The sequence below is a fragment of the Alosa sapidissima genome, chromosome 17 (assembly GCF_018492685.1).
Source record: "Alosa sapidissima isolate fAloSap1 chromosome 17, fAloSap1.pri, whole genome shotgun sequence".
NCBI lineage: Eukaryota > Metazoa > Chordata > Actinopteri > Clupeiformes > Clupeidae > Alosa > Alosa sapidissima.
The window spans coordinates 3,815,786-3,947,544 of NC_055973.1; the positions used below are offsets into that span (position 1 = coordinate 3,815,786).

Below are 131,759 nucleotides of genomic sequence, written 5' to 3' on the forward strand. Positions count from 1 at the left end.
GCACTTACTCACACAGCACACTGAGGATGCTGTATGCAAAACACATGCTGGGATTAACCAAAGACAATAATCTGCTTCTGCAGATGTACACAATTAAAATGAACTGAAATTGAACAACTAAGACAAAGATTCTTTGTTGCATGTTAAATAAAAAAAAAACACATTATACATTTGGTATTGGTTATAATAACATAGAATCACCATAACAATTATATTTGGCAAATTTAACCCTTTAACTGCCTGCTCAACCGTTTGGTAGAGCACACTTTAAGACACCATATCTAACCAAAAAATCCAACTGTTTTGAGTTTAAACATATGGAGCCATATCTACCACTTGAGTACTACATGTTAAGCACAAAATATTTGCTCAGTACCTCTGTAATGTCAAAGGCCACACCTTCTCATCATACGCGATTTAATACATTAAAGGTGCCATGTGTAATATCCGCCAAAAATCAATTCATACTCCACATTCCATAAAAGATGGAGGCAGTATACCTCCAGAAAGTGAGTTGGTCTACCCTAGAGTAACAACCGAGAAACGTGTATTGCAGTTTGGCTGGCCCGCATACCGCCTCCCATGGCCGAAGCTGGTATTATGACACCTGTCGGGCTGTGGCTAGTAATTTAGCATGCTAATTCTGGTTGATATCTCTGCAGCACTATACCTTGCCATTTTTTTAATGACATCACCCTTATTTCTTCTCATTCTTTTGATGCGTGTAGCTCATTTTTTGGATATTTTTACCTCAATTCTTACACATGGCACCTTTAATTTACACGATTTCGGCCATATTTTTATATCGGTCATATTTCGGCCATATTACACGATTTCGGAGTCACATCTACCAAGTTTTCAAAAGTAAGACTTTTTTTCTTCATTATTATGTTAACATGAAGTGGAATAACACATGTATTAACTTACATTAAAAATATATACATATTTTCATGGTCAAATATTTTTTTGAAAACATGCTAAGCTTTCAGAAAATATATGGTTTATATAGTTGAATCACAAAAATGAACTATACTTATGGATGCTGAATAGTCGTTCCCAATAAAACTTCATTTCATTGCTTGAGTCATTACATACAAAATTGGTGAACTAGTTATCAAATTCAGTCACAATGCTGTAGAATTACAAAGAGCATATACAGTAAAACTGTGAAACGTACATATTCAGTGTCTTGTACTCACTTACTCCCCTAACTACAGCAATTTGTAACGTTACTGTAGTTTTCAAATGGCTCAAATGCTGTCTTGAGCATTTTCAGGTAGTGTCGGTGTTCTGACCTTTTTTTGCATGGGAAAACACTGAGAGCATAAACTGTTTTTGCCATTTGACTTTCTTGTTCATAAACGATGGTGTCAAGACTTCTCATTTTGATGACACTGGCAGTTTCGTGGACATAAATACTAGCTTTTGAGGAATGGACTATCCATTTTGAGCAAGTGACGGGCTTTTGCAGGTTATCCACTAGGTTTTGCAGTTTGCACTAATTGTTTTGAGAAATGCACTAACTGCTTTGCAAATGTTAATAGTCATGTGAGAAAAGCACCAAAGCGACTGAGAAAAACTGTAACATTACTTGTCCACATTTCCAATACGCTCCTTTATAGAGTCGTTTGGCTGTCATGGAGATCTAACCTCTCTAGCGATGCATACCTTATTGAGGAACAGTCCAGCCTTCAGCAATGAACCTTTGTGTAACTTTGTGATGTTTTGTCTTGCCATTGGGTACAAATAAAAGACCACAATGATGCAGCATTAAAATAAAGATGTCTGCACTGACAGTGTTATGACATATGACATTATATGATTGGCTCACTCTGGAAGATGACAAAGTGCAGAATGATATGGCCTATACATCTCCAGCAGATGCATCTATCCAAAGCTGTTGTATGGTATTTTCATCAATATTTGAGCTCTTAAAGTAAAACTGATGACCTTGTTGCCATCAGAGATTTGTTTTGCCAATTTGCACTAGTTTTTGTGAGGCACCCTCTTCAAGAAAAGTGGATCTTTATCCTTCCCTTGGAGTTGGCGATGCAACCAGAACCTCTGTTTAAATCTGTGCAGTTGTGGAGCACTTCATTGGCTTCATCAGACATGTTTATTCTGCACATGAGGTCAGTCAGTTATCCAACAAAGTCCAGGAAATGAGAAGACTGAGAACCCTTAAAATGTTATAAGGTATGTTTTTGAAGGTAAATAGCTTCTAAAACACCCTCAATTTGATTTTGACGATGCAGTCATGTCAATGAGTGATAAACACAACTCACAATGTTGTAAATAACTGTCCTGTCATGTAGTTGGAAAGCCTGGAGCACGATGCCAAGACAAATCAATTAGCAACCCAAAGGAACATTTCTTGCCATGAAAATGTTTTTATTTGTCTCATAAGAAACAAATCAGATCTTATTGAGATGTCATCAGTTTATCCTAAGGAACCCTTTGGAAAAATAAAGTGAGATAAGAATAGATTGAGAAGGAAAAATAGAACAAAATATTTTGAGATTTTAATTTGAATTTAGGTTAAGATTTAGATTAGGGCCAGGAAAGGGCCTCCCTCTTGTCTCAGCACATGTCAACTTTTTTTTTCTCACTCTATGTTGATGGGAAGCTAGCTTGCCTTTATCAATGCCAACTGTGCTGCTGTTGGTCTTCACAAGGCTAGTTGGTTCAGTCATTATTTTAAACAATAAAACAAGGAATCTATGTATGTGAGAGTGTGTGTTCTTTGTATATTTCTAAAACCATTCATCTAACCACCTTCACACGACGTCTAACGACCCAAACGAGCAGTGTTATGGCCTATGCAGATTACATTCTTCCAAGATAGTCTTTTACGATTGACCATGTCAGACATCACATGTCGTCAGTGTCAGTGTCAACCATAAACTGTATAAAATAGGTGTCAACACGGGAGTTTTAGGAGATTCCCCAAAAATTCTAACATGCTAGACTATTGGTCATGGAGTCTAAAACGTCACAGACAATAAATCGGGGGTCGTTGAATAGGCTATGTCACAATACAAGACGGTTCCTCCCTTGGCATCCTTCCCCACTTTTTGGCCATTGTCCCCAGAGCAACTTGGGGTTAAGTGCCTTGCTCAAGGACACAATGGTGGAAGACGGGAATTGAACACACACCTTTTCAGGCTCGCCCTGCCCCTTTGCCACTACACAACCACCGCATTTTGGTACTATGGCGACGGCCAATGGATGCAGTGTTTGCATGTTTTTAATGGTAGATGTTTTGGAGGATTAAGAATATATAGTATGTCATACCTGACTTCTCACTACACCTAAATCACAGTCCACAGATTAAAAATGTACATTTAAAAAAAACTTATACGGAGATCATTCTTTAAATGACACATTTAACTTGAAGTGCTTAAGGGCTCTAGATTTTCTCCACTCTTAAGTCTAAATGTCTAAGAAATACAATATGCTTTTTAAATATCCGTAAGAAACACATTTACTGCAGAAATCACTATAATACAGTATCTGTTCAGGAAATGTTTATTTTCAAAAACATTGTACATTATCACAATATTATACCTCAATGATGATCTAACATGGACTGTTAACACCCAGCACACACTGAGGAAATCTAGGCAAAGACTGTACTTCCTACGTCAGCTGAGGAAGTTCAAAGTATCAGCACCCATCTTGAAGGCCTTTTGCTCCTCAGCTGTGGAGAGTGTCCTGACAAATAGCATCATCACTTGGTATGGGAACTGTACAGCCCGTGACTGCAGTGCCCTACAGAGAGTGGTGCAATCTGCCGAACGTACCATCAGAGCACCTCTCCCTACCCTGCAGGAGACCTACAAGAAAAGACTATGTACCAGGGCCCAAAGTATTGTAAAGGACTCGTCACATCCTGACTTTTTCAAATAACTGAGGTCAGGCAAACATCTCTGCTGCTACAAGACCAGAACAGAGAGACTGAGGTGGAGTTTTTTTCCTCAAGCAATTCGTATCTTTAACACACACAAGACTATATAAACTTTTTTTTATTTATTTTTTTTATTACACACTTGCACGTGGACTGTACACACACTGCACTTTTTATTCTCTCTTGCTATTTATTCAAATATTTCTTGATCTTTCTTTCTTCACACTTGCACAGAAAAAGTTGAACACCAAATGAAATTTCACTACATGCTTTACGTTAGTATTGCTATGTATGTGACAAATAAACCTCCTTGTATCCTTGTATTAATTACTGTCGCATTTAACAATGAGATTGTTGCATTTTACACTGAGATTTCACAACTCTCAAGGTCACTTTAATTCTCAATTATATATTGAAATTAGCAGGGAGAAGTCATCACAATTAATTTTCTCTCATTTGGAGTTTCACATACTGTAGCATTTAATTTTTGATCACTGATTTCATTGTGTGGCAGCTGTTGTTTTATCAAATTATATATATCACACAACTTCTTTACTATTTAAAAAAAGAATGGCTTCATTTTGATGATATGCACGCAGATAGGCATTATGTCTGCCCATAATGATGTACACTCCCTCAGAGCGTCTGGCATTGCACAATCTAGCTTGGTTGTTCTGACCAAGGTGGCAGTTCTTTGTGAATTGAGTGCTCCCTTGGCACTAAACAGGTACCCATTACGTTAAAAAAAATGTATAAAAATGTGAATTCCTCCATTGTGTTATTTTATAGAAACAATCTTTTTCCTGGTGTAAGTTTGTATGTGTTTATAATATAGAAAGTAGTTTGGTCTACATAATTCCTATAGTTTCCAAAATTTAATTCACTCTGGCCTTTAGGACACTTCCTGGATCTACTGCTGGCCCCTCTTGCCCACTGTCCTCTGACGAGCGTCTGCTGTGTCGGCCTTCCATCAACACTAAGAGGTCACAGTCAAGACTCTTTTCTTCTGTGATTCCTCGTTGGTGGAATGATTCATGTACGTAATGCTTTCCTTTCTAGTGATAGTTTTGGCATTTTCATCTGTTTACCTTGTATCTAATGAATTCTCCTTACAGAGTCATGAGGTGGGATGCGGGAAATGACCCAATGGGAGAGAGAGATGGGATGGGATGCAGGAAATGACCCAATGGGAGAGAGAGATGGGGTGGGATGCGGGAAATTACCCAATGGGAGAGAGAGATGGGGTGGGATTGGAAATGCCACAGCGCCCCCTACTATCTGACTACTTTAAACTGTAAATTATTATTGATAATGTTTATTGTTATTATTTTATGTCCCTTTGGACAAAAAGGGGACAGAGGGTATCACCATCTGGAATTGCAATTTGGTGCACCTGCTTTCGTTGGAATTATGTGTGTCAATATGAATTGCAATTACAGTTACAGTTATACAGTACAGATGTAATCATATGTAATAAAGGAAACATGTTTTATATACACGTTTTGTGTCCCTGCCCACCCACTCAATGTTACAGTACATTCAATGTATAAACATATCATATATAAAAAGGAAAATATGAAACATTCATCAAACTGTATATAAGAAATAGCACTCCAGCACATACTGCTTCTGAGGACTACTTGTCGGAAATATGGTATTGGACTGTTGCCAAATCTGCTACAAACAATGCTTACTTTCCTTATAAAATTAGTCCGCATTTTGTTGAAAATGTGCTACCGGTATTAGCATATGTGTTCATATCTCATATCTTTGTTGCTAATTACTCACAGATTTAAGACCATGACTCGTACTCTAAGGACGAGAGGGATCATAAGGTATTATGTTACAGAAAACACAACCAGCCTCCTGAAAGGCCTTCTTCATCTCCACCTGAAACAGAAACACACTGGGTTAAGCACCCGAGAGCCTAATAAAGGCAAATGAATTAGGGGTCTTTTAAAACGAGCACGTTAATACCATCTGATCTGGATCCAAACACAGACCGATCACAGCCCCTCCACTGCCAGGAAACTTCACAGACGAACCAAACTGCAGAGCAGACCAGTATGAAGAATGACACATGCTCATGAATAAGGGAAGGCCATTGAAGAAAGCAGGCCATTTTTGGTAAAAGCTCCAAAGACAAGTTCTTCAGTGGCACTATGTTACACTATGCTTTTCATGAATATTAGGACATCTTGTCATATGTTGATAACTCTATTTCATATTCGTATATATGAATATAAAGAAAAAGAACCACATTCACAGTTCCTTTAAAAAAGAAAAACTTTGAATCGCCCCATGGACGTTTCAAGCAGAAAGCTCTTTTTCAGCGTATCAATGGTGTAATCGCCATTGACACGCTGAGGAAGAGTTTTTTGCTTGAAATGTCCGTGGGGCAATTAGTTTTTTTTTTTTTAAAGGAACTGTGAATGCATTTCTTTCTCTTTATATTCAGTTATTTACATGTAACATGTAAGGATCCGACACCCAGTGTATAATTCTCAGGTGTTGAGCGCGTTTTTTCATTGTTTTACGATATTCGTATCACACATTCACACATGTTAATTGATCTAGGAAATTTCCATCGGAGGTCCTGTAGTCCACTATTTACATTTATCACCCGTTCCATTTAAAAAGAAGCCCACTAGTTCAGCTTGTTGTACAACTTTCGTTGGCCCTACAGACCCTTTCAACAATAAAAACAAAAACAATGCCTGAACATTCTATTTGGGCCCCAATCTACTTCCTCTGCATTAAGATAACATATGGAATGTTAAAAAGGAAGTCTTGTGGGGCCAACTATGATGCTGATAATGGAACTCTCTTGAAAGGGTCCATAACAGCGATAGCGTGGACAGTCAACTTGTTCACAGTTGATTCCATTGTTACGAAGCCTTTAGGCTCAACCGTCGTCCTACTATGGTTGTTATAGTTACCATTCATAAGCATTGATATGGAACGGCGATCAAAGTTTTTTTACCAGATCTACTTCATAGGTGTCCCGTTATTCACCTCGGCGGCCGTTATCCCTTAATTACAGTATAGTATGTATGTTATATGGGTAAGGCTATTTGCACCCCTGGAACAATTAGCAGTGTATGCTATTCGTACCCTGGTGCAATTAGAAGTGAATTCTATTCGTACCCCCATCTGGTACAAATATCAATGTATGCTATTCGTACCCCGGTGCACACAGCAATGTGTTCTATTAATACCCCGTCTGGTACAAATATCAGTGTATGCTATTTGCACCCCTGTGCATTTACTCTGGTATATTGATCACACAATGTAATTAAAAAATAAAAAAAACGAGCAACATGTTTTTGTTGTTACGTCACAGGGTGTGAACAGCTCAGCTGTGTAATAGACACTCTGAATAAGGTATGCTGTTTGCATCAATGTATAGTTAGAAGTGGATGCTATTTGTACCCTGGTGTATATAGCAATGTGAAATCGGTTTGAGCACCGATTTCTTGTTCAAATTGCGCACCTTCTCTCCAGAGACGTTGGTGCACATGCACACTCACTCTGCCAAAACGCATCATGCGGGATACAAACCCCGGTCTCCCACGTACTAAGCCGTGTCTGTGACCACTGCACTATCTGCTTCTACAACTAGATAGATAGATAGATAGATACAGTAGATACTTTATTGATCCCCAGGGGAAATTCAAGAACTAGATGGGTGTTTGAAGGTAAATCTATAGATAATAGGCCTGATCGTCATACTCAAGAAATTTCTGTTAACTAACAAACTGACGGTTGTATGTGTTCACTGAACGAAGATTATGAAAATAAAACACATATTTTCAATCTAAAACTTAATTTGAACATATATTAGTGCCGAAACCTTTCAGAATTCTTCACTTCTGTAAATAGACACTCTGATGTTATATACAGTTGACGATGATCATATAAGAGTTGTCAGAGGATTAATAAAAAAAGGCAACAATAAATGTAGTTCACATACCTGTCTTGCTATCTGAATCATCTTCAGATTCCCAGGTCCCAAACAGTCATCTGTGTATATGGACCTGTTGAAAAATATACAGGATTTATGAACTCAATCAGACCCAATTATATGTAAAGTAAAGATGAACGCATTAATTACGCTGTAATATCGGTTTCTGATTGTGTTTTTTTTTTACAGTATACAGTAAAAATGGGTAATTTGTCACACATGTCTGACACATAATTGCACATGGGTAATTTGTGTATGATGTGCCACCATGTGATAAAAATAATGAGCCTGAGGGAACTACATTTGATACACAGAAAACTATAGCACCATTAAATCCTATGGCATGGGAAGCACAGTTGTGGGCAAATTTGTGGCTCCCGTTACAGTTCATTGAAAGAATGCTTAATTTCTTCAGGAAAGATTATGAAATTAAAAGCAAACCTTCTTGGCTCCATGTCTTTTATATGTATATCCTAAAATGGCGATGATGAAAATATGATGATTTATTGGATTACAGCAGTATTTCAAACTAACCGTTTCACCTTAATCAGTAACACAGAGACATATTCTATCTTGTATTTCAGCCTGTTTGAATGGAGTTTAAAGAGGCCATTCTGTAGTTAGGCAACATTGTGTACATCATGTACAATATTCTGTTGAATGAAACATCAGAGGCAAAGTCTGATTTGCATTAAACATGCCATAAAGAATGATGACTGCCATTTACTTATGTCTGTTTCAAATTATTTCAGAGAAAAATTGAGCATTGCTCTTTTTTATTGAAAGGGTTGCAACAAATGTGGCCATGGTTGTGGCTTCTGCTTCGAGGCCACCTTGTGTAGGCCGGCTGACACCCGATCAATTCTCATCTCGACTGAAATTGAGAATGGTCTGGCTTTGATCACTTTCGATTTACAAGTGGTGTAACCAAAAGTGAAATTAAACTTAATTAAACTCTCATGAGCACAAAAATATTTACTAACGGAAGGTTTTAAATGCAGATATTTACTCAATTCAAAAGAAAATATGTGTTTATGTTGTTTAACATTGATTATATCAGTGCAGTGTTAGGATAGGTTAGGGTCACATGGTAGGGATAGCACTGACTTACAGACAGGGATCCAGTGATGCCCCTACCTGTGGCTAATTGGTTAAATAGGACCTGTCCTCACCTTCGTGGGGGGCAATTAGTTTTGGAAGGTTTAGTGGTAGCTGAGGCCTGTTGTCTCCCCATGCTGCTGCCATTTGGATTCATTCTTTGTTTTGGAATGACCACCATTAAACTAAAATTTTAACTATATGAACATCAACGCTTGGGCTGGCCAGATAGAATTATAGACGGAGCACAGGGCAAGCAGTCACGCCGCAGGTATGTTGACCGCTATCGGTCTAGGTTTTTAGCAATCAGTTGAACAAAGTCTCAGCCAGTCAGTAGTCAAGTCAGAAATCTCAGAGAGTTTTTCACGGCACCAGAGACCCATGTCGTGTTGCTAACAGACGCAGTCTGAGGTTACAAAGAAAAGGCACACTTCTTATAGGACTTTGGCAAATCTTTAGCAATATCCAAGTATGGTATGTCAGGAATCAAGATGAGCACATCACCCGTTTTTGCCCAACATTGTATACAAGGATGTAACCCCTAACAACTGACATCCGTGATATTAACCCAAAGGCTGACCTAACATACATGAAGGCACCAACCTCCCTAGTAGGAGATGGCCGCTCCAACTCAGGGCCCCTTCTATCTTAACAAACATGCACTCTTAGGCCCAATCACCTTGAGGAAGAATGCCACTGATGCTAAACATCTCTCATCAACCCGATTTCTGTTTACTCATACACTTCTGTCTTTAAGGCTAGAAATGTCTTACTACACCGCTCCTTGAAGCTCCTGCCAAACTGACATGCAGACAAGCACACATCAGTTAGGAGGACCTACTTCCAAGTTTGTGCACTTCACGTAGGGCTATCGTGTTGGGCTAGCATGTAGGGTTAGCGTGTAAAGTTATCAAATAGGGGACTTCCATGCTTTCTGTTGTGGTGCAAGTTGCAGGAGGCTTTTAGTTAAGTAACAATACTCTAGACAACAAAGAGCTTGGGCCTGCACCCCCCGCTAACAGCAGTCATAGTGTTCAACGCACTACTAACATACTCCTGTCCGTCATCATAGAAAAGCCCAGCCCATGCCAGATAAGCAGTTGTGATTGGTTCCTGGATTTTTGGTGATCGGGGAATGGTCTTGAATGGGGGCGTTGCCAGACACTGCTAACCAAATTAAAATGTGCTCACAGATTCATCTGGGTTCATCCAGGCTTTACCATGTGTGCAAACAAATGCAGAGGTCCTACCTTCGTAGCTCCAGGTTCTTGTCCATTAACTGAGCAAGCATTGCCCAGTCCTTACTTTGTATGGCCAACCTGAATGAGCAATCGATAAATGATAGAATGTCTTATCATCTAGAGAAATGTAGATACAAATAGAGAAATAGAATAGAAATAGAGAAATACAAATAGAATTGAGAATAACAAAGTATGTAGTATGTGGCTTTTCCATCTAAAACAAGTGCACTAGCTGCTAACAGACATGCCTTTCATAAACGCCTGCTAGAAGCCTGCTATCTGACTGACATTGAAGAATGATATGATGACGTTAGGGACAACACAGAAATGCACAGTGTACAGCCAGGGTAGTCAGCACAAACCTTGCTTGGTCAGTTAGCTCAGCAAAAGACTTCATGGCTTTAATAACTTCAGTCTCTCCTATCGGAAAAAAATATCAGTAACACAGGTGTGGGTTAAAGAAACCTCTGATTTGAAGTATTTAACTCTGCCTGAAATGTACCATTAAGCCATCGCTGTCTAACATTGCTGTGTATTCGGCCTGAATCACTGGGATCCCCCAAATAGGCCAACCAGAAAGGTGGAAGACTGTCCATGTTCATGCCAATGTACTCTCCTATGCATCAGAAACACACAGTGAGACTCACACCATAAAGGACCATTCCACCATTTAGATGTAGTTTACAGCTAGTAGAATGTGTACAGTGCAGACATGCTAGAGTTAAACAGCATTCATAAAATCGTACCATGTCCCTTTGCATCCATCAGCTGCTTACTGAAATCCATGTATACCAGTCCTTCATAGACCTGTGACCAAACACATTTACATCAATTTCATTTATCCAAAGTGACTTACATATGTCAATTACATAAGGCGATGATAGTACACAGGGAAACATTTAGAGCAGAACTTTTAGACTTTTTGGATCCATGTAATAATTGAACGGTCATGACAGTTTCCCAACTGATCATCACATTTCTCCAGATAAGAGTATGTTGTCCAATACCAATGGGAACGGGCCAACATAACACTGCTCAAGCATCATTGCTAAAAATGTTGCCCTGAGTATAATCACCTTTTAGAGTGAACTGACACAATTAAAAGTAAATACTTACTATATTCTCTCTCAAACTGGCACAATTCTTTACTTTGACCTGTTATTTTACATAAAATATAAACTCCATAGGTCACCTGAACCACCCTGTCCTGGAGCCCAGCGGTGATGAAGAGTTCATCGGTCTCAACATTTAAGATGAAGTTGGCCCTCACTGGTTTGGGGAGGTCCTGACAAGAGAAGAAGAAAACAAGATGATGTATTCAATAGTTATGTGATTAATTAATGCCTAATTTGTGATTAATTAATGCATAATTGCTATGTGCATTAATTTAATATAGATATTATTATTATCAAAAGGCCTTATAGCATGGTCTTCACAGTTAATAATATGAATATTAGAACGCAGTCGCTCAGTTAAGACAACAAAATGTTTTGACAAAGAAAACTTCTAGTCTAAAGTGCCACCCAGTGGCTGTAAATATAATGCAACAGCAGCAGACTAAATTGCCCAACATCATTTCCAAGACTGGACACTTACATTATCTGTAATGTTGTAGAATTTCATCAGGCATTTCAGGGTTGCAGACACAATAGCACTTTCAATGTGAAGATGAAAATATGATTGTCACACACAAGGAAAGAGGAAGTAAACAACATGATCTTACACTTGCATTTCTTACTTCAAACACAGCAGTCATCCCCTGCTATTGCCAATGCCATGAGCAGGTATGCTTGTCAAAGTTATAATTGTACATACATGTATGTTTACATGTATGCCAAACCTGCTGGTAACTCTTACACATATCTCTATATGAAGCTGCCATGTTAATACCTAGACACTAGAACAGTTTTAGTACCGAAGGGATAATTACCCAAAAGGACAGTGACTGATGTTGTTACAGCAAAGACAACTTAAAAGCAAAGCATTAAAAACCTTGATGGGGTGATGATGGCCAAAGCCTTAAGGTGACCTTAGCAACAATAATCCTGGTCTGTCTCAATCAGTCATCCTCCTCCATGTAACTGTCTTAGCCATCACTGATGAGCATCCCCAATTAGAATAGCTGGTAACCATAGTAACCACGCCATAGTAAGTACGTAAGTAAGCAACAGGGAGGCTACACTGGGCAGATAACTGAAGCTTTATGTTCGCGGAGCATCTGCAGCAACATTTAGCCTCCACTGTAATCAATGGAAGCGGTTACACCATAGACGATAATGTTACATTTGAAAAAGTTAGGCCAGTCTTCTAAAACCATTTCTACGCTCTGCAAACAGAGTGCTTCACTAGCGGGCCCAGTGTAGCCCAGGCCTAAGTCAGTAAGTGGCCTCCTTGACAAAATGAGAAATGACAGTTCAGAGCACTTACCTGCTTCCAGCCAGTCCCTACATAAGAGAACAGAAACCAGATGACAAGGGTCAAAAAGGGACACAATACTCCTGAATATTCATCAAGGACAAGCAGCCTTTTCATAACGCATCTACAGCATAAACAGTGTCCAATCATAACACATCTGCAGCATAAACAGTGTCCAAGCATAACGCATCTGCAGCATAAAGAGTGTCCAACCATAACGCATCTGAAGCATAAAGAATGTCCAAGCATAACGCATCTGCAGCATAAACAGTGTCCAACCATAACGCATCTGCAGCATGAAGAGTGTCCAAGCATAACGCATCTGCAGCATAAACAGTGTCCAACCATCTGAAAAAAACACAGTACTCACCACCTGCCGTGGGATGTTGGTGTCATACTTGAGAGTAAAATTCTGCTTTCGCAAAGCAATTCTGAAAAAGAATGGTGCATGTCAAGGCATACCCTTTACTGACAAGAATGTTGAATGACCTACAACTTTATTTGATTTAATTAATGTCAAAAAGCAGGGACTTCTACTGTACAGCACCATAGACTTTGTCTTTAAGTGCTTTGTAGAGCCCATGGCTGAAACCAGGACGGAGTCTCTCTGATAGACCAAGGAGTTGTGTCAGTAATTTATTCCTGAGAATAAATAATAAAAGTCATAACATTTCTTACCCTTGTTTGGAGCAGAATTGATAGAATTTCTTGCAGGTAGCCTGTAGTAGGCGTAGACCCCCCAGGTACCTAGAGAGCAGCAGGGAAACCCGTTAGGCACTGTCCAGAGCTTGATGCAAACCACTGCACTGTCCTGCATGCAACCAGGGACATTCTGCACCAGCATCAGTGCAGTAGTTCACTGTCTTATTGCAGTTAAGAAAGCATGCCATTTACTCTTGACAATTCAGCAGAAAAATCATTAAAGAATGAAAAGAGGTGAAGTTATTTATGTGGTAACTAAAGACAGATGTACCAGCATTTATCCATTGAAAGAAAAAAAACACACACATAGTAATAATTAGTAATAAGTGGTTAGTGTGCTAACCCTTCTTTTCTGCTGATGTGGTAGAGGTCCTGCAGACTGCCAAATTCTGTGGGGTCATTGAGTGGATGAGGAAGAAGGACCTACGGTTCATACAGAAAACAACAGTATATACTGTAGCAGATACTGCAGTGCAGTAAGGGAAATCTGTCATGAGTATTAACAAGACAAGTAGAAGACTGGATGTTCACATTACCAGAGTCTGGTTTTCCAGAAGTGTGACCTCGGCCCAGAAGTTAGAGATGGACATAGCAATTGTTTTGCCGTGAAAGCCATCTGAAGGGTTCCCCATAAGTCCAACTCTGTGATTGGGCAACACACTCCATCAGTATGGTCATAGAGTGAATCATTTGGCTTGTAAATGTGCTATCATTTTGGTATGTAAATGTGCTATAATCTTCTCTTCATGTTGATGTAAATGTACAGCTACTGTATCTTCTGCTACTGTCTTATCACAAAAGCTTTGGAAAATTACAAAATATTGACTAAGATTACAGCACTTTGACATTCCACCATTTTCCATTTCAAGAGGAAATTGAGAGTAGCACTAGTTACCTGGCAAATGAACGGCATGTAATGGGCTTGACAGGAGGCTCTCGTTGCTTGGCAGAATAGTGGGCCAACCATTTGGCATATTCTGACAGCCCCTGTAACGTGTTGAAATATAAGCATTGTGTTTTGACAATGCTATGTGTACATGTGATTAATGATGTGATTGGTGACCCTAATGAGTGATCAATGATGTGATTGGTGACCCTAATCAGCTACACACCACTTGGCCAATAAGCTGAAACCCGGTGGGAAGCTTCATGCCGAACACAGGCATCTCCTGGATGTTGATGAACCACTCCTGTAGTGAAAGCACATCAGATGCAGTATTGGATCAGTGCAGTGGTTTAGGCTAAGCATACATAGGAGATGGCAATCAAACCACAACTGGTATCAAAAGTGTTGGAGTGCCATAGGATAAAGAGTGAATCTGTTCTAATTTGCCACTATTTACCCAACTGTGAGCAATATGTGTTGACTTTTATAGGTTTTTACATATGTTTACCTAGAGATTGGCAGGGTTTTATTTCAGTTAGCCTAATAGCTGGTTTGATTTGCATTGAGAGATGATCTTATGGAAAGTACCCCATGCCAATCTCTAGGTATGGTGAAGGGTATGTGATGATGTGGGGCTATTTTAATTCCAAAGGCTAAGGGAACTTTATCAGAATGCATAGTATCCTGGATCCATGAAATACTGTAACTGGCCTTTAAAAATAAAAATCTGCCTGCCTCAATGGGAATTTAACATTGGGGTATGTATTTTATTTTGTTTTAAGGAAGAACATTTCCTGTATTTTAAGAAAGAACATGTATTTATCTATGATTCATTATTCATTCACAAAGAAAATTGGTGTCCTTAAAGGTTGGATTTTTCCTCATTTTTTAATTAAGGCATTAAGATCAATTTCCAAAAGAAGATTTTTTTTATTTCTCTTTTTAGTCAACTTTAGCATGTGTATGTACAGGGTATGTAAACTTATGAGCACAACTGTAGATATATGTATGCATATTTAGACTCACCCAAAACTTCCCCATGGTGCGGGCACTGATCTCCTGGGTTTTGGAGAGGAACTCTGACAGGTAGGGGAGCGTCTCCTTCTGTAGGCAGTAGAATACTACGCTGGCCAACCGAGACGATGTCTGGCCCTCAGGTGGCTTCTCCAGGAAGCAAGTGATCCTGGCAGATACAGAGAGAGCGACATGCTTTCAAGTCAAGTCAAGTTAAGTTTATTTATATAGCTCATTTCATACACAGAGGTCATTCAATGTGCTTTACATAAACAAAAGCAAACAGCAATAACAAATACAAGCATAAAAGGGCAATAGTGAAAGAATAGTTTAAAAGGTAAAGATAATAGTAATAGTAATTTTTTAAAAATCATAAAACGCACAAGGTAAAATCATTTAAAAATAGAGAATGATTAAAAAGACAAAATAAAAGACACAAGACACAAAAAAGATTCAGAATTTATAACTCAGTGCAGTTAGCAGAAAGCATATGAGAACAGTTTGGTCTTAAGTCTACATTTAAAACTGGCTACAGTTGGGGCCTTTTTAATGTCATCCGAAAGTTGGTTCCAGAGCTGAGCCGCATAGCAGCTAAAAGCTGCTTCACCATGTTTAGTTCTAACAGCAGGTTTAACTAACAGGTTTTTCTCCTGAGACCTGAGAGGTCTGGAGGGTGTGTACTGCTGAAGCATGTCTGAGAGGTATTTAGGTCCTGCTCCATTTAGTGATTTATAAACAAGCAGTAGTGCTTTAAAGTCAATTCTGTGACTTACTGGAAGCCAGTGCAGGGACTTAAGAATTGGAGTAATGTGGTCAGTTCTTTTAGTTTTTGTGAGAACCCTAGCTGCTGCATTTTGTATCACCTGAAGCCGTTTGATAGTCTTTTTAGGAAGGCCTGTGAAAAGTCTATTGCATTAATCAACCCTGCTGGAGATAAATGTATGAATGATTTTTCTAATCATCTTTTGACATCAGCCCTCTAAGTTCGGCAATCTTTTTGAGATGGTAAAAAGCTGATTTCATGTGGCTGTTGAAATGTAGATCACTGTCAATTAATACACCAAGATTTGCTTTCACCCACAACTAAACTGGAAATAGTGATCATTGTTTGCAACGTAATTTGTCCCTTCTCACCTGTGCGTGTCTGGGCACACCTGCACGATGCCACGGGAGTCGCTCTTCTCGCTCTCTTCCAGCTCATAGTATATTACCAGGTCTCCTGGCTACCAAGAAGAGAGACAACTATGTTGTAAAGCCCACTTCAATGTTTCATGTTTCAGTAGAAAAGGAATCCCCCCCTACCTTTGATCTATAGAACCGGACCACTTGTGCTATATCAAAGTTCTGGTCAGCACAGAGCATGTCTCCAGCAATCTTAAAAAAAAAAAAAAAAAAAACCACACATACTTAATATGCATTTACATCATTCGTTAAAAACTTGTATAAATAAAAAAACAACTTAAAATGGATTGGAATGGATAGGGGGTCTTTTATAACTGTTTGAAGCACTATGTTTAGCAAGCTATTCTAAAGGAGTATCTCAGCATAATTTCAGTCTTTCAACTGCAACTGACCACCATTATGTCATCTTTAAGTCCACGGCTTCGAATGGCTAACTCAAGGTCAGCCACGGCACCAAGACGATCTTCTAACGTGGTGCTCCCGTCATTTACCAAGTTCTCCACTGGAAAATCATTAGCGGTCGCCCAGCGCTCATAATGTTTATACCTAAATAAAGAAAGCCCTTTTTGTTTCAAATTGCAATTCTAACTTCCAAAACATTAATGAATTTAAATAGATAATTGAAATAGATTATTGTCAATTCTCACTTGTCCGCATTTGTGACCAGATACACTTCAGTGAACAACTGTCTCCTGTAAAGAAACAATAATATTTAAAACAGAAGCTTATTCAAATAGCAATACATTATTGTAATAATATAATAAAAGAACAAGACAAAAGACCCATAAACTACATTAAATATCACAACGGTCCTCCTCCTGCAGCTTTTGGTCATATTCTGTGCACATTCACATGTGTCCAAAATTCCCTTTAAAATAAACTTCTCACATACTGGGCCTTTGAGAACAGTATTTCTGTCACTTCACAGAGGTCATATTAAAGCGTTTGTGTCTTATCTCTCAAGTAACACAAATTTGCACAGTCATGAACACAGGCCATGCCATGAGGTTATGAGCATCAGGCTTCCACAAAGGTGTGTATGTATTAGGTTTATTATCAAAGGGGTCATTCAACATGCTGTGTGCTTGTATTCGTATACTGTGTCCGTATTTTGGAAGACTCTCTCTCTCATTGGGGGAACCCAGATATTTAGCTTGCAACATACTCATCCCACCGGCGTGCGTGTGTGTGTCAGGGTAAGTCCGGTATGCTTTCATGACCTCACTACATCTCCAGCACCTTGTTCCCCCATGTTCCTTCCAACATTTCCACCTGGAAACTTCACCACACTCGTACCAGTTGTACATAAATGTGCTCAGAATTAGTATCTCTATGTGTAGCCAATACCTTTCTGCACTCTGTCAACTATCTATCAGCTTAAATCTGGGTAAAGGGTGACGTAGGTTGGCGTAGAGCAGCGCATACAGGGCAAAGTCTGACTCAGAGGCACTATAGTGGAAAAAATGTTGCAAAACATTCACAAGATTATAACCAGGGGCCTTATGTCTTTGCATGACACAAATACAGGGTGATCATTGTAAGACCTTGTGTACCATGCTGTTTCTGCTCTCAGTGCTCCACTGAGACACTTAGCTCTTGCTCTGAATGACTTTTGAATCACTTCTCACACTGTAGCACAGTGTGACACGTGACCTATGACCAGTAGGCTACTCCAAAACAAGAATGACAACTCTATTTATTTGCTGAAGATGTAGAAAATTCCAACTCACGTGTTTACGGTTTCCCACCAAAAGTCCAGGATCTTCTTTCCTCCCACCCCAGGGAGCAGGGCCTTGGGAACTCCGGTCAGGTGACCATACAAACCTGTGTCATCATTCTGTCAAAACAGTGACACTTTATGATTATAACATAGGCCTATTCAAAACTATTATGCGTCAGTGTTTTAAATCAGTGGGCTATTTTATTTAGTTAAAAGGGTTGGTGGTGGTCGAGAGTAATTAATCACTGATTGTCAAGCTTGAAGCTGGCAAGCACTGCTTCTGTAGTGTGGGTACCACTATGAAGTCCAGCATTGCCTTAGCTAATTTCTCAGAACCTCAGCTACATCATAGAGGATTAAACGACCGTAATCCCACTTCAACAACTATTGCAGTTTCCCCTCGTGACTGACTGAGCTCTGGAATTAATTCGAAACTTCCTGGATCTGGTCAATTGTAAATGTAATTCGCAGTCTTTCACACAGACTTGATGAAGTGAATTGTGATCTCGTGTCAGTCAGACTGACATCTCGGTGCATGTGCACAATCACAGGACGCAACTCACTTTATTTCCTTACGCAACAGTTACGGATTTTAAACAACTCTACAGTTGATTTAAGGAGACATGAAAGCATGTTGCAAATAGTGTGTGCACAAGTGCTGTGCAGATGGTTTATGTTGTTAACCACAGCATTGGCTTATAGCTACATACCTTCAACTGTGCCTGTAAAACCGTGTCATGCCCAGCAACTAGTAAAATGCAGATCATCGTTGCGTTTCAGTAAGCTCTCAATCAATGAACGCTTGTTAACGTTACATTGTAGCAGCATCTGACACAAACTCGAACTCTAACCACGTCACCAAGTATGTTCACATTCAAATGTGCCATAATAAAAGTCTTTCCGCTTTGTTATCAAAGTAAAAGCACATCTTTCCTGTAGGCTGTAGACTATAATCGACAGTGTAGAGGTGTGTGGAGAAGACAACAAAATACAAGACTTGAGTCCCATATAGTAAATCTTGAATGGTGAATTTAGGAACTGGTCTGGTTTCAATCATGTAATAATGCATCACTTACATTACTGAATAGCCTACTAATGAAGCCAGGTCTGGGCCTACTCCATCAGCAACACTTATCGAGCAACACAGTTCTGTTCCACAGGGCATTCTTAGAATAACTTGGTGCAACTATATGGGAGCTTGCCCAGTGATACTGACCTCCATCATCATACGGTTAACTGTGTTTGGTGTCCCCAATGTTCCAAGAGCTCAAAATAATGGTATTGGTCAGTGTAAAAAGATAAGTGAAAAGGTTAATGGCACCCACATTAAGCTATGTTCCACAAGTCAGATGTATGATTTATGAATTCCTGCTCATGCATACAGTTACAAAATGCAGTAAGGGCCTTATTTACAAGGCAGGGGTTGCAAGACAGATTAAACCTGAAACCAAAGCTGCTACGAGTAAGAAAGTCTCACTGGACGGACGCTGGGCAAGAGCCAGACTACAGTCAATGGCCATCCTGACCTGGTAACTATGTTGGGTTGTTAAAGTAGTGCGGTAAAAATCTGACTAACATTTGTGATTGAGTGAGCATAAAAATATATCACATGGGGGACTTGACATGGAAGCAAAAATAATTTCTACATGGACATGTAGGTCCACTAGGCCTTTGGGGGTTAAAAAGCTTTTCAAGGGTCACAAACAGGCAAGGAAACACTAGGGCAAGATCAAGTCCGGGCAAGTCCCTCCACTTGGCAGCCATATTACAACGCTTTTTGGGCTTATCGGGCATCTATTTCGGCAGAAATGCGCGTGCACAAGGCTTCACAACACCAACCTTGCTCCAGCTGCGAGATCACAACACATAATTGGCACAATGTCTTCACAACACACCACATGATTGGCTCAATGTACTCACATGTCGACATTTTGCCGCAGTAGGGGTGGGATATGTGTAGACAACTGTCATATTGATATAGATAGATAGATACTTTATTGATCCCCAAGGGGAAATTCTATTGGCGTTACAATCTAACCCCATGCATTTCTATAGAGGATTTTTTGAGTGCTCTCTTCGTTAGAAAGTCTCTAGCAAGATACTGGAACGGCTGAGGAGCTGGGATTGCGTGCATTAGCCTGAAAAGTCCTGAGTTTAGTTTAAAAACATGTATAGCCTTGATTTAAGGACTTCCCCAGAATAAGTGATGACAGTTTATGTGAGGTCTTTGTGGAAACCACATCTAAAACAACACCAAAAACTCCTGGCTGTAGATGCACAATAAGTCTGTGTCCACTAGAAGATCAGCCCCGGGTGACCATTTTGGTGAAGTGCTTTTTATTGTCATGAAAATCGGTGCACAGATATCATATTAGAGTACTTAAACTACATACAGTTTTGCTTGAAAGGTTTGTGCAATGATGCTGTAATTCAGCAAGAAAGAACTACAGCCCATCCAAGAATTTGGCATGAAAGACATGGCTATTTATTGAGGAAAGCAAAAAATACGTAAGACCAACACAATTTTTAAGCTGCACGGTGTGTCTTACTATTAGCCAAAGCTAGTTTGTGCGTAGATACAATTGATTTGATTAATGGCACTGCTGAATTCAACTGCTTCCATACAAGAAACACAGCTGGACTCAATTATCCTGGAGTTTAACAGTTGCTCATGGGTAAGCTGTATGAAGACCTAGTATCAATCAGAAATATTACAACATATTTTGAACTGATTTCTGCCAGCACAACAATGACATGGGCCTGAGTTGAAGATTTAGGGGGTGAGACGCTTCCTCTTATGACATCCTATACAAACAGTTGTTCTATCCAGAGACAAGGAAACTAACAAAAAGACATTTGTTAGAACGGACCTCTGATGCATACAGGCAGGCCAACTTCAGTAGAATATTCCCTTATTAACAAAAAAAACAGGACTTGCAGTGACAATATTGCTGTATCTGCCAACCAAGTGCTGACACTAGCATCCGTCTTGTTTGGAGACTAGAGAAGAACATCGATACTCTTCACGATAATAAATAAGTCAAACATTCAAGACGTAGACTGACTTGACAAACTGTAAAGATATCAATAAGTAATCATAGACCACTGTTGCTGAAGTTACCATTAGGTATACATGCCGTTTCCATGGTAAACACGTGTGAAACAAAGACATACTAGTGGGAAAAATATGGGGTTTCAATTCTTGTGGACACCAAGCTGAATTAAACGTCTTCCTTTAAATTGAAAGGATTAATAGGATTCCTCCCTTGGCAGACAAAGCAATAAAAGGAAGATTCATCTTGCCTTCATAGTAATAGAGTGTGGACTAGATTTTCACTGAACTTGTGTGAGCAGAAATACTCACCATGACGTACAATTAAAAATACTTATGAATAATCATTAATCACTTTGTGAGAAATTATATATTTATATAATTTACATATCCCATAAAGCACACATTCAGCTGGAACAAGATCACAAAAGTCCACGTGCCCAAATGTTCCTCAAATATATACAGTCTCAAGTCCATTTATTTACTCCACAGGAGGGCGATTGCTTTGCAGATGCCCACATCGTTGTAGTTGAAGTAGCAGAGACCAGCAAATGTAATCGAGGACACCATGAATAAAGTTGCATTTGCCATCTTGATCTTAGCGTCTCCGTGAACGTAGTCTGTTAATACTTGGCCCAGTCCCCTAGGAAGAAAAAAGAAAATACATTTTGATTAAACTACCAATACAAGCCCTGTTTTTCATGATTTGCCAAGTAGGCTACGTATATTCACTGCAGGTTATTCACAATCCCAACTTTATCAAACTCTTTAATTGGAGAACCTAGGAGTTAGCAAACATTAAACAGCATATGGATTAGATGGGTCTGTCCCTTCAGAGCAGGCTGATTGTCCAGAGAAGCTTTGATGAGTATTTAATAATGCAGGCTCTGCTAAGAGCGAATTAGCTGGCCCCATGACAGGGATTTGGGGACTAGAACAGTCACTTCTGCTTAGGGTTGACATTTCAATTAAGCAGGTTCCTGTGGGTTTGATGACAGACTATATAGAGCTTGGAGAACTGTTAATGTAACAAGACATAATGGGAATTCCATTTAAAGGGAGATAAAAGAAAAAGACATTCTAACTAAGCTGCACTATCTACAAGTTCAGTAAGTGACTAGTTATATGGCAGGCTTTTTTTCATCAAATTACTTTAAGCACAAATGGGCCTTTGGAGCAACTCAATGGGCTGTGCATAAATATAAACAGGTGCTTGCCATTTATCCACATATTTTCTTTGTATAGACCCTTTCAATCTGTTCCTAGAGGGTCTCCGGTTGAAACCCTCAAAACCAACACAGATCAAATTAAAATGAATCAGACAGCGTAATGCTCTACAAAATGTTGACTTTAAAATATTTTTTTGTTTGTTTGTTTATTTATTTAAATATTTATTTCCCCAAGTTATGCTCAACATTGTTTTCTGTGCCACCAGAGATGACTTGCACATGTTTGTTTATGCAGTTGAAAGGTTTTATGGAAAAATAATTCAGTCATGTCACTTATGGTCATACCAGTGTCCATGAAGGGCTAGTGCTGCAGCCAGAGGGTAGTCGACGATGGGACCGGGGTAGAAGTAAGCCAGGGGGCCCATGCCCAGCAGCGCCACACTCAGAATCCGCTCTGCTGTCCAGTGCAGAGACGCAGCTTTCGAAGCAGACCCAGCTGTATTAGCAAAAATGCAAAAAGTCATTAAAAGTAGACCAAGCTGTATTGGTTAGCAAAAACGCAAAAAAGGTCATTAAACCTAGACCCGGTTGTATTGGTTAGCAAAAACATTTACATTTTTTTTTTAAAAACATGTTATTGGTTAGCAGCATTAACGCAAACAAACAAAGTGCTATTACTAAGAGCAATCTGATCATCTAGGACAGTGGTTTTCACAGCTTTGGGGGTGTATGTCAACTCAACGTATGTACTCCCAATCATCCGTAAATCGATCTAAAGTGCATTTTACTCCGGATAATTCCTTTAAGTATTTGTACTTTGTTACTTCCCATCTCTGCAAGTAGTACTTGCTTTATACCAGAGACTTCTACTAACCATAACTTGGAGTTGATGTATGTATCAGTGCCGTCAAAAGATGAGGTGGCTCTGCATCCTTCTGTTGTCCGGCCAGTGGTCGTGCGCCGAGAACACTACGAAGGAGGAGAGCTGCAAGCAAAAACATGAAAATGGTGATCTACAATGGGGGGGGGGGGGGGTTCGGGGGTTCCATTTTCCGTGTTGTGCATGCATTACTTGAAAAGAACTAGCTCCAGTTATGTATGAACAGTGAAGGTAACGAACTCTTAAAAAATGTGAAAAACGTGAACTTGAAGAAGTGAAAATTGAACAATATGAACTATGAAAATTGAACAACTTGAAGCTACATTTATCATGTGAGCACATGCTTAACAAAATATGGGAACTAAACGTGCATTATGAATATAATCAGTGGGAGCCCTGTGCTTGTTTCCCTGCAACAAGAAGGTTCCATCTGGGGGTGATGGAAGACAGTGACACCCTCAGTGTGTTTGAAATGTCCAGTCGATTGCGCAATTTGGCCTTAGGGCTAGTCCACACATACGAAACCGATCTTTTTTTCCTCCGTCTTCCCTGAAACCGCATCAAGAATATTTGCGTCCAAACGGATCCATATCAACACGACTCAACACGTTACTTCATACCCCAAGCCTATAGGTGGCACTGTTTCTTTACAGAAATTGACCAAAGTTTGTGCTTTACAAACAGACAGAATAGGCTATGACGAAATGGCTAGTGTAAGGAAACCAGAATTGTTTGTGTGGACTGATGGTGAACTGTCAACTGTAGTCAACTGTAAAACTAATAAACTTTATTTTACGGTTTGTGAAGGGTGCAGTCCCGTCCTTTATTTGGCTAACGCAGGTAGGCCTACTAATCACCTTTACTTTCTTTGGTTGTAGGATAGTCCGTGATTCACATTAGTTTTGGCTATCACCGCAATTAGGCTACTAAACGCAAGGCTTACCCAAGTTCTAGGCTATTCTGTCGCCACATTTATAATATTGCTATAAAACCGTCGTTAGTAACAGTCAATACGTTTGCCTGCATCAAATCGCGCATTTGCATTCAGTGTGCTACCATCGGCTTAACGTGAGTTCTAAGCGTCTTTGTATGCTTATATCTGATTTCACTCGACTGAATGCATGTATATATGTTGTAAGACATGTAAAATAAATGAATGACACTGGCACTACGCACAAATTAATGTAGCCTAAACTTACACCGCACTTTCCTAATAACTTAGGATAACAATAATAACAGTAGCTAGAATGCATTAAAAAACACCGGGAAAAAACAGTGTTCAGTCCTAAGCTATCGGCGATGCGCAGCACCAGTTGTGATATTTATCTTACGGAGTGTAATCGTAGGTAATGTCATGTATGAAAACTAGTATTGTTAGGCAATACTGTAAGTGCAAGTCCAGGGCAGCTGAGATGTGGCGATGACATCATCGATACGCAAGCAGGATGTGCGGTTTCGCTGTCTAAACGAATTCAAACGGGCTACGGTTTCAGATTTCTCCACTCTGGGACCAGGTTTCAGAAAAGTGCGGTTTCGGGCAGTGCGTTTACAGGATTTGTTTGGACGCTTGGCCAAGACGAAGCAAAACCTCTGCGTTTAACCTAAAAAGCATCTCCGTGTGGACGGGCCCTTAGTTGCAGTCATTGCCGAAAACCCGGCCTCGCATAGATACGTGGTGGGAAATGGTAGCAACGTTTTCAGCGCCTTTACGGCTATCTCGGGATATTCTGCTTTGGTTTTCATCCAAAAACCCGCCAGAGAGGTTCCCTCATAGCCTACACACTCTACAAAGACCACCGTCATTTGCAATTTCGATCAACTACTCTTCCTCCTGCGCTGACAAGTTAGGACTATTCGGGATATTGACAAATGGGTTGCGGACCCACTCGTTGGTTTGCCGTGGATCTTTGGAGGATGGGAAGTAACGCTCAAACTCATTTGAAAGCGCAACAAGGTGATCGCGCACCAGCTGCGAGAGAAAGGGTCCTGCCTCAGTCTCTCCCAAAACCCCCACTACTGTTTGGAACATATCAAATACACCCCGATCCACTCGTCGTACCCACAAATCAAGCTTGGCTTTAAATGCAGCGACTTTATCTGCCAGTTTAAAGGAGAATTCCGGTGTGATATTGACCTAAAGTGTATTGAAACATGATACCGAGTGTGAACGTATGTCTCATAGCCCATCTCGGCTTGCCAAAAATAATTCAGTGGAAATGCATGGATTCCAGTTTCTTCCAGTAGCAGCAACTGGAATCCATGCATTTCCACTGAATTATTTTTGGAATCTGATCCCTTATCATACCTGTTCATTCTTACTCGTTGCTCGACTTATCGTGACTAAATTCAAGATGGCTGCAAACGCTAAACTTTGTGAAGATACTGTCTGTATAAATCGTCTTGTAAGTAAACTACCAGTGCTTTTTCAAAGTTCTCAATGTCTCGTTTTAAATGTCAGGGCCCTCGGAAGTCTACCAATGAAGTGTGGAGATACATTGAGCCTCGTAAATGGGTGTAAAACAGTGATTTATTTGCATGGCTAGCCCGATGCCGAAGCACCACTATTGAAAAAGCTGTTGGTAGCATCGGCTAACTAGCGCCAGATTTTGGAGTGCAGGGGACAAGCCGAGATGGGCTATGAGACATACGTTCACACTCGGTATCATGTTTCAATACACTTTAGGTCAATATCACACCGGAATTCTCCAGTCGTCATTCTCCCCTGCAGTGACAGGTTGAGGTCATTAAGCAACCCGAATATGTCACACAGGTAAGCGAGTTTTGACACCCAGCCCTCATCACTAAAATATGCAGCTAACGGTGACTTTTTTTCTGTAAGAAATCTCTGCAGCGGCTCTCGCAACTCAAACACTCTGGCCAGTGACCTGCAACCAACCAACTTGGATAGCGTACCACGGTGACCCATTCAGCTGTATTTCGAACCTGTTCACCTAAATAAAAAAAAAAGGTTGATGTTTGGCAAAATCAGAGAATTGCATGGAAGTGCTGTGGTCAGTAACGTTAATAGACTATTAATGTTAATGTCAACGTTAGCTCAACTTAATACACTAACGTTACACAGCTCAGACTAGGGTTGCCACCTGTGTCTGACAAAAATCCTGGACATTTTGACCATCCAATCGACCTTTTTGTTTGTAAGCAACGGCGCCTTTCGCACATCTAACCCAAGATAAAAACCGTCATTCTAAGCGACAATTGTATAGCTAAAATTAGTAAGAATGACAATTTCTAGTTATTTGTTTAGTTAATTTCTTTATTTAATAGCAGACCTTTATTATTTTGTTATATTTTCAACAGTTTTTAGTTGTGGACACCTGGGGGCAGTATTGAGAAAAAAGGGGGAATACATAATTAGGTTCTGCTTTTTTGCTTATGTGGAATAAACTTTCCTTTCTCTGTCTCTCCTTGTCCCACACACTCTCCGTCTCCACCTTTCCATTTCTAATGAACCTCCACGGTGCGTGCCCCCACCACCACCACCACCACCCATGTTATGCTACGTCATTTTTGTAGAGCCAATAAGGCTGTGCATACGTTTATGGACGTAGGCACGCTTCAATTAAACTGAAATACACATTTTGCGCATCATGTACAAAAATCCGGGACATTCAGTGTCCAGGATTTTTATTTTTATTTTCCTGGACAGACCATGAAAATCCTGGACAACCATGAAAATCCTGGACAATCAGGAAAATCCTGGACAGGTGGCAACCCTAGCTCAGACGATGGCTATATCACAAGACTTCTTGCGGGCTACGTTAACGTTAAATGCAGAGAGTGAATGCGGGCTGACTGGTCACTACAAACCAGGTTAGGTAGGATCTTGTTTCTGACACAAAAATAACTACAGAAATAGTTTTCAGGTTGTAGGTCAGTTGACATCGCACGGATGTATACCAAGCTAACCCTAGTCGGTCACTTCAGAGGAACTTTCAAGGGATCTGGGTACACTACGCTAAGACAAGCTAACCTTACCTCAAGGTTAATGTTAACGTTAGCTATCGATACCACGGATAACATTCGTTTTTCGTCAGCTAACGTTGCCTTAACAAATAACTTTACACACTTTGGAATTCACGTTAGCGTAGCCAGTCCAATAAACAGACCCGTATTAAAACTTGCCTAATCCAGCTCACTAGCCGACGTTAGCTAGCACAACAACTTCCCAAGCACATGCACAAGTGATGTCACTGTGGCTACAGACAAACATGATGGGTAGCAGCTAACGTTGACTAAGGTTCATAGGCAGCAAGCTAGCGTAAGATAGACGACGTTCAAGTCTATCCTACATATTATTTCGCCTGTTCATGGTTGGGGACAAACTAACCTAATAGAAATACCACACCACCATCAATGTAGCTTTCCGCTAACTGATGCAATTGGAAAACCGGTATCCTACAAACATCTTCGGTAACGTTATGAACTTGACTTCAGACACAAGCTAACGTTAGACCAGTTATGTGCCGCATACGAATAATCTTTTGTGTAGCAGTTTCAGTAATATGATTACTAACCATTTTCATCCGATAGACAGAACTGATGTTAAACATAAGCAATACTTACGATTTACTCCTCTATGACAGATAGAACCAAGTCTGACTAGGGCCGCCATGACGATCCCACTAACCAAGGTCAACTGGCTCACCCGGAACTGCTATTTCGCTATTTCCACATCCACCACAAAGAAAGAAGAATTGGTAAGAGATAGGCTACAGCCAGAGCCCGTCTACTACAGCCTTTACTGTCTATGACTACAGCCCTTCAGATCTTTGTAGTATTATGACTACTGGGAAGGTGTAGATATGCACACACATTTTAACTGTAAAATTAGCATATAGCCCTAATGTATTTGTCACATTCTGCCAAAGTAAACTGAAATATCAAAAATCCTTAAAAATATTAAATATTACTGAAAACATATTCACCATAATGTGATTATTATTACTGTTGATTCAGAAAGCCAAAGGGAGAGGAGCCACGAACACTTTTAGTAAATGGCTTAAGACATACAAAGAACTGTGTAAAGTTGCTCTGCACTGTTTTAAGATCTCTGAAATGAAAGGGCATTTGAGGAGAGCCTTAACAATCTTTGAGGAGACTGCTTGAAACCTTCAAGACACAAGGCCTATCCGGCCTATCTGTATCAAAGATTGTTAAGACTCCGTATGACCTACTGTATAAATAAGGAAGTAGCCTACAAGGTGGGGCTACTTTGCATTAAGAGCCCTTAGTCATAGGCAACTTGGTAGCCAGAGCAGCCTTTTTAATAATAGTATATAGTTTTTTAGTATTTTAGAATATTTGTTTTACAATAGGGTGTGTAGGATATGGCCAATATTGTAACATTATGCTTCGATTCTATGTTTTCTATTCTCATAATGGTATATACCAGGTTATTTTCCAGTGTTTAACAGTAGGAATAGGATATTTTAATAAGCATTTCATTTCATCTGGGTTTTTGTTTGATTCTGTTGCCCCTACAGTGTTGGAGCCTGTAAATAATAGGCCTACCTTTACTACTGCCAGCAACACTTTCAGTGTTAGCTCCTTCTCTGTTGCTGATGTTCATAAAGACCTAAAACAATTAAATCCTCAAATACCTGCAGGCCCTGACCACTTAGAACCTTTCTTCTTGAAATTAGCTGCAGATATCCTAGCTGAACCTCTGACACATCTTTTTAATCTTTCACTGGTCACAAACAAAATCCCCAAGGTATGGAAGTTTGCTTATGTTTTACCACTTTTAAAAGGAGGTGACCCATCCTTGCCTAATAATTACAGGCCCATTTCAAAACTTTCAGCATTGGCCAAAGTGTTGGAATCCTTGGTTAGTGAACAAGTGAAAGTGTACTTAAACGCTCAGTCAATTTTATCTAAGCATCAATCTGGTTTCAGGACTAAACACAGCACTATCACTGCTGCTACAAAAGTAATTAATGACATAGTCAAAGCGCTTGATGATAAGAAACACTGTGTGTCTCTATTCATTGATCTGTCCAAAGCGTTTGACACTGTTGACCATAACATACTAGTTAATAGACTGATCATTATAGGTATGTCTCAGCACTCTGTGGGCTGGTTTGTCAACTACCTCACTGATAGGACTCAAGCTACGCAAGTTGCAGGCCTGACGTCAAAATATGCATCAATCTGTAAAGGGGTCCCACAGGGCTCCGTTCTGGGCCCACTTTTATTCACTATTTATATAAACTGTCTGGGGGAGAATGTACAACATGCATTTTTCCATTTTTATGCAGACGACACTGTTATTTATTGTTGTGCTGCTACCATAAGGAAGGCATTTGAGCATTTGCAAACTGCTTTTCACAGAGTGCAAGCACAGCTTTATCAATTAAAGCTTAATGCTGAGAAGACCAAAGTAATGGTCTTTTCAAACTCAAGGAAAAATAAGTTAGACCTGAATATTGTTACCAATCAGGGTAAAACAATTGAGATAGTTTCATCTTATAAATACTTAGGTTTTTTAATTGATGACCACCTTTCTTTTAAGCTTCATATACAGAACTTAGTGAACAAGTTGAAATTGAAGCTAGGTTTTTTCTTTAGGAACAAATCTTGTTTTACTTTTTCTGCCAGAAAAAGGCTAGTCAATGCCACATTTCTTCCTATTATTGATTATGGTGATCTGTTGTACATGAATGCCCCATCAAAGTGTCTTCAGATGTTGGATGCTGTGTATCATGGAGCTTTAAGGTTCATTTCAAATTGCAGACCCCTCACTCATCACTGCACACTTTACTCCACAGTGAATTTGCCCTCTCTGTCAAATCGCCGACTTACTCACCTCTATATCGTCATATATAAGGGCATTATAGGTAGGCTTCCATGTTACATATCTGAATTTCTTTCTTTTACATATAGTACTTATGCCTTAAGGTCTCAGAACACTATTTTATTGAATGTACCTCAAGCCCGGACAGAGTTGTTCAAGAAGGCTTTCATGTTTGCTGCACCTTCTGCTTGGAATGAACTACAGAAAACACTCAAACTACAGTGTCTAATTTCCTTAAATGATTTTAAAGGTGTTTATAAAGCCATAGAACATGAGTCCATCCAGTGCAAATGTTTTAATTAATGGTACTTTTATTTAATCTGGAATGCACTTGAGTTGTCTTGCCTCTTTTGTGTTTGTTTTGTGATTGTGATGTGTAACTATTTGTTCTGCTATCTTGGCCAGGTCTCTCTTGAAAAAGAGTTTTTATATCTCAATGAGACTAACCTGGTTAAATAAAGGTTATAATAATAATAATAATAATAATAATATAGCTATAATGTAGCTTCAACTACGTTTTTACTTTGCAGTTTGAGACATAAACGTTGACAGACTTGAGCATTTTATTTGAGGTCCTTGTTTGATATTCAGTTTCACACATTAGATTCAACTTTATTCCTTATAATTACCTACAGTATCACATATTACTCATTAATTGAATTATAGCAATATGGACCTACAGCATCAGACATATTGTCCCAATTTCAAACAAACCATAGTTGCCCAGTTATACAGACATTTTCCATGCAGTTTATGGCCGGAGGTGAGACTTTCACAAAAACACCTGAGTTGGTCAGATACAGTCTAAGCACTGTTTTTCATGGTCTTAGACTGTCAATTTGTTAATGTTTCTGGCAGCTCTGATGGCAGATTTCATTGCAGTTTCAATCCAAGCGTGCGGTGTGGCTGTATGCTCCCCTGCAAAATGAACCCTATTCTCGCTGTTGAACAAAACAGAGGCGTAGTCCGTCTGCTGGTAAGGGGTGTAAATTACAAAAGCTCCCAGGCTGAAGGGATCCAAACCCCACTTTTTCACCACGCCGCCCGTGCAGAGACCACGTATACCCTCTCCGTGGATCTTCACCAAGTCGTTTAGCACTGCTTCCATCAGCTCTTCATCCCTCAGTCCCTGGAACAGGGCAGAGTCATCGGAACACGTGTAGGATGCCAAGAGGGCCCCTCCTTTCCCAGAAAACCCATGGCTAGGGTAGTATATGAAACGAGAGGGCAGGTCAGTGATGGATTTGCCACCTTTAATGCCAGCCTGTTCCCAGAACCGCTCGCTGAAACTGAGCACCACCTTTGTGGAGGTGGTGTAGTGGACCGAGCGTAGCGCTTCCAACTTGAGCTCTGACAGGGCAGGTTGAAATTCAACAAACAACGTGGCCTTTGCCGAAGCAGTCAGTAAGACATAGTCAGCGGTTATGTTAGACAGAGTGGAGGAGCTGCGCCAGTCCTGGTATGTAACGGTTACACTGTTGTCAGACTGGGTTATGCGTTTGACCTTTGAATTAAAAATGATGGTGCTGTTGAGCATATCAGTCATTGCTCTTGTCAGGAGATCAAAGCCACCGGTGATTTCATAGTACCTGAAAACAGAGACATAATTTAGAGCAGTGCTACCAGTCATGTTATTCACACAACAGTTATTCATTCTCCATGTCAATCAATCGTGAAATGAAACATGGTCTTACTCAATGTTGTCATTTATATCCGACTGAATGTACAGCATCTCTGTTAGAGCCGTGTAAAAAATGCTGTTCTCATTCAGGAGGTCTCCTATCATCCTGAGGGCTCCTCGGCTCAGGTTAGCCTCTTTTACCAAATATTCCTGAAATGGACATGGACCAGCATCAACTACATTCTGTTATCGTAACATTTGTTATATTGTTATATTATTACAGCATTTCATAAGCCACAATTATCACATATCAGTAGCAGAAGTCCTAGATTACAAAGACAGAAGCCTGACTTACTTTTACATTTACAACATTTAACCTAAGCATGCAGAATATATGTGGAATGCGATAAAATGCATTGCTGCAAATAATGATGACCCCAGCTCATCATAAAATTAACATTCTGTAGTCGTAGACTAATGAATTATAACCTGTACGTAAAACGTTGTTTACCTTTACTGAGTATGAATCATATTTTTCCAAAACAGAATTGCAGCCAATGGTGTTCAAGTCATCTCTCATCTGTGAAGATAACATTCATTAACATGTATTTGTTTAAAGAACTACATCCTCAAGAGGTTGTTTTTCAACACAGCATTGTTTACATAGGTGTGGTCAGTACCTTCCATAGCGCCATATCAAAAAGTTGACTTGCTGACTTCCCTTTTTCGGCTTCATTGAGAGGGTATCTTAATACATCTGGGTTGTCCTTAACAATGGACGTTCTTTGCAGTAACCCATTTACATAGTAAAATGTGTTGTCGTCATCCTGAATGAAAGTATTTAGCCGCAGTCCCAACTTGGCCATGAAAGTGAACAGAATCCTGAAATAAAGCAAGTATGCATTCAGTGGATTAATTGCTTTGTTTTTAATGCAACTATAAATAAATTAAGAAAAATATTTTATAAATACATATTGGTAATAAATAAGAGGTATAACATTATTACGCTTTTTTATTATTATATAAAACTCATTTATCCTATTTGTCTTCTGGATGAAAGGCACCCACACCTGCTTGTCAATGTTTTGTGGAATGTTTAGTGGAATGCCAGTCTGTGTGCTCACTTGTGAAAACTGGGAATCCTCATGGCTCCTAACTCGGCGTACCAGCCCTCCCTTTCATTCCTATAGGTCTCCACACGGCCGCCCAAGTGATGGTTTGCCTCAATGATAGTCACCTGATTACACATACAAGACAAGGCCAAGGGCATCTACACAGGAGCAAACTATTTGAACAACATATATATCTGGGTAAGTTAACTCAGAGGAACTGGTAAACCTGTCTTACAACAAGAGCCCTATGTTTTGTTATATCACACAGCTCTTCTATTAGTACAGTAAGTAGTAAACCTCCTATGAGTTAAATTACCCAGGTTTGTCACTAAACCACATACTTGAAATACCCCCCTGTACATGCATTGTGATAAACAAACCTTGTGTCCAGCTTTTTCTAAGAGTTGGGCTGCAGTCAGTCCAGCTATTCCCCCACCAACGATAACTACATGCTGTGGAGTTTTGGTTAAGGGGAGACCCTGATTCATGATGTCAAGAAGCTCATTGTAGTCAGCATCCTGCAGGCAAGCCAGAAGAGGGTCTTCAATGTAACCTTTAACGCTGAAGATGATGATGAGTACCACTGCAACTGGCGCTAGAAAAGGATAAAACGCTTAGTTAGATTAAAATCACATGGTTCTGTTTCACGTATGAAACTGGGTGGTGTCAAGCAGGGAGCTGCTGGGCAACATGAGAAACTCTTTTGGCCTGATCAAGATGGCTGACATCAGATAACACGCTGCACTTCTCACCATCCCAGGAATGTTACGAATACCCAGATTTACCCATACCCAGTTTTGGCTGAGTTTGAGCTTTTATTGCTGAGCTTGATTACTTCTTCATTCATCCTAATATTCATCGTGACCTATCACAATAATCATTCATCATAATGATTGATCCTTAGATTATCTTTTCATGCTAAAAGCCCTCTGGCATAGTTACTTTTTATACTATTTTTGTTTATTAGTGCCTAATTACAAACATCTTACAAACATAGCCGCTCATTCAGAAATGTAAATCTTTAAAGTTTTTAGCTATACTTCAAGGACTAAAAAATAGTGAAAGTTTTACTTTATCACAATTATTAGTGTAATTACGCATCAACTAACAGATTTTCATATACGTTCTTGTAAGAACACAAGTCTTCAGTGTCTTACTTACCATAGCGACAAAGCATCCAGCTCTTAGACATCTTTCCCCTAAACCGTGTTCTCTTTGGTGTGACTCTCCGAGGGTATGTAAAAGTCTGTAGCATACGCGAAGAGAAAAGAGCTGCCTGAAATTAAAATTTACCATCAAAAATGACATTTTGTACATTTCATTACAGCATTGTCCTATTAATCTTTAAGTCGCCTACTTTTCTTTCTTTCCCACAAATGTACATGATTCTGAGAGATGAAAGAGGGGGCAACTCACCTTCATCAAAGGCAACTCAGCCAGACTCTTTTGTCAACCATGTAAAAAAAAAAAAACTCTGACATAACTGAGAGGGGTGAGTAGCTTTATATACGGAGCACAAGTCGAAAAGGACCTGAAGGGAGGAAGCAGGACCTGTGAAACTGCCCACAGAGTAATGACACGGCCATGGGTGTGTGGGGGGCTCTTCTGTCCAGTGATAAATCTGTTCCCACGCCAGCTCCAGGTTCATCCACTCTGAACAAATTAGATTAGAGCATTTCCCTCTGTTCATTAACATACCTAATTTTCTTATCAATCAATCATCAGGAACACTTTGTTAATGAAATTATCATTTCAGGGTTCACAACACAAATATCCTTGGAATTAGGCCTATCAAATTATATTAAAAAAATTGCCTATCAAAAGCTCACAAATTGTAGCCTATAAAATATTTGGGGGGGGGGGGGGGATCCTGTTGAACAGGTTAAATTCATCAAGATGGTTGACAAGATCTTAAGGTAATGCAGCAAATCACAAAAAACACCAATAACAGCTTAATACTTGAAACTGGACTCCTCTTTGGACTGGTTTCTTAGCCTATTGCCCCATTCTTGTCCTCATTCAAGTATTGCTAGTGATGGTAGTGATGATGTCTGCTCAGAACTCATTTTGGACATATTGTGGTTAGTTGTATGTTCCCACGGGTCATGGAATTTCTGGAATATCACGGATTTTTGGAAAGTCTATTCCAGACATGGAAAGTCATGGAATTTTATCATTTTTGGGGCAAAGTCATGGAATATCAGATAATTTTGTTGAAGCAGCAATGTACTTGTCAAAATACATTAATAAAAATATATTTTTGTGTATATCTGCTTATAGCTTTACTGCTTGCTTGAGTAGCCCATCTGTGTTTATTCAATGCCCATTTATTCATCTCCCGCTCTTAGAAAGATTCTTGACCGCTACACAGGCGCTCTGAAATCATTGGTCAGTATATTATACTATTCATTATAAGTCATGGAAATTCAGGGTTCATGTCTGGGAAAAGTCATGGAATTTTACATTTGAAAGTGGGAACCCTGTTGTAATCTCTCACACTGTAACGTTGGTCTAATAGGGGCCCCATATAGAAATCACTACAACCTGAACCTGAAACATGCAATTTCCATGTTGTTCCAGTTGACACGGGATATAGGAAAAAACATTTCATTTCAGGCAATTAGATATTTGATTTAGTTTATATAGTAGCCTATATTTAGTATTTAGTATCTTAGTATCATGTTTATCTTCTACTGTCTCTATTGTACAGTGGATTTTTTTTTTTTTTAAGTATTACTTTTTCTGCTGTAAGTGCATGTTGTGTGTGATGTCTGTATGCTACTGAGACCTTGAATTTCCCCTTGGGGATCAATAAAGTATCTTTCTTTTTTTTTAAGTAATACTTTTTCTGCTGTAAGTGCATGTTGTGTGTGATGTCTGTATGTTACTGAGACCTTGAATTTCCCCTTGGGGATCAATAAAGTATCTATCTATCTATCTATCTATCTATCTATCTATATATATATATATATATATATATATATATATATATATCATAAACACAGAGTATTTCTTATAGAAATGTCACTTTTAATCACGTTTCTCAGTAGTCCAGCGGGTGGCAGTGAAGAGTTGTTACCAATCTATGTCATACCATAGAAGAAGACAACCTGTTGGGGTAAAAAATTGTAAACAGAAAAGACTCTTAATGATGGTGCTCAGAATGATGTTACATATTAAATATTTAGGCTCGGCATTTTTCACGACAAGTCATTGAATAAGGTAGGTACGTTTTGGTGACTTGGCGTCTTCACATACAGTCTTAGCAGCTAAATTGGAAGTGGTGCATTTCGCTTGCTAAGTTATGCATCAGATAGAGATATAGATAGCAGGAGGTAACTAGCCGTAGATACCAGTACGATGTATCGCTGGCTAAAAACGGTAGCTTGTTATCAAGCGCACTATAGTGTGATATGATTCATTGTAGTTGGAAACTGCTAAACCATGGGGAATAGGCTACATTTATCAGAATCATGATTGTAACGTTTCGGAAAATGTCTGGCCAGCTAGCTTGTGGGTTGCTAACCATGCACTTGGTTTGACAAGTGGTTTTTCCATTAACGTTATGATGGTTTGCCATTTTGTGCATTCTTCACTTGTCAACCATCTCCAAGACCTGAGTCCAAATTAACTAACTAACTAACGCACACACGTCAATTGTGCTCAAGACAATCTCAAGACAACTAAACAGATTGTGCACGGGCTTGTTCCCAGTTTTGAGCTGACCAGCGTGCCCTTTTCCTTACTCTCCTCGAGCTGTATGCCAAATGAGGTGCTTAAGACTAGTCCCCCAGAACTGTCCATTAGGGATCGACCGATATGGTTTTTTCAGGGCCGATACCGATATCAATTATTACCAAAACAGGAGGCCGATAACCGATATGTAAAACCGATATTTCAGTTGTCAAAAAGGGGGGTAGATAGTAGCCTAGGCTATGGCAATATGCTGAAAATTTTCATTCAAAAGCATTTAATTATGCTAACTTTTCTTTCTTCTTTTGATACACAATTGTCTATCAACTTGCATCTCAAGTGTAAATCCTGTGTATCATGTTAATCCAAGAGCTGACTGATAGCAATTATTTCCATAGGCATACACAATGGGCTATGTGCTTGTAAGAGACCTGTCACAAAGAGGATGCTTTGCCATCGTGTGTGTGAGTACACGAGAGAGGGATAGGGAGAGGAAGAGGTGCATGCGTGATGGCAAGTGTTATGGTTTAATAGTTTAACAAAACAGTTTTAAAATAGTTCTTAGGCTATTTAAGCATGCAATTTGTGTCCATATGTAGGCTATAAGCTACACTTCTGTGAGCCTAAAAGGCTATGGAAGAATATTAGACTCAAAAGTTTTGTACGTGTGTATCACGTTTTGAAACTGTAGAAATTATTTGTAACTGTAAAAATGATCTGTACAAGTAATTGTCAATATCACATATATGCCCTACAGTTACAAATATATTCTACGGGTACGGATCGGTTTTACAGCTACAAATCATCCTACAGTTAAAAATATTTTACAATTACAAATATATTCTACAATTACACATCAATATTCTACGCACAAAAAGCTGCTCTACAGTTACAAATCTTTTCTACAGGTGTACAGACTTTTGCACCAGCTTTGGGATGAGAAGTGTCTCATATGTATTGTGTGTGTGTGTAACAGGATTTGTAACTGTAAAAATTATTTGTGATTTAACAAAAAAATAACACGAACAATTTTAAGTATTACTCATATGTCGTTCACTTACAAATATATTCCACAGGTATGAAATATTCCACAGTGCTGTCTTTCAATTACAAAACTATTCTGCCATTACAAATCTCTGCTGCTCGCACAAGTATTTTCTACAAGTATACAAATCATTTTGAGACTGTTCTGGCGCTTCCTGTTGAATAGCCAATGGCGATCCTCAGGTTTGGCTAGCCAACCATGAATCTCAGTTCACTAACCAATCACAGAGCAGGAGCAGCGCCGTCGTCGTTGCTAGTTGTGTGGGTGCAACTAAACTTGGAGTCTACGCTTGGAGCACGCTAGCAGAGAATGTCTAATTACGGAACGGGCTCCGATGCTAGTTTCCTATATTCCTTGAGGTACATTGATAGTTAATACAGCCAGTGTACCTGATACACGGGGCAAGTCGTTAACAAAATGTTTCCCCTCTCTATCGGCAGTTATCTTTCGGCTGTTCCTAGGTAGTTAAGTTATCAATTTATTTACATTTCAAATGGGCGACTTCAGCTACAGTCATCGTTTTACATTTCTGATGGTTTGTTAACTTTGATAATTTGCCAACTGTACCTGTGCAGATAAGCTACTACAAATACAATCATGCTTTTCCAGAATGCTCTCTTTCTACATAGTGTTTGTGTGCATGTAAATATGCATCGTTGTTTTTGTCTTCATGTAAGCCAATGTTTCTCAAAGTGTGGTTCGCGAGCTGGCATGCTAAACTATATAGATGATTTGTTTGCGATGTTGAACAACTTTTATGTAAATCCAAACAGTTCTGTAACACTGCCTATGTAAGCTACGCCAGTTTAAATCATGAATCCTCTGACAATAAGCAAGGTAATAAGCAATGAGTAGGCCTACTATTTATTTTGTTTAGCTAGGTGGTCTGTGAGTTTTTTTTTTATTTATTTGTCTTCCTTTCAAGTCAAGTCGGCTTTTATTGTCAATTTCTTTACATGCACTGGTCATACAAAGAATTGAAATTTCGTTTCTTACTTTCCCATGCAGACATGGACATACTTTAAATACAGACATAGACATACTATAGACATAGCTATAGACAATAAACATTAAATTAAAGTGCAAGACTGAAATATAGAACATGGATGTATCAAAATAGAAATATAGGACATATATATAAAATATAGGTAGTTGTGTTGTATATTTATATAGTCTTAACAGTTACATGAAATTTAAACTTGTGCTTGTGTGACCTGTATATTTACATTGATATGCAGTATGCAGTTAAGTGGTCCTTGTTCTGAAACACTGATGTAATATCTCTTATCAAGGGCCTTCAAGATCACTCCACTGGATCACTGGACCATTATTTACATCAGCATGGAGAACATGTAGCCTACCACTGAATAGAAAATACATCTCCTTCCCTCCTATATTTGTTCTTTAAAATGTGTTTCTTAGGTCTATTGTATTCTAGTCTTTGAACACCATTATTGTAGACTTCTCCCCTGTCCTGTCTGATAAATTTAAAATTGCATTTTTAAATATTATTCCCTAATGCTGGGATATGTGAACTTTAATAAATAATTTTATTCATTAGGCTTACGTTTTTATCCAAAGCAACTTAGACATCAATTCTTACCAGAGCCAGTTTCTCAGAACAAGTTGGGGATAGGTGCCTTGTGGCAGCTGAGAAACAAAATCACAACTTTTCTGGCTACTGCATATGGTGCACACATTGTAGTTAAATATACAACTAGGAAAAATAGCAATCGTCATACAGTTTCTCATTGCATAGTTTATTCATTGAACAACTGGAACTCTGGTCACCGTCTGAAACACTGAAATTGTTGACTATACTGCATTGAACTTGCAGAAAACAACACTAGATCAAGCCAAAACCATAATTGCTTTATTTCAGCGCTGCATTCATAGCTTCTTTGAAGGTGTCATACATTCTTGTCCCTAGGGGGAGTTTCAATGTACAGTCGGCATTGCCCCTGCCAACAGACCATCCCGTCCAGAAGACCACCAGGTCTTTCAATGTCTCTAAAGAAACTGTAAGAATTAAAAGACAATATCAGAAAATACTTTTAGTGTATATTGTTTGTTATACAATGCTAGCCTGGTTAGCGCTTCGGACTTGTAACCGGAGGGTTGCCGGTTTGAGTCCCGACCAGTAGGCATGGCTGAAGTGCCCTTGACCAGGCACCTAACCCCTCACTGTTCCCCGAGCGCCGCTGTTGTTGCAGGCAGCTCACTGTGCCTGGATTAGTGTGTGCTTCACCTCACCTGTGTGCTGAGTGTGTTTCACTAATTCACGGATTGGGATACATGCATAGACCAAATTTCCCTCAAGGGATCAAAAGAGTATATATACTTATACTATATACTTATAATACCACAAGAAAATAATATTTGTGATTTACTGAACAGTTATAACATTTCACACGTGTGATTCCTGGGAGCTAACAAATGTGGAGGGCACTGTAAGCTATATTACTGAAAATGTAAATGTAATGTAATGTGGTAAATGTAGTCATCACAATCACAAAAGATACTTTTGAAAAAATACTTTCACATATTTTTCAGTCCACGATTGGTTCAAGTACAGATCTCTCATCAAATCCAAATCACTCTGATCAGCCAGGTTTCAAAATCTGTGGGGGGGGGGGGGGGGGGATCTTAGGAAATATTTGTCATACCACTTACAACGTATTGTCTGAGGTAGGCTGTGACACGGCAGTCTTCCATTTCATCTTCGTCAACCTCCGCCTCATCTGGTCAAACCACTCTTTTCAAAATCATCTGCAACAAAAACAGTGTGCCCTGTTTGGAATACTATTGTGCACTGTACCATAGTCATGATGTACTTTATTCTGTCAGTTGTTTTCCTCCATTTACAAATTTACCTTTGCAAAAAGAATGTGAGAGGATGTGTCATGCTTGCCATGTTTAAATTACCATGCTTGAACATTAATACCTTAGGATCCATCAGAGATGAGACACCTTTTGGGAACAGAACTCTAGCCAGTTCTGGCCGTTCTATTATCATTGGGAGCACCCCAGTATCCTGTAGCCCTCTTAAGGCCTGCTTTTCCCGTCTGCCTATGACCTGTTAAACGCATCATAACAACAATATTTTAACCTTATGAAGAACACCTACCCTCCTTCCCCCAACATTCTAAATCCCATATTGCTATGAAGCATAGTTATGTTATACACCATTTGGAAGCTTGGACACTTGGGAATCCATACATCATAACCTTTTTCATGTCATCTGTATAGTGCTTTTGATTTTACTCATTTTGAGTAGGCCTAAACTGTTCGCCAAAGGCCATCATCTCTGGCCCCAGGTTGATCAAAACAAAAGCAAGCTCTGATTTAGCCTAGTCTACTGTATGACTTCAACGAGGTGATCTTCAGTTTCGTTCTGCTTACAGTATCTCACTGCCACGCCTTTGAATGCACTCCGCTGCCCTGTTTACAAATGCTACAGTGGACTTAAACTGCCACCTTGTGGCGATAAGTTGTAATACATTTCACACAGCTGCATGAATCACAGAAAACGCGAAAGAAGTGGCCACTTCTGAATGGGACCCACTGTATGTGGTTAAGTCAATATTTTTTTTCAAATGTGCTTCATAAACATACAATCCTGCACTGTGAAAACAAAAAACATCTTAATTATACATCTCCCTTCACCCAAATACAATAATGAAGGTGAAAGGAAGTTATTAAGCCTTAATGGTGCTTCCTAAAGGGGGTATTGTCAAACCTGCTACTAAAATTACAGCATGAAGAAAGTCAAGGACACGCATGCCAGCTTCCACTCATCCCAATATTAGATGACTGGTCTTAAATGAAAATGTATTGGCTGTGTTATTTCTTTTTTGTGGGATGTCGAATTTATATGTAGAAATGCACATTTGCAAAGGTGACTTAGTACGTTGTCGTAAAAGAGGCTCTCCTTTTGATTTTGCACTGCCAATGTGTCAATCTTGTGAGAAAAATAGTGAGGATTACTGGTGTAGGTCCATGATTTATTTTATAATTAATTAATGATTATAAGCATGAGGCTCTGCCGTCTCCTCTTTTGTTTTAAATATATATAAATCAACACTTAATACTATTTTTACAGTACAAAACAACTGTATTCTGGTATCTAATAGTTTGTGAGGGGAAAAATATGTAAAAACTGTCAGTGAAGTTTATTTTAGCAGGACAGCAGGACTCAATGGCACCTTCTGAAAGTATTCTGAAAACAGGGGTAATGTTTGTACTTATTTTGCACAAAAAACAAACAGACTTTGCTTACCTCTTCTGGAAATGGCATGTGAGTACTCAGTGAACTAGGCTCAACTCACTGGTACAGAGGAACTCTAAATAGTCCAGGTCCAGAGGCTGCCTTTGAAGAGCCTGTTCCAGTCTGGTTTTCAGCCTCTCTAATAACCTGCCAGTGTAGAGAGTAACTATAAATGTATCATAGATAATGATCTATCACTGACAGGAACCAACAAAAACGTTTGAAAATAAACTGACTTTTTAAGATAGAATAGTAGTGATTTCTCTTTAACTTTTACAAAATATAAAACATACACATCCGAGGATGTTGTTTTAAGTAGGAATACTGCCGTCAACAAGTTCAAAATGTATGCTTTTTGAAACTCACATCGGGCGGCGACCTATTTTCAGACAGTAAAATATATTTGATGACCCACCTGTGCTTCAGAAGGAGGCAGCAACTGGGGATCCATAAGAAACTGCTTACACAGAAGAATTAGATACATAGACAGATTAATATGATTGTCTACCAATGCCCAGCACTGTATTTCTGTATTATTTATTTTGTACCTTATGATCAGTCATGAAGAACCATCAGAAAATGCCAACATAGCCTAGCTGATGTTGACACCAGTTGGTATGTTTTGTCACACATATCAATGGATACTTATTATTAACTTATAACTAACTCCAGAGCAATCTGTTGAGCATCAAACCTACTACGGTTTTTCTGCAGTAAAGAGTTTCTGTTGCCTACTATAAGAGTTTGTCAAGTCCAAAGTAGCACCTCACAATCTGGAGGTAGACCTGGCATACAAGGCCTAATGGTTAGCACACCTCTTGATAATAATGCTAGCCGCCTGCCTCGTTTTGCTGAGCCTACCTTATGACCGACTGACAAACTCCCTTAAAACTTTGACCGCATTTGTTACAAACTTGAAACAAAATGTCTTCAAAAGTATGTTGAGTGTTGTTATTTATTTCCATCCACACACTACATTTCCGTTAGCACTTGTATGCTGCTTAAACTGACAGACTGATTGAGTGGGATTTGGCTAACTAGCGGTAGCTTGCTATATATAATAGTTATTTGTCTGTTGCCCACATTAGTTGCCATTGATTGATCTCACCTCGTTGCCCCGTATATCAGGTACTCTGGCTGTATTAACAAGGAATAGTGGACATAGAACATGTCTGTGTGGTGTAGGCTACCAACATACCTCAAGGAATACAGGAAACTAGCGTGCTCCAAACGTAGACTCCAGGTTTGGTTGCACCCACAGACAACGACGGCGCTGCTCCTGCTCTGTGATTGGTTAGTGAACTGAGATTCATGGTTGGCTAGCCAAACCTGAGGATCGCCATTGGCTATTCAACAGGAAGCGCCAGAACAGTCTCAAAATGATTTGTATACTTGTAGAAAATACTTGTGCGAGCAGCAGAAATTTGTAATGGCAGAATAGTCTCGTAATTGAAAGACAGCAATTGTGGAATATTTCATACCTGTGGAATATATTTGTAAGTGAACGACATATGAGTAATACTTAAAATTGTTCGTGTTATTTTTTTGTTAAATCACAAATCATTTTTACAGTTACAAATCCTGCTACACACACACACAATACATATGAGACACTTTTCATCCCAAAGGTGTTGCAAAAGTCTGTACACCTGTAGAAAAGATTTGTAACTGTAGAGCAGCTTTTTGTGCGTAGAATATTGATGTGTAATTGTAGAATATATTTGTAATTGTAAAATATTTTTAACTGTAGGATGATTTGTAGCTGTAAAACCGATCCGTACCCCTAGAATAGATTTGTAAGTGTAGCGCATATTTGTGATATTGACAATTACTTGTACAGATCATTTTTACAGTTACAAATAATTTCTACAGTTTCAAAACGTGATACACACGTACAAAACTTTTGAGTCTAATATTCTTCCATAAAAGGCACGTAATTGTAAGCTCAGGACACGATTTAGTTCAGGTCTGATTAAATTACGGCTGACCCTGGGTGCTTGTAGTCTTTTCTGACAGTCCGTCAAAAAGCAGCAACTAGACTTTTTGACGTTCGCTATCGCATAATTTAGGACTACTATGTAGGCCTAAGGGATAACATCCGCCGACGTGTACCGTTATTCACAATTAATGGACGAGGCGGATGCAAAGAACTCCCGACGCGCAGCACACGAGTTTGTAGGCTAACTAGTAAACGGTAGGCTATGACTAACGTGCATCAATCGGGAATTCGCTAAATGAAGGAGGTGGGTGCTTTAGGCTACTTATTGATCCGGATCAAAGAGACAATAGCTTACAAAGTGGTGTTTTTGTAACTTCAGTGTAGTAGATGATTGTGATTCATTGCAACTTCAGCAATGTAAGGTAGGCCTACCTTCCTTACCTTCGAAAAATAGCTGAAGCCCAGTCTACAGTAAGCCTCAGTGAAAATTCTAAACTTTCTCCGTGTTCAGTCTTCGATCCTGATTGGCTGCAATCGTGCTAACCAATCAGACGGTGTAGTGGGCGGGACAGTGCTCTCGACCACAGAGTAGCAAATGCAGGGAGTGAGAGACGCTTTACAGACAAAGTAGCGCGTTTCATTCTTTATCCATTTCAGTATCGGCTTATCGGTGGAAAAAATGACCGATGCCAATTATTATAAAAATGCTAAATATCGGCCCGGCCGATAATTGGTCGATCCCTACTGTCCATCAAAACCATGCCGTCAACCAGCTATCATTCCCAACACTGACTGTAATTTGTGAATCTAAACTTAACTTTTTCTTTAATCAGGGGCTCCATCATGTCCTCTCCAGCCGGCCTTGCTTCCCAATCATGGGGCTTGGTCGACATGCTGGGCCAGAGAAGACTGCTGGGAGTTGGTGCTTTCTTGGCCTGGATGATCTTGTTCCACTTGCTGGTGAACGTGTGGCTGCTGTGCATCTTCACAAGTTTCCTTGTTGTGCTGGGTGCCTGGCTCGGATCTCAGGTGATCCTTGAGTCAAACAGGGTCGTTCACCTAGAGCGGTTTGTCACCATGGAGAGGATTTCCTCCTCCGTAGAGAGTGAGCAGCTGCTTGACCGCGAGATCGAAAACACCGTCACCAAGATCATCCGAGACTTTGTGTCATCGTGGTACAGCACTGTGTCCCCAGAGCATGAGTTCGAGAACGAGGTCGAGAGAGCAATGATCTCCATGGCGATGGAGCTGAAGCTACGCAGCAAGAGGGTGGACACAAAAGCTTTAACACAGAGGACCTTGGATCTGTTTGGATGTCACCTTCAGAGCTACATGAGGGCTAAGGAAAACCTGGTGGATGCACAAAATCAGCAAGATGACAACTCCCGAGACATTATGTGGAAGCTCTATTCTAAAGAGAGCACTCCTCATCCGGCCCTTAAGAGCTCTGCCGTCGAGGTGAATTACGCCAGGGCGATTGTGGACTTGCTTTTGCACGTGCTCGTTCCTGCACCCCACCTGGAAACCCGAACGGGACGATTTGTGGTGGGCGAGCTCATCACCTGTAACGTCCTCTTGCCCCTCATCACGAAGCTCTCGGACCCCGACTGGCTCAACATGATGATCGTGGAGATCTTCGCGAAGGCCGTTGATCCTGTCCCAAAGCCGACCGGCACCGAGGAAATTCTGCACCTTGAAACTCCCCCAGAACCAACGCCTGCTCAGGAGACGGAGGCGCATCCTGTTCCCAAAGTACCAGAGAAGTCGAACGGGCCCAGTAAAGCAGACGTCCCCGCGGCTGAGACACCCACTGCAGATGTCGTAGACTCTGCCGAGAACTGCTCTCACCAGAACGCTGACGAGGACTCATCCAGGCCTGTGACTGATCTTACAGCAGCAGGTCTTGCTCCCATTCTTGTGCGGAGGCCAATGGATTTCCTGAGGCCCGGCAAGTCCAACCCTTTCTATCACGAGAACGATTCTGACCAGGACTCCCCTCTCTCCGAGCTCAAGAAAAACTCCACGGAGTCCCTCGTCCTCATCAGTCCCATCTTCGAGCTTGCGGACAAGCCAAAGGAGGATGTCGCCGAGGCGGCGCTGGAGGGCATCGTGGACCTCGAGGACGAGTTGTCCGAGTTCTCGGGGATGTCGGAGCTGTCCTGCCCCAAGGTTCTGGTCTCTGACGATCCCAGAGCCTCCGTGGCAGATGTGGGGAAGATCGAAGAAGCGTCCAGCTTCTGCACCCTCCACGAGCTGGAGGAAGAAGGCCCCGTTGGGTCTAAGGCCGCGCTGGGTGTGGATCAGCAGCAGGTAGCCGGGATGGCGGTGAGTCCGAACGAGCTCGCTGTGATGGCACCGCTACTGGCTTCCTCACCAACTGGGGGCTCTTTCACCTTTGACCCTCTCAGCAGCCCTGAAGGCCCCGTTATTATCCAAAACCTCCGCATCACTGGGACCATCATAGCTAAGGAGCACAGGGGTACCGGCTCCCATCCGTACACTCTGTACACGGTGAAAGTGAGTACCCCTCCTCAAAATACATCTTACTGTGATTGTGTGCTTTAACAAAGACACTGACCGGATAGTGATTCACTGGACCAGTGTGTAGTGAGTTATCTGAAGAATGAAAGAAAAGCAATATATTTAAGTGACTAATTTGTATATTTAAAATGTAGACTGTGTTTGCATGTTGTTTCAGTATGAAACGGCGCTGGACTCGGATAACCCCTGCGCTGTGCAACCTGTGGCTTATCACATGGTGAATCGCAGATACAGTGAATTTCTCAACCTGCAAACCCGCTTGGAGGAAAAACCGGAACTACGCAAGATCATTAAAAGTGCGGCCACCATAAAGCACACAGTTCATTAAATGCATGTAGGCCTATGCTGCCCCCCTCCATGTACTAACAGTCTCATGTTGTTTTTTGGGGCGGGTTTTGAAGATGTTAAAGGTCCAAAGAAGATCTTTCCAGATTTACCATTTGGAAACATGGACACAGATAAAATTGAAGCCAGGAAAAGTTTACTGGAAAATTTTCTCAAGGTTTGGTACTCTCATTTTCTAAACCATTGTTATAATTGCATTGTTCATACTTTGGGAATAACAAAGATTTGTTACTGATGGTGAGGGAAATGCACATATACTGTAGTTCTGGAATACAGTTCTGTACATAATGTGTAACTGTACTGGAATGTGTAATTGTACTGGAAAATTCTTTTGTTCTAGAAAATGCCTTTTGACCCTGTGTTGTTAAAACTGTCAATTGAGTCCTTCCCAGTTAGATGGACTATGTGGCTGAAATGAACTGAGATGATTAAACCATTAGATTTGTTTTTTTGCAGCAACTCTGTGCCATCCCAGAAACTGCCAACAGTGATGAAATGCAAGAGTTTCTCGCTCTCAATACAGATGCAAGAATTGCCTTTGTGAAGAAGCCGTTCATTGTGTCACGGATAGACAAGGTACGTGTCTGTCCCAAGTACACTGGGCAACACTGGGTTTTATGTTGGAAAAGCGGGTGAACAGGGCCCCACACACACAAACACACGTTTTTTTTTAGTTTTTTTTTACTTTATTGTAGTACTTTTCTTAGTGTCAAGTTCAGTAAACATTACCTTCTTTACCATACTACATTTTTTTTTTCATTAACATTTAAGAGACACCAGTGGGAACACATTACATGACAGGAACAAACAAATGAGGTACATACATATACAGTACATACTCAGTTACATATACAAACATACACACACACACATATACATATATACCCATACATATATACATACACATACATACATACATGCATGTATAAGAGACACAGAAAACGACAAGTAAGACAGCAACATAACAAAAAAAAACCTTTCCTGAGCAACCCCCGAATTGATCGAGGGGGACTTTCCCTGTAGTTAGCTCACTGTAAGTCGCCCTGGATAAGTTAGCTCAATGTATTGTGATTGATTCTTTGTTGAGGCAGATAGTGATGAATGCTATAGTGGACACGCTGAAGACGGCCTTCCCTCGCTCAGAGCTGCAGAGTCCCACGGATGATGTGGAGGTAGAGACGGACGGCAAACTGACCTCTGACAAAAAATCCAAGTACGTCACCTCAGAGGCTCTTAGCACTGGTGTTTCTCTGTGTATCTGTCAAGATGTGTGCATGTCAAAGTGATCTTAAGTCAGACTTCCAATGAATGAATGATTTGATTGATTGAATGAATGAATGAAACACTGAAAAGCTGTACACTACTTTGTCTTCATGTTTAGGTCGCGACTGAGGTTCTCCAGTAAAACTGCTCCTGCTCTGATTGTAACAGATATCATGCCCAAAGTGTTGTACTGCTTTGATGAGGCAAGCACGGTATGTAGATCTCAGCATAGTTATTAGACTATTCTGAATATTTTAACTGAATTGTGTTAAATATTTTTTTCTCTCAAACTATGATCTGAAAAGGGTAGCAGAAGGTGTGTGTGTGTGTCTTTCTCTCTCTCTCTTTCTGTGTGTGTGTGTGTTAGAGAGAGAGAGAGAGCTATTGCATAATTGTGTTGAATGAAGTTCTTTATTATTGTGGATCTGAGGTTAAGTTGTTAAATTGTTCCCTTAAAATCTCCACACCTGTGACAGGTGTTCAATGGTCTCTCTGTGGCTGGACTCGAGACCTTCATTCAGGAGCAGGAGATTCTTGTGGTCAAGACTAGTTTACAGGAGACTGGCTCTAAAGGAGAGGGAGGTCTCAAACTGAATATGGAGGGACAGGACTGTGGACGATCTAGGACTCTAAGTTCAGGTTTGAAGGCATTTATTTAACTAGCTAGCTTTTATCTAGCTGGCCTAGACCTTGTACTGCTTCCCCTGCTTTGTCCATTCCCATTTGGTTAGTTCACTGCATTGTGACCATGTTTTAAGAAATGTTATTGAACACTTTGTGCTGTGTCATGCCCCACCTTGGCTTTTTATGTAGTTAATTAGTTATTCCATTTACAGCAATTACTAATAATATTTTTCTTTATTAACTATTATGTTTTCTCAGAATAAATGTGCTTCCCTTCAAGGTATTCCCCTCGCTGTTTTCCTTCTTCGTTTCAGGAAACAAAGCTCAAAGGTCTTCCTGAGAGGCCCTCATGAGTTAGAGCGGTAGACTGAGCATGCAGTTTCTTTGTAAGCACACCAGAGGGCGGTGTAATCCAACACTCATTATTGCTTGCTGAGTGGTAGACAGTCGCACCCTCAAAAGCTGAATGTCAATGTCGACACTCACAGACTCAAAGACTTTAAAGTATGATCATGCTAAATGCATGAGGGTTAAGGGCTTACCCTCTGTGAGATTAGGAAGTGCATGAGGGGTCGCCTGCACCCTTTCTGTGCCATTTATGTAGACTTTACTCAAGGGAATTACCAACAATTCCTAGTGTTGTGACGTGAAACACAGGGTTACCCAAAGGGAGGCTGGAAGCTTAAAAACACATCAGTAAACAGCTGCCATAAAATGGACATTACAAAGATGGCATCCCATTTCTGTTATTAGCATTTTCCTGTTATTAGCATTTTCAACCGTTACAGCCTCTTGTGTTTATGTGTTTGCTTTTGTGTGTGTGTCTTCAACAGTGCTGGAGACTGCAGTGGGTGATGTGGCCCTGGATGTCTTGTGTATGTTGATGAAGGACCAGTGGAGCTGGCTGTGCACCGAGAACATCCAGAGAACTCTGCACCTTCTCTTTGGCACCTTCATCGACAGGTAAGGACACACCTGTACACATCTAATATGAAGCTAAACAGCAGCATTCAGTTACAGACATTTGAATCCATCCAGCAAAGCAGGGGCCTCATGCATCTGAAAGGGTTTCTTTGGAAACTGTGTAGGGACATGTCAATGTTAAAAAATATATAGTGTAAAGGCTAAATGGATAGCATAGCAAATCACAAAGCAAAGTTGTTTAATTTTTTCAATTTCTGTCAGTTTCAATTGATGTTCTGTCAACATCATAGACTGTTATATAGATCTATAGTTCTATATATACAGTCTATGATCAACATCAGCATTTTCATATGTCACATATAGTTACACGTGCAAATTCTGGTTGTTATGTAAATATAAAAAGAATTCCTGGAACACAAAACAAGGGTCGTGTGTAAAAGCTACACTGAGGAGGGGGGGCTCAAGTGTGTTTGCCAAACATTTCAGATAGCATGACACATTATTTTTATGTTTATAGTTTTTAGCACTTTCGTCCAAACCATGGTCTGTATAAGACGTTGTGTGGCATATTAGATAAGGTCTGATCGTCCTAATATTATGTAGGATAATAATCATACTCAGAGAAATTTAGTGGAGAATGAACCAAGGTGGCAGATTGGTTGCTCAAGAGGCTTCTGAGATTATGGCAGATTGAAACTGTAGGAGTAGCAGCTGGACTTCCCAGGAGATGCACAGAGAATCTAATGAAGTAATGGATTAACCATATGATTTCCTGTTAGTACTTTATACCTCCTGCAGGGGTCAGAGTTCACACTTTGTGTATACTCTGTCATCTTCTGTTTTTCTTGGCTTGTTAAATCATTCTTAATCATTAAGTTGCACTGTCTGAATATGGCGTATTCATGATGAATATAGACATGAGCTGTTAACCACTAACCATAATTTGTGCAACGTTTCTCAATGAGCAAAGTATCTGGTGCATGAGCTAAAGCTATCTCATGGCCTGTGGAAGCATCAAGCTGGCCGACTGACATTTATGCTTAGGATCTTGGTATTGAACTAGCAAATAGATTTTGCAGCATTATGAAATTAGCTTTTGTCTCCATTTTAATTAGAGCCCAATAGAATGTATAGATGCAGTTAGCCTCTGGCTACATGCACCAGGCAGAGACGGGGACTTTTTTTTTATCTGGACAGGGAAGGGTGACCGCAGACGCATCCCAGACCAAAGAAAAGCCCCTGTGTTGGGGTGGGGTGAGGGTGTGGGGAGAGAGGTTAGTGCTGTGGGGGGGGTAAGAGGGAGAGGGGTCAGTGCTGTGTGCGGGAGAGGGATTAGTGCTGTGTGGGGGGTAAGAGGGAGAGGGGTCAGTGCTGTGTGGGGGGGAGGTTAGTGTGTTTGCCCCCTGACAGTGAAGAGGAGGAAGTGGCACAGTGTCTTAGTTTTATGGCGGGGGGTTTCCTTTCCCTCCAGCACACAGAGCCAGTCTGTGTGTGATCAGTGTGTGACCGCACCTTCCTTACGGCCTTCTGAGGAAGGTTATCTGACACCTGGCTTGTCACTGAATCCCTGGTCAGAGGGCAGAAGTAACAAAGTCCAAATACTTTGTAAAAGCAACGTTTAAGTCCAGATGGCACCAGTGAAGATTGAAATAAATCTGTCAAGAATAGAGACAAGGAGAATGCAGGTGACATGAAAGAAAAGTGTCTGGAAGAATTATTACAGATAGGCTTCAGGTGAAAATCCCATAGCAAGGTCATCCTCAAACAAACTCATTCAGGAGTTTGTGTGTGCGCGTTGCGTTGCACATGTCAAATTTGTGTCCATCTGTATATTTATTCTGAAGTAAACTGTGTGTGTATGTCTGTGCGTGTGTGTGTGTATGCGTGTGTGTGTATGTATGCGTGCGTCTGTGTGCTTGCGTGCGTGCGTGTGTGCAGGTGGCTGGAGGTAAAGGTGTGTAATCTGACCTGCACTCAGTACTGGGTAACGTACCTGCGCGTGCTGCAGGAGGCGGTTTGGCCCGGAGGGCGTCTCCCAGTCCTGCCCCGCCCCCAACGCAGCCTCCAGGAGAGGGAGGAGACTCGCAGGCAATCCCTGCACTGCCTCATGAAGCTGCTCCCAGGTACCAACACACACACAGTCCCTACACTGCCTCATGAAGCTGCTCCCAGGTACCAACACACACACAGTCCCTACACTGCCTCATGAAGCTGCTCCCAGGTACCAACACACACACAGTCCCTACACTGCCTCATGAAGCTGCTCCCAGGTATCATCACACACACACACACACACAGTCCCTACACTGCCTCATGAAGCTGCTCCCAGGTACCAACACACACACAGTCCCTACACTGCCTCATGAAGCTGCTCCCAGGTATCATCACACACACAAACACACACACAGTCCCTACACTGCCTCATGAAGCTGCTCCCAGGTACCAACACACACACAGTCCCTACACTGCCTCATGAAGCTGCTCCCAGGTACCAACACACACACAGTCCCTACACTGCCTCATGAAGCTGCTCCCAGGTACCAACACACACAGTCCCTACACTGCCTCATGAAGCTGCTCCCAGGTACACGCACGCACGCACACGCACGCAGGCAGTCATGAAGCTGCTCCCAGGTACACACACACATACACACACACACACAGAGGCAGGCATTCCCAACACTGTCTCATGAAGCTGCATTCAGACACACACACACACACACACGCAGGCAATCCCTACACTGTCTCATGAAGCTGCTCCCAGGTACACACACACACACAGAACACTTTGAAAGGAGCACAGCAACTTTTTGGTAAATAGCATAGCATGGTCCTTCAATATATTTTAATCCACTTGCATGGTCCTCCTTGAACAATCCCCAAGCAGCACGGCCCATGTGCCAATGACAAGCCTGATCTGGTCATTTACATTGGCTGTTGAGACGTTTCAGTAGGCACAGATTGCCTGCCTTTATTCTTCATTACAGGTCACAACACAACACACATATCGTAAACGTACTAATTACCAACCATTTCGTTCGAAAATTCTAAAACGACAATGTTTTTTAATACTTCAAAATAACATTTGCTAAATTAACCTTAATTTTTTCAGTAGCCATAGGTGTGTAGATTTGAACAAAATCTAGTTTGGTTCTTACCGGGGCTTTTACTGCCTGAAATATCTGATTTGTTTACCACGCTCAGAGTTTAGTGCTGGGCTGGTGGGTGCTTATTCCCAACCTTTCTCACAGCACATCAACGGTTAGCCCGAGAATTCTCGTCAGCAATTCAAAATTCCACTGGAGCTCCAAGCGGATTTGTACACGCAGCCTTACAACACTGTTTACAGCTCTTCGAGTCACGATAAAATGTAATTTTTGGTACATAGCTAATTTAGATAAACGTATGGTGTGGGTGCTTGCGTTTCTTTAGGAATCCGCCGTCTTGGTTTGTATAGAAATGAATATTAAGTGACACATCCACATAAGAGGTTGGACATACGTGACTGTTGGTAATATGTCAAGTTCCTATAAAACACAAAACTCTAAATAGTCCCACTCAGTATTTCATCAGCATAGAATGGACTGAAAGTGGATGTTCCATTGCAGAAAGAAACTGCACTAAAATAGAGTGGTGGTTCTGTTGTCATGACGCCCTCAGCTGTTTTCATTTCCCCCAGACTTGGTGTCTGACTTGCTGGGCTCTGAGCGGTACAGACTGTCCTGGACGACTGTGCTGGACTCTCTGCAGGACCCCCACATAAACAGGTACGGGTTTGCATGGCTGTAGAACTATCGGCCACGTCTCATTGCCTTTATGGTCCAATATTGTTATTTCCATGTGATGTGAAGTTGTGCCCAAAAGTTTGGGCAGTGACACAAATGTTGTTTCACAAACGTATTTTATTTTTAATTATTAAATTATATTAATTATTTTTCTCCTTTCACATGAGACACCTTTTATAGATTTCAGCTTACTTGTACGCATTCAGAGCTACATTCATAATGTACCTTTGGGGTCAGCGTGGATAAGGGCACTCCTTCACACTTTCCCCTGTTTTGATGATATGATTATACTGAAATGATGTGTGCTGGTCAAGCTTGTCAGTTAACTGTTTATGCTAATGAATCTATTTACAATGAATCACTGGTAATATGCACCTGATCTGATCACTGTACAGTGTACACAATGATCTAGAAACGATGTGAATCGCCACCAAACAAACTGATGTTTGCAAAAACAAATTCTGGGTCACTGCCAAAACGTTTGGCCACGACTGTATGTACTACCTTTACAAAGAGCTGTGAATGGGCCGCATAGGGTTTATGTTAACCTGCTAATGGGCCCATAGGGGTAAGTTAACCTGCTAATGGGCCGCATAGGGGTAAGTTAACCTGCTAATGGGCCGAATAGGGCTTAAGTTAAGGCTGCTAATGGGACTACAGTGGACCCTGAAAACTAAATTATAGTGCATCATAGACAGATTTTCAACATTTAACTAAATTTACCCATGATTATGGCCAAACATATGGTTTAATATTACTTCCTATTCATGAACTATGGTAGCAATACTTTTCCATGAATCACCTATCCACCTATAGGTTCCATCTAAATCGTATGTTGTGGTTGTGAAGTATTTTTCCACGTGTGTGTGTGTGTGTGTGTGTGGTAAGGAGCAAATGCAGCTTGGAACTTTGGGATCTGTTTAATAGTTCCATTGTGAGCTAATGGGAAAGTGAACCAAATTGAGTCATGTTTGAGTCACCGAATTGAGTCATGTTTTCCAGTCCTTCATAGGGAGATGGGGCCTTGCTCTCTGGGATGTCTGCCTTGCCTTTAGCTCACCTGTCCTGTGCGCTCGCTCACCTGTGCATGTGCTGTGTGTCTACCTGCCCCTGACAGGCACCTGGTGTATTCCATATGGGACCTGCTCCTGGAGTTTCTCATTCCAGAGGTGTCCGAGGAGGCCTTCCAGAAATCTCTACTGCACAGCCTCTCCAAGAACGCAGACAAGCTCCTGCCATGACGAGCGTTTAGGATTACATACACACACACATGCACTGACGTGCACATACTCACACCATACATACATACATACATACATACACACACACACACACACACACACACACTCACATATACTCACACCACACATTCCTGTCTGGTGTAGTTTCACTCACGTGGGTGTCTTTCTGATATTGTGCCATTGTCTGTCATGTGCAGACATGTTGATGTGCTCAGTGGGCTTTTAAATTCAGAAACTGAGGCAATAGTTTGAGGGCAATACCATGGTAACAAGTATTTCTGAAGTTAGCATGACTGCTAGCAGGCTAGCATGCACCCTTGCATGTCCTTGCAACCTCTAGAAAAGACTTAGGAGTGATTTCAGTACCAGAGAGCAGTTTGCTCTAACTTCAAACCGTTTTGTATACACTCTGTTAGCACAGACGTGAGCAGTGTTTCCCTCCTAACTGCAGAGTGTGGCGTGTTTCAGTGTTTGTTCTGGATATTGTTCTCCCTTCAGGGTCTTATCTGAAGCTCCAGAGCATGTAGCCTCACACTCCCACATTCAACGTCTCCGACTGATTCCCCAACTATGAGCAAACAAACAGAGACAAGAATTAGAATTAGGGTTACACTTAAGACCAATGCTATTGCAGAACTCTAGAACGTGTGATGTTTTGTGGGTGTTCCCCTTCTCTTTGCTGGTTTACACCTGATCTCTTGTGTCTAGTGATCTTTAGCGGATTTGTTTACAGGAGCCTTATTTGGAAACAAGTGGTCACAGCAACATACCACTAAGCTTTGTTTACTAACTCCATTGTGACGTGTTTCAGTGTGTCATCTTGTACTTCACAATGAAACTTAAGTTTTACAGCATTTTACACTTTCCTTTGAAATACACAATCTAGCAGTTATTTTTGAAGAGCTATGTCCACACTGATTGCCATTAACTCATACCTTAAAGAGGTCGTCCCCAGTAGATGTCACAGAGGAAATCTGTCTTAACGTTGCCAGATAATCCCCTTTGTATTGTCGTTTTAGTGTATTTATTAACTTTGTGTATTTATATGTGCTGCTGTAAATGTTAATAATAATAAATACAATCAATAAATAGATACCCCAGCACAGGAGAGGCCTTAATGTATACAGGACGCAGCCAGTAGAGTCTGTAGAGCACTCAGCACACATGAACAAATGCCACAGAGGTTGTCTTACTGGCAGAAGTAATGAATGAATTTCCCACTGTGAAAGTGCATTGATGATAATGTAATCAATGTGTTGTGTTGTTTATGCCTTATCGATCACTATCACTGTTTAGCCCATCATGTTTTTGCACTTTTTTCTTTAAATAGGCATTCCAGTCATTTCTTTGCTTTAACACAGAGTAATGTGTCATCTCCTGTTGGCTGTTTAAATGAAAAGTACTGTATTGTTTGTGCTTGTGCTTGTATGTGCGTGTCTGTGTGTGGTTGCTGGTTAGATTGTCTTTTTTCCTATGGAATAAAATTGCAAGAGCTGCTTAATTCCAAAACAGTGGTGATGTTTGGCCTACACGTCATTGTACAGTGCAAGGATTATTGAGGTGTGAATGCACAAAGGGTGATAATCAGTGACAGTCCTGACTCCAATGCTGTCTGTGATTGGATGATCCCTGAACTCTGGAGTTTATGCCTTCAAGTTTATGCTTTCAAGTTTTGAGTTTAAATTGAGTCGAATTTTGGGGTACATGAACTTATTTGCCATCGACCACAGAGTTGAATGAGAGGATGCATACCCTTCTCGTCTCTGTGTATGCAATAACTCACTGGAAGTGAGTTACTCCAGTTAGCCTTTAGCTCTCTTCTAGCCATAGGCTAGTTGTAGGCTAACTGGTGATAGGGTTCTTCTTTATTTGACTGTCTAAGCTCACATTCCAGATTAATTCAGAGAAGAATTCAGGATGCTCTTTGCATTGGTTTTATAGATGTGTACCAGTAGGCCTTTGTTGACATGGAATGCCTTCAGTAGCTTGAGGAAGTGCAGTCTTTGCCAGGTCTTTTTGTTGATGTGGCTGCTTTTAATGTCCTATTTCAGATTACTGCTGCACCAAGCAAGGAATTTGAAGTCTGCCAGAGAAATGGACTGGTGCTTTAACAGTGGGTCTCCTCCTCAGATCTATGACTATTTCTTTAGTTTCAGAGGAACCAAGTATGAGGGTGTTATGATGAATATGGTGTGAGATTGAATTATTTTCTTTTCACAGATCTTGACTAATGTGGATTGGCAAGCCCAAGCTCTTCTGTAAGTGACAGAGAATAGCATGTTTAGAATGTATGAATCCTTAGATTAGAGCTGAGGAATGTATTTATCTGTGGATCCCTCTCCCCTACACACATATCCTATGTCCTACATGGACATAGTCATAAGTCTTCTAACAAAACAGTGCTTTCTGGGCCAGATGTACTAACGCTTTTGCGCCCACTTCAGGCGTATCTGTTTCGCAATGTGCGTGTAAAATCATTGTTAGGTATGTGGCCGCAATCATGTAAAACGCGTCTATTCTGCGCCGAAATACTTCTGCCGTTCAATACGTCAACAAGGGAACCTTTCAAAGACAACAGAATCGCTATTTAGAGCACCAGTTTTTGTGGTGAAAGTATTTGTACTACCAAAAGCAACCTTAACTTTCGTTGGCCTTTCGAATGTCTTCCTTGTCATGAAATTGTATTTACTTGGAAATGGAAAATTCAAAGACAATGTACTTTCAACTGGGTCCCAAGATGAAGTGGCAGGCGTTATAATAGACCCATCCAGCTCTGGGCAATGAGCTGGTTGCCTGTGTGGTGTTGACTCATCTAAAAAGAAAGTAAATATGAATATTGGTCAGTTCATTTATGGTAGGTTTCTTGCACATGACATTTGCAAAAGATAAACCTATGCAGTTACATTAAACAATCTCTAAAAAGAAAAACTCACATGCAGGTGGTGGAGGCAGTGACATCTGCTGACCTAAAAAAAGGCAGGAAAAGACAAATACATCAGAACAGCAACATGATATGCACCAGGTTAATAAACATGAATGTCAGTAGTTCCATGGTAGGAAATATGACTCAACTGGTTTCTTAAATACATGTATAAATGTTAACTTACAGACAGGGCTTCCAGGCACACGCACCATCCTGGAATGCTTTCTTGCTTGCGGAACGGATTCATCTGAAATAAAATACCATACAATCTGCACTGATTGCAAAAAGAATATTTGAATTGTGTAAATAATGTAGTCTGTATTTAAGAGGTCTTACCATCACGTGACCCTGCACTGCCTTTTGTGGACGCTCGCATTTTCTTCCGCCTCAATGCTAGAAGTGTCCATCAGCCGCTGACATTTTTCCAGCTTTGGTGTATGAATCTACGTTAAGAGAACAAAGTTTTTGTGAGCCCGTAGTAGAACAAAGCAGTATTTCCATACAGAGAAAACTATTATTGATAGTATTGCAGCAATCAGTCACCTGTACACAACCAGATTTTCTTGACTGGATATTTGGCCCAGCTTTTGACTGGATTTTTGTATTGTAGCCCAGAGAATTTCTAATGGGGAGACACAGCATCCATAGAAATGCATGGGCTTAGTTTGTAAAGCCAGTTTGGCAGCTCTGTATAGCCTACATTCCGCCCCTTCCTGTATTCCAGACCTCTGAAGTTCGCCTACAAAAAGGAACCAAAACTGCCATCTTTGCCTATAAGGAGATAAGGGTGTTAATTTAACCTAACTACCTATGACAAGTTACATTGCAAGTTAGGTCTGGGGTAGCAAAAATCTAAGTTGCTGTCTTAACGTAGGCCTGCCGAAGATCACAGTTAGCCTACCACTCGAAGGCAGAGGACAAAAGTGTGTTGAGCAAAATGTCTGCATTTCAGACTTCTTCATTCCCGGGAGAGTGCAATAATTATCTTCCCATGTTATTTTCCCATAGCAAAAATTGCAAGATAGGCTACCGGATCTCAGCTTTTTGAAGGCAAAATTCAGTATTCACTTGAGTCGTCTATCCGATAAACTGTGTTACAAGATGGCCGCCGATGTATACATTATCTTCTCTATGGCTCTAGTGTAGCCTACATATGCAGGACTGTTCAGTAGGTTATACCCACTTAAAAAGCATCACCATCTCAGTATAGCCTACCCACTTAAAATAGACTAGGATACATTTGGGGTCGATCACAGTATAGCCTACCCATTACAGCTAACTACTAGCCTACATCACAGTAGCCTAGATCCAGCTACATACAGTATCCACTAGCCTACTAGACTACACTGCTGCCGAGTGACTTGCCTAAAAGGACTGACTGTAGGCCTACACTAAAACTCATTAAAGAAACAGTAGCCTAGTGCTATTATTTGTAACATCAACGTGAGCAGGTTAACACTATGACACAAGACATACAATGCTGCAAAACACGTTGAGAACAGCAGCAAACAAAGACGAACGAGCAATGTGCTCTGGTCAATTACAAACTTGGCAGAATCGGAATATAACAAAGCCCTACAAGTGAAAGGACTTAAGGTTAAACCTCAAACGCTTGCATTACAACTACTAGGCCTACATCATGAAACTGTAACATATTTCACTTACTTTCGTGAGATCGAATTCGAGACGAGTGTAATCCATTCCAAGACTTCTTCCAGCGGTGTTCAAGAATCACGGAATTCAAACAGAGCCCGTTTACGGAAGTCAGGACAAGACTTCAATCGATCACCTGAAAGCTACTGGCGTGGGGGTAGGCCTACGTGTAAGGGAGAGCCTGTCTGATTGAACTGAAGTGAATTGTGAAATGAAAGAAGTGAATTTTCTTAGTTGTGAAAAGTGTTCTATTGATAGATTCTTGTTTAAAGTTCATTCACCTAATACGGTAAAAAAAAGCACAAAAGTATATATTTTTTTATTTAGTAAAATTGATATTAGCCTAAAATAAATATTATCTTGATAATATTTACCTTACTTAGATTTTATAAGACCAATCATTTGAGTGGATCTAAATCCGACTGCAAACATTTTGTATGTTACTTCAAAAACTGAAATGGAGCCTATTTAAATAAACATTTCAAAACCACACTCAGAACAACCAAAAAACAACCAAAGAACGGGAACGTTGTGTGAAGGTACTGTGCAACCACAGGAGAACGTTTTAGTTGGTTGGTTCCCTTAACGTTTAGGGAACGTTAGAACCCTTAGGGAACGTTCCCTAACCGTTAGTTTTTGGTTTGGTTCGAACTAACCTTTAGGGAACCATAACGTTCCCGAACGTTCCCTTAACGTTTTGTGTTAGTGGGGTTACTTTCACTTTCACGTCATTCACTTAAAGGAGAATTCCGAGAAATGCAGCCATCTTGAATTTAGTCAGGATAAGTCGAGCGACGAGTAAGAATGAACAGGTATGATAAAGGATCAGATTCCAAAAATAATTCTGTGGAAATGCATGGATTCCAGTTGCTGCTACTGGAAGAAACTGGAATCCATGCATTTCCACTGAATTATTTTTGGAATCTGATCCCTTATCATACCTGTTCATTCTTACTTGTCGCTCGACTTATCGTGACTAAATTCAAGATGGCTGCAAACGCTAAACTTCGTGAAGATACTGTCTGCATAAATCGTCTTGTAAGTAAACTACCAGTGCTTTTTCAAAGTTCTCAATGTCTCGTTTTAAATGTCAGGGCCCTCGGAAGTCTACCAATGAAGTGTGGAGATACATTGAGCCTCGTAAATGGTGTAAAACAGTGATTCATTTGCATGGCTAGCCCGATGCCGAAGCACCACCATTGAAAAAGATGTTGGTAGCATCGGCTAACTAGCGCCAGATTTTGGAGTGCAGGGGACAAGCCGAGATGGACTATGAGACATACGTTCACTCTCGGTATCATGTTTCAACACACTTTAGGTCAATATCACACTGGAATTCTCCTTTAAACTTTCCTACTTCCTAGATTTGACCAATCTTCCATAGCCTACGTGCACAAGTAGTTTGAGTAGAACTACTGATCTTTATTGTCTCCCTGCTTGTTTACATCTTATCATGTATGGTATTATTTCATGATCGCTAAACGTTTGATTCTTTTTAATGTTGTCATCAGTTAACTTCATTCAACGGCGCTTGTATGTGTATGGGCGGACTGGCCATCTGGTGGGCCGACGCACCTTTTGGGCCGATAGAATAGGCTATATATATATATATATAATTTAATTATTTTGGCCAACGATCGGCCCAAAGGAAGGACAATCAGCGGCCCATTGGTTACATTTCAATATTGACACTGGACTGATCCAATAACAGCTCACGTCAGGCCCCACCCCTCCCATTTTGGCTCAGAGCCAGGATTCTGTGAGCGCATCAAAAGTTAATCGAAGTGCGGCGGGTGCCGGTAGTGACAATTGTGCAAAATTAACACCAATGTAGAAGCTTCAAAAATACAATATTGCAAGTAGGCTAGCATATGTCAGCAACATGTTGAAGTTCGTTGAGTTTGAACGAGGATGTAAGCAAGCATACAGAGCAGTGAGCAGGTGGAGAGTGCGAGCCTAGTTGATACATGAAGAACTCAGTGGTGGAGCAGGTAGGCTGTGACATGCCATGCTGACTATGATGATTATGATGACTTATTAATTGCGATAATGTAATGATATGGTAGCCTAATGATAACATGGCCGTGATTATAATAACAAATAGCGCAACTTAAATTTTCTAAATGAATGATTTGCAAACCCGGACAGCAAAATAGTGTCAAATCGACGTTAATTGTTGGTCAGATTGATCAGTTTCCATCAGACGCCCAAAATTCAACATCGATGGCATGAGTGGTGGTTCAGTTGGTCTCTCAAAGTAGAGAAGGGTTCTATCTTGGAATGGTTATCATGGTAAAGAAGAGCTAAAAGACTGTAGACTGACGGAAATGTAGGTTACAAAACGTCACGTCATGCACAAGCCAACTAAGCGACAGTATATATAACCTATACCATAGGCTACTGGAAGACACTACAGATAGTTCATGTAGCTGTAGGCCTACTGTTCCAAAATGTACCAGCGATGTAGGTAGGTAGTATAGTACAGCGGGTAACCATGAAAGTTGTGCACTTTTTGAAAGAAACATGAAACTTCTACCATAGTTAGGTTATACCATGAGGTTTATTTTCAGATTGGGAGGGAAGTCAAATTTGACCTCTGAGGCCCAGGAGAGGTCAAATCCAAGATGGTCGCCAATAATATTCAAAAGTGCCTCACGTTGGAACCAAACACAGTAGAAAAACACTTAAGGTGTCATTTCCCACTAACTTTTGGATGCCCATTCTGTATCTGATAACTTTGAAACCACCAGAGTTCAAGAAAATGCATTTATGTAAAGGTCAAGGTAAACAAAACATCAAAATATTCATTTTTTATGTATCCCAATTAATTTCTTTGTTGTCCCTGTATTATTCAGTTATTAGTTGTTATTTCATGAGATGTGTGGCTAATTTCATTTCTTCACAGCACAGAATTATCCACAGGTGACCCCCCACCATTTTCACAGACCTACACCTACAGTAAGACCAAGTTGTTCCAGCCTGGTCTTGTACAACTGAGCGATGTCTGTCAATTTGAAGAAAGGGGCACTGTTCTCATCACTCTTCATGTCTTCCAGATATGCCACTAACTGTGCAAAGGCTATGCTATGTAGACAATAATCATTTCGTTTAGATGCAGCCTGCCTGGCTCTGTTGTACAATGAAGACAGACAGTGGTGATGGTATTCGGCCTCAATGGAAAGGCACACTTCCTCACTGTCAATGTTGTAGCTTGATGCATTATGGAAACCTGAAGAACCTGCAGCAGGCTCATTGCAAAGGAAGCAAGTAGGTTCTGTGGACGGTGAATGGCTGGGGGCAGATCTTGTGTGTACAGTCGAGGCATTTTGTTGTTGTGCTGTAGTTACTTTCCCCCGACTTAGCTCATCAAATGCTTTTTTGTTGAGTTTTAGCTGACATCTCTTGTGCCAATTAGCCTTGTGTCTCTTTGTGTCTATACACATGCGATCTGCCCACAGCCATTCACTGTCCACAGAACCTACTTCCTCCTTTTGCAATGAGCCTGCTGCAGGTTATTCAGGTTTCCATAATTCCACAACTTGGTCTTACTGTAGGTGAACGGATTCACGCCACTAGACTGAAAGAACGACTGCTTTCTGAGCTTCCACATCTGAGGGCACATTCACGCGGAAGAGACACACTCCTGAGTTTTGAGAAGGACATTGGACCAGCTCTCATGATAGCCTGTCAAACTGACAGTGATGCCATGCACTTAATGCGAGCAGCACAAGTAGTGCGCAAAGAGATCCTTAATTCATCTTTCATAATGAATTAAGGATCCTCCTTGTATGAGTGCCAGATTTAATAAGCTTTATACAAATAAAGCTTATTATTTCTCTTTTGACTGGTCATTCAAACAAAACTGCCAGCAGAGGGCTGTGCCACCATCTCTCTTGGCCTTCATCAACATGGTACTTGATGGTACAAACATTGAGCATCAGTCCACCACAAAACCTGCCCTTACAATCTCCCAATTGATAGTCTTTAACAGTAAGAAGTAATTAATTAGTAGTAATTAAAGACAGCCTTATATTAACATGCTAGCTACAAATGTGTTCAAGCCCGGTTGACCGGCTTTTTAACTAGGCTACTCTGTTAACATTACCTATTTCAGCCATAACAAATTTCATATTACCAAGCTGACATATCTACAATATACTCTGTTCAATCATTAAACTAGCTTCAGCTCACATAAATGTTCCAGACTGTCTTCTAGTTTAGCTAGGATAATTATTTTGATGAATGTCCATGATGTTTACCTCAAAAGCTAACTACCAAGGACAACTTCTTGGCTATGGTTAAATTAATTTGCAACATGAATAATATTATGTAATTATGTAATAATATTGTTTGTTCATAGTCAATATGTTTACCTGTTAGAATATGTCGATTGAAGTGCTCTCTACATTGTGCGTACTGTGGCCTGTAGCAACAACTCTCTAAAGCAGGGTTTTTTTAACCAGCGGTGGTATGGCAGGTGGTCTGTGAAAATGGTCCAGGGGGGTCACCTGTGGATAATTCTGTGCTGTGAAGAAATGAAATTAGCCACACATCTCATGAAATAACAACTAATAACTGAATAATACAGGGACAACAAAGAAATGAATTGGGGTACATAGGGTTAGGGATCGACCTATATGTTTTTTTCAGGGCCGATACCGATATCAATTATTACCAAACAGGAGGCCGATAACCGATATGTAAAACCGATATTTCAGTTGTCAAAAAGGGGGGTAGATAGTAGCCTAGGCTATGGCGATATGCTGAAAAATTTCATTCAAAAGCATTTAATTATGCTAACTTTTCTTTCTTCTTTTGATACACAATTGTCTATCAACTTGCATCTCAAGTGTAAATCCTGTGTATCATGTTAATCCAAGAGCTGACTGATAGCAATTATTTCCATAGGCATACACAATGGGCTATGTGCTTGTAAGAGACCTGTCACAAAGAGGATGCTTTGCCATCGTGTGTGTGAGTGCACGAGAGAGGGATAGGGAGAGGAAGAGGTGCATGCGTGATGGCAAGTGTTATGGTTTAATAGTTTAACAAAACAGTTTTAAAATAGTTCTTAGGCTATTTAAGCATGCAATTTGTGTCCATATGTAGGCTATAAGCTACACTTCTGTGAGCCTAAAAGGCACGTAATTGTAAGCTCAGGACGCGATTTAGTTCAGGTCTGATTAAATTACGGCTGACCCTGGGTGCCTGTAGTCTGTTCTGACAGTCCGTCAAAAAGCAGCAACTAGACTTTTTGACGTTCGCTATCGCATAATTTAGGACTACTATGTAGGCCTAAGGGATAACGTCCGCCGAGATGTCCCGTTATTCACAATTAATGGACGAGGCGGATGCAAAGAACTCCCGACGCGCAGCACACGAGTTTGTAGGCTAACTAGTAAACGGTAGGCTATGACTAACGTGCATCAATCGGGAATTCGCTAAATGAAGGAGGTGGGTGCTTTAGGCTACTTATTGATCCGGATCAAAGAGACAATAGCTTACAAAGTGGTGTTTTTGTAACTTCAGTGTAGTAGATGATTGTGATTCATTGCAACTTCAGCAATGTAAGGTAGGCCTACCTTCCTTACCTTCGAAAAATAGCTAAAGCCCAGTCTACAGTAAGCCTCAGTGAAAATTCTAAACTTTCTCCGTGTTCAGTCTTCGATCCTGATTGGCTGCAATCGTGCTAACTAACCAATCAGACGGTGTAGTGGGCGGGACAGTCCTCTCGACCACAGAGTAGCAAATGCAGGGAGTGAGAGACGCTTTACAGACAAAGTAGCGCGTTTCATTCTTTATCCATTTCAGTATCGGCTTATCGGTGGAAAAAATGACCCATACCAATTATTATAAAAATGCTAAATATCGGCCCTAATAATCGGCCCGGCCGATAATTGGTCGATCCCTAGGGTACATAAAAAATGAATATTTTGATGTTTTGTTTACCTTGACCTTTACATAAATGCATTTTCTTGAACTCTGGTGGTTTCAAAGTTTCAAATCAGATACAGAATGGGCACCCAAAGGTTAGTGGGGAATGACACCTTAAAGGAACCATATGTAAGATTGTGGCCAAAACTGATACTGCAATCACTTTCAAATTACTGTAGAGCGCTACTGTAGACCCCTGTCTCGAGGTTGCCAACCCGGAATGCTGAAACACTACTGACTTTGTGATTAGTAGATAGGTGGAGGGTGGCGCATCAGGCCAAAACACAACATGACATGACAAAACACAACATCAACATCAGTTGAGGGCTGCAACTTCACTTTTTAAATGATAATATCCTGGCAGGACTACTGCTATCAGTGATATACATATTTGAAATGAACATGATTTCTTAATGTCTAGTGACATATCAGGGCCATTTTATGATTAATTTAAATACATTTCTTACATACGGTTCCTTTAAGTGTTTTCTACTGTGTTTGGTTCCAACGTGAGGCACTTTTGAATATTGTTGGTGGCCATCTTGGATTTGACCTCTCCCGGGCCTCAGAGGTCAAATTTGACTTCCCTCCCAATCTAAAAATAAACCTTATGGTATAACCTAACTATGGTAGAAGTTTCATGTTTCTTTCAAAAAGTGCACAATTCCCCTTGATTTGAGGGCTTAACCACTGTACTAGTATACAGGAATAAAATATTTCCAGCAACAGCCCTGTTTATTTTGTGTTGTTTCAGTTGTCCTACAGTGATAACTGGTATAAATTACATTAATGTCTAAGACAATCTGGGTAATTTAACTCTTTACACATAGGCTTCAGTAATTTTTGGTGCTGCTGTAGCCCATTGAATAATTTGAAATGACACTTTGAATTCAAGCAGAAACTCTTCTTTAATAATTGCTTGTTAGCCTACTTGAATATGGAGATCATATGCTCCATGCCTACCTCTAATCAGTCAGAGAGATAACCAATGAGGCCTACATCACTTTCAGTGCTCCATGACAGTTGAAAATATATGCATATTTAAAGGTAATGCAAAGATTTTGTATTTAATTAGGTGTGCCCGACCGATTTGAGGGCCGCTTGGGCCAAATATGCCAGGGCCGATTTTTGGTCCCAGTCCGCCCCTGTTTGCTACTAATACATTTCCATCCCTTTCTTCTTATTGTTAATAATAATAAACATAATTGAATATATGCCATCATTTTTCAGCTTAGCAGTTTGTGAATTGGCTTTACTCTCCTTTCTGTTCATCAATTTTGTATTATAAAGGTCATACCTTTGCTGGTAATACCTTTTCATAGCTTTCATACGTTTCCTTTCCTTGTTTCCAGGAAGTGTCAATCCCCTATGTGTCATTGTTGCTAATGCACAAAGACATAGTAACCTGCTCAATGTTATTGTTTATTCTGGAGCAGCAATGCCTGACAGTAAATGCTTTACATGTCTCATGAGTCATGTTAAAGACTTTGTAGTTGCAAGTTTGAGGCACAGAGACATACAGTATAGGCAGCAGTTAGTTGTGGCTGATTGCCATTCATACAAGTTAAGGCTATACATTTTTGAATAGTTTCTAAGCCTGTGTTTAAATACCTGAGATCGTTTTGATACTGTCACATCTAAGCTAATATTGACCTGGAAATAGCTTAGATGGACTAAATAAACAGATTACAGCACTGAGTTGCCTGTCAAGGCTGTATTTGTTTGTTCACCAGTGACTAAACTAAAATGACAGTCTCTAGTACACTATTGCCCGTCTAAGCAGCCTGTTCCCTCAACACACACACACACACACAGAGAATACAATTAAAGCACAAACAATTTGAATTGTGCTGTGCAACTAGGACACCTACTCCTTCTTTGGACCACATGTGCAGTAGCACACAAATGCAGCAGCAAAATGTGTTTGTATTTATTTAACCCTTAAAGGAGTACCGTCACACTGGTGTGACGGGAATGTTGATAAATGAACGTTCAAAAGAATATCTGGGTTCATTGAATTCAACATAGAATTTTAGAACCTTCAATTGTTGCGGAACTTAGAACGTTCAAAAACCTACACCTTTAAGGGTTAAAAACATCTGTCTTTTTCTACTAGTTCCAGTTTTATTCAGTTTGACTTATAGTTTTACATTTTCCCTTGTGCTGTGTGTTCCACCTATTCAAATTCCTAGACTGTATTGCGGTAAATAAAATGATTTACATTCTGTATGAAGTAAATTATAGTGACCTGAGTGACGATTATTACTTCACTATCACATAATTCCTGCTAAAGTATCTGTCTCTGTTTTACCCATGGTGCCTTGCCCTCCCGTATCCACTGGTGATGATGGGCACCCGGCTCTCCTTCCACTTATCTAGAACTTTGATGCAAATATTTCAGAAACGTCTTGCCATTCATTTGCATGTAACCAAATGATAAAGGTCACTTCAAAAACTGCTGTGCCTGTCCACAGGTGTAAAAGTACTGTGCAGAGGATTGCTTCCTGACAATGGTATGATGTACATTCCCCATATTGCTCATCCATACTTACGGTCAAAGGAAGCGTTTTCACACAAGGCATCCTGAAACTGTTGGCACCATGGAAACTGGTAAGGAATTAAAAGGCTATTCTGGTTCAAATGGCTCAGTGACATTATATAGTATGTCTTAATATGTGTGTGGTGATATAGTTTATGCTATTGTCATTATTACATTGCAACTTCTATGTGTGTATCTTGATTGTCTTTGGGCTTTGGGACTGACTGCACTGATAGTGGAGTACTGTTGGCAGTTGTCTGGAAGGAAACTGGTCATGACCAGTATACACACCAATGTGTAAACTTTATGTAAACTTCTTAAAATATGTTTGTCGGTCACAGAGTGTTATCTTAAGTGTGTTTTCTTGAAAACCCTTTTTTAAATTGATGGACCTCTGTTTTGTGAAAGTCCAGCAGCTTTGAATGGAACAAATTGTCACATTAGAGTTTTGAGAACTGTAAAGGTTTTCCTTTATGAATCTAATACCATACATACTATTGCCAAAGGCTCTTTAAATATGGAATGTTTCCACCATCAATGAACATAGGATAAACATATTGCATCATCCACCATTAGGACTTGGATAATAGACTAAGTACTATAGAAAAACACTATGGACATTATCATGGTTGATTACCCTACTCTGTAGAGAAAATAAGACAAAACTCTACATTTACAACTGTTTTCATTTATATTTACATTTATGATGTCCGCCGCAAAAAGACCGCATCCCACAAGGATGACACAAAACTATTGTTTTTTGTTTTGATCCGTGAATATCTCGAAAACCGTAGGCCACACACACGCACACACACACACACACACACACACACACACACACACACACACACCATTACCCCCACACACACACTCACAAGCGAAAACTTGTGTGTGAGGGTCTGTGCTTGTGTGTGTGTGTGTGTGTTTGTTTGTGTGTGTGTGTGTGTGTCTTTGCTTGTACTAGATGTACCGCAAATCGGTATAAAATATGACCGCCGCTCAGTCCTGCACATTCTCTCCGCAAAAATAAATCAATTTGTTTCCATCTCCTACTCCATCCCCTACTCTTGCAACTTTTGTGTATGTAAATAAGTGTGCATGTGTGCGTTTGCTTTTGTGTATTTGTGTGCTATTCTGTGTGTGTTTTCGCTTGTGAGTGTGTGTGTGGGGGTAATGGTGTGTGTGTATGTGTGTGTGTGTGTCTGCCTGCTTGCCTGCATTTGTGTGTGTTTCTTGAATTTCCCCTTGAGGATCAATAAAGTATCTATCTATCTATCTATCTATCTATCTATCTGTTTCTTATGTGTCTGTGCATGTGTGTGTATGTATGTGTGTGTGTGTGTGTGTTTGCTTGTGAGTGGGTGTATGGGGGTTCTGGTGTGTGTGTGTGTGTATGTGTGTGTGTGGGTTTGTGTGTGTGTGCCTGTGTTTGTGTTTGTGTCAGTGGTGCTGGCTGCTCTTTGGAATAGGGGAAGTTTTGATAAAATGGTAAAATATTAAATTAATATTATTAAGATGCTATATTGTTCTTTGAGGGCAAAAATGATCCCAAAACCCAGAATAGACCAAAGAGTATAGAGTATAGAGACAAGGCAGCTGGCTAGGCTAGATGCAACATTTTATCAGTTCACTTTGGGGGGGAGTTTAAATAGGCTATTTGGTAGCCTTCTGTGACTGTTCTGTACGTTCACCTGCCTTGCTGTTTTATTTTTAATCTCCCCTGGTGGGGAAGACTATCAAATGGCTTAGCATTAGCATAATGTAGCCAGACTAGTTATAGAGCGAGCTATCAGGCTACAGCCTAAATACACAACTGAAACAAAAGCAAGTCACAAACTCTGTAACTCCACAATACAGTTTTATTTACAGTAGGATATGTACAAAGACATATAGAAACTGACTGTATCCTCACAAATATATGAGAATTTGAGCTTTGCATTGAGTGCTTGTGTGTGTACACTCTAAACCCAGATTTAGTTGTAATAAATATGTTAGGGGGTCACTACTAATGTTTGTGTGTTTTGTGAAAACTCTATGTCATAACTAAAAGAAATGAGTTGATTGTACTATTTAAGTGAAATATACAGTGCACTGATCATGTTAAGCAGAGACAACGATAAATGTTATGTTTTTGCAAGGCAGAGGAGGGGTCTAAAAAAATTCTGCCCATCAACCATTCCTCCTGCTTCTCAGTCCAGATGAATGACTCCATTCCTCGTGCTGCTGTGACAAATAGGCTACTACATCAAATGGTGGGTGAACTTTCTGATGAACTTGTTGAAAATTTCAAATTCTGATGAAATAACCGAAAATTATGTTCAGTTTGACCAATAGTTAGCTAAATGTTTGTTTACGTGATTAACTTACATTAACCTGAGAAAAGTAAGGTAACATTAGCTCCGTTGTTAGCATGCTAGTAGTCTTTCGGACAGTTAGCTCATGGTAGCTACCTTCCAATGGGTGTGTATGCCAGATTATAACAATATCACATATGTTTTCGTGTAAATATACTTGTCTTGGTGCTACTAAGTTTAATTCAGACTTTATCATTGAAATAGGTGTTTCTGTCTGTAGACAGTTTTAGCTAACCATAGCAGCACATGTTGGTTAGCTTTTGGCTAATGTTAGCCGATGTCCATTCACTTATTTGTTGCATTCATAGGTGATATAAAACTTTTATTTCAACTGTGTAAATGAACATGGACTAAAAAATTGTTTTCTTATGTTCTTTTTTATAGGTTCTTCATCTTTATTTTATAGGTTCTTCATCTACAGTGGATGTGGAATATTTATGAGTTTAAATGTTGTTTGTTCATGTTTTATCAATAATAAAAGGCATTCCTATACATTGTGATAAATTTCTTTTCAATTTTTAATAAAACAATTAATACAGTACCCTAATCTTAAAATAAAAAAACAATAGGACTATCTACAGAACTTAGTTCATATTTTAATGAATTTGTTAACATGCATTTTAACCTAGTTATTTTATACAACTGCAACTTCTGAAACAATAAGTTAAGTGAACTAAAGATTTTTAGTAAAGACTACTAATGTAAGCTTAATTTGTCTACAGCATCAACATAAGGTTGTTAGTTGACACAACTAAACATGTTTAGTTTTATGTTTTGTAAAAACTAGAATGGTTTAAGGCAATCGGTTTCCACGCAATTTTCTAGTAATGACAACTAGTTCGGGTTTATGTACGTATGCGTGTGAAAAAAAAAACTCTGGCTAAACCTATATGACCGCCGCTTCGCTGCAAGGCTGTCATAATAATATAGACATATTCAGTATGAACCGTATAGACAAATATGTACAGTATGTACAGCTATGTGCAGTGTGGTCACAGTGTTGTAGTGCAGAAACAGTAACATTATAAGAGTAGTAAGAATAAGTGTATGTGCAGGGTGAATAGTATGAAGAGCAGTAATTCCTTAGCTGTCTTTAGCATTTCAGACATCTGTCGATACAATGTTGTGTATTCACAGCTTTACTCTGTATAACCTTAGCAATGGATAAATCCTTACTGATGAACCATTGAAGACAGCAAAACAGTCGATGAAGTAATTTGTTGCAATGGCCCTGCTTGGACATGACACTTTTTGAAGGAGAAACTAAATCCTACTAAGAGGACTTCTATGAGTGTCCATTCTAGTGATAGTCAATAGGCCAGTGTCGCTGCGGCACTTTGCCAGCTCCCTTGGGAATTAGGCAGTCTTTGAATTGTACAGATGTTTGGAAATAGACAAAATAGTTTACTGTTCAGCTCAGGCGTTTGAAGTTTGTGCTGGACACTGCACAGGCCACTCTTGTTGTTGGATTGATTGGTTGATTAATTGAGGAACCCTTTGAGAAATACATCAAGCATTCCTCTGTGTGAGTTGCAGGGAGAATCGCTGGACCAGATCAGTAAATGTACCTCAAAGATGAGCTGCTGCTGCTGGGTCAAGCTTAAGCCCTGTAAGCCTATTCACAGAGGTGGAGATCCGTAGATCGGCCCGTGTGGATATGGTCCTCGATTCTTTATGAGTGTTTCACAGAATGGCACACGTTACTATGTCATTTACATACAAGATGATTCTCTGAAGGACAGTGTTATTACAGTACACTGGCCTTGTTATGCTGACGCCAAATGACGCATAACTGTCATTTGTGTATCATATCCACTGGTTCCATTCATAACTGACTCATAACTCATTTGTGTATCATATCCACCTTGGTTCCTTTCCTTCCTGGATTTGCTGTGTCGTATTGGTTTTCCTCAAACATTTCCAAACATGATTTGTCTTTTTAACTTTCCCAGAGTACTCCAGGCGAGTCTACCAGGGAGTAAGGGTGAAGCACACAGTCAAAGACCTGTTGGCTGAAAAACGTTCACGACAGACGACTGGACCACGCTACAATGTAAGCTTTCATTTACCCTTTTGTTCGCTCTCGTTTTCTCTTTGTCTTTCCTCCTCTTTCTGTGTTTTTCTCTTCTATAACCCCAGACTAACTGTTTGTTTGTCCATTATATCATGATTCCCTCTTTATTTACACGAGGGTTGATCTTTTTAATACAACAACAAAACAAACCATGGGCCAAAAACCGAATCACAAGCCGATGCTCTCTCTTCTTTAAACAATCCCTGCGGGTCCTTTTCTCTGGTCCAAACTATGAGTTGGTCTAAATCCCATCTGTAAATACTGACACATTCACAGATAGTGAGGGTGAAAGAGACCCATCAGTCTCCCTAACGTTCACAATGCAGCTGGCAACAATGGCCGCCATGGCTAGTGGTCATGAACTCTGCCGAGCTCGCCCAGGTAAACCAACCTTTTCTCATCTGGCTGCGTGGCTATGCAAAGTTAGTGTCTCTCACACACCTGTGTCGCCGCCTTGTGCATGCGGCCCCAGAGACCACGAATCTGTTTATTGTTCAACCCTGGGCACGCCAAACTCACAGACATCTGCCTGTACAAAAGGCCAGAGGCTTTGCGTAGCCATGGACCAGACAATGCCCCTCTCAAGCCATGCATTCAGAGCTAGCCAGGGGCTTAAGAGGATGGTCACATACTACCCCAAGTAATGACTTAATAATGCCTGCACCCTACCCCATAGTAATTGCCACCATTTAAAAGTTTAGAGGCCATTGTTGGACTATTGTTGAAATGTCACATCTACAGGTGAACGTTTGCCAGTTAAAATAACTTGCGTGAGAGACACTAATGCAGTAAATTGTTTTAAATGTACTTTGAATTCTATTAGAAATTTACCCAAAATTGAGATTCTCAAGAAAATTCATGCAGTTCAGTTTTGCCTCAAACTTCTTCCAGCGACTGGATGAGCCACAGAGAGCTGAAGGAATGGAAGGACATAAATCACACAGATACACATTGCCAGGGAACGCTGTTTGTAGAAACTTTTATTTGAGGAGCATTTGTGAGCTATGTTACATAAGCCATTGTGTTTATGATAAAAGGGACAAAAAGATACATTTTATGTGCAGTTGTCTGTGCAAACAGACGGTTTGTATAGGGTTGGTAATAGATGTGTACACATTACAACAAAAACTGTGTGTGTGTGTGTGTGTGTGTGTGTGTGTGTTTGGGGGGAAGGGATGCTATTGAGAAGATACAGGTTGAGAACAGAGCATACAAAGCTCGAGCCTTTTCACCTCACTCCCGTGGGGGGTTGCTACCTGTTCTTAAGGAAGGGCCAGCCATCTGCAGAGGCACACATACACATTGGCCCCATTAACTCGGGTCAAGTCCAAACAAGGGCAGAATGGCACAGCCAGTGGCTTTTCATTATTGAAATTGTCTTTATTGGGCTTTTGCAAATTAATAAATAACTGTATTATTGTTAATAACAGTAATAATAATTCAATAAAGTAAGGGAAAGAGGAGAGCAGGACAATAATGTAAAATTGAACATGCCCTTTGGAGAAAATAATCAAGAAGTTCTAGTTTATCTTGAATCTAATCTTTAATACACAGAGATAACTGAGCATTATTATGCTATGGTATGGTATTGTTGGCTGATATAGTATATTTATATTATATAACCAGATGCTAATATTTTAAAGTTTACAGTCTTGGCCAAAGGTTTTGGTAGTGAAACAAATTTTGTTTCACAAATTTTGCTGCTTCAGTTTGAGTTGTGTCGTCTCACATTGTTTCTAGATTAGTGTGCAGAGTGATCAGGTGCATATTATCAGTAATTAATTGCAAATAGCTTCATTAGCACACAGAAAAGTTAACTTTATCACACACAAAAAAAACAATTTTCACTGTATTTCAGCCCTGGCACAAATGACCAGCCAACAACATTTCCGTATAATTACAGTCATCAGTACAGGGGAAAGTGTGAATGAGGACTGAGGACTGTGAATGAGTGAAGAGCAGACTGAAGTGGTCATGCAAAATCATTGTTCTTCAGTATACATGTGAAACGAGAAAAAAAATAATAATCCGAAAATACTGAAGCGGCAAAGTTTGTGAAACACAAAACTTGCAAAACCTTTGACCACTACTGTACAACATGCAGTTATTACATGCCCACATTAGTATCCAAAATGTGAAATTAGATTCTTTACCAAAATGAATGATGTGCCACACATACCACAGACAATGATATATGGCTCCAACTTGACGCGTTGCTTTTGTGGGATTCCCTTAATTAGAATTATCTGTGTGTGATGGCCTGTCTACCACAAACCACTGCACCACTGTTTAGAGGTCATCATAGCATGCAAATTGGCTGTGTAATGTAAATGTAGGAAATAAATAGGAATATTAAACACCTGCCTTTGAGATTCCTGTCATAGAAAAAGATAAAAACATTGCATGATTATGTTTACAGATGTGCATTCATCGCTTTGCCAATGGTTCTGAAGAACGTTATTAAAGATACTGTAGGACTTATGAATGGAAATACTAATTTTCTTCAATGTTCAGCTGCATGAACAACTCAATCTTTATATATATCGTTGACTTCTACTTAAGCCTTTAGATTGAACTATGTGTTGTTATAGCACCAGCAGGGCTGTTGGAGGCTAAACGCAAATAAACACAGTTTATCCACCTCTCAAAAAGTTTCTTCACCAATTGCAACTTTTACCATTAAAATATCACACTGTATTATCCACATTCACAATATGTACACTCATCAACACTCAAGCATTTAATTTAATACCAGTTGCATTGTTTTCTAAACACATGCACAATTGCAACATTTTCTAAATTTAATATGTATTACAAATAATGGAATAAAGAAATACATATGTGCCTCCACAATATATATTTTAGGAGAATTGCAGACTTGAAATGGTTAGTCTTTTGTAAATCACTCTGTTTCAATAGTTGCAAATCCATCATTCAACATTTGTTGTCGGCCTGTTTGTTAATTGAGTTCTTTAAATAATGCTGTTTGAAAGATGATCCGTAAAAACACATGCATTAATTATTTATTTTATTTTCTACCATCATGTGTTTTTTATCTGCCATTGTAGTTGCTTTCTTTCCTTTTGGATTTTTTTAAATCATAAATTACATGGCAAAACTATAACTGAACATTTCAGAAGCTACATACTGTTGTAGACTACTGTAGATGTTGTAGACTACTGTCTCTGTTTACAAGATAGGGTATAAGCACAGCATGTTATAGGCCATTTCAGACTGTTCCTGGGGGGTTTCTGGGTGAAAGCAAATACTGTGAAATGAAAATTAATCCGACTTTAGAGCAATGTTCAACAAAATGTCGCTCTTTTTTGTCTAGTCATCATTAGCTCAATGTTGTTTTCTGTGCCACCAGGAATAACTTAGAAGTACACCTGTTTGTTTATGCAGTTGAAACGGTCTATACAGGGGAAGTAAACAGTGTTGGGGAAGTTACTTTTAAAAAGTAGTGTTTGCTCGTTACTCGTTACTTTACTTAGTTACCCTCTATGGAAAGTAACTTATTACGTTACTCTTTACTTTTACGTTACTTTTGTTGCTCGACTTTGGGCAGAACCCAATATCTGTTCCTAAATGTGTAGGCCTACATAAAGTTCTACTATGGAGGACATAACAGGTATTTATTTTGTGTTCTTTATTATAAAAAATGCCACAAACAGAGCACTTGACAAGAAAACATTGGGCTTATACTGTAGGCTTCAAAACCACCACTAAAACCCTATGAAACAATATCAAATAACATAGCCTCGCTACATCTTGGGCATATAGGCGAACACAAAATATATGAGGGCTTTTTTTATAGCTTTATACTCTTTCATTAAACAGGCGCTCCTCCGAAATTTGGTGAAAAGCTTGTGCTCGTATCAATAGGCTGGCAGTTGAGTTAACGGCAGTAGACAAAATCAGGGGACAGTGTAGGCTAGGCTTAGCCTGACGAGCCAGACCCATATTTGCTGCCGCTAGGGTGCGTCTAGATTTCTAGGCTAGGCTAGGCTACAACTAACACTCACATTCCTTCCCTTAGTTTCAATGAGTTCGAAGTACTAGGCTACCTCCATCCCTCAGAAGTTAGCGTTGGCTGCGTCTCGCTTGCTATGATTGCTCTTCATTGCCACCAGCCTCTGTCATGTACCGTGTGGAGCTATGATTGCACTTCATGCTACCAGCCTCTGTCACGTAGGCTGCTGTGTGGAGCTTGTGCCTATTGCGCAAGCGCGCAACTGAGAAAGCAGCGTCGCTGTCAAATCTGTCCCTGGGAAAAGTAACGTTGCGCCGATATGAAAAAGGAACTACGTTACGTTACCACATTTTCAGTAGTAACGCGTTACACTACTTTTTACTCAAAAAAGTAGTTACGTTACTGTAACTTGTTACTTTGTAACTCGTTACACACAACACTGGAAGTAAACCTATGTGCATATGACAGCCATCCTGTTGACAATCTGTAGCCCACGTCTAACTCAACCCAATGATCCCAGACAACAAGCCTCTCATGGAAAGTTAGCATGTGCCGTCATCCCATCCCCATGCCACCCCATGGCATGTCGTGCCGCAACACCCCCCCCCACTCCCGAAGACGATGAGGTTGTGTGTTCTGAGCGTCTGAGCTCATTGGCCCTACTGAGCTGATTTCCCTACGCAGCCTTCAGAGGAGCACTGAGGCATGGTCAGGCTGGGCACACACACACACACACACACACACGCACACACGGGGAAGTCCTGCACTGCCCAAATGACATTCAAATCCCAGCCTCAGGATTTGCGTGCCTGCGAGCCACTCCAGTCCGCCTATCAGCTCTTTTATGTTTGGAATATGCAAACAGTGGTAGGCTTGTTGTCCTTCAGGACGTGCCCTGTCACCGTGCGTTGTCCCTCAGCTCGCTCCCTCTGCCCGGCCATATAATCATCTCTTTATGTACACATGCGAGAGGGACCGGTGTGTCCATCTACCATCGCAACGTTCCTATGAACCCCAAGCGATAATTGAATGTTTGACTTCTTATTACGCTCGCTCCAAACAAAGAGCTTCAGTCGACTCTCTCAGCTGTACTGGTGACACCACAACTGCCATTTCTGACTGAATCAGCTTGTTGCTCTGCAGTCTCCCAGTCTCAAAACACCTTCCATGATGTTTGGTGATCTCAGTATAAAGTTATGAAAATCGAGCTTTGTGCAACTTTGTTACATCATTTTAGCTTCTGTGCTTTTAATGTTGTGATTGTACTTGGTTGCCACTCATTTGAGTACTTTATGTGAGCATGTACTACTTTTCTCTATTAAGTCTGATTCTCTCAGTTTGCTGTAGGGGTTGGAGTTTTGTTTATACATTTTTAAACTACATATTATTATACTACATATGTGTCTGTCTGTCTGCTTGCTCCTTAACTGACTTGTCTGAGATATTCCTCCTCACTGAGCTCAACACTTTTTTAGTTAATTTGTAGATGGTAATAATTTCTTTGTGAAGAGATACACACTGGAATCCACACTTCAAGTCATGTCACTTCCTTATTGCTAATCTGTCCACTATACTGTGTTGTAGGGAGTGGCCTCTCAACAGACATTTGTTCCAATGCAAGGTAAATAACTTTCTTTTTATATCTGAATTTCATGACACATGACAAATCAAAGCATGCAATGTTTAACTAAATCTCATAAATCTGGATGAGAATTCAGAGGGTTAAACAAACCAAACTCATGCTTAAAGAATTAAATTTTTTATGACCAAATTTGCATGCTTCAATTTGGATATACTAATTTTCATAAAGCTATGGACTAAAGTACAACATTCTAGGAATTCCACAAAGCAGGAACTCTTGTGTCAAATAAAACATGCAAACCGACCAATTCTGGCACACGGATAAAGGTCAAAGTGCAATTTCTCATTGTAGTCTTAGAGTCTTAGAGTTCCAGAATCTGGACCAGTAATCCTGCTTTGTGGATTATATGTGCATCTATAATTGTTGTGGTAGTTACACAAATGTTGTGTTTCACAAACTTTACTGCTTCCGTTTGTGTGATGGTTCACATTGTTTCTAGATTATTGTGCAGAGTGATCAGGTGCACATTACCAGGAATTCATTGCAACTAGCTTCATTAGCACAAAAACCTGATTTTCACTGTATATTGGCCTTTGGCATAATATCATCATCAGTGCAGGGGAAAGTGTGAACATTCTGACTAAATTATAAGAGCAGACTAATTGCTATAAATGGAGGAGAGAAGTGCTTAAAATCATGTGTTTCCTTGTGCTAGCAATGGTTACCCAGAAAGACACATGTGCAGCTGAAATGCTTATAATTATTCTTCAATATACCTGTGAAATGAGAGAACATTCTCAAAAAATACTGAATCGGCAAAGTTTGTGAAACATAAAATTTGTGTCATTGCCAAAACATTTGCCCACGTACAGAGTTACCTAAACTTGGCAATGAAAAGCATTCTGCATAGAGCTATAGGCAGAGTGTAAGAAATAACAAATCACCCTTTTTGCTCCCAGGCCCCCATATGCTTCCTAGTTACTACAGCATGCGGAGATCTTTCATCTCGGACACCGAGTTCTGCCCGTCGGGCAAACAGTTCTCCACAGACATCTACTCCTCGTCGCTAGGGGGCAAACCTCTCTCCTGTGATGCCACACCTATGTCTGGCTACCCCTTCATTGACGGGTACTACCCGGAGTCATTTGGAGACTATCGCAATACTGCCCTGAACACTGGGGGGAGCTCTGTGTTCACCCAATCTGCACTGTCCTCACTGCTGCCCCCCTTTGGTACAGAACCCTCACAACTACTGATGGTGAGCCTCCCTTCTTTTTGATTATTCTTATGTTTATAATAATAATAATAATAATTTATATTTGCTGTGGAATTTTAAATTTGACCAGCATTGACATATGCATCCATCATAATTGGTAGATGACACGATGGCCATAGCATCAATTTCTTAAGGTCAAATTCAATCCAGGGCTTACAAGGTTAATGCAAGTGGAGGCATACCAATATACACTTTGAGTTGAGTTTGTTGGATTACTTAAAACACTACTGAATTATTCAAATGAGCAAAAACAGGAATACATGACTACACTCCTCTAAACTGGACTCCTGTAAACTGCAATCCTTTCTTTAAAATACTTTATTCTTTATAATTCTGTTCTAATCCAACTATGACATATAAAGACAGCTATGATGGCAAGTTGTGGTCTAATTACAGCATTTTTCCATAAAATATATTCTTCCTTCTAAAGTTGCCATCTTCATTTCCACTTGTTCTCTCTACTCATGGAAAGACTTCTTAAGCTACTAGTCCAAAAGTTATAAATCCCTTTTTATGGGTCTTTACTGCCTTTAGAATGAAAAAACGTTTGAATACTCAAACGGGTATTAATTATTTGTTTGCATACCATCTCTGTCTATGGGCCACTGGATTTATTTGCATTGTGTTACTGCCAGAGCGGTGAAACATTACCCTCTATCATTTCCACCAGAGGGACTCCTGGGAGCAGGCCGGGCCTGAGGCTGTGACACAGGTGGACGGTTTGTCCGGTGAGGGTTTGCCACCAGAGACCATTCCCAGCTCATTAACCAGCACCGAGTCCGGGAGCTCCTCGCAGTGTCCATCTCCACCGCACGGCGCCAGCATGCCACCCCCCCAGCCGTACCCGCTGTACCCACCTCTGGACGAGGCCCACTACCCAGGCCTTTACCAGCCGTCGCCCACCTTCCCCTGTGCACCCTACATGACTGCATCCAGTGACCTTGGCACCAAAATGCCCTCCCTGCCAACGGAGGAGTCTGAGAATGCGCCGGCGGCACTCAGCGACAGCTCCCCGTGGGTGAAGAGTGATGTAAATAGCTCCTGGTCCCCCTATGAGCTCCGCAGGACCTTCTGAGGGACATGGAGGCTACCTGGACAAGCAAGACTACCAACCATCTGGCAGCAGTTGATCACATTTTTTTAATGCATCAGTCATAACAGGCCATTACATGGCATCACATTTCATATATTATTGGATCATTTCTATTGTAAGTGGAGAGGTACTTTTCAAATTACCTTTACCTAGTCTTCACTAGTTACAAAATGAATAGGATATTTTTTTTTTTTTAAATGAGCTGTATATAACATAGAATGAACAACTGATTCATTTCAGCACAATGTAAATGCTTGCTCTGCCTAGGACATTCACTGACTATCTTTAAAATAAGAGACATTTTTTCTGGCAAGTCCAGCTTGATAATCAGTGATTGATAATAATAATAGTTATAGTAATAATAATAATAATAATAATAATAATAATGTGGTGATGACGATGATGATGACATATGGTACTTTTTTATAATCTATTTTTTATGGTATTTAACTGTGTGATGTCTAATTTGTTTGCACTAACTAACAGCATTTAATAAACATTTCAAGTGAAGTATCTTTTGGCAGATGCGCTTGTTGTTGAATCAGATTATGTGTAGGTTTATGAATAGACACTAGGTGACGCTGTTGTATCACACCTCTGTTGGTAATCGATTTATTCTGTTTTAAATCCTGCTGTCCCTTTAGCCGTACAGCCCTAGAATATTGTACTAATAGGCTATTGTCACTTTTATATGACATTAAGACACATTTTCACAAGGCATAGTTTAATAAATTCCTGCTGTCCCTCTGGGTAATTGTTGCGTGTCATCTGTGCGCTGCCTGGACGACGTTGGGGGCTTAAAACACCAAACGCATCTGTACCGCACCCTTGCTATTCTGTTTACAGCCCATCTTCCGAGGTATGCTGGCACGCGCCTACTGTACGAGTGTGATTTTTAATCCCTAGCACATCTGTTTCTGTTTAATCTGTATGTGTTTACTCTATCTGCGTGAAAATGAAGGCTTCAGTGACCCCTCACATGGTCTACTCAGATTGAGGACTACGACGTTCAATAAAAATAAAAATAGCCTAATTCTATTAGGCTATTTCTATTCTATTAAATTGCAATAGACTATAAGTTTGCAGATTGCAGACCACAGAAAATGGCATAGCCTCCTGTCATACCTTCCTGTCAATGTTGAAAAATCTAAATGTTTGTTTTGTTTGCAGGTAACAATGTTTCAATTGTTTCCAGCCTAGGTCGGAGTCATATCAATAAAGTTGTCTAAACGTATCCAGTTTATGCCTTATTTCGAGATTCCAGGCGAAAGGGAACATGTGAATTATTGACACACAATCGTAGGCCTATTGTATTACATGTTCTAAAAATACAGAGGTCCATTGCCTATACTGCAGATATTGTAATGTATTACAGGACAGGACTTCTCATTAAAGATTTGGCTTTTATTAATTACTTCACAGATAGTGTAGAGGGCAGTTCCGGGGCCTGGGGAAGTTGTGTTTGTGGTTGGTATGACGGTTTACCACGTCCTTCTGGAATATGAAAAAGGCTGGAAAAATATGTGCAAACGGTTATGGATATGATAAATGGGTATAATGGCATGGTGCAGGGAGATGCAGAGTAAGGCACAAAGTGCTAGAGAAGCTGAGATGAGAAACATGGCTGCTGCCTTATGCCACGCCCACAAGCCCCATTATTTTATCAAATTGTCCTTAAAATTGCATTATAAATGCAAGTTATATCCCTAATGTATGTCGTTTCCAACAGGTAAAGATGTTAGCAGCGCTATATAAATGATTGATAGATGTTTCGTGGAAGCATATTCATGAAATAATGAAATATAGCCCAACTAGGGGAGTTACACTACCTTAATCAAAAGGAGGATAAAAAGATTAAAATTGGTTTGTTATTTTGAGTCAAGAATTGAATAAACATATTATTCTATTGCAGAAAGTGTTGTTTTATGCATTTGTGGTGCAAATATATTGAAAATATGAGTTTTTAAGCGAAGCCTTTGAATATTCAAATTGAAAGTATCGCGCAATCAAATCATTGTCAAATCATGGAGTTCTAGGGGTTTTAAATAGTAGGCATGGGGCGAGAAAAACTCAAACTAATATATCCCCAGGTATATTACTATATTGTTGTATGGTCTAAGAGGACTTGTAGTTGTCTCTTAAGATATTTTCTAAGACTTTTATGGATAATTCGTTCTTGGCCATACAAGTCTGCCAGGAACAATACGTGGAGGATTCCCAGAGCAGCTTCATCAAGTTTTTAACATCTGTTAACCATCATGTCTGGTGAGTTGGACATCATTTTGATGTCTTTATATTTTTCTTCACTCGAACAACCTGTGGACAAAGAGAAAGAACAGAAATCAAACATTAATGAGAGTTTAATTAAAGAAGGATGATCAAAATTACATGGATGGTACAAATCTTACTTGACATAAACGACCATGTTGCTACAAGTTTCATGCCCAGTTGCCTCATGTAAAAGTATGTTTCTACACGTTTAAGCAGGCTATTGTCCAAATATTTATTAACCTATGAAGATAGGCAACTGAGAATAGACCGTGTTAAATTCTAATGCTATAGACTTTATTTTCAAGAGATTATCAAAGTTATTCATTATATATTCCTCGAAATCCTGTAATAGTTTAAACAAGATAAATGGACTGATGCAGAACCTTTTCATTTAAGATAATGGACTATGTTTAGCTATATTTTATTGTGTGCAATCTGCGCTAAAGGCGATGATTAGATACATGGACGATTTTGGCTACATGTTTGTGCATTAATTCTACAATGAAGACTCTTGGTGATCCGAGATCTTAATAGCCTACATGAATATTTATCAGAATGGGTCTAACAGCCTTCCGAGCCCAATTGCCTTCTCCCAAGGCACCTTGTGCGAATCGCATCACATCTACACCGGCGTCAGTTTGCCACCCCCGAAATGATTTCCGATTGCCTTCACATCCTTAACCATTGCGTGGCGTTGTTTCGAGTCCTCAACTTGGAATTACTTGGAATAAAACGGCGGCCACTGTAATGTCTAAATAAACTACATAATTGCAATTACTTTTACTCACTAAATTAAATTAGTAAAACAGTTAAAGTCGGCGTCGATCTACATTGGTCAACATTTTACGCAATTCACTACTATCCAATTATTTTGAATATGATACGTATACCGGTTAACAAGAATGCAGTTCAAATATTGATACAAAACAACCAATACTGTGAACCATGACACACTATTCAGATTGAAAAATTGCGATTGGACAAGAATAGGCTAGATTCCTTAGATTGGGATCCGCGATATAGTAGCCTATACACAACATGCCTTTGTCCCATTTTCACGCAATCGTAGCTATAACGTCTCACAGTAGTGCAAATGTTCAAGTATATTGGGGGCATGCGGAAAACAAAATGACAGTGGAATAAAATACTCACTTCAAAGACTAAACGTCTAGAATGCAATTAAACCTTGCGATCAAAGTGGCAAAGATCCATTTTTATCCCGTCCGATTTCCAACCCGCTTGGAATAATACCAGGAAGTAAGTACGACTACACTCGCGGGTTGATGCATTCATTCGAGAAAGAACATTATTGCTCTTTTCGTAACTTTATGCCTTAATCGTATCTATCATATGCTCCATATCGACTGACCCAATTTACATTTCTGCCCCACAAGACTAGTGCCCTACAATATATCAAAGTTTTACCTTGCTTTGTAGATATTCTTTCTTTTAAAATCGCGTCGTCTACTAATCTCCCGTAGTCTACTAACCTGCTCGTTGCCAAGTGGTGTTGGAGTAGCCTCTATAGCCGACACCCAGTCTTCATCCAAACTAATACATGTGAATAAATTAATTTTAATTTTAAATTACATTGGGTTCAGATTTTTGACAAAGTAGCCTGGTAGTCTACCCAAGAACATTAACCCAGGTTCTAGGTTTTCCACAAACCGATTTTTTTGTCAGAATGTAGGCTAAGGAATAATTAGTAATGAAGTTTAACATGTTGTTAAGGGGAGCTTGCATCGGATACAATGTTTTGGGGAATACTTTTATGTGTTTGTAACATTTTTAAGTCTATTTGTATGTTTTGCATAAAATGCCCTGTTACATGGCTAAATGTAAATGTAAATGTTTGGATATATGGCCTAATGTACAATCGATCACATCCGAACTGTTTGTAAGTTGTTAACATGCACAATATGCATGATATGGAGTGAATAACCTGTTGGCTTGTACATCCAGGTAAAGAGAAGGTCTATCAAGGGGTGAGAGTTAAGATCACCGTCAAGGAGCTGCTACAAAAGCAGAGAGCTCGCCAAGAAGCGATTAAAACAGTTGCGGTAAGAGATTAATCAATTCCGTGTTTATCTCTACTTTACATGTATGAGATGTATGCAACACCACTTATTTGCATGAAGTATGAACATGTAGGTTATTTAAAGCCTCTCCAATCATTTCCTTTAAAATATTGTTAGTGTGTAGCCTAAGCACGGCCACTTTAATTGAATGTAAGTCTCTCTCTCTCTCTCTCTATCTCTCTCTCTCTCTCTCTCTCTCTCTCCAGAAATCCCAAGTCAACCTGTCAAGTCATGAATTCTCTTCAGTTACATACATGCCTGGTGAGTATGCGCGGCTTGACAGAGGTGCTCGATGGTTCCCAAGGTCCACATCATATGCATAAATGTAGGATATCAGTTTTGTATGGTTATTAAAGAATAAATTCTAGTTTAATAATAAGAATAAAGTTACAACAGCCTATAGCCTAATCTAGTGAAATGTCACCGAGTAGTTTACATTTGCTGTAGAAAGTACTAATAAAACAGTATGGAAGTCATTTGTTTGGACACTAACAGCCTACTAATTAATTATGTTAGCATGGGATTTGCACTGTTAAATGTGTCATCATCTCTCACACAAACATCTCGTTTAAAATTGCCCTCCCTCTCTCATTCTATCTCAATAAACTCATTGATTTCATACGAAACTTACATGCGAAGTCAGCATCCTTCTCGCACACAAGACTTATTGCAAGCGAGAGAAAAAACGGGGGGAAATGCTAATTGCTCAACCAACAACGATTTCAGATCCCCTAATGTGTAATAACAGTGGTTCAGCTCCCTCTTATAAACTTGCATTTAAATGTGATTTGGCTGTTGGCTGATGGACCCGTGACATCACATCTGGAGTATCTGCTAATTTAAATGTCTCCTTGGTCTTATCCATGCCTATATTTCTCTCTTACATTCTCTTTCATAGACTATTCTCCTGGAGCATCACTTCCAGAATGCAACCTCTCATCGGGATCTATCACAGATAGCATGTACAACATGCCCCTGGAGAATGGATATGATAGTCATCAAACGATAAACATAATGGCAGCCGATCAGCTTTTTTTCCCTCAGAGCTGGCCTCAAGGATATCCCTCTTCAAACATGGACTACAGCAACTGCATGGTATTGAAACGTTCTATTTACAGCTGGACTAGCCTACTATTGTCCACGCGGCGTGCGTTTGCCTCCCTGTTTACATCTGCCTCATTTTGGATATCTGGCATGTGTAACTGACACTTTTTGTCGATGTGCTTTCTGTGTCTCTCAGGTTCCAGACTCTCCATCAGAATCCTTTAGTCTGCACAGTCCGGCCGAATACAGTAGTTATTCATCGCCCCTCTCCTACTCATCCTCTTCCTCATGTTACAACTCTCCATCCCGGATGGAGCTGGGCTGCGGTCTCATGCCTGAGAACCACCACCCATACTGTTCACTCCAACACTGTTATTGTGGATCTCCCTCAGGACTCCAGGATGTCACGTCGCAGTTACAATACAGCTCGTATGGCAATACAGATTGCTGGTACACGTCGGCGCTAGATGACTGCTACTTCAAGAGGGATTCTATAGACGCTTGTTACCGGTAGTCTTCAAAAACAATTGCAGAACAATATCTAAAATGTACCCATCTGAAATTGACGTTGAATCTAATGGCTTAATGAAAATGTCCACGGTTAGGGAAGTGAATGACTGATTGACGAGTGAGTGACTGCTTTTGTATGAACATTTACGTGATGCAAGTTTCTTTACAGATAGTAGGCCTAGGCTTGTGTGTGTTTTTAAAATAAAATTATTTTTCTAAAGTTGTGTTGACTTGTGCGGTTCCTTTTGCTGATCCTTTATTTTCATGTTACCAAATGAAAAGGGAAAGTGGTTTCACAAAATAGAGTGACTTATCACTGGAAACACTGGCCTTCTTTACTCAATTACTAATAGTATAATAATAATAATAATTAGGTTAGAGCTAATTCTATTGTATGGCTCGGTTGGTGGACACTAGGCTACTTATAGGAACACCCCAATGGAGCACCAAACCTACCCTAACTTTTCTCCTGATAAACCTGAAACAAGCAATCTTGGGTCACCCCATATGCGTGTCCCTCAAATGCATGCAAGTAATAACAGTTTTGCTAAAATGGTGATCTAATTTGGCCTAACTTTAGCAAATATGTATGAAGCCACAACAAAACAGATTTGTTTTTGTTTCTCTCCATTCAAAGAGGTAGCTCTAGACAAACGCTTGGACAAACGTTGGCCAAGCCTTTTTGCAAGTCCATGCTGTTGAGACTTATGTATTTGTAGCAAAGTCATACTTTTTAAATGTCCATGTTGTTGAGGCATATAGTTGTAGCAAAGTCATACTTTTAAATGTCCATGCTGTTGAAACGTCTGTAGTTGTAACAAAGTAAAATCTGTCAATTTATTGCCTTTTACTTTGTTTGGTGACACCTGGACTTTCTCAGGAAATCTGGATAGGGGCTGTCAGAAGTGTTTCGCCTGCCTGTGTGTGTTGACAACCCTGTCATTTCACATTTATCTGTCTTCAGTGAATATGCTGGCAGATCAACCCTACTCTCCTCCTCTGCCTCCTCTGTGTCATCCATTTGCTATACAAAGACTGTTTATTGTGCATTAGTGGCTATGGTCATTTACATATAGCAGGTGTTTCAAATGTTTTGGTGGAGAGAGAAAATATGTGTGTAATAGTCCCAATAGTCCCTATTACACCCCCCCCCCCCCATAATCATATGTATTTTTAAATGATAAACTTCAGAATTTAAAGCAAAGTATTTTGCGGACCCCTTGGCTATGGGTTGCGGACCTCCAGACCCCACTTTGGGAACTACTGACATATAGCAAAGATGTTGCACTACAATGTATTTCAGTAACAACATACTTGAAACTGTCAGTACATCCTGTTTCCAAATCAGCACTAAAGTGAGCTTGATAAATATACCTCACAGATTGTTTGGCTTTCAGAGCCTGAACAACTGTCCAAGCAAAGGGACATTTTTATCTGCCACTTTTATACCTGATCCCTGATAACTTCATTAACTCTGGACACATCTGGATTTTATAGAGAACTGTAACAAAGGATTACAGTACACTCACACACCCTGGTCAAGGAATTGTGTACAAATTAACTTCGCCCAAAGAACAGCAAGAAGTCAGAGAAATGGGTATGCATTTGTGCAATGTGCCTGTGAGCTACATGCCAAGTATTGTGGAAATCCCCCTGAAATAAAACGGGGGAAATCCAGATCAGACACCCCAGAAGCTCCTTATCAGCTGAAAGGCAACTCCCAGCAGGATATGGATTGATTATATCTTAACATCTCACCAACAGCAGCAGAGGGTTTTTCAGCGTGACATTTGTAAATATGTAACATGAAGTTCCAAGGAAAGGAGAGGGAGGGAAGTGTGTGTGTGTGTGTGTGTGTGTGTGTGTGTGTGTGTGTGTGTGTGTGTGTGTGTGTGTGTGACACAGATGAAGGGAGGGAGAGATATAGAGATAGAACGAGAGAAAGAGAGAGTGTGTGTGTGTTTGTGTGTGTATGTGTGTGTGTGCATGTGTGTGTGTGTGTGTGTGTGTGTGTGTGTGTGTGTGTGTGCGCATGTGTGTGTGTGTGTGTGTGTGTGTGTAGGTGGAGGTGAAGTCATGTCATGTGGTGCAGATGTGAAGTACACGTTACCCATTGGGACTATTACACACAATATCTGGGCTGTTTCTGAGTTTTGCCCCCAAGCTATTGATGTTTGCCTGCACAAGTTTCTTCCCTTAGTAACAGCAGTGGAGACATTTAACTGTAACAAAAATCTTAAAGAACAGCGTCAGTATAATATTGTGGCAAATAATTTGATAAGACAAATGGCATGTCCTTACCCAATGTCTAAAAGTTTACATAATTATTTAATAAACGTGAGTTAATATAATTGTATTAAAAGTTAATTATGATTTTGTCACAATGAATGACATTGGGTTGGGAGATAGAGATATCCTAAATCAGTTTCAGTTTGCACCTGTACCAAAGATTACACACAGAAGTCACACATCCCCTAACCACCGTCATAACACCAAATTCACTCTTTCTCAGAAGTCTCACATCCCCTAACCAACCTCATAACGCCAAATTCACTCTTTCACAGAAGTCTCACATCCCCTAACCACCGTCATAATGCCAAATTCACTCTTTCACAGAAGTCACACACCCCCTAACCTTCATCCATATGCTTCAAATACAAAACAGAAATTGGTACTCTGTCTCATTGTCTTTTCATAATGCCATAAGCTGTAAAGATCTTATATCTTATCAGACATGGAGGAGATACTATGTTTGAAAGTGGAGATGTTCTTCTCGTTCTAAGCTTTCCCAGCCAGATCAGCAATATTACTCTTACTATAGGAACTTGTACTGTATTCTTACTTATGCAAGGAAGAACCTTTTACAGCTGTGGATTGTGGAAAAGAACCAACTGTTACACTAAAAGCTGGCATAGAGTGTTGTTTATATTTCTAGAGTACCTTACTTGCACATTGCATTCGATGTCAGGACAAGAGTGTGTGTGTGTGTGCGTGCGTGTGTGTGTGTGAGTGTGTGTGTGTGTGTGTGTTGTGTTTTCGGTTTGTTTGTATGAAATGTGTTTGCTTGTTCCTTTGTTTTCTTAGAATCTAGAATAATCTCAGGATATATACCGGTACATCTTTTACTACATATAGGCTAATAAAACCATTAATTATGAGAAAATAAGTAGAGTAGAGCCAAGCCTTTATCCCTGTGTATTCAATGTACCAATTGATGTGTGTGCCAAATTTCATGAGTTTTCGCCCATGGGAAGCACCTCTTTTGGCATCACAATTCATCATATGTTAGTGCACACAAAATCCCAAATACCTGTTGGGCGTGGCTAATGCATTGTACATACAAATGTTGTTCATCTTGGGGAGATACAGCTGAAAGTATATGCCAACCACGTGATCAGTCACCCATAGGGGGTGCTATGGAGTCTGTGGGCCAGACCTGGGGCCAAAGCTTCTGTAACTGAGTAGCGGGCGCTACGACTGATGTGTGTACCTTCATGCACTTTCGACTATGGGAAACACCTCAAAAAAGGAAAAGCCATGTCAAGTCAAGTGAAGAAGAAGAAGAAGAAGAAGAAGAAGAAGAAGAAGAAGAAGAAGAAGAATCCTTACAAAAGCAATAGGGCTTCGCACCTCGGTGTTCGGGCCCTAATAAAACAACTCATTCATACATTCATAACACAGTTGAGCCTTTTTAACCTACACTATTCTCTTCAATGGGAAAGAGAAGGAAACATTCATCTCCTGCCAAAGTCCATAGTCCACCCATGAGATGTAGTGGGATGTTGATTCAAGGTGAGAGGGTGGAGGGGGTGGAGAGAGATGTTGAAATTGCGATATGTGGTGGGGATGGTGTAAATGCTCCTGGCATGCTGTGCACTGCCCAACCAGGAATGTGGCAGACAGACAATGTGCAGAGACAGAGTTTTAGGCAAGCACATTGTTTTGTAAAGTATTTTTTTCTCACACTGTTGTTGTCTCTAGCAACACCAGTCACCCTTGTGTTGAAAGGGTAATCAGATCAGGCAGGTCACGACAGTGAATGTTCTCACAGTCAGCACTCTGTGATCCCGGGACGAGAATCTTTCAGTTCAGTTTTGCCCCAAGGATATCATCAGGAGCAGCTGCCATTGTTTGATTGTCCAGGCCCCTTAGGCTCACAATTACAAAGACTTTTACGAGTTTTACCTCAAAACGTAATGTTTCTGAAATTGAAATCATATGTGGTCTTAAACAGAGCAGAACATTTACAGTTTCAGACATTTACTGAGGTCAAAAAAAAGCTGTACATCACATTGTTATTGGCCTGCCAGCTGTGCATAATACATTGTTTTTGGCCAGTTCCAAACTTGGAACATGGAGATTATTTCTCTCCCTGAAACCTTCTCAATTGTAGTTGAGAGTGGGTCTAGAAAAGGTTCACTGAATTACGACTTCCAGCAGAGGCTTAAATAACAGTGATATTAAACTTAAATTGTTGCATTAAACCCTTACCAAATTGTTTCAAGAAATACATGTCCAAGCTGGATTAGAGACATTGGAAATGGGCTTCAATGGCCTCTTGGCCAGACGGACCTGCAGAGCAAATCCCAAATTTGCCAAAGGTTCCTATAGGTGCTCCCAGGCAATATGAGTGATGCACTGAGGGCAAGCCCAGCAGCAGCTTTGTCTTTGGTGAGGAGATGCGTGTGTGTGATTTTGGACGTTGTTTGATCTCTCTGCTTTTACAAATAGACTACAAGAAGCCACAATGAGATTTCCATAGGGGCCTTGGAGCTGACATCATTTCTCTGTCCCATGCTAAAGCTGCCTATTCAAATATCACGTGGGTGGATGTGATTTATGCAAAGAATGCAAACATGAGGTGTGATATTGTGCAAATAGAAAACCTCTATCCATCAATACATTAAGGACAAACACACATTCATTGCCGCATTTTCAGATTGATCACAGGTGGGAGAGTTTTAACTTAGCTATTCATTTAGCAATCACAAAGGCATTCAACAGGTTCGGTATGCACGCACAGTATGTAAGGTCTCCATAGTGAGATAGTGCAGGTGGTACTCTCTGCAGTCATATATGTATAACACCAGTGTCTACAGAACACTGAGTATGGATGTAAAGATCATAGTTGCCTTAAGTGTGCTGCTCGATAAACCAGCAGTAATCACATGCCGTCAGTTGATTTGTCGAATCATTCAAGACCCATTTGAAGCTCCATCTTAGGAAAAGCCTATTGGGGCAAGTCAAAGCAACTCCTGAAATAATTGAGAGCAATCATTTCAGGACCACATGTCTATTAAGTTGACACTTTCCCCCTACAATTACTCAATTTTATTGGCGAGGGAGGCTGTTGTGAATCTTTGGCATGCTGGTATGGTGCCAAGCTTCAGGTGTGTTGCCTAGGTGCATGCGTTCAGGTGTGCTGTCTTTGGGGGAGGGTTTAGCACTCACATGCAGAAGCCTGTTCTTCAGAGAGGGTTTTCTTTTAAACCATGTACACGTTCGCTGAAAAGCTGTGACTTCCTCTAAAGTACATGAAATTATCATATTTTGATAAGACCGCTTATGATACAGCATGGGCAGAACACCTCACCTGGAAGTTTAGTCAATCATTTTTATTGTCACTGTATAAACCAATGAAACAGCCCTGCAATTCTAAAAATGTGAGATTAAGTGGTAATAAACATAACAGTAATGAATAAATACATATGGCTATATTTCTAATCAGATCATAAATAGACACACAGCGATGGACCAAAGAATTTGTTGTAGAGAACCCATCATGAGTGTGGAGGGGGTTGGGTCTGGGATGCTGGACACTACTGTTGACCTTTCTGGAAGTGTTGTGGGCCTAATTTAAAGACACACAGATGAGGAAAGGTGCCTGCTTGCTAAAACCAGTGAAATGGTCACAAAGGCTGCTCTGTTGCTGATGCCGTTTTCAAAGCATAAAGGTTGCTTTGTTGGTCATTTTGTTTTTGTTGCTTCGGTTCTTTGGTTTAGCATTCAGACTACTAGCTGTGGATGTGGTAACGTAAAGAGGGCGTTAGAGATTGTGGGTACAACATGAGACATGTACGCGACTGCCACCAGCCAAGTGGGCATTGTTGCTGTATCCCATGTCATGTTGTGTAATGTTAAATAGGCTTGGCTGTTAATTGACCACTGTAGGAAATTCCCCAACACCTCTCCTGTGTATATCTGAAACATCAGGAACAAATAAATATGGAAAAATACAGCACACATTTACACACACAGTTATAGGTTCCAATACACCAATGGTGCAGTTGAAATGGTGCATTCATTGTAATGCAAACACGGTCCAGTGCTCAGAGTTCTTGTTCAGGGTTGCGGCTAGAAGGGGGAGGGCTGGGGAATTTTATTTGCCACCAGAAATAACTGCTCATTACTCAATAAATGCAACTAACCGTTAGTTGGAAAGTTGAATAAATAAAAACATAGCAATTGCAAAGTGTTTGTAGTTCAAATTCATTCATTTCATTTAAATTAGCGTTGGTTAAAAGGAATACATCATGAACAAAAGGTGACACAGGAACAGATAGCGAACAGTAGCCTACAAATGGAATGTTCAAGTGGCCTAACACAATCCAATGTGTGTCTCAATTGTCCCCCGCTGACCACCTCACACATTTCTCTAGATTTTGCAACGACCTTACATGACACAATGCCATAAAATATGCCAGTTTTTAGGACACAGAATAATGTTTGTAATGATACCAGTTACGTTTAACAGTAACATAAGTGTAATGAGCTATTCATTGTCGAAGGTGCATGGTGAAGTGAAATTACAGTATTACTTTGGAAAAAAACATGTGCCAATATCCTTGGATGGGAGATACTTGTGTTGTTCAAATTTTCCATGATTAAAGAGGGCACTAATACGCATGTGCATAGCAAAAATCACAACTTGGGCTTGCTGTGCAAGCAAGATATTTAAGGTGTCTCAACTGTACTCAGTCTACCCCTACCTATATGAAAGTGAAATACAAGACCCCTGCACAGTATGATCCATTGAAAAAAATGATTGATTCAATGTTCATATCTGACTACCCAAAATGTGCAATTGACAGTGCACTTTTATTCAGGCTGTCTCTGTATATGCCTTGCCTTGCCTTGCCGTGTGACCACCGAATACACTACTCTGCAGGAAATTCTAGTCACATCATCATGTGGTAACAAATCCTAGGTTTATATCCCATGAGTCACCTTGATATCCTCTCTCTTATTACAGATTAAAGAGGATTAGCCAGTGACTAAGACTAACTGTAGTTTCTGTAGTGTATAACCACAGAACTGTGAGTTTTGCCAATTGTGAACTGCATCGTGTGCTTGAAATACCTGAAATAGCTTCAGCGCTTCCATGGAACTCTGCACCCAACAATAATTCATTGGTATTTGGCAGTTGGAGTAACTTTTTTATTCCGCTTTCAAAGTCATTTAAATTTGTTTGCTTTGAGGTCAATTCAGAAGGAACGTTTTACAAGGCATAATGTTGCATGCAAGCATGCAAGCTCCTCTCTATTATTCAGTCTCTCTCCATTCTCCTCTCTCTCTCTCACTCCCTCTCTCTCTCTCCCTCTCTCACTCTCTGACAGTAAAGCAATTAAAAAGGAATTTAATTTAGTCTAATCCTTTCACCCTCATTCTTGTCATCACAGAGAGGCAATTGCCAAATTTATGGAGCTCCAGGTGTTGTCTTAGAGATGCTCCCTGGCATAAACTCAGCGATTGACGACGGCATGCAACCTCCAGCTCCTTGTAGCTGCTCAGACTTGCACTTTCCACTCCACTGCCCACACACACACACACACACACACACACACACACATCCTCGTTCTTCACCGAGATGCGAGAGCTTCACCTGGATCTACAGAGAAGTAGAGGAGCTCCCAGCACAAGTGAGTCCGTCTCCAACTATTGTGCCCCCAAAGCCACAACACTGCCAGGCCAATGTCTGCAGACAAATCTAAACATTGCTTGAGTGACAGCAGTGATGTGGACCATTTACATTTCAATTCAAGGCCTTTGTCTTGGGAACACAGATTACATGATAACTGATTGACTGGGGTGAGGTTGAGATGGAGATGGCAGTGAGTTATCCTCATAAGGTAATTCTGAAGGTATGTCTAAATTAGACATAAGTGTGCTCAATATATCAACTCATATTTTTATTATATCTTTTATTTTACATTAGTTATTTTCATTAGGCTCTTGATTGCATTGACATTATTGGTTATTATTGCTATTCTCCTTAATGTAGTCTTACCAACTTTTTAAAACTGTTCACTGTTTTAGCTATTGCATTGTTTTACTTGTAAGTCCCTTTGGACAAAAGCATCTGCCAAATCCCATAACCATAACCATAACCATATTTCTTCATCTGAACTCCTGAGAAATGGCTCCCTTGTTTTGCAGACATTTATTCATTTAGTTGACGCTTTTATCCAAAGCAACTTGCAAGCGAGGTCTATCATTCAAGCTATAGTGCAAAGGAGACTTTAGTAGAACCACACTCTTAAAACAAATGTGTTGTCCCTATCTGGACACAAAGATATGTTAGAAAACAATGCAAGTTGTGCTGTTTTCCAGGAGACTTTAGTAGAACTAGTTTGTATTACTCATTCTCTGTCATTACTCATTATCATCCGTTCTTTTTGTGACTCATGAAGGCAGCGCTAAAAGCCTCAGAGTGAATTAACATTGTGACGCTTCAGCACTTTCAACCCTGTTGCGGTTTACTTCTGTCAACCAGGTCTGATAATTACTGCTTTTGGAAAATTCAGTACACAACAGTAGTTCTAAAGAGCTCCAAACACTCACAGACAAACCAAACACAAACCAAACCAACCCGAAGAAGCAACAAAGAGGTACCTCAACTGTCACAGCTGACAGCTCCTGATTAATCACTTGATGGGACTAGGGGTTAAAAGAGACAGTAAAGTATTGTAGAATAATGAATTTGCATGAGTTGCTTGTTCTGCTTTAGCATAGATTTATGATGTGCTGATGATTAATTAATTATGAGGTAACCAAAGTGGTTCCTGACAAATATTTGTTTTGTCATGTGTCACCTCAGACGTAATAAATATAGCACAAATGGCATGGCTGACTTTTGCTAGTGTTAAGCCTAACACTGGGTCTTACTGCTCAAAAAAGGGAACACTTCAATCACACATTGGATAAGTACTCTCCCTGCTGAAAAAAACAACCTGACCAGCTTAAGGTGGTTGACCATCTTGTTAACCAGCTTGTTTGACCACCCTATGATGGTTGACCTACTAGACCAACAAAACTCTAGCGAAAACATACTTTCAGCTGGTTTACCCAGCTTACGATGGTAATTCAGCTGGTTTTGCTTGTCATACCACCTAAAGCTGGTCATTTTAGCTGGTGTTGCTGGTCTACACTGCTGGTTTAACTGGCCAATTAACATTTGGGGTTGATCACAGTATACCCACTACAGCTAACTACTACATCACAGTATATCCACTAACAGCTAACCAGACTACACCACTGGTTCAACACAAACTGCAGAGGGGGAAAGATATGCCCGTTGGCTGTTCTGTTGGTCAGCCACCCTCAAAGGCCTGCTCCTTAAGGCTTAGCTTGACGCAGGCCATTTGAAGTGCTCTTCAGCTCAAGCATGCTGGTCATTATTCCCCTCTTTATTCTGTCGACAAACTGTCAGTCTACACGCCAGCTTGCCCAATCACAACAGGCTGTCTTTCTTGGGGCACCAGTCAATCATGACAAAACCCTCCTTTTTGCACTCCCTGTTGGGTAGGAACCTTTGTACAGTATGTAACCCGTGTAAGCAGGGAGGGGAAGTTCAATAAAGGTACACAGTAGGCTACTGAGTTGTTATTATACTGCAAGGCCGACTGAACAGTGATGTTCAGTAATTGTTCAACAACTACTATACATGCAGAATTTGGATATCAGCACATGATCTACATTGTCTCTGTAGGTGGTGTAGGCCTGAACAACAAAGCAAAAGATAGCAAATGGTAACAGAAAGTTATCTCCAGAAATGGAGTCAGAGAATCAAGGTGAACAGGTAACACTTTACCACCTACAGTGATGATGTAGATCATGTGCTGACATCCAAATTCTGCATGTAGAGTAGTGTATTTTTGGTAACACTTTACTTGACGGGTGAGTTCTTAACACATTCATAGCAGCTGTCATAAACTGCACATAAAGCATTCATGACTGTTTCATGAGACATGACTGAACATTCATACCAAACCTTTCATGAATGTGGAAGACAGAACAACGAGAGCTTGTCAAAATAAAAGTCCAAAGACACAAATACGGGTCAGCTGAATGTAGGCTAGTTTACCTCCCAGTGTTAAACTTGTATAGTAAAGTGACATTCGATGTAGCCTAGACTGTAGATGTAGAAGATATTCATGAAATATTTACAAAGGCTGGAGAGATTAAATTAATGGTATCCAGGTTACACAAATACAATGTTGGACTTTTATTTTGACAAGTTGTCATCGTTCTGTCTTCCACATTCATGAAAGGTTTGGTATGAATGTTGAGTCATGTCTCATGAAACAGTCATGAATGCTTTATGTGCAGTTTATGACAGCTGCTATGAATGTGTTATGTACTCACCCATCAAGTAAAGTGTTACCGAATTTTTTTTAACGTACACCTATACATTTTAGTTAACAGACAGTGTTAGGTGATAATCTGTATGGCAAGCCATTTTAACATTTACCCGCTAGACTGGATATGTATTGCAGATATCTGTAATTCATTTTTGCCTAGTCAAAACTAAATTACAGATATCTCTATCTGACGTTTCGACTAGTCACAGTTATGTTACAGATATCTTGAATGACAATTCCAACTATCCAAAATGTAATTGTGACTAGTCAGAAATACGTTGTTGATATCTACAATGTTAATTCCGGATAGTCAAACTTAGCGGGTACATGTTAAAATGGCTTGCCATATAATCTGAGCATCTGTGGATAGCCTAAAGACCAAGGAGAGTGTGACCGGTTAACATAAAGAAAACAGTAGTCTCGTCACTGTCAGAAATGCCAGTCAATTCACAATTTATTCACACAACCAGCAAAATGTACAGATACAACTCTCCAGTGCCCCATGTGGACCCCTGCTGGTCCAAGCCCTCATCCCAGGTCATTGTGAGGAGAGACTGCAGAGAAGAAGGACTGAAAATAAAAAGAAATACCCCTTCCCACCCCTTGACTATTGTTGCATGTTTAAATTCAGCATGCTTGTATGTCAGCATTAAGGTCTCAAATAACGACTTAACATTGTTATTCAAGTGTTGTTTTTATAGAATTGTGCATTGCTTTGAATTGTATCTGTAGAACTAAAGTGATCGAAGAGATACAGATGTCGCTGACCACATAGCTGGCTGTGATCTACTAAACAAATTCAAATTATACTATTCAAATCGGAATGTATCAGGAGGTTATAAAAGTCCAGGCTTTTCTCAAAAGGTTCCGTTTTTACCTCCTACAGATTCATCTGGGATATTGTGGGGTGATTTGCTCTTCAAAGATTGGGCATAGAGACTGCTTATTACAACACAAACAAAAAGTGTAAGCAGCCACAGGTACCTTTTTATGGAGGTTATATAATGCAGTACTTGCAAAACCCACCCCCAGACAACTCTAGCTATGTCCCAGTTGGGATATCAATAAATAGGAAATTTATCAAACATTGTAATCTGATCACAGTAAAGCATACCAGATGTTGCTTGTTGTTGACAAAGGGAAAAGTAGTTATTAATGTATTTTACAGCATACAAGTGGCAGAAACTAAACACACACAGATTCCACCTATACACTCTTCTCACTCAATACCTCTTTAAAACGCAATTTACTGTCCCCCTCTAGAGTTCTCATGGTCTGCATCTCGTTTGCTCTGCCTGACCCAGAGACCTTTATTGCACTTCATCCAAAAAGAAGAAGTTCTAAGGCACTCTCAGTTTCAAATACAACCCCAAATCAGAAAAAAGTTGGGACATTGTGTAAAATGCATACAAAAACAGAATGTGATAATATACAAGTCTCGTAAACCCATAATTAGCAACAAAAAGGACATAGACAACAAAAATGTGGACTATTTCATGGAAAATATATGTTAATTTTGAATTTGATGCCAGCAACATGTTTAAAAAAAGGGAATGTTTACCACTGTGCTGCTTCACCTCTTTATTTAACAACATTCTGTAAATGTTTAGGAACTGAGGAGACCAGCTGCGTATTGCTTTGAATTGTATCTGTAGAACTAAAGTGATCGAAAAGATACAGATGTCGCTGACCACATAGCTGACTATGATCTACTAAACAAATTCAAATTATACTATTCAAATCGGAATGTATCAGGAGGTTATAAAAGTCCAGGCTTTTCTCAAAAGGTTCCGTTTTTGCCTCCTACAGATTCATCTGGGATATTGTGGGGTGAATTGCTCTTCAAAGATTGGGCATAGAGACTGCTTATTACAACACAAACAAAAAGTGTTTCTTGTAAGCAGCCACAGGTGCCTTTTTATGGAGGTTATATAATGCAGTACTTGCAAAACCCACCCCCAGACAACTCTAGCTATGTCCCAGTTGGGATATCAATGAATAGGAAATTTATCAAACATTGTAATCTGATCACAGTAAAGCATACCAGATGTCGCTTGTTGTTGACAAAGGGAAAAGTAGTTATTAATGTATTTTACAGCATTCAAGTGGCAGAAACTAAACACACAGATTCCACCTATACACTCTTCTCACTCAATACCTCTTTAAAACGCAATTTACTGTCCCCCTCTAGAGTTCTCATGGTCTGCATCTCGTTTGCTCTGCCTGACCCAGAGACCTTTATTGCACTTCATCCAAAAAGAAGAAGTTCTAAGGCACTCTCAGTTTCAAATACAACCCCAAATCAGAAAAAAGTTGGGACATTGTGTAAAATGCATACAAAAACAGAATGTGATAATATACAAGTCTCATAAACCCATAATTAGCAACAAAAAGGACATAGACAACAAAAATGTGGACTATTTCATGGAAAATATATGTTAATTTTGAATTTGATGCCAGCAACATGTTTAAAAAAAGGGAATGTTTACCACTGTGCTGCTTCACCTCTTTATTTAACAAAATTCTGTAAATGTTTAGGAACTGAGGAGACCAGCTGCGTATTGCTTTGAATTGTATCTGTAGAACTAAAGTGATCGAAAAGATACAGATGTCGCTGACCACATAGCTGGCTATGATCTAACAAATTCAAATTATACTATTCAAATCGGAATGTATCAGGAGGTTATAAAAGTCCAGGCTTTTCTCAAAAGGTTCCGTTTTTGCCTCCTACAGATTCATCTGGGATATTGTGGGGTGAATTGCTCTTCAAAGATTGGGCATAGAGACTGCTTATTACAACACAAACAAAAAGTGTTTCTTGTAAGCAGCCACAGGTGCCTTTTTATGGAGGTTATATAATGCAGTACTTGCAAAACCCACCCCCAGACAACTCTAGCTATGTCCCAGTTGGGGTATCAATGAATAGGAAATTTATCAAACATTGTAATCTGATCACAGTAAAGCATACCAGATGTCGCTTGTTGTTGACAAAGGGAAAAGTAGTTATTAATGTATTTTACAGCATTCAAGTGGCAGAAACTAAACACACACAGATTCCACCTATACACTCTTCTCACTCAATACCTCTTTAAAACGCAATTTACTGTCCCCCTCTAGAGTTCTCATGGTCTGCATCTCGTTTGCTCTGCCTGACCCAGAGACCTTTATTGCACTTCATCCAAAAAGAAGAAGTTCTAAGGCACTCTCAGTTTCAAATACAACCCCAAATCAGAAAAAAGTTGGGACATTGTGTAAAATGCATACAAAAACAGAATGTGATAATATACAAGTCTCGTAAACCCATAATTAGCAACAAAAAGGACATAGACAACAAAAATGTGGACTATTTCATGGAAAATATATGTTAATTTTGAATTTGATGCCAGCAACATGTTTAAAAAAAGGGAATGTTTACCACTGTGCTGCTTCACCTCTTTATTTAACAACATTCTGTAAATGTTTAGGAACTGAGGAGACCAGCTGCGTATTGCTTTGAATTGTATCTGTAGAACTAAAGTGATCGAAAAGATACAGATGTCGCTGACCACATAGCTGACTATGATCTACTAAACAAATTCAAATTATACTATTCAAATCGGAATGTATCAGGAGGTTATAAAAGTCCAGGCTTTTCTCAAAAGGTTCCGTTTTTGCCTCCTACAGATTCATCTGGGATATTGTGGGGTGAATTGCTCTTCAAAGATTGGGCATAGAGACTGCTTATTACAACACAAACAAAAAGTGTTTCTTGTAAGCAGCCACAGGTGCCTTTTTATGGAGGTTATATAATGCAGTACTTGCAAAACCCACCCCCAGACAACTCTAGCTATGTCCCAGTTGGGATATCAATGAATAGGAAATTTATCAAACATTGTAATCTGATCACAGTAAAGCATACCAGATGTCGCTTGTTGTTGACAAAGGGAAAAGTAGTTATTAATGTATTTTACAGCATTCAAGTGGCAGAAACTAAACACACAGATTCCACCTATACACTCTTCTCACTCAATACCTCTTTAAAACGCAATTTACTGTCCCCCTCTAGAGTTCTCATGGTCTGCATCTCGTTTGCTCTGCCTGACCCAGAGACCTTTATTGCACTTCATCCAAAAAGAAGAAGTTCTAAGGCACTCTCAGTTTCAAATACAACCCCAAATCAGAAAAAAGTTGGGACATTGTGTAAAATGCATACAAAAACAGAATGTGATAATATACAAGTCTCATAAACCCATAATTAGCAACAAAAAGGACATAGACAACAAAAATGTGGACTATTTCATGGAAAATATATGTTAATTTTGAATTTGATGCCAGCAACATGTTTAAAAAAAGGGAATGTTTACCACTGTGCTGCTTCACCTCTTTATTTAACAAAATTCTGTAAATGTTTAGGAACTGAGGAGACCAGCTGCGTATTGCTTTGAATTGTATCTGTAGAACTAAAGTGATCGAAAAGATACAGATGTCGCTGACCACATAGCTGGCTATGATCTAACAAATTCAAATTATACTATTCAAATCGGAATGTATCAGGAGGTTATAAAAGTCCAGGCTTTTCTCAAAAGGTTCCGTTTTTGCCTCCTACAGATTCATCTGGGATATTGTGGGGTGAATTGCTCTTCAAAGATTGGGCATAGAGACTGCTTATTACAACACAAACAAAAAGTGTTTCTTGTAAGCAGCCACAGGTGCCTTTTTATGGAGGTTATATAATGCAGTACTTGCAAAACCCACCCCCAGACAACTCTAGCTATGTCCCAGTTGGGGTATCAATGAATAGGAAATTTATCAAACATTGTAATCTGATCACAGTAAAGCATACCAGATGTCGCTTGTTGTTGACAAAGGGAAAAGTAGTTATTAATGTATTTTACAGCATTCAAGTGGCAGAAACTAAACACACACAGATTCCACCTATACACTCTTCTCACTCAATACCTCTTTAAAACGCAATTTACTGTCCCCCTCTAGAGTTCTCATGGTCTGCATCTCGTTTGCTCTGCCTGACCCAGAGACCTTTATTGCACTTCATCCAAAAAGAAGAAGTTCTAAGGCACTCTCAGTTTCAAATACAACCCCAAATCAGAAAAAAGTTGGGACATTGTGTAAAATGCATACAAAAACAGAATGTGATAATATACAAGTCTCGTAAACCCATAATTAGCAGCAAAAAGGACATAGACAACAAAAATGTGGACTATTTCATGAATGGCACATTTTGATTGGTCCAACCACAGGACCTTTTCCATATTACCTTAGTCCATTTTAAACAAGCTCAGGCCCCATTTAAGACAGATATTTTCTGTATCATGTCTCAATACAACTTTGGCTGTTGCATGGTTTAAACAGAGATTAGGTTCTTTGGTTTACCGTTTTGGTAACACTTTATATTAAGACACACATATTCACCATTAATTAGCTGTTTACTAACATGTATATTAGTAGCAATAACTATTTATTACCCCTTATAAATCACTAATTAATACTTTATTCTGCAAGACTTATTCTACCCATAATAGACCGTTAACTAAGAATTTCCCTTATATAAGCTCCTAATTACCCCTTATTAATAGCTATTAAGTAAGTTGTTGCATATGAATTATGATCTAAATACGCATGGGTGAGTATGGGGCTTGTAAGGGGGTAGTAACACAAGAGCAGTTATTCACCCCTAATAATACTGGCCTACTCATATGGAATTAGATACAAAACCACAAGGGATAACAGTGTAGAAATTATTCATAATTAAGTCTTTGTAATGCAAATTATGTTACCTATTCTAAAGTTGTGTCTGTTCACATTTAATTCACAATTAATTTGGCACTTAATAAGCCTCATGTGTTCCCTAATCTAAAGTTACCTCCTATTCACACTTAATAAGTGCATTACAGCACACAGTACACAGCAAACACACAGCCAATTTAGCACAAACAGGCTACAAATATCACTTTTATTGATGAATATGACATAGCAAATCTTTCTTGGCTCCTAGAAAAATAAAATATCAAACTACAGTATCAGACCAGTTGCAGTTTGCAACAGAATAAAGATAAAAGTGAACATGACATACCGTATTCAAAGTATTCAAATATGAAAGCAAAACAAGTCACCTTTATAAACAACAGAACTGGCTACACCAGACATGGCAGAGCAACAAACATTTAAAAAAAAAAATATATATATATATATATATATATATGTATATATATCCCATTCATTTCAGTGTAATTGTTGATGGAACTTGACTTAACGCAACCAGTGTAGCCCTAGAGTTACCATTACTTTAGTACTTCATTAGCAAAGGCAGCAGTTTACCTCTGCTTTTCATATCCTCTATAATGATGCGCTTTTTTGGTATAATGTGAGAAGCACATTTTTTGGCAAATGACAGCAGGGTGTCAGAAACAGGGTTGAACTTCAAGTTGTTGAATGTGTCGGGATCAGCGATTTTTAGCTCAGCAATGGGTGCGGTCATTTTAATTGTGCCCCTGTCCACGCCGTTGATTCGAAAGTTACAATCATGAGGGGTCCTTGAAAAAAATTATGCTCCATGAGGGTGAGATTAACCTCTTCATGACCCCTAGCAGTTGGGTTAGCCGTGAGCCGTGGGTCTGCCCAAGGTTTCTTCCTTAGGTGAGGGCGTTTTTCCTTGAGCCTGTTGCTCTTGGGTGCTCCTTGTTGGTGACCACCCCCGCCAACCCTCTTATACAGCCCCTTCCCTACTGCATTTCTGTACTTTGCACATATAGGCTGACACCAAACAAAATTTCACTGCATTTTTTTTACACCAGTAATCCTATGCATGTGACAGATAAAATTCCTTGATTCTTTGATTCATGGCATTAGGCTAATCATTTACTGAGCGAGGGTTCAAGTAAAGCCATTATTACCTCTTATATGAGTTTTCCCAGTTGCCCCTGGAGATGACCGAGGCAGATGAGGCTTAGGTCTTGGAGTATCACTGTCTGAAGTGTCGCTTATATTTGGAGAGGATGGGGGAAGGTCATCTCCATCTTCCATGCCGGCATCATCATCCTCATCATCAACTGTCACCATCGACTTTGTCGCTTTGGGATGGTCTTTAAAGTAGATACAGATGAGACAACAATAATTTTAGCAGGGACACAGTTTTATTCAATTTGGTGATTGATTACTATTTCTAACATGAGGCAGGGGTGGCATAGAGTTTAAGGAATCTGGATAGCATGCTAGTAGCCTGGATTGGTTCAAATCCCAGGTTCAACTGTTGTGCCCTTGAGCAAGGCACTTAACCCTAAGGGCTGGAATTTACTTGCTGTTAGACTAAGCGTACTGTAAGTGTGCGAGCCACAGTGTTCTGTGTTTAGACTTGTTCCAGCATTACGCAGTCAAAACGCATGATCAGGGAAGTCTCCACTTGGGGCAAACCACAGTAATACACATGTGGTCTATAAAGAGAGAGCCTTGGAGCACGGGGATATGGGTTGGATATTTAAGATTGATTTCTTGATTACTTATCTTGTGTCTAAATGTGATTATTTCTGTATTTCTGTTTCTCCTTTATTTAGGCTACCACTGCACTGTCCATAAAATGCTTATTTTTTAACAATAACGTAATTCCTAATTGTGTGATTCCTAAATAAGTTATTAAGTTAGTTATTAAGTTAGTCTTGACTACGTTTTTGCTCTCATTCAATCTATTGTGAAAACAAGTATTTCAAGTTCATCTAAGCTGCCATCATGCGTTTAGAAGAGTTGGAAAAGTCTCCTAGTCTCACTGTGTCTCTCTAGCCCCAGGTTAATGCGTAGAGCCTATCACGATTCAAGTTTTGAAACAGAGTGCGTAGAGCCTATCACGATTCAAGTTTTGAAACAGAGTGCCGTCCCCGAAAAGTGAGCTGTTTCCACCCCTAAATACCACATCCCAAATCTCAACATTGCTGTTACTGTTTTTTCGCGCAATCGCCCCTCACTTTTTTGTCAGTATTGTATCTTGCGGACGCCTTGACCGACGCATGAAACAAACGCAAAATACGCTTGCCAGCTATGATGCGTGCATTTATGCGTTGTCTGCAACAAGTAAATCCCAGCCCTAAAATGGGGGAAACTGGCCCTGATGTAATTGAAAATTGGCAAATGTGTGTTGCTTTGGATAAAAATGTCTGCTAATGCATAAATGAACTCACTCAATGTCTTCTTCCCCCCCTGGACTTGAGCACGGAGAAAATCACGCTCTTGTTCTAAATCCTTGATCAATTTGTCTTGCCACTGGATCTTGGCCTCTAAAAAGAGGAGACTGATCCTTGATAGAATGATAAAAGTCCAAGTCATGATCATGATGATTTATAATATATATTGATTCATAGGATAGATGAGAGAACAAGATATAGGCCTAGTTAAAGTTATACAATAAAGAATTTTATTCAGTTGGTATCACAAACAGGGGCATGCATGGTTGAGACTCACATTGTTACACTATCAAAAATTGTTACAGTGAAAATGAGAATCAGTTAAGCAAAAGACTTCAAATGTTGGACAGAACGCAAAAGTCTTGCCTATTGTCTTACAATACTCATTATTAAACTATGCACATACTAGACCTATGTTACATGTTTTAGTATTAGTGAGAATGACCTTAGTAATTTCCCCACTGCTTGTTGGCATAGCCTGGTGATTGTTGGTCTGTTTTACATTGTCTGTTATGTCATGGCCTTGATTTTTTGAGTGTTCTGTGTTGGGTGTTACAGTCATGTGGTCTGTTTTTGAATTGTATATTTAAATACAATAATATGTAACATTGTAAAGAGTGAAAAACCATTACCTAAGCCAAGACTGCTGATGCTGCTGCTGCAACTGAGTGCTGAGCCTCCATTGTCTATAGCAGGGGTCTCAAACTCAAATGAGCTGGGGGCCAATTCTGCCAACGTCATCTGATTGGAGGGCCGGCTATTTCTGAAAATACAATGTTCTTTTTTTTCAAATACCACACAAAACTGCAAACAGAAAGTGCAAGTGTTTTATCTAGTTTTAGACACCTGTGCTAGCAACCTTAGCTTATAAATAAAAATATTTTAACCTTTTTAAACCAGGCAAACTATAAGAAAGCAACACCATTGGATTTTTATATCAAAATTTCAAAAGGCCATTGCTTGAAAGTGGTCAGAGATAAGGTCCTACTGTAAATGTAAAATTTTTTGAGTAAAACTAAATTTACCCATCTAATTTGCCACTGGATGGCAAGCACTTCAAATTATGCACATTTCAGTAAATACTGGATGAACATATTTGCGCAGGTTTACTTTACTTTTTTCATATTACCCACATAACAAATTAACAGGAAAACATCTAAGATGTATACCAACACCTAAGATGTATATGGTTTCTAAACCACAAGGCCTACAATTAAGTATTCTGGTCAAATCAGTTCCTATCGCGGGTAATCTGAGTACCCAGAAGTTCGCATCATATTGCGGATGACTTTGTAGTTTAGAGCCCTATTTCTAGCCCTGCTGTCTGTACCACATCCATTACGGACACTATCATCACGATTACCACTGCAACCTCCAAGCTATGTTGGGCAGAGGGTTGAAATAAGCATGGTATGCTTAGCGGACACCGTCGCATAAGATACACGCAGACGCACCTCTATTCAATAGACGATGGATCATAATCTCCAAAAGGATATTCTTCTTCAGATTTAGAATAGGTGAATAACATAGCCTACCTAACACTTCATCACACGTAAACGTTTTTCAACATTTGGTGTAGGCCTATTTCTGCTTAATTTCTGTTTCAATTTATGCAACACTATGGCCTGCATCGCTTCCGCGTCATTACAAAGGCACGTCTTTGTGTTTCTCTCGTGTAGCCTAATACAAGTATTTCCTGAAAACTTTGCGCAGCGATTTTGGGTTTGAATGAAGCTCTGGATGTCTAGCACATAGTGGAGCAGAGTACAAATGAGATTTGTCACCGTACTTGGAACTATCGTCTATTTTAATCAGTATCGTTGTTTGTCGCAATTAAAAATAGTCTGAAGGGCCGGATTATTTTATTATTTTGACATACGTCGCGGGCCGGAATTGGGCCGGACGCGGGCCGGATTTGGCCCGCGGGCCGGGTGTTTGAGACCCCTGGTCTATAGGATAGCCTACACATAAACACAATATAGTCACATTCATATCCAGTGGTGGAATGTGACGAAGTACAAATACTTCGTTACTGTACTTAAGTACATTTTCCACGTATTTGTACTTTACTTAAGTAAAATTTATAGTGCATACTTTTGACTTTTACTTCGTTACATTTTACAGCAATTATCTGTACTTTTACTCCGCTACATTTCTACAACACCATCGTTCCTTTTTACGATACATTTTATGATCAGTTTTTTTTTTCTCTCTGACAAACACGTTTGTTTTACCGGGGGGGTTGCTACCAAAGATTCTGGAGCGCTACGTGCATTCTTAGAAACATAAGCTTCTAGTCTAGACCAGGCAAAGCGTGAGCTTGTAGCCATCTGCATTCGGTAGGCTATATTCACCAGACCCATGGCTACACTGTACATGCAACTGTGTTCTGTGCCTTTCTCTGTCTGTTATCTGCAGCGTTAGGGCCTCCTCTCCGATGAGATTGCTATCCGCGGATCAGCGAAGTTACAGGCTATGCCCATGCTTCTGTTACACGTCTGATCATTTGCGGCACAAATGAATGGTAGACTATAAATGAACCGGTGGCCGGAAAAGACGTAACATTTTCCAGATTAGGAAATATTCCTTAATTGTGTGTGATTAAATAAAGATGCATAGCCTACAATTGTGGCGTAACGTCAGCGCTCATTCAATGTCTATGCGTCTGCGCAAGTGAAACTGAACTTAATCATAAAGACACCTTTCTCAGCAACGTTTCTGTTCAATCAGCATAATTGGCATTACGATCCACCCGACGTTTCCCTTGTCTACCCCGTTAAACTTCAGGCTCTCGTGTTTTGCTGAATGATATTACTCAGCAGATCACCCTAGTAGATAACCAGAATTACAGTCTCTAGAATTGTAGGTCAGAATGTAATGGGCCACAGATGGTAAGCACAATTGCATTAACGTAAAACTATCTAGTCGAGTATAACCTAAAACTAGCTTAGAAACTAACTAGATTAAAATGCCACAGCCCATACTGATTTTTCCTTTTAGAATATAGATATTAAGAGAATAAATAATATGCAAAAAATAAATTATGCAAATACTTTTACTTTTAATACTTAAAGTACATTTAAAAGCAGGTACTTTTTACTTTTACTTAAGTAGGGTTGTCATTGTGGTACTTTTACTTTTACTAAAGTAAATATTTCTCTGTGTATTTGTACTTAAGTACTGAGTTTCAGTACTTCCTCCACCACTGTTCATATCTCTACATTAAATTGCACAAACAAATTAAATTTGGTAAATTTGGTTTTACTCCTTTTGAGTAGGCCTAAACTGTTCGCCAAAGGCCATCATCACTGGGCCCAGCTTGATAAAAACAAAAATAAGCTCTGATTTTGCCTAGTCTACTGTATGATTTCAACGAGGTGAGTTTCGTTCTGCTTATAGTATCTCACTGCCACTGCAACGCCTTTGAATGCAATCCGCTGCCCTGTTTAAGCTACAGCGGACTTAAACTGCCACCTTGTGGTGATAAGTTGTAATACATTTCACGCAGCTGCATGAATCACGGAAAGCGCGAATAAAGTGGCCACTTCTAAATGGGACCCACTGTATGTGGTAACAGTCAATACAATACAACGCAAACATCTTAATTATACTTCCCCATTCACCCAAATACAGTAATGAAGGTGAAAGGAAGTTATTATGCCTTAATGGTGCTTCCTAAAGGGGGTATTGTCAAATACTAGCCTACTACTAATACTAAAAATACAGCATGAAGAAAGTCAAGGACATGCATGCCAGCTTCCGCTCATCCCAGTATTAAAGTCATAAATGAAAATGTATTGGCTGTGTTATTTCTTTTTTGGGGGATGTCCAATTTATATGTAGAAATGCACATTTGCAAAGGTGACTTTGCAGAGGTATGTTTGCAGAGGTATGTTTCTCACATAAACACGTAAAACGTAAAAGTGGCTCTCCTTTTGATTTTGTACTGCCAATGTGGCTCTTATGAAAAAAAATAGTGAGGATCACTTAGGGAATAATGTGAGCACACTCCTAGCGCAAACCGAAAGTAAAGGCCGGTCTGTCATAGTTCCTCTTCACTGCAGCCGTGAGGGGCTGTTATTTCGCGGTCGTTTAACCATCTTATACAGGTTAAGTAGCTAAATTTGCTAGTAGTCCGAAGTAGCCTCCCGACAAACACAGGACGTCCCCGGACCTTATGCCGACATTTACGACGTCCCCGATTGGTCCCGAACGTCATGTTCTCTAGCGGACGTTCTGGTGACCTTATTGACGTCCGGAGCAAGTTATAGATAGATAGATAGATAGATAGGCCTAGATACTTTATTGATCCCCAGGGGAAATTCAAGTTATCGTTTGGTTGCGTGACGTCCGGTGCAGGACTTTCTGGGGACGTCACCGTCAGGTCCCTCGGATGACATTTGCATTTGGTCATTTCAAATACCTCCTAAGGACCCGACAATAACGTTATACCGGGGACATGGGGGGGACGTTTGTTTATTCACACATGGCAGCGGAGTTGAGAGCGCTCTACCGCCTGCAGGATGGAGACATCACATCCATGCACGACTTCACGTTACACGTCTGGGGATGACTAAAGTAGGCCTATCTATCTATCTAGTCTCTAGCAGTAGCTGCATTAGCCTACCTTAGTCTAAGGCAACATATCATACAGTTTATGAAGTTGTGCATGAAAATGCACTGTTCTGTTATACGAAGTCTTCTTCTTCTTCTTCTTCTTCTTCCCACCAAATTTCTGCGTCTAATTCAGCTTCAACCGTTTAACGTAGAAGCTTCGTTCAAACTTTGTAACATAGGTCTTGAAAAGGAGACTTGAGGAATGTATTTTTCACTTTAACTTTATACTTTTTGAGATATTAACTAGAAAATGTAATTCCAGGGAATTACGAGTGCATAAAAATGAAGCTAGGACAGACATAGCATAGCTTAATAAAAAGTTGATAGTTTAGACGTAGACAGTTTAAAAGTTGAATTCAGCATGTCTGCAGAATTATGTAGCACATACATTTTGAGTTTAACGTTAATGCATAACGTTACAAACTAGGGAAGGGATTTTATCAAATTCATGTTAGCTGATGTGATGCTTGGTGTAACGTTAGCAAAGTCTCTGTTCTTAGCTTCTAGCTTAGCCTACAATGCGCATTTCTTCAGATAACTGTCATTACGTGATGCATGTAACATGCTCTAAATAGGCAGTGGTTTATTTAACGTAGTCCCGTACTTATTATCTGTTTTATTTTCAGAAACACACACACGGCCGAATTGGGACTGAACCGACTTTTGGAGCTGAATACGATGCAATAAAACTAGAGAAATGTTAAAAACAGACCACTTAGCATTTGTTTAGGGTTGTCTAGCAACAGAAGTGAAGTGACTACTTAATTTGTAAAGCAAAACGATCTAGCTCTACATTGCAGAAGAATTAAGGATACTGCTTCTTCATGACTTGTTTAAATGTCATTGTAATTTATTTGACGCATGCTCGCGTTTAAAACTGTCACGCATAGCTGTCCCCGATGTTACAGCAGCTCCTTGTGGAAACAGCAAAGAGTGCACATATCCAATGAGATTTCTGACGAGGAGCAAGCTCTCTGCCTCACCAGAGCCTTACTGTTTATTAATAAAACAATGATATAGAATAGAACCATCTGGAATCTATTTATTTCATCTTAAAGTTGGCTACAAATAGCATTTATAGCCTAGAGAAAACTATATATTTTTCTTTATCTGCAATGTTCCAGGAAAATAGGCTTACATTTATAGGCTGTCCCTGTCTGATGACAGGTCCAAGAAAACGAGTGGATATAACGTCAATGCATTCTAGTTATGTTTCATGTAGGCTACTTTATTTCATGTTGAGTTTTGCTTCCCAGCATGCATTGCGATTCATTTAGTATTTTTGGCTATTATTAGTTTTTAATATTTTGAAACAATATGGTTTGAACAATATGCTACGGGATATGCCCATTAAAACGTCGTATTACTTTATTAAGAAAGTTTATTAAAGGAGAATTCCGGTGTGATATTGACCTAAAGTGTATCGAAACATGATACCGAGTGTGAACGTATGTCTCATAGCCCATCTCGGCTTGTCCCCTGCACTCCAAAATCTGGCGCTAGTTAGCCGATGCTACCAACATCTTTTTCAATAGTGGTGCTTCGGCATCGGGCTAGCCATGCAAATAAATCACTGTTTTACACCCATTTACGAGGCTCAATGTATCTCCACACTTCATTGGTAGACTTCCGAGGGCCCTGACATTTAAAACGAGACATTGAGAACTTTGAAAAAGCACTGGTAGTTTACTTACAAGACGATTTATACAGACAGTATCTTCACGAAGTTTAGCGTTTGCAGCCATCTTGAATTTAGTCACGATAAGTCGAGCAACGAGTAAGAATGAACAGCTATGATAAGGGATCAGATTCCAAAAATAATTCAGTGGAAATGCATGGATTCCAGTTGCTGCTACTGGAAGAAACTGGAATCCATGCATTTCCACTGAATTATTTTTGGAATCTGATCCCTTATCATACCTGTTCATTCTTACTCGTCTGCTTACTCGGCTGTCCGCGTTTTTTTTTTTTTTTCATAAAACGAGGGAACTTCGAGTTCAGATCGCGAGTTGCTTTTTCTCTATTGCTCCAAGACTTTTGAAAATGGTGTCGCGCTATGGGCTTTTAAGTAGAATACATTTTAGACAATCTCCTCAAGTGGTTAATGAAACAAGTTCTACTACGTAAATCAATGAGTTGTCCCTCTTGCTGTCATGTCATGAAGTTGAGAAAGCCATATGGCACAAAGGAGTCAGCATGGTGAGTAGCCTGTACTTTTTGTTAATCTATGGGGGGGAACTGTTATCATTTATTTGTATGTATTATATCACAGGGTAATGTGCCTAAACCTAGACCAAGTGATGTAGGCTACTGGTGGATTTGATATATCAATAGATAATTACAGTGCATGAAAATGCACTGTTCTGTTATACAAAGTCTTCTTCTTCTTCTTCTTCTTCTTCTTCTTCCCACCAAATTTCTGCGTCTAATTCAGCTTCAACCGTTTAACTAGAAGCTTCGTTCAAACTTTGTAACATAGGTCTTGAAAAGGAGACTTGAGGAATGTATTTTTCACTTTAACTTTATACTTTTTGAGATATTAACTAGAAAATGTAATTCCAGGGAATTACGAGTGCATAAAAATGAAGCTAGGACAGACATAGCATAGCTTAATAAAAAGTTGATAGTTTAGACATAGACAGTTTAAAAGTTGAATGTAGATAGTTTAACAGTTGTTAATAGACAGATAGTTTAATAGACAGATAGTTTAATGAATGTTGAAAGTTTAAAAGTTATATGTAGATAGTTTAAAGGTTGTTGACATACTGATAGTTTAATGCGTGTTGGTAGACAAATAGTTTAAAGGCTGTATATAGATAGATAGTTGACGATAACTGACAGTTGGAATGGCTCTAATGTTTGCTAGCAGTTATGCTAACAAAGCTAATTATTTTGACCAAGTTACTTAGTTAACTTAGCTCATGTTTTCTAGCAGCTACTATGCTAACCATGTGACTTAGCTAACTTGGCTAATCATTTTTAGCAGTTATGCTAAAATGCTAACATGCTAACTATGCTAATCACATTACTTAGCTAACTTAGCTAATCATTTGTAGCAGTTTTACTAAAAATGCTAACAATAACTATGTTAACAATGTTAACATGCTAACTATGCTAACCATGTGACTCAGCTAACTTAGCTAATCATTTTTAGCAGTTTTGCTAAAATGCTAACTATGCTAAAAAATGGTAATGATGCTAACTAACTAACTAGCTAGTGAGGACTTTTATTTTGAAACAGTTGAAGGCAGAGGATACAGTTGATGGGAGTCATAGTTGACAAACAGTTACAGTAACAGTTGAACAGTTGATAACAGTTGAACAGTTAAAAAGTTGGATAGTTTAAAGGGACTTTTATTTTGAAACAGTTGTGGGCACAGGAAGCAGTTAAACAGGATCTGCAGTCTTAATACAGCCATATTGTATGCTTAAAGCCTGAGACAGTGGCTCCAGGTGGCCTGAACACCTGGCATAAGATTCTAATTGCTCTATTGTGATGTCATAATCTAATGTTAAGTCAATGGGGAAATTTTAGTAGTTTTTAATTAATAGTTTAAAAAGTATAAAAGTTACAAAGTTGAAAAATACATAGCTGAAGTCACATAAGTAAGACCTACGCAACACAGTTTGAATGAAGTTTCTAAGTTATAATAATATTAAGAATAATTCGGATAACAGTAGAGTGCATTTTCATGCACTCTAATAATTCGGATAACAGTAGAGTGCATTTTCATGCACTCTAATAAGAAGAAGAAGAAGCCTAGGAAGAACAGTACAGTGCATTTTCATGCACTGTAATTAAGAACTAGAAAACGCAATTCCAGGGAATTATCAGTGCATGAAAATGCAAAACATATGGTGTGAAATATATTGTTAAAACAGATGATGTGCTAATTGGCAACCAACATGATGAGGTTTAATATAGTTGGAATGACTGAACAGTTAAATAGGTGGATAGTTTAAAAGGTTAAATTATTTGCTAGGTAGACAAAGTTTAATATAGTTGGAATGACTGGACAGTTAAATAGGTGGATAGTTTAAATGGTTAAATTATTTGCTAGGTAGATGAGGTTTAATATAGTTGGAATGACTGAACTAGGTAGATGAGGTTTAATATAGTTGGAATGACTGAACAGTTAAATAGGTGGATGGTTTAAAAGGTTAAATTATTTGCTAGGTAGATGAGGTTTAATGTAGTTGGAATGACTGAACTAGGTAGATGAGGTTTAATATAGTTGGAATGACTGAACAGTTAAATAGGTGGATAGTTTAAAAGGTTAAACTATTTGCTAGATAGATGATGTTTAATATAGTTGGAATGATTGAACAGTTAAATAGGTGGATAGTTTAAAAGGTTAAATTATTTGCTAGGTAGATGAGGTTTAATATAGTTGGAATGACTGAACTAGGTAGATGAGATTTAATATAGTTGGAATGACTGAACAGTTAATTAGGTGGATAGTTTAAAAGGTTAAACTATTTGCTAGATAGATGATGTTTAATATAGTTGGAATGACTGAACAGTTAAATAGGTGGATAGTTTAAAAGGTTAAACTATTTGCTAGATAGATGAGGTTTAATATAGTTGGAATGACTGAACAGTTTCTCAGGCTTATAGCATAGAATGAGACTGTATGCTTAAAGCCTGAGAAACTGACAGTTGATCAAGGTGGCCTGGCCACCTGGCACAATATTCTAATTGCTATGATGTCATAAACCCTGAGAAACTCACAGTTGATCCAGGTGGCCTGGCCAGAGCCATATATGGTGATCCAGGTGGCCTGAACACCTGGCATAGGTTTCTAATTGCTAATGTGATGTCATAATCTAATGTTAAGTCAATGGGGAAATTTTAGTAGTTTTTAATTAATAGTTTAAAAAGTATAAAAGTTACAAAGTTGAAAAATACATAGCTGAAGTCACATAAGTAAGACCTACGCAACGCAGTTTGAATGAAGTTTCTACGTTAAACAGTTGAAGCTGTATTAAACGCACAAAAAGCGTTAGAAGAAGAAGAATAACTAGAAAAGCATTTCCTGAAGGAAATACAGTGCATGAAAATGCAAAAAATATGATGTAAAATATCATACAGAGTAAAAACAAACTATATTGGTTGCTAGGTAGATGAGGTTTAATATAGTTGGCATGACTGAACAGTTAAATAGGTGGATAGTTTATATAGGTAAATGATTTACTTGGTAGATAAGGTTTAATATAGTTGGAATGATTGAACGGTTAAATAAGTGGATAGTTTAAATGGTTAAATTATTTAGGTAGATAGTTGACGATAACTGACACTTGGAATGGCTCTAATGTTTGCTAGCAGTTATGCTAACTATGTTAACAAAGATAATAATGTTAACCAAGTTACTATGCTAACTAGCATGCTAACAATGTTAAAATGCTAAGTATGTTAACCATGTTACTTAGCTGACTTAGCTCATCATTTTAAGCAGTTTTGCTAAAAATGCTAACTAGCATGGTAGCATGCTAACCATGTGACTTAGCTAACTTAGCTAATCATTTTAAGCAGTTTTGCTTAAAATGCTAACTAGCATGTTAACTATGCTAACCATGTGACTTAGCTAACTTAGCTAATCATTTTTAGCAGTTTTGCTAAAAATGCTAACTAGCATGCTAACATGCTAGCATGCTAACTATGCTAACCATGTGACTTAGCTAACTTAGCTAATCATTTTTAGCAGTTTTGCTAAAAATGCTAACTAGCATGCTAACTATGCTAACCATATGACTTAGCTAACTTAGCTAATCATTTTTAGCAGTTTTGCTAAAAATGCTAACTAGCATGCTAACATGCTAGCATGCTAACCATGTGACCTAGCTAACTTAGCTAAATTAGCAAAGCGTGAGAAGAGAGACCTGCACGTTGTGTTCTTGGATTTGGCTAATGCTTTTGGGTCTGTGCCGCATAGTCTGTTGTGGGAGGCCTTTGATTATTTCAGAATCCCAGGTAGCATTAAAAGCCTAGTAAAAGCATACTTTCTGGATATTCAATTATGTTTTACTACAGCTGATTACACCACAGGGTGGCAACAACTTGAGATAGGAATCATGGCAGGATGTACCATTTCCCCACTTGCTTTTACAATGGCAATGGAGGTCATCATTAGGGCGTCAAAATGGGTAGTGGGTGGGGAGAAGTTGCAGGGAGGGCCACGCCTCCCCCCGATTCGGGCTTTCATGGACGACATGACAACCTTGACGACAACCGTTCCGTGCACCAACAGGTTGCTGGGTAAGTTAAATAGTAATCTGCAATGGGCCAGAATGAAGGTGAAACCAAGTAAGTCGAGGAGTCTCTCAATTGTTAAAGGGAAGGTAACAGATAAGAAGTTTGCTATAAATGAGGAGGTGATTCCCACAGTTCTGGAGAAACCAGTGAAGAGTCTGGGAAGGTGGTATGATGCAAGCCTTAGTGATAAATCACAGGTTGAAGACTTGAGACAGGTCACTAGGCAAGGTATTGCAAAAATTGACAAGTCGGGGCTGCCAGGTAAGCTCAAGCTGTGGTGTTTGCAGTTTGGTTTGTTGCCTCGGCTAATGTGGCCATTGACAGTTTATGAAGTTCCTCTGTCAAAGGTAGAGAGGTTGGAAAAAATGATCAACTCCTTTGTCAGAAAATGGCTCGGAGTCCCACGCTGCTTAAGCAGTGTAGCCTTGTATGGGAAGGGTATTGTAGAGTTGCCAATATCTAGTCTGACAGAGGAATTTAAGTGTGCTAAGGCTAGATTGGAATTGACTCTTACTCAGTCCAAGGACCCAGTGGTGAGGAAAGTTGCACCCACAGTTAATGCAGGGAGGAAGTGGAACCCAGAGCAGGCAGTTAAGCAAGCTCAATCAGCATTGAAGCATAGGGATATAATGGGCCATGTGCAGCACGGGCGGGAGGGTCTAGGGGTGGGTGCAAGTAAACCCTTGTGGAGTAAGGCTTCTGCAGGAGAAAAGAGGAAAATGATAGTGGAGGAAATGCATAGACAGGAGGAGGCTGTAAGATGTACTAAGGCAGTGTCGCAGGCAAAACAAGGGCAGTGGGTGAACTGGGAAGGGGTGGAAAAAAGACAGATTAAATGGAAAGATCTATGGGGCATGGAAGCTGGTAAGATCAAATTTATGTTAGGTGCTACATATGATGTGCTCCCATCTCCCAAGAATTTAAGTCAATGGTTTGGTGAGGATGATAAATGCATACTTTGCTCGTGTGTGGGCAGTCTCCACCATATCCTATCAGGATGCAAGGTAAGTCTCACCCAGGGGCGGTATACGTGGCGTCATAACCAGGTATTGAAATGTGTGGCAGCGGCAATAGAGGATAAAAGGAGAGAAGTCAATTCATTAGCAGCTAGTAAAGGGGTAAGGCAAATTAACTTTGTACGTCAGGGGGATAAACCTTGTTCTGCGAAGGCCAGGTGTAAAACCGGCCAGTTGAAAAATGGGGCGGGCTGGGAAATGAAGGTTGATCTTGGCCAGCAGATGGCGGTACCTCCACATATAGTGAGTACTAAGCTACGACCCGACGTGATTCTATGGTCGGATTCAGAGAAGATAGTTTACTTCATTGAACTCACTGTTCCTTGGGAAGACAGAGTGGAAGTGGCCAATGAGCTGAAGAGAGCTAAATACACTGAGATAGCAGAGGAGGCAACTAAGCGAGGTTGGAGTGCACGATTAAGGCCTATTGAAATCGGTGCACGTGGGTTTGTGGCCAGATCTGCTATTGGCTTGCTGTCTGAATTGGGCATTTGTGGTCGAAGTCTAAGGCAGGTGGTTAGTAACATGTCTTTAGCAGCAGAACGGGCAAGCGAATGGTTGTGGGTGAGGAGAAGTTACCCTTCCTGGGGCGCAAGCTAAGGTAAGCTAACTGGCTCATTTGACTTGGTTGCGGGTAAGGAGAAGTTACCCTTCCTGAGGCGCAAGCTAAGGTAAGCTAACTGTTTAACCGTTAACTTAACGAAACAGGTTTTTGGCAGCATGGGGCGTAAGCTAACTGGCTAATTTGTTTTGTGTTTGGGATGGGGCCTAAGCTAACGGGCTAAGCTAACTGGCTAATTTGTTTTGTGTTTGTGATGGGCTGTGCCTAGGTTGATGGTTGGTTGGCCAAGGTTTTTTATGGTTATGGTTTAGTCCACATCAACGGGACAGACCAACCTAGCCAACTTGGACCATGCCTAGGTTGGTTAAGGGTATTTGGATGTTTGTTGTGGTAATATGGTGGCAGCATGGGGCGTAAGCTAACTGGCTAATTTGTTTTGTGTTTGGGATGGGCTGTGCCTAGGTTGATGGTTGGTTGGCCAAGGTTTTTTTATGGTTATGGTTCAGTCCACATCAACGGGACGGACCAACCTAGCCAACCTTGACCATGCCTGGGCTGGTTAAGAGTATTTTGGGTATTGGATATTTCAATGTGGTAATATGGTGGCAGCATGGAGGGGAGTGTCTCCAGGACGCTGGTTTCACTGTTAAGCCTTCATGAGGTGTCGTGGGCCTAACTTAACGAAACATCGGTGAATGAGGGTGCCCACTTGATAACCCCAATGACATGCCGCATACTATATAGGCTACTGCTGTTGGATGGGCCATTTGTATTGTGCTTGTGACCATTTGTTGGCGGATTTGTGGGTAGTGTGCTTTTTAAAGTTAAACTTGAGCAGGGGCTTCTGAATGTGTTTTTACCTTGGATTTTGGCACAAGGGATTTTAACATCTAATCCTGTGTATTAATGTAAAGCTAATCATTTTTAGCAGTTTTGCTAAAAATGCTAACTAGCATGTTAACATGTTAGCATGCTAACCATGTGACCTAGCTAACTTAGCTAATCATTTTTAGCAGTTTTGTTAAAAATGTTAATTAGCATGCTAACATGCTATCATGCTAACATGCTAGCATGCTAACCATGCTACTTAGCTAACTTAGCTAACTAGCTACAGTGGGTAGGAGTCATAGTTGATGACAAGTAACAGTTACAATGGCTGAACAGTTAAAAAGTTCAGTAGTTTAAAGGGTTAAATTGTTTAACAGTAAAATATTATAGTGAGGACTTTTATTTTGAAACAGTTTTTGGCAGAGGAAGCAGTTGAACAGGATGTGTAGTCTTAATAGGGCCAGTTTGTATGCTTAAAGCCTGAGACTGGCAGTTGGTCCAGGTGGCCCGAACACCTGCCATAGGATTCTAATTGCTTAACGGCCGTATTGTGATGTCATAATCATAATGTTAAGTCAATGGGGAAATTTTGATTAGTTTTTAATTAATAGTTTAAAAAGTATAAAAGTTACAAAGCTGAAAAATACATAGCACCCATGTCCCAAGTAAGACCTACGTAACATAGTTTGAATGAAGTTTCTACGTTAAACGGTTGAAGCTGCATTAAATGCGTTAGCGGAAGAATAAGAATAAGAACTAGAAATGCAATTCCAAGGAATTACCAGTGCATGAAAATGCTAAAGTTGTGATGTAAAATATCATGTATAGTTAAAACAGATAATACAGAGATGGTTACTACGGTGATGCTAGGATAGACATGGTGGTTGCATAGCTTAATAAAAGTTGATAGTTTAAAAGTAGACTGTTTAACAGCTGAATGTAGATAGTTTAAAAGTTGTTGATAGACAGTAGATAGTTTAAAAGTTGTTGATAGGCAGCTAGTTTAATAGATAGTTTAATGATAGTTTAAAAGTAGACTGTTTAAAAGTTGAAGGTAAATAGTTTAAAAGTTGTTGACAGACTGGAAGTTTAATGAATGTTGATATTCAAATAGTTTAATGGCTGTGTATAGGTAGATATTTGACGATAACTGAAAGTTGGAATGGCTCTAATGTTTGCTAGCAGTTATGCTAAGATTTTTAACTATGCTAACCATGTTACTTAGCTAATGTTTTATAGCAGTGCTAGCAATGCTAACCTGCTAACCATGCTACTTAGCTAACGTTTTCTAGCAGTTTAATGAATGTTAATATTCAAATAGTTTAATGGTGATAACTGAAAGTTGGAATGGCTCTAATGTTTACTAGCAGTTATGCTAAGATTTTTAATTCTGCTAACCATGCTACTTAGCTAATGTTTTATAGCAGTGCTAGCAATGCTAACGTGCTAACCATGTTACTTAGCTAACTTAACTAACATTTTCTAGCAGTTTTGCTAAACATGCTAACTATGTTAGCGATGCTAACATGCTAACTATGTTAAAGGTCACATTCACTGAGAAACCGTTTAATACTTGTTACTTTTGAAATACTATAGCTCATTCCAAGTTGCATATGCATGCTGCACGTGAAAATGATCTTCTACCCCCATTGCCCGCATTAGCCAATGAAAGAAAATACACGGAAAAACAAGCGAATCAGAAAGAGCCCTTCCCAATGACGCCGAAGGGAAACTGACTATTCATGGCCTCGCCCACCTTGGCTTGTGACCGCCTACAGGAAGACTGGAAGATTTTGCGGCTAGGGGATTGTCTCTCTGCAGCTAGTAGGAGCTAACAGCAAGTTGCCAACATGGCGGAAAAAAAATCGTGCCTGTTTTATTGTTTTGGCAATAACACATCAATGTTGCATGTCTTGCCTTAGAAACATGAGTTGAGGAAGAAATGGTTTGGATTTATCGTTGGAACACCACCACTGAAGTAGTGCAACATTAGTTCTGTGTTCCAATCATTTCAACCACACTCACTGCCTTAGAAAGTGGTTTTGCATCGATGTTCTGAAAACCTGATTCTGTACCGTCATGACGATCGACCACCAGCTCACAGGCTGTAAGTACAAACAAACTTTTCCACCTAACGTCTGTTACAAAATAGCATGTTCATATTCTTCACGTTAGCATGCATGAAAAGGGTACAAGCTAGGCTTAGGCTAGCCTATATTACAGGAAGCTACACCAGGCACGTAACTGAAGTGTTCTGTTCGCGACGTGTAAAATCAGAGAATGCCTAATAGGAAGGGCTCTGGTAAAATCCATTAGAGGAATGGTCTATTTTCCCGAACGTAGCCTACAGGCCACTAACACGCCAGGTGTAGCTACTTCCATTGATTAGGCCTATTGGAAGCTAATTGTTGCAGTACATAACGCGGACGGAATGCTTTAGTTACGTGCCTAGTGTAGCTACACTCATAAGAAACTGACCACACCACCCAGAGATTTAGCTTGTTGAACCTATAATCTTCTAACCTAAGCGTTAAACCACAAATAATAATATTAGCAACAATATTTTATGCTCAACTAAGTACGGGTATTGTTCTAGTCTAAACAGGGAAAATCAAAAACACAATACCCCTGCACTATTAGGCTAAGTTGCTATCACTAGAGCTCAGGTATTTACACTTCAGTCTAATTTATGTCTTCTTGCCATTATTACATTGACATACAATGATGTTTTGTTTGATTACTTGCTGTTTACTTAGTGTGTATGTCTTCCAGAGCACATCCTCATGTCAGGCTACACAGCTTTCTAGCCTACATTAGGTCATCACGTTAGAAGCAAAGGTTCATTTCATTTCATTTATTTTTTTAAAGGACAGTGCACATTGATCAACATTTCTGTAAATGTGCCAGTGTTAGCCAGCAGGCTAATTTTCAACTGTAGTCCATTGGCAAGATGTTATACTAGGCACATGGTGGCTAAAAAAACCCCATATTAAATCACATAGCAATTGACATACAGCAATAGAACATAATGCCATAATACTAGCTCCAATAAAACATTTAAAACATAAGACATATAACCATACAGCCAAACAACCCTTAAGGGATCAATAAAGTAACCATCTATCTATCATACATACACCATGGGTTACAGGACAGCTAAACTATAGAGGCAGACCAACATTAATGTATTATGAGAAGTGCTCACATTTTTGCATGCTCAAAAGCCAGTCCTAAAGATGGTGTGTGAATGTATGGTGAGAGGTGGACGAGGTTTGTGATCTAACTTTTATTGTTGTACTAGTTAGTTTCTAGAAGTCTTTTTCTAGTAGGCTAATACAGGTTCTTATGTGCTCGTCAATGTTTTGGAAAGTCAATTCATGGGTTTCTTCAGGTCACTTTCCACAGGTGTATAAAATCAAGCACCTCGATTATGAATGCAGACTGCATGGTGCTTGATTAATACACCTGTGTAAATGGACCTGATGAAACCCATGAATTGCATAACAGATAGAATTGATATTACCGAATGTCTTCTTGTGGGTGTGCTACTTAGTACATCATACACCTTACCACATTCACTAAAATATTTTTGTTTCCATTGTACCAGTACAGTTTTGTGAGATAGTGAATGTCCTGTGTACTATTAGTATCTTGTAACTTGACAGTAATACATATTTATTTACTTTAGGTACCCAAACAGAATACTTCATGAAAAGTATGAGTATTGATACAAGCACTTCGGATACACCATGGGCATGGGGGCCTGCTACCTCTACTGCCATCAAGCCTGTTCATCCAAGGCCAGCTAGAAGACCTCGGGTTGATCAAGAGGAGGAGGAGGATGAAAGCGACATCTCCACAATAACACCTGATGGCTCCACCTATGGCCCAGCGCAATCAAAGAGCAATGTTATAAAATCATCACAGCCAACGAATGTGTTTTGTGTGTTGTCCCTTTGGATCCCCAGGACAATACAAGCCGAAACAACAACTCAGACCTTTTTCCCTAAATAATCCCAGCACTATTTTACAAAGGATCTGTAGGCCAGATGTCTGCATCATCTGGCAAAAAGAAGACATTGTTAATTCTGTGCATAGTTTGGATGTTCTTGTTTTGTGTTTGCATTATTTTAATAGACTGCAATATTACTATTTGTCAGTGTTTCACGGACCACCTAGCAAAAAAAAAAAAAACAGTAGACCTACTTCAACAGTATATTACACAATAGGCCTTCTTACTGAACCACCTTGCTTATTGTCTTTGCACCTTGCTTATGGTGTCAGAGGATTCATATGATTTAAACTGGCATAGGTTACATCAGTGTTGCAGAACTGTTTGGATTTACATACAAGTTGGTTCAATATTGCAAACAACTCATCTATTATATTTTACCACATCTACTTGTGGAACACTTGAGAGAGCTTGCGGACCACACTTTGAGTACTACTGCTGTATGTAAATATACAGAGGGCCATAGTCGTCATAGTCGAATGTTTAGTGCATTTTGAAGGGAGTACATTATGCTAAGGCAGACTGGTTCTAATCCTGGGTACAGGGTCATACAGACAACAGGGGTACTGGTGTTGCCCATTTTTCTAACCACATGAGCAATCCCCTTACGAAAAAGTAGTATAGGAATCTTATAATATTTGGGACAAAATATTATAGTAATCTTATAGGAATAATTGGGACATACTGTAGAAGTACTACTAATAACTCTATAATATCCTGTAACCGCTATAGTTTTTCTATAGTAGTCTTGTAGTACCTATAGTATGTCCAAATACTATAGTATTCCTATAAGATTACTGTCATATTTAGTCCCAAAATACTATAAGATTCCTATAGTAGGCTACTTTTTCTGTCATACGTGACAGAAAACAACTTGAGTAGGCTAACCTCTGCCAATGCCAGGCTATCAAAGCCATAGTTCTCATTACCGGAGAAGTCTTGCAGCACACATTCTCTGCTTCTGTGGGCATTCTGGTACAATTCCAGCAAAATATAGCTAGGTAGGTGTGTTTGCATTTAGATCTATCTATATATTGGGCTATGACCAAGTGGTCTTTCAATGATAGTATCATGGAATTCAAACCATAACTATCTAGCTATTCCGATAGCATTAGCAGGCTAGGTCAGTGGCTGAACTGCATTTAGGGTGCTTACCTGTGTTGTGAAATAAAATATCTACTAGGAAGATTGCAAAGACTTTTGACTGTGTAAAGAAATAGGTCTTTATTTTAAAACGTTTCCAACTGTTTATTACTTGAAACCAAGATGACGATTGTCACAAACGTTTACCTCTTTTAGGAGAAATTTTAAGCTGACAGGCAATTGTTACCATTCTATTAAACCAACGTTCACCGACAAACGATCAGGAAGCGGTTCTTCTTCCTACTCGAATACTAGGATCAAACACATGAAGTTGTATCTCCGAAGACATTTTCTGCAACAGTTTTGACTCGAGTTTTAGCCAGGTTTTAGCACTGTAAAGTTGAATATGGAGCATAGCACAGGCAGAATCGGATGAGGACGCACTGGAGGAAGCGTCACAGTACTGTTAGCCAATCAGAGGTGAATTCATTAGCATGTCATTAATATTCATGACTAGAGGCGAAATCCAGTCGTTCCTCCCCGCCCACCTTCCCCACCAAACTAGAACAGCATGAAACAGACGCAGCACAGCATTTTTTTCACCAAAACCGGCTCACAGGGCATTCATCAATACTACAGACCACTGCAAAATTAATGAAAAAACGATGAGATGAGACCTTTAACCATGTGACTTAGCTAACCTAGCTAATCATTTTTAGCAGTTTTGTTAAAAATGTTAACAATGTTAGCAATGCTAACATGCTAACTTTGTTAACCATGCTAACTAGCTACAGTGGGTAGGAGTCATAGTTGATGAAAAGTGTTGACATAGTTGATGACAAGTTAAAAGTTGTTGATAGACAGCTAGTGAATGTATATAGTTTAAAAGTTGAATGTAGATAGTTTAAAAGTTGTTGATAGACAGCTAGTTTAATAGATAGATAGTTTAATGATAGTTTAAAAGTAGACCGTTTAAAAGTTGAATGTAAAAAGTTCAGTAGTTTAATGGGTTACATTGTTTAACAGTGGATTATTGTAGTGAGGACTTTTATTTTGAAACAGTTTTGGGCAGAGGAAACAGTTGAATAGGATGTGTAGTCTTAATTGACCCAGATTGTATGCTTAAAGCCTGAGGCTGCAGGTGGCCTGAACACCTGCCATAGGATTCTAATTGCTTAACGGCCGTATTATGATGTCACAATCGGCAATGTTAAGTCTATGGGGATTTTTAAAAAGTTTTTCTTTAATAGTTTAAAAAGTATAAAAGTTTCAAAGTTGAAAAGTCATACCAACCCGATCTGTTTGAAGACCTACGTAACAAAGTTTGAATGAAGTTTCTAAGTTAAACTGTTCAAGAGAAATAGCGTACGGAAAAAGTGGTAAGCGGAATTATAATAATAAGAAGAAGTTCCCTAGGAAGAACAGTACAGTGCATTTTCATGCACTGTAACTAGAAAAGCATTTCCTGAAGGAAATACAGTGCATGAAAATGCAAAAATATAACGTAAAAAAATCATACAGAGTAAAAACAAACTATATTGGTTGCTAAGTAGATGAGGTTTAATATAGTTGGAATGACTGAACAGTTAAATAGGTGGATAGTTTAAATGGTTAAATTATTTAGGTAGATAGTTGACGATAACTGACAGTTGGAATGGCTCTAATGTTTGCTAGTAGTTATGTTAACTATGTTAACAAAGATAATAATGTTAACCAAGTTACTATGCTAACTAGCATGCTAACACACTAGTATGCTAACTATGCTAACCACGTTACTTAACTAACTTAGCTAATCATTTTTAGCAGTTTTGTTAAAAATGCTAACTAGCATGCTAACATGTTAGCATGCTAACTATGTTAACCATGTTACTTAGCTAACTTAGCTAATCATTTTTAACAGTTTTGCTAAAACTGCTAACTAGCATGCTAACTATGCTAACCATGTGACTTAGCTAACTTAGCTAATCATTTTAAGCAGTTTTGCTAAAAATGCTAACTAACATGCTAACTATGCTAACCATGTGACTTAGCTAACTTAGCTAATCATTTTAAGCAGTTTTGCTAAAAATGCTAACTAGCATGCTAACATGCTAGCATGCTAACTATACTAACCATGTGACTTAGCTAACTTAGCTAATCATTTTAAGCAGTTTTGCTAAAAATGCTAACTAGCATGCTAACATGCTAGCATGCTAACTATGCTAACCACGTTACTTAGCAAATCATTTTTAACAGTTTTGCTAAAAATGCTAACTAGCATGCTAACACGCTAGCATGCTAACTATGTAAACCACGTTACTTAGCTAACTTAGCTAATAATTTTTAGCAGTTTTGCTAAAAATGCTAACTAGCATGCTAACATGCTAGCATGCTAACTATGCTAACCATGTTACTTAGCTAACCATTTTTAATAGTTTTGCTAAAAATGCTAACATGCTAGCATGCTAACTATGCTAACCATGCTAACTAGCTACAGTGGGTAGGAGTCATAGTTGATGACAAGTAACAGTTACAATGGCTGAACAGTTAAAAAGTTCAGTAGTTTAAAGGGTTACATTGTTTAACAGTGAAATATTGTAGTGAGGACTTTTATTTTGAAACAGTTTTTGGCAGAGGAAGCAGTTGAACAGGATGTGTAGTCTTAATAGGGCCAGTTTGTATGCTTAAAGCCTGAGACTGGCAGTTGATCCAGGTGGCCCGAACACCTGCCATAGGATTCTAATTGTTTAACGGCTCTATTGTGATGTCATCAGCCCATGTTAAGTCTATGGGGAAATTTTGACTAGTTTTTAATTAATAGTTTAAAAAGTATAAAAGTTACAAAGCTGAAAAATACATAGCACCCATGTCCCAAGTAAGACCTACGTAACATAGTTTCAATGAAGTTTCTACGTTAAACGGTTGAAGCTGCATTAAACGCGTTAGAAGAAGAAGAAGAACTAGAAAAGCATTTCCTGAAGGAAATACAGTGCATGAAAATGCAAAAATATGATGTAAAATATCATACAGAGTAAAAACAAACTATATTGGTTGCTAAGTAGATGAGGTTTAATATAGTTGGAATGACTGAACAGTTAAATAGGTGGATAGTTTAAATGGTTAAATTATTTAGGTACATAGTTGAGGATAACTGACAGTTGGAATGGCTCTAATGTTTGCTAGCAGTTATGCTAACTATGTTAACAAACATAATAATGTTAACAAAGTTACTATGCTAACTAGCATGCTAACATGCTAGCATTCTAACTATGCTAACCATGTTACTTAGCTAACTTAGCTTAGCATTTTTATCAAAACTGCTAAAAACGATAACTAGCATGCTAACATGCTAGCGCTAGCATGCTAACTATGCTAACCATGTGACTTAGCTAACTTAGCTAATCATTTTAAGCAATTTTGCTAAAAATGCTAACTAGCATGCTAGCATGCTAACTATGCTAAGCATGTGACTTAGCTAACTTATCTAATCATTTTTAGCAGTTTTGCTAAAAATGCTAACTAACATGCTAGCATGCTAACTATGCTAACCATGTGACTTAGCTAACTTAGCTAACTAGCTACAGTGGGTAGGAGTCATAGTTGATGACAAGTAACAGTTACAATGGCTGAACAGTTAAAAAGTTCAGTAGTTTAAAGGGTTAAATTGTTTAACAGTGAAATATTGTAGTGAGGACTTTTATTTTGAAACAGTTTTTGGCAGAGGAAGCAGTTGAACAGGATGTGTAGTCTTAATAGGGCCAGTTTGTATGCTTAAAGCCTGAGACTGGCAGTTGGTCCAGGTGGCCCGAACACCTGCCATAGGATTCTAATTGCTTAACGGCTCTATTGTGATGTCATCAGCCCATGTTAAGTCTATGGGGAAATTTTGACTAGTTTTTAATTAATAGTTTAAAAAGTATAAAAGTTACAAAGTTGAAAAATACATAGCACCCATGTCCTAAGTAAGACCTACGTAACATAGTTTGAATGAAATTTCTACGTTAAACGGTTGAAGCTGCATTAAACGCGTTAGAAGAAGAAGAAGAACTAGAAAAGCATTTCCTGAAGGAAATACAGTGCATGAAAATGCAAAAATATGATGTAAAATATCATACAGAGTAAAAACAAACTATATTGGTTGCTAAGTAGATGAGGTTTAATATAGTTGGAATGACTGAACAGTTAAATAGGTGGATAGTTTAAATGGATAAATTATTTAGGTACATAGTTGAGGATAACTGACAGTTGGAATGGCTCTAATGTTTGCTAGCAGTTATGCTAACTATGTTAACAAACATAATAATGTTAACAAAGTTACTATGCTAACTAGCATGCTAACATGCTAGCATTCTAACTATGCTAACCATGTTACTTAGCTAACTTAGCTTATCGTTTTTAGCAGTTTTGATAAAAATGCTAACTAGCATGCTAACATGCTAGCGCTAGCATGCTAACTATGCTAACCACGTTACTTAGCTGACTTAGCTAATCGTTTTTAGCGGTTTTGCTAAAAATGCTAACTAGCATGCTAGCATGCTAACTATGCTAACCACGTTACTTAGCTGACTTAGCTAATCGTTTTTAGCAGTTTTGCTAAAAATGCTAACTAGCATGCTAACATGCTAGCATGCTAACTATGCTAACCATGTGACTTAGCTAACTTAGCTAATCATTTTAAGCAGTTTTGCTAAAAATACTAACTAGCATGCTAACATGCTAGCATGCTAACTATGCTAACCATGTGACTTAGCTAACTTAGCTAATCATTTTAAGCAGTTTTGCTAAAAATGCTAACTAGCATGCTAACATGCTAGCATGCTAATTATGCTAACCACGTGACTTAGCTAACTTAGCTAACTTGCTACAGTGGGTAGGAGTCATAGTTGATGACAAGTAACAGTTACAATGGCCGAACAGTTAGTAGTTTAAAGGGTTAAATTGTTTAACAGTAAAATATTATAGAGAGGACTTTTATTTTGAAACAGTTTTTGGCAGAGGAAGCAGTTGAACAGGATGTGTAGTCTTAATAGGGCCAGTTTGTATGCTTAAAGCCTGAGACTGGCAGTTGGTCCAGGTGGCCCGAACACCTGCCATAGGATTCTAATTGCTTAACGGCCGTATTGTGATGTCATAATCATAATGTTAAGTCAATGGGGAAATTTTGATAGTTTTTAATTAATAGTTTAAAAAGTATAAAAGTTACAAAGCTGAAAAATACATAGCACCCATGTCCTAAGTAAGACCTACGTAACATAGTTTGAATGAAGTTTCTACGTTAAACGGTTGAAGCTGCATTAAGTGCGTTAGAAGAAGAAGAAGAATAAGAACTAGAAAAGCATTTCCTGAAGGAAATACAGTGCATGAAAATGCAAAAATATAACGTAAAAAAATCATACAGAGTAAAAACAAACTATATTGGTTGCTAAGTAGATGAGGTTTAATATAGTTGGAATGACTGAACAGTTAAATAGGTGGATAGTTTAAATGGTTAAATTATTTAGGTAGATAGTTGACGATAACTGACAGTTGGAATGGCTCTAATGTTTGCTAGCAGTTATGCTAACTATGTTAACAAAGATAATAATGTTAACCAAGTATGCTAACTAGCATGCTAACAATGTTAAAATGCTAAGTATGCTAACCATGTGACTTAGCTAACTTAGCTAATCATTTTTAGCAGTTATGCTAACTAGCATGCTAACTATGCTAACCATGTGACTTAGCTAATCATTTTTAGCAGTTTTGCTAAAAATGCTAACTAGCATGCTAGCATGCTAACTATGCTAACCACATTACTTAGCTAACTTAGCTAATCATTTTAAGCAGTTTTGCTAAAAAATGCTAACTAGCATGCTAGCATGCTAACTATGCTAACCACATTACTTAGCTAACTTAGCTAATCATTTTAAGCAGTTTTGTTAAAAATGCTAACTAGCATGCTAACATGCTAGCATGCTAACTATGCTAACCATGTTACTTAGCTAACTTAGCTAATCATTTTTAGCAGTTTTGTTAAAAATGCTAACTAGCATGCTAACATGCTAACTATGCTAACCACATTACTTAGCTAACTTAGCTAATCATTTTAAGCAGTTTTGCTAAAAATGCTAACTAGCATGCTAACATGCTAGCATGCTAATTATGCTAACCACGTGACTTAGCTAACTTAGCTAACTAGCTACAGTGGGTAGGAGTCATAGTTGATGACAAGTAACAGTTACAATGGCCGAACAGTTAGTAGTTTAAAGGGTTAAATTGTTTAACAGTAAAATATTATAGTGAGGACTTTTATTTTGAAACAGTTTTTGGCAGAGGAAGCAGTTGAACAGGATGTGTAGTCTTAATAGGGCCAGTTTGTATGCTTAAAGCCTGAGACTGGCAGTTGGTCCAGGTGGCCCGAACACCTGCCATAGGATTCTAATTGCTTAACGGCTCTATTGTGATGTCATCAGCCCATGTTAAGTCTATGGGGAAATTTTGACTAGTTTTTAATTAATAGTTTAAAAAGTATAAAAGTTACAAAGTTGAAAAATACAAAGCCCACATGTCCTAAGTAAGACCTACGTAACATAATTTGAATGAAGTTTCTACGTTAAACGGTTTAAGCTGCATTAACTGCGTTAGAAGAAGAAGAATAAGAAGAAGAAAAAGCCTTGGAAGAACAGTACAGTGCATTTTCATGCACTGTAATAAGAAGCCTAGGAAGAACAGTACAGTGCATTTTCATGCACTGTAATAAGAAGAAGCCTAGGAAGAACAGTACAGTGCATTTTCATGCACTGTAATAAGAAGAAGAAGCCTAGGAAGAACAGTACAGTGCATTTTCATGCACTGTAATAAGAAGAAGAAGCCTAGGAAGAACAGTACAGTGCATTTTCATGCACTGTAATAAGAAGCCTAGGAAGAACAGTACAGTGCATTTTCATGCACTGTAACAAGCTTATTTTTCCCCATAGATTTTGTATGGGGACTATGACATCATAATGGGCTAATTAACTTGATTTGCACCTGTATCAACTTCCAGCTGCTCAACTAGGTCCCATCAAAAAAGCTAGTTAAACTGATTGCACAGTGTATCAACTGCTTTCTGCTCAATTAGGCCAACTCTCTCTGTGTATCTCCATTCTACACATTCCATCCAACTTTCTATCCATTTTCTATTCTCTTCAAACCATTCACTCATCTACCCATTAAACTATCCCATCAACATCCATTAAACAATCTGCCTATCAACATCCATTCAACTTTCTGTCTATCAACATCCATTACACTATCTACATTTAACTTTTAAACTATATACTCTGTCTCAGGCTTTAAACATACAATCTGGCTCTACAGATCCTGTTCAACTATTTCCTCTGCCCACAACTGTTTCAAAATAAAACTCTACTCAACTATTTAACTGTTCAGCCATTTCAACTGTCAGTTGTTATCAACTATGACTTCTGCCAACTGTTATCAAATAAAAGTTTGTTTTGCATTTTATGTTAATATACAGTATGTTTATATTTTCATGCACTGGTAATTTCCTCGAAATTACATTTTCTAGTTATAGCCTACATTTTCACCATTTGTGTTTGCAAGGCATGTTTGGACCAATGCTGTCTACTCAAAACTAACCTCAACGTTTATTTGGCAGGGTATGCAGAGATTCCTGTCACAAAAGGAAATCAGTCACCAGGTCCATCCGAAATGGTTCTCTGTTTGAAAATTCTCGTGTTGGGCTGCACACATGGATGCATTTCATATACAGGTGAGTGTTTTGATAACCTTCTAAAACTAGTCTGTAGTATTCTCGTGCTGCATTTAGGCTACAACACCTCCTTCTGTTCGCTGATTAGCCAGGATGGGATGCATCATGAGAAATCGAGCTCAATAGCACCAATCCCAGATGGAGCACTGAACTGAAAGGAGATAAAAATTGGAATGGAAGGCAATGGCTAGGCTATGTCTTAAAGGAGAATTCCGGTGTGATATTGACCTAAAGTGTATTGAAACATGATACCGAGTGTGAACGTATGTCTCATAGCCCATCTCGGCTTGTCCCCTGCACTCCAAAATCTGGCGCTAGTTAGCCGATGCTACCAACAGCTTTTTCAATAGTGGTGCTTCGGCATCGGGCTAGCCATGCAAATAAATCACTGTTTTACACCCATTTACGAGGCTCAATGTATCTCCACACTTCATTGGTAGACTTCCGAGGGCCCTGACATTTAAAACGAGGCATTGAGAACTTTGAAAAAGCACTGGTAGTTTACTTACAAGACGATTTATACAGACAGTATCTTCACAAAGTTTAGCGTTTGCAGCCATCTTGAATTTAGTCACGATAAGTCGAGCAACGAGTAAGAATGAACAGGTATGATACAACAATGAACAGCTCTACTTGGATCAGGTTGATGAGGTGGCACAGTGGTGTCAATCTAACAGCTTGACACTGAATATCAATAAAACCAAGGAAATGGTAGTGGATTACAGAAGGCAGCAGCAGAACTACAGTTACACCCCACTAATGATCAGCAACCTGTAGAGAGAGTCACAAGTTTTAAATACCTTGGTGTCCACATTACTGAAGACCTAACATGGACTGTTAACACTCAATATGTTCTGAAGAAGTCCAGACAACGACTCTACTTCCTTCGTCAGCTAAGGAAATTCAAAGTTTCTACATCCATCATGAAGGCCTTCTACACTTCAGCGGTTGAGAGTGTTCTAACTGGTAGCATCATCACCTGGTATGGGAACTCCACAGTTAGAGATTGTAGTACTCTGCAGAGAGTAGTGCGCTCAGCTGAACGTACTATAAGAACTCAACTTCCTGCTCTACAAGATATCTATTCCAGAAGAGTACTC

At 39.5% G+C, this 131,759-nt stretch overlaps 6 protein-coding genes and 4 long non-coding RNA genes across 14 annotated transcripts; 5 read left to right on the forward strand and 5 right to left on the reverse strand.

Annotated features, from left to right (window-relative positions):
• Window positions 1-5,376: 5,376 nt before the first annotated feature.
• Window positions 5,377-19,187, reverse strand: LOC121688613 (glucuronokinase with putative uridyl pyrophosphorylase). The gene is made up of 23 exons (XM_042068317.1): window positions 18,840-19,187; window positions 18,140-18,246; window positions 17,057-17,101; window positions 16,802-16,955; window positions 16,530-16,601; window positions 16,362-16,450; window positions 15,240-15,396; window positions 14,440-14,517; window positions 14,223-14,314; window positions 13,864-13,969; window positions 13,671-13,750; window positions 13,304-13,372; window positions 12,996-13,056; window positions 12,638-12,654; window positions 11,807-11,864; window positions 11,403-11,495; window positions 10,957-11,017; window positions 10,713-10,826; window positions 10,573-10,630; window positions 10,220-10,288; window positions 7,881-7,944; window positions 5,885-5,956; window positions 5,377-5,797 (listed from the first exon to the last, which is right to left on the reverse strand). The coding sequence occupies exons 1-23, from the start codon at window positions 18,894-18,896 to the stop codon at window positions 5,720-5,722; spliced, it is 1,851 nt and encodes a 616-aa protein (XP_041924251.1). The 5' UTR covers window positions 18,897-19,187; the 3' UTR covers window positions 5,377-5,719.
• Window positions 19,188-20,591: 1,404 nt separating this feature from the next.
• sdhdb (succinate dehydrogenase complex, subunit D, integral membrane protein b) lies at window positions 20,592-27,942 on the reverse strand. Its single transcript, XM_042068483.1, has 4 exons — window positions 27,815-27,942; window positions 23,225-23,335; window positions 22,696-22,846; window positions 20,592-21,824 (listed from the first exon to the last, which is right to left on the reverse strand). The coding sequence occupies exons 1-4, from the start codon at window positions 27,861-27,863 to the stop codon at window positions 21,659-21,661; spliced, it is 477 nt and encodes a 158-aa protein (XP_041924417.1). The 5' UTR covers window positions 27,864-27,942; the 3' UTR covers window positions 20,592-21,658.
• Window positions 27,943-30,680: 2,738 nt separating this feature from the next.
• il4i1 (interleukin 4 induced 1) lies at window positions 30,681-34,016 on the reverse strand. The gene is made up of 7 exons (XM_042067989.1): window positions 33,939-34,016; window positions 33,158-33,372; window positions 32,790-32,902; window positions 32,346-32,547; window positions 32,177-32,245; window positions 31,739-31,875; window positions 30,681-31,633 (listed from the first exon to the last, which is right to left on the reverse strand). The coding sequence occupies exons 1-7, from the start codon at window positions 33,967-33,969 to the stop codon at window positions 30,871-30,873; spliced, it is 1,530 nt and encodes a 509-aa protein (XP_041923923.1). The 5' UTR covers window positions 33,970-34,016; the 3' UTR covers window positions 30,681-30,870.
• A 1,860-nt stretch (window positions 34,017-35,876) lies between these two features.
• Window positions 35,877-55,955, forward strand: snx19b (sorting nexin 19b). Of its 3 annotated transcripts, none has more exons than XM_042067840.1 (12): window positions 35,877-35,999; window positions 44,555-46,238; window positions 46,420-46,558; window positions 46,664-46,764; window positions 47,064-47,183; window positions 47,699-47,820; window positions 47,989-48,082; window positions 48,347-48,509; window positions 49,325-49,457; window positions 51,357-51,541; window positions 53,098-53,185; window positions 54,321-55,955. In XM_042067840.1, exons 2-12 carry the CDS (start codon window positions 44,565-44,567, stop codon window positions 54,442-54,444), a joined length of 2,943 nt encoding a protein of 980 aa, XP_041923774.1. In that variant the 5' UTR covers window positions 35,877-35,999; window positions 44,555-44,564; the 3' UTR covers window positions 54,445-55,955. The 3 variants fall into 3 exon arrangements, with proteins under 3 accessions (XP_041923774.1, XP_041923772.1, XP_041923773.1); XM_042067838.1 differs by lacking the exon at window positions 35,877-35,999 and adding an exon at window positions 36,026-36,549; XM_042067839.1 differs by lacking the exon at window positions 35,877-35,999 and adding an exon at window positions 36,028-36,549 and having other exon boundaries at window positions 49,328-49,457.
• LOC121688337 lies at window positions 37,811-39,075 on the forward strand. Its single transcript, XR_006024560.1, has 2 exons — window positions 37,811-37,976; window positions 38,808-39,075. It is a non-coding gene; the product is annotated as an uncharacterized LOC121688337 (long non-coding RNA).
• LOC121688336 lies at window positions 39,257-43,219 on the reverse strand. Of its 2 annotated transcripts, none has more exons than XR_006024559.1 (6): window positions 42,981-43,219; window positions 42,198-42,239; window positions 41,795-41,929; window positions 40,460-40,591; window positions 40,182-40,284; window positions 39,257-39,534 (listed from the first exon to the last, which is right to left on the reverse strand). It is a non-coding gene; the product is annotated as an uncharacterized LOC121688336 (long non-coding RNA). The 2 variants fall into 2 exon arrangements; XR_006024558.1 differs by having other exon boundaries at window positions 40,189-40,284; window positions 42,981-43,218.
• Window positions 55,956-67,428: 11,473 nt separating the features above from the next.
• Window positions 67,429-86,113, forward strand: si:ch211-213d14.1 (uncharacterized protein C11orf53 homolog). 2 transcript variants are annotated; one of them, XR_006024627.1, is made up of 6 exons: window positions 67,429-67,564; window positions 71,800-71,900; window positions 77,479-77,515; window positions 78,436-78,734; window positions 79,423-80,232; window positions 86,102-86,113. XR_006024627.1 is itself a non-coding variant. In XM_042068219.1 (5 exons), exons 1-5 carry the CDS (start codon window positions 67,555-67,557, stop codon window positions 79,825-79,827), a joined length of 852 nt encoding a protein of 283 aa, XP_041924153.1. In that variant the 5' UTR covers window positions 67,429-67,554; the 3' UTR covers window positions 79,828-80,354. The 2 variants fall into 2 exon arrangements, 1 of the variants encoding a protein (XP_041924153.1); XM_042068219.1 differs by lacking the exon at window positions 86,102-86,113 and having other exon boundaries at window positions 79,423-80,354.
• On the forward strand, window positions 69,468-70,339 carry LOC121688559. The gene is made up of 2 exons (XR_006024629.1): window positions 69,468-69,745; window positions 70,254-70,339. It is a non-coding gene; the product is annotated as an uncharacterized LOC121688559 (long non-coding RNA).
• LOC121688558 lies at window positions 81,229-85,082 on the reverse strand. The gene is made up of 2 exons (XR_006024628.1): window positions 83,269-85,082; window positions 81,229-82,161 (listed from the first exon to the last, which is right to left on the reverse strand). It is a non-coding gene; the product is annotated as an uncharacterized LOC121688558 (long non-coding RNA).
• Window positions 82,010-85,968, forward strand: linc.pou2af1 (lnc RNA pou2af1). Its single transcript, XM_042068220.1, has 5 exons — window positions 82,010-82,110; window positions 84,079-84,176; window positions 84,401-84,455; window positions 85,093-85,289; window positions 85,435-85,968. The coding sequence occupies exons 1-5, from the start codon at window positions 82,104-82,106 to the stop codon at window positions 85,750-85,752; spliced, it is 675 nt and encodes a 224-aa protein (XP_041924154.1). The 5' UTR covers window positions 82,010-82,103; the 3' UTR covers window positions 85,753-85,968.
• Window positions 86,114-131,759: the final 45,646 nt, after the last annotated feature.

Excerpts from the sequence above, each read along its gene's own strand:
- LOC121688613 (XM_042068317.1), bottom strand. The coding sequence starts at position 18,896 with ATGATCTGCATTTTACTAGTTGCTGGGCATGACACGGTTTTACAGGCA. Across the intron at positions 16,602-16,801 it reads TTAAAGATGACATAATGGTG|ATTGCTGGAGACATGCTCTG; the intron begins GTCAGTTGCAGT and ends TTTTTTTTTAAG. Across the intron at positions 11,018-11,402 it reads TCCAGGACAGGGTGGTTCAG|GTCTATGAAGGACTGGTATA; the intron begins GTGACCTATGGA and ends GTTTGGTCACAG.
- sdhdb (XM_042068483.1), bottom strand. The coding sequence starts at position 27,863 with ATGGCGGCCCTAGTCAGACTTGGTTCTATCTGTCATAGAGGAGTAAAT. Across the intron at positions 23,336-27,814 it reads CTGTCATAGAGGAGTAAATC|CTCTCCTCCTTCGTAGTGTT; the intron begins GTAAGTATTGCT and ends TTTTGCTTGCAG. Across the intron at positions 22,847-23,224 it reads TACATCAACTCCAAGTTATG|CTGGGTCTGCTTCGAAAGCT; the intron begins GTTAGTAGAAGT and ends TTGCTAATACAG.
- il4i1 (XM_042067989.1), bottom strand. The coding sequence starts at position 33,969 with ATGTCTAAGAGCTGGATGCTTTGTCGCTATG. Across the intron at positions 32,903-33,157 it reads TAGAAAAAGCTGGACACAAG|GTGACTATCATTGAGGCAAA; the intron begins GTTTGTTTATCA and ends ATGTGTAATCAG. Across the intron at positions 31,634-31,738 it reads GATATAAATGACAACATTGA|GTACTATGAAATCACCGGTG; the intron begins GTAAGACCATGT and ends CTCTGTTTTCAG.
- snx19b (XM_042067838.1), top strand. Across the intron at positions 46,239-46,419 it reads ACACTCTGTACACGGTGAAA|TATGAAACGGCGCTGGACTC; the intron begins GTGAGTACCCCT and ends ATGTTGTTTCAG. Across the intron at positions 46,559-46,663 it reads ACTACGCAAGATCATTAAAA|ATGTTAAAGGTCCAAAGAAG; the intron begins GTGCGGCCACCA and ends CGGGTTTTGAAG.
- si:ch211-213d14.1 (XM_042068219.1), top strand. Across the intron at positions 77,516-78,435 it reads GACATTTGTTCCAATGCAAG|GCCCCCATATGCTTCCTAGT; the intron begins GTAAATAACTTT and ends TTTTGCTCCCAG. Across the intron at positions 78,735-79,422 it reads AACCCTCACAACTACTGATG|AGGGACTCCTGGGAGCAGGC; the intron begins GTGAGCCTCCCT and ends CATTTCCACCAG.
- linc.pou2af1 (XM_042068220.1), top strand. Across the intron at positions 84,456-85,092 it reads TTCAGTTACATACATGCCTG|ACTATTCTCCTGGAGCATCA; the intron begins GTGAGTATGCGC and ends TCTCTTTCATAG. Across the intron at positions 85,290-85,434 it reads TGGACTACAGCAACTGCATG|GTTCCAGACTCTCCATCAGA; the intron begins GTATTGAAACGT and ends TGTGTCTCTCAG.